The sequence below is a fragment of the Sus scrofa genome, chromosome 14 (assembly GCF_054392235.1).
Source record: "Sus scrofa isolate SSC_HxYL_T2T_F1_AM1 chromosome 14, Sscrofa_HxYL_maternal_Yorkshire_Landrace_v2.0, whole genome shotgun sequence".
Classification (NCBI taxonomy): domain Eukaryota; kingdom Metazoa; phylum Chordata; class Mammalia; order Artiodactyla; family Suidae; genus Sus; species Sus scrofa.
This window is the reverse complement of record NC_139396.1, coordinates 14313478-14457656: the sequence shown is the minus strand read 5'-3', so window position 1 is coordinate 14457656 and position 144179 is coordinate 14313478.

The window sequence follows — 144179 nt, the reverse complement described above, 5'->3', positions numbered from 1 at the left end:
AGCAGCAGTCAGGAAGTCATGGGGATTCATGGATAAGAGGTAAGGTGGGCAAGTGTTCTCCCAGGAAAACCCCCTGAGAATCAGTTGGGCAAGCACAGGTATTCCTGGCTCTTCTGTGGCACAGCTGGTAGGCAAGGACACCATGCACATGGGGTCCAGATTGTTCAAGTCTCTAGAGCCATGTGTCCCTGTGCCCAGTTGCCCCAGTGTGGTGGGAACTACTGTTGGTCAGGCTGGTAAGCTGTATGAGCAATTCTCCACCAACATATCTCTGTGGAAACCCAAGTCCTCAGGGATAGGCAGGACCTCTAGGGTCAGTGAGCTGACAAGGACAAAGGCGGGGAGGCCTTGTCTCTAAGGGAGGCTTGGGGAGTGAGGCCTTGAGAGCCTGGGGAGTCCTTCTCTGAGGAGATATGGCTCTGATATTCGCAAACCTTTAGACATGGTCCCTGTTCTTTTCTGAAGGTTCAGGATGCTTCTAACAATGGCGAGTTCATCTCAGGTCCTTGGTTCCCAGATGACCTGACCGTATTTTTCTTTATTCCACATCCAGCCATCAACCCATCAGGGAGCCATATGCTCACCATGTCCACCAGCTGACCCTACAGCCTCCTGCTTCCCTTCCCAAAATAGACCTCTCTATTTTGACTCAGCCCCTGGATTCCATACAGTGAACTGTTAGTGAGCTCTAGGATGATATTCAAGAGCCTCAAGCTGAACGGGCTTGCAAAATAGTAACTTTTTATAAGCCATTCCTAACATCTTCCCTGCTCACACTGATAGGTGAACAATTCCATCATAGTCACAAAGAAGGGTGAATCTGTGGCAGCCTTTGGAGCCTGTGGAATCTCGTTTTGTAGCATTTGGGGTTCCATACATTTAAAAGGTCACTCAGCCTGCTTCAGTTTCCCTTTTAGCAGATTGATAAATAAAAGACAGAAAATAATGGTCTCCGGAGGAGACAGTTTGGGGGGTGGGGGGATGTGCTTGGGCTGTGGATGGAAATCCTGTGAAATTGGATTATTATGGTCATTGTGCAATTACAGATGAGTAATAAATAATAATAGTAAAATAAAATAAAATAAAATAAAATAAAATAAAATAAAATAAAATAAAATAAAATAAAATAAAATAAATCATGGACGGTAATGTACAGCATGGTGACTGCAGTTAATACCGCATTGTGTGTTGGAGAGTAGCTGAGAGAATGGATCTTAAGAGTCCTTGGATGCCCTAGTGGAGAGTGGGTTAAGGATCCAGTGGTATCATTGCTGTGGCTCAGGTCACTGCTGTGGCGCAGGTTCAATCCCTGGCTCAGAAACTTCTGCATGTCACAGGCACAGCCAAAAGGAAAAAAAAATTTCTTATCACAGAAAGAAAATGTGTAACTCTTTGTGGTAATGGATGTTAACTAGGTTTACTGTGATCATTTTACACTGACAGTTTTAGCCACTACTCTTCCTATTTGGATGGCTTTTATTTCTTTTGTTTGTGTGTTTGCTGTGGATAGAACTTCTAGTAATATGTTGAATACCATTGGTGCTGAGAGTGGGCATCCGTGTCTTGCTCCATATTTTCATGGGAAGGCTTTCAGCTTTTCTCCATTGAGTATTATATTTTCTGCGGGTTTGTCATAAATGGCTTTATTTATGTTAAGGATTGTTCCCTCTTAGACCCACTTTATTAAGAGTTTTGATCATGAATATATGTTGGACTTTGTCAAATGCTTTTTCTGCATCTTTTGAGATGATCATGTGGTTTCTGACTTTTTTGTTAATGTGGTGCATGGCATTGTTTGATTTGAGTGTGTTGAACCATCCTTGAGAACCTGGGGTGAATCCCACCTGGTAACGGAAAGTTTTTCAAAGTCATTTTCTGTTCTACACAGAAGTTGTATCCATATTTTTTTAGATCCCACATATAAGTGATAGCATATGATATTGGTGTCTCACTGTCTTACTAACTTCACTTAGCATGATACTGTCTATATCCGTCCATGTTGCTGCAAGTGCCATTAGTTCTTTCGTTTTAATGGCTAATATCCCATGGTGTTTATGTACCACCTCTTCTTTATCCATTCTTCTGTTGATGGACATTTAGGTTGCTTCCAGATCTTGGCTATTGTAAAGTGCTTCAGTGGACACTTGGGTGCCTAGGTCTTTTCAAGTCATGGATTTCTCTGGATAGATGCCCAGGAGTGGGATTTCTGGATCATATGATAATTCTGTTTTTAGTTTTTTTGAGACAGGATCATAGTGTTTTCCACAGTGGCTGTATCAATTTTCATTCCCACCAACACTGTTAAGAGGGTCCCCATTTCTCCACATCCTCTACAGCACTTATTTATTGCAGACATTTTGACGATGGCCATCCTGGTGGGTATGAGGGAGTACCTCATTGTATCTTGACTTGTATTTTTTTTAATAAGTAGTGATGATAAACATCTTTTCTTGTGCTTTATGACCATCAGTCTGTCTCCTTTGGAGAATTGTCTAAGTCTTCTGCCCATTTTTTTGGAGGTGATTATAAATTTTGGAGGTGAATCCCTTGTCAGTTGCTTCATTTGCAAATATTTTCTCCCATTCCATGGGTCGTCTTTTTTTTGGTTTGTTTAGGTGCAAACAAGGTTTTCCTGTGCAAAACCTTCTACGTTTATGTATGTATGTATGTATGTATTCATTTGTTTGTTTGTTTATTATTTTTAATTCATTGATTTTAGATTATAATGTGTTTTTTTCGCCATTATAGCTGTTTTTCAGGATTCTGTCAATTTTTTACTCTATGGCAAGGTGGCCCAGTCTCACTTACATATATATCTTTTTTCTCACATTATTCTCCATCATAAGTTGTCTAGACATAGTTCCCAGGGCTATATTGAATTTTATTACATTTATAGTTGTTCAGCAAACATAACAACCTGATTTTACAGCATTTCCATCCCAAACACCCAGCCCACCCCACCTACTCCCCAACTTGTCTCTTTGGAAACGATTAGTTTTCCAAAGTCTGTTAGTCTATTTCTGCTCTGCAAAGATGTTCATTGTATCCCTTTTTTAGATTCCACCTATAAGTGATATCATATGATGTTTGTCTTTCACTGTCTAACTTCACTTAGGACAATAATTTCTAGGTCCATCCATGCTGCTGTAAATGGCATTATTTCATTCTTTATGATTTATTTTATTTTATTTTTTACATTTTAGGGCCAAACCTAGGGCATATGGAAGTTTCCATTTAGGGATTGAATCCCAGCTGCAGCTGCTGGTCTACACCACAGTCCAACCAACATGGCATCAGCCACATCTATGACCTACGCCACATTTGACAGCAATGCCAGCTCCCTGACTCATGGAAGAAGGCTTGGGTTCAAACCTGCATCCACATGGATACCAGCCAGATTGATGACCACTGGGCCACTGTGGGAACTCCCATCATTCATTTGTATGATTGGGTAATATTCCATTGTGTATATGGACCACATCTTCTTTATCTCCTCCACTGCCGATGGACATTTAGGTTGTTTGCATGGCTTGGGTATTGTACCTAGTACTGCAATGAACATGGGAGTACAGGTATCTTTTCAAGTCATGTTTTCTCTGGAGAGATGCCCAGGAGTAGGATTGCTGGATCAAGGGTAATTCTATTTTAAGTGTTCTGAGCAATCTCCACACTCTTTTCCATAGTATTGCACCAATTTGCATTCCACCAAAAGTATGATAAGGGTTCCATTTTCTCCACCCCTCTTCAGCATTTCCAGGTTGTAAACTTTTTAATGATGGCCATGCTGGGTGGTGTAAGGTAGTTCCTCCTAGTAGTTTTGATTTGCATTTCTCTAATAATTAGTGCTGTTGAACATCTTTTCATGTGTTTTTTGGCCATCTGTTATGTCTTCTTTGGAGAATTGTCGGTTTAGGTCTTCTCCCCATTCTTTGATGTGGTTATTTTCTTGTTTGTAATTGAGCTGCAGGGGTAACTATAAATTTTGGAGATGAACCACGTGTCAGTCTCTTCATTTGCAAATATGTTCTCCCATTCTTTGGGTTGTCTTTTTGTTCTGTTTAGGGTTTCCTTTGCTGTGCAGAAACTTTTAAATTTAATTAAGTCCCATTGATTTTTTTTTGTTCTTATTGTTATTACTCTAGGAGGTGGATCTGAGAAGATATTGCTTTGGTTTATATCAGAGAGTGTTTGGCCTAGTTTTCCTTCAAGAGTTTTATATTATCTGGTCTTCTATTTAGGTCTTTCATCCATTTTGCATTTATTGTTGTGTGTGGTGTTAGGAAGTGTTCTGATTTCATTCTTTTCCATGTGGCTGTCCAGTTTTCATGGCATCATTTATTGAAGGTACAGTATTTTCTCTATTGTATGTTCTCGCTTCTATTGCCATAGATTAGTTGACTGTAGGTGTGTGGGATTAATTCTGGGCTTTCTATCCTGTTCCACTGATCTACATTTCTGTCTTTGTGCCAGTACCATATGGTTTTGATGCTTAGTAGAATAATCTGAAGTCAGGGAACTTGATTCTTCCAGCTCTGTTTTGCTTTCTCAGGATGTCTGGCTATTCTGAGCCTTTCATGCTTTCAAACAAACTTTTAGATATTTTCTTCTAGTTCTACAAAAACTGTCCTTGGTAGTTTGATAGGGATTGCATGGAATCTGCAGATTGCCTTGGGTAGTACAGTAATTTTGATAATATTGATTCTTCCAATCCAAAAAGATGGTATTTCCATCTGTTTGTGTGACCTTGGATATCTTTCATCAGTGTCTTATAGTCTTCAGAGTACAGGTCTCTTGTCTCTTTAGGTAGGTTTATTCCTATGAATTTCATTCTCATTGATGTGATGGTTGATGGGATTGTTTCCTGAATTTCTCTTTCTGATCGTTCATTCTTAGTATATAGAAATGCCATGAATTTCTGTGTATTAATTTTGTATTCTGTGACTTTTCCAAATTCATCAATGAATGCTAACAGTTTTCAGGTAGCATCTTTAGGATTTTCTAGGTATAGTATCATGCCTCCGCAAATAGAGTTGTACCTCTTCCTTTCCAATTTGGATTCCTTTTATTTCATTTTCTTCTCTGATTGCCAAGCCCAAGACTTCCAAAACTATGTTGAATATTAGTGGTGAGAGCAGACATCCTTCACCACAGAGGGAATTCTTTCAGCTTTTTACCATGCACAATGATGTTAGCTGTGTGTTTGTCATATATGCCCTTTAGAATGTTGAGGTAGGTTCCTTCCGTACCCATGTCTGAAGGGATTTTATGGGTGTTGTATTTTGTGAAAGTCTTTCTCTGCACCTATGGAGAGGATGATATGGTTTTTATTCCTCAGTTTGTTAATGTGGTGTATCATACTGTTTGATTTGTGGATATTGAAGAATCCTTGCATTGCTGGGACAGATCCCACTTGATCATAATGTACAAACCTTTCAATGTACTGTTGGATTTGGTTTGCTAGTATTTTGGTGAGGATTTTTGCATCTAGATTCATTGGAGATATTGGCCAGTAGTTTTCTTTTTTTGTGGCATCTTTGTCTCGTTTTGATATCAGGGTGATGGTGGACTTCTAGAATGAGTTTGGAAGCGTTCCTTCCTCTGAAAGTTTTTGGAATAGTTTCAGAGGAATAGGTGTTATCTCTTCTCTAAATGTTTGAATCGAATTCCCTGTGAAGCCATCTGGTCCTAGACTTTTATTTTTTGGAATTTTTTAAATCACAGTTTCAATTTCTGTGCTTGTGATTGGTCCATTCGTCTTTTCTAGTTCATCTTGGTTTAGTCTTAGAAGATTGTAGTTTTCTAAGAATTTGTCCATTTCTTCTAGGATTTCCCTTTTATTGGTATAGATTTATTGGTATGTAGTAGTCTCGTAGGATCCTCTGTATTTCTGTGATGTCCTTTGTAACTACTCCTTTTTCATCTCTAATTTTATGGATTTGAGTCCTCTTTTTTTTTTTTTTGATAAGTCTGACTAAGGGTTTTTCAATTGTGTTGATGTTTTCAAAGAACCGGTTTTTATTTTTATTGCTCTTTTCTATGTTTTTCTTCATTTCTATTTCATTCATTTCTGCTCTGATCTTTATTATTTCTTTCCTTCTTATATCTTTAGGTATTGTCTGTTACACTCTCTCAGGCTGCTTGAGATGTGAAGTTAGGTTGTTTATTTGAGCTTTCTCTTGTTTCCTGAGGTATGCTTGTATTGCTATAAACTTCCCTCTTAGAACTGCGTTTGGTATAGTTTTCCTCTTTGATTTCTTCGATGATCCATTGGTTGTTTGGTAGCATGTTGTTTAGCCTTCATGTCTTTGTGTGTGTGTGGTTTTTGGCAATTTTTTTCTTGTTGATTTCAAGTTGAATAGCGTTGTGTTTGGAAAAAGATGCTGGATATGATTTCCATTTTCTTAAAGTTACCAAGGCTTGATTTGTGGCCCAGAATGTGATCATTCCTAGAGCAAATTCCATGTGCACTTGAGAAGAAGTGTATTCTGCTGCTTTTGGATGGAATGTCCTATAACTCTCTATTCAATCCATCTGGTCTAATGCTTCATTTAGGGCCTGAGTTTTCTTGTTGATTTTCTGTCCGGATGATCTGTCCATTGCAGTCAGTGGGGTGTTAAAGTCCTCTGCTCTATGGTGTTGTTGTTAATTTCTCCTTTTAAGGTTGTTAGCAGTTGCCTTATATATTGAAGTGATCCTGGATTGGTCCTTTGATCATTATGTAATGCCCATCTTTGTCTCTTATCATATTCTTTATTTTCAGGCCTATTTTGTCTGATATGAGTATCATTACTCCAGCGTTTTTGATTGCCATTTGCATGGAATATTTTCTTCCATCCTCTCATTTTCAATTTGTATGTGTCCCTAGAAAGTGAAGTGGGTCTCTTGAAGACAGCATATGTATGGGTCTTGTTTTTGTATCCATTCAGCCAGTCTAGATCTTTTGGTTGGGGCATTTAGTCTGTTTACATGTAGGCTATTTACTGATTTGTATGTCCTTATTGCCATTTCATTAACTGTTTTGGATTTGTTGCTGTTGCTCTTTTTTCTTCCCTTCTTCTCTTGGTCTCTCCTTTTGTGGATTGATGACTACCTTTAGCGTTGTATTTGAGTTGATTGCTCTTATTTGTGTGTGTATCTATTGTAGGTTTTTGGCCTGTAGTTACCCTGAAGTTTTGAGATAGGCGTCTCTCTCTCTCTGATTGTTTTAAGTTGTTGGTCTCTTAATTGGAAGTGCATCTCCAGTGTCCTGCATTTGTACCCTCCTCTTCTCCCAATTTCTGGATTTGGTAGCATATTGAAGCGTGGATGATTTCCTACATTTACTGTGTCTATGCCTTTACTGTGTCTATGCCTTTACTGGTGATCCTTGTCATTTGTAGTGTTTTGGTTTCTAGTTGTGGCCTTTTCTTTGCCTCAGGAAGTTCTTTCAGTATTTGTTGTAAATCTGGGTTAGTGGTGCTGAAGGGTCTTAACTGTTGTTTGTCTGTAAAGCTTTTGCTTTCTCCTTCAAATCAGAATGAAAGCCTTGCTGGGTAGAGTAATCTTGGTTGGACATTTTTCCTTTCATCTCCTTAAGTATATCGTGCCACTCCCTTCTGGCCTGCAGAGCTTCTGCTGAAAAATCGGCTGAAAAGCTTTTCAGGATTCCCATGGATGTTATGTGTTTGTTTTCCCTAGATGCTTTCCATATGTTCTCTTTGTCTTTAATTTTGTCCAGTTTCATGAATATGTGTCTTGGGGTGTTCCTCCTTGGGTTTATTTCATATGGTACTCAGTGTGCTTCCTAGATTCCAGTGAGTGATTCCTTCCCCATGGTAGGGAAGTTTTGGCCTATTATCTCTTCAAATAGGTTCTCTGGCCTTTTCTCTCTCTCTTCTTCTTTTGGCACCCCTATAATGCAGATGTTGGTGCATGTAATGTTGTCCTAGAGTTCTATTAGACTGTCTTCCAATCTATTCAATCTTTTTTCTTTTTCTGTTCCACATCAGTGATTTCCAATAGTGTGTCCTCCACCTCACTTGTTCATTCTTCTGCCTCATGTATTCTGTTGTTGGCTGCTTCTAATGAATTTTATATTTCAGTTATTGTATTTTTCATCTCTGCTTACTTCAGTCTTAAATTTCGTATTTCTTTGCTCAGTGTTTCCTGTAAATTATCAGTCTTTGCCTCCCATCTGTTTCCAATGCCCTGCATCACATTATGATCATCAGTCTAAAGTCTTTTTCCTGGAGGCTGATACTCTCCAGATCACTTAGCTGTTTTTCTGGGGTTTTTCTCTCTCCTTCATCTGGGTTATGGTTCTCTGCCTTTACATTTTTATAGGTTTTTGGTGTGGTCTCCTTTTTCCAGAAAACAATGTGGTAGCCCCTCTTTCTTCTGAGGTCCGCACCCTTTGTGGCTGAAGTTGGTATGGGGGCTTGCTATAGGCTTCCTGATGGAAAGGACGGGTGCCTGCCCACTGGTAGGTGGAGCTGCTTCTTATCCCTCTGGAGGATGGGTCTTTGCTCTGGGTGAGATTAGAGGCAGTTGTGTGATTAGGGTGTCTTTAGGCAGCCTGTTTACTGATGGGTGGGGCTGTGATCTCACCTGGATTCGTGTTTGACCTGGGGCTTCTCAGCGCTGATAGGTGGGGCCGGATTTTCCCAAAATGGCCACCTCTAGAGGAACATATGCCAGTGAGCACTCCTGAGACTATTGCTTCCAGTGTCCTTCCCCAGCAGTGATCCACAGTCACTCCCTGTTTTCCCAGGAGATCCTCCAAGAACTGCAGTCAGGCCTGCCCCAGATTCCCATGGAGTCTCTACTTTGTCTGGGACCCCGTGGATATGAAAGCCTGTGTGTACCTTTCAAGAATGGGGTTTCTAGAATAGATTTATAAGGAGATCCTGCTGAATAGCATTGAGAACTATGTCTAGATACTCATGTCGCAACAGAAGAAAGGGTGGGGGAAAAAACTGTAACTGCAATGTATACATCTAAGGATGACCTGACCCCCTTGCTGTACAGTGGGAAAATAATAAAAAAGAAAAAGAATGGGGTTTCTGTCTCCCCCAGTCCCATGGAGCTTTAGCACAGAAGCCCTATTACCCTCAATGCCAGATGCTCTGAGGGCTCTTTCTCCCAATGCCATACCCCCAGTTATGGGGATCCAATGTGGGACTCAGAACTCTCGCTCCTATAGGTGGGTCTCTGTGACACAGTTCCTTTCCAGTCTGTGTGCTGCCCACATGATGCTCATGGGCTTGTGTATATCACATAATAGGCCTTCCTACCATCTTGATGTGGTCTCCTCTTTGTTTCTTGGAGTAGGATATCTTTTTTGAAAGTTTCCAATCCATTTTGTTGAAGGTTGTTCAGCATTTGGTGGTAATTTTGTTGTTTTGAAGAGAGCAGGTGAACTCCATTCCTTCTGTCCTGCCATCTTAATCCAGTCCCCTTCTCCTCATTTTTCAACTGGGTTTTGTTTGTTTGTTTGGTTTTGTTTTTGCTGTTGAGTTGTATAAGTTGTTTGTATGTTTTGGAAATTAAGCTCTTGTCAGTTACATTATTTGAAACTCTTTTCTCCCATTGCATAGATTGTCTTTTTGTTTTTTTAAAGTTTTCCATTGCTGTGCAAATGCTTGTGGGCTTGATTAGCTCCCATTGGTTTATTTTTGTTTTTTCATTCTATTGCTTTGGGGGACTGACCTAAGAAAACCTTTCAATGTTTGATGTCAGGGAATGTTTCGCCTATGATCTCTTCCAGGTGTTTTATGATGTCTTCTCTTATGTTTAAGTTTTTAAGCCATTTTGAGTTTATTTTTGTGTACGGTATGAGAGTGTGTTCTAGTTCTAGTATGAGAGTGTGATTTACGTGGAATTGTTCTGCTTTGTCCATACCACTTGGGGAGAAGACAATCTTTCCCTGATTTTGTATTCTTGCCTCGTTTGTCAAAGATTGTTTGACCATAGTTGTCTGGGGTTATTTCTGGGTTCTGTATTCTGTTCCATTGGAGTGTATGTCGTTTTGGTACCACACTGTCTTGATGGTTGTAGCTTTGTAATATTGTCTGACGTCTGAGAGAGTTATGCCTCCTGCTTGGTTTGTGTTCCTCAGGATTGCTTTGGCAATTCTGAGTCTTTTATGGATCCATATTAATTTTTGGATTGTTTGTTCTAGTTCTGTGAAAAATGGCATGAGTAATTTGATAGGGATTGCCTTGAATCTGTTGATTGATTTGGGTAGGAGGGTCATGTAAATGATATTAATTCTTCCAATCCAGGAGTGTGGAACATCTTTCTGTTTCTTTGAATCCTCTTTAAGTGTCTTGAGTGAAGTTGTAGAGTTCTCAGCATGGAAGTCTTTCACCTCCTTGGTCAGGTTAACAGCTGTTGCCTTATGTTTTGAGGTAACCCTCTTTCGGGTGCATATGTATTTACCATCCCTATGCATGCTTCTTGGATTGATCCTTTGATCATTATGTAATGACCTTGTTTGTCTCTTATAATATTCTTTATTTTAAGGTTTAATTTGTCTGAAAAGAGTATTGCTGCTCCAGCTTTCTTTTGACTCCATATGCATGGAATATTTTCTTCCATCCCCTCGCTTTCAATTTTCATATGTCCCTAGAACTGACGTGAGTCTCTTGGAGACAGCATATATGTGGGTCTTTAGTATCCATTCAGCCTGTCTATATCTTTTGGTTGGGGCATTTAGTCCAATGACATTACCATTTTATGAACTGTTTTGTATTTGTTTTTGTTGGCCTCTTTTCCTTCCCTTCTTCTCTTCTCTTGTGGTTTGATGACTCTATATAGTGTTGTGTTTGGACGGCTTTTTATTATTTTTGTGTGTATTGATTGTAGATTGTTGGTCACAGTTCCCATGAAGTTTTGATATAGGATTCTATCTATATACAAATTGTTTTAAGTTGTTGGTCTCTTAGTTGCAAATGCAACTCTGGTATGCTGCATTTGTACCCTCTTTGGATGCTTTCTGGATTTTTCAGCATATTTGTGTGTGGATGATTTCCTGCCTTTACTATATGTATATGTATATGTTTACCGGTAAGCCGTGTCGTTTTTAGTATTTTTTATTTTAGTGGTGGCCTTTTCATGTCCACCTCTTGAAGTTCCTGTAGTATTTGTTGTAAAGCTGGTTTGGTAGTGTTGAAAACCTTCCTGGGCTTCGCTTGTATGTTATGTGTTTCTTTTCCCTAGCTGCTTTCAACATTTTTTTTTTATTTTATTTTCCCACTGTACAGCAAGGGGGTCAGGTTATCCTTACATGTATACATTACAATTACAGTTTTTCCCCCACCATTTCTTCTGTTGCACCATGAGTATCTAGACATAGTTCTCAATGCTATTCAGCGGGATCTCCTTGTAAATCTATTCTAAGTTGTGTCTGATAAGCCCAAGCTCCCGATCCCTCCCACTCCCTCCCCCTCCCATCAGGCAACCACAAGTCTCTTCTCCAAGTCCATGATTTCTTTTCTGAGGAGATGTTCATTTGTGCTGGATATTAGATTCCAGTTATAAGTGATATCATATGGTATTTGTCTTTGTCTTTCTGGCTCATTTCACTCAGTATGAGATTCTCTAGTTCCATCCATGTTGCTGCAAATGGCATGATGTCATCCTTTTTTATGGCTGAGTAGTATTCCATTGTGTATATATACCACATCTTCCGAATCCAATCCTCTGTTGATGGACATTTGGATTGTTTCCATGTCCTGGCTATTGTGAATAGTGCTGCAATGAACATGCGGGTGCATGTGTCTCTTTTAAGTAGAGCTTTGTCCGGATAGATGCCCAAGAGTGGGATTGTGGGGTCATATGGAAGTTCTATGTATACATTTTTGAGGTATCTCCATACTGTTCTCCATAGTGGCTGTACCAGTTTGCATTCCCACCAACAGTGCAGGAGGGTTCCCTTTTCTCCACACCCCCTCCAGCACTTGTTATTTGTGGATTTATTAATGATGGCCATTCTGACTGGTGTGAGGTGGTATCTCATGGTAGTTTTGATTTGCATTTCTCTTATAATCAGCGATGTGGAGCATTTTTTCATGTGTTTGTTGGCCATCTGTATATCTTCCTTGGAGAAATGTCTATTCAGGTCTTTTGCCCATTTTTCCATTGATTGATTGGCTTTTTTGCTGTTGAGTTGTATAAGTTGCTTGTATATTCTAGAGATTAAGCCCTTGTCAGTTGCATCATTTGAAACTATTTTCTCCCATTCTGTAAGTTGTCTTTTTGTTTTCTTTTTGGTTTCCTTTGCTGTGCAAAAGCTTTTCAGTTTGATGAGGTCCCATGGGTTTATTTTTGCTCTAATTTCTATTGCTTTGGGAGACTGACCTGAGAAAATATTCATGCTGTTGATGTCAGAGAGTGTTTTGCCTATGTTTTCTTCTAGGAGTTTGATGGTGTCCTGTCGTATATTTAAGTCTTTCAGCCATTTGGAGTTGATTTTTGTGCATGGTGTGAGGGTGTGTTCTAGTTTCATTGCTTTGCATGCAGCTATCCAGGTTTCCCAGCAATGCTTGCTGAATAGACTTTCCTTTTCCCATTTTATGTTCTTGCCTCCTTTGTCAAAGATTAATTGACCATAGGTGTCAGGGTTAATTTCCGGATTCTCTATTCTGTTCCATTGGTCTGTCTGTCTGTTTTGATACCAGTACCACACTGTTTTGATGACTGTGGCTTTGTAGTATTTCTTGAAGTCTGGGAGAGTTATGCCTCCTGCTTGGTTTTTGTTTCTCAGGATTGCTTTGGCGATTCTGGGTCTTTTGTTGTTCCATATAAATGTTTGGATTGTTTGTTCTAGTTCTGTGAAAAATGTCATGGGTAATTTGATAGGGATTGCATTGAATCTGTAGATTGCTCTGGGTAGTATGGCCATTTTCACAATATTGATTTTTCCAATCCAGGAACGTGGAATATCTTTCCATTTCTTTACATCTTCTTTGATTTCTTTGATTAAGGTTTTATAGTTCTCGGCATATAGGTCCTTTACTTCTTTGGTCAGGTGTATTCCGAGGTATTTGATTTTGTGTGGTACAATGTTAAAAGGTATCGTATTTTTGGATTCCTTTTCTAATGTTTCATTGCTGGTATACAGAAATGCAACTGACTTCTGAATGTTAATCTTATATCCTGCCACTTTGCTGAATTTATGAATCAGTTCAAGTAGTTTTGGGGTTGAGTCCTTAGGGTTTTCTAGGTATAGAATCATATCATCTGCATACAGTGACAGTTTGATCTCTTCTCTTCCTATATGGATGCCTTTGATTTCTTTTGTTTGTCTAATTGCTGTGGCTAAGACTTCCAAAACGATGTTGAAGAGCAGTGGTGAGAGTGGGCATCCCTGTCTTGTTCCAGATTTGAGTGAGAAGGCTTTCAGTTTTTCCCCATTGAGGATTATATTTGCTGTGGGTGTATCATAAATGGCTTTGATTATATTCAGGAATGTTCCCTCTATACCCACTTTGGCGAGGGTCTTGATCATGAATGGATGTTGAACTTTGTCAAATGCTTTTTCTGCGTCTATTGAGATGATCATATGATTTTTGACTTTTGTTTTGTTAAGGTGGTGTATGATGCTGATTGATTTGCGTATGTTGAACCATCTTTGTGAACCTGGAATGAACCCAACCTGGTCATGATGTATAATTTTTTTGATATGTTGTTGGATTCGGTTGGCTAAGATTTTGTTGAGAATTTTTGCATCTATATTCATCAATGATATTGGGCGATAGTTTTCTTTTTTGGTGGTATCTCTGCCTGGTTTTGGAATGAGGGTGATGGTGGCCTCATAGAATGTCTTTGGGAGTATTCCTTCTTCTTCAACCTTTTGAAAGAGTTTAAGGAGGATGGGCACCAATTCCTCTTTATATATTTGATAGAATTCACCTGTGAAGCCATCTGGTCCTGGACTTTTATTTGTAGGGAGTGATTTTATGACCTCTTCAATTTCATTTCTAGTGATCAGTCTGTTCAGTTGGTCTGTTTCTGCTTGATTCAGTTTTGGCAGGCTGTAAGATTCTAGAAAAGTGTCCATTTCTTCCAGATTGTCAAACTTATTGCCATATAGTTGTTCATAGTATTCTCTTATGGTTTTTTGTATTTCTGCTGTATCCGTTGTGATTTCTCCTTTTTCATTTATAATTTTGGTGATTTGGGTTCTTTCTCTCCTCTTTTTAGTGAGTCTGGCCAGGGGTTTATCAATTTTGTTCACCTTTTCAAAGAACCAGCTCTTGGTTTTATTAATTTTCTCTATTGTTTTTTTGAGTCTCTATTTGATTGATTTCTTCTTTGATCTTTATAATTTCCTTCCTTCTGCTGACTTTAGGACTTTTTTGTTCTTCTTTTTCTAATTCATTTAGTTGGAGGGTTAAGTTGTCAATTTGGGATCTTTCTTCTTTTTTGAGAAAGGCCTGTATTGCTATAAACTTCCCTCTGAGCACTGCTTTCGCAGCATCCCATAGATTTTGAGAGGTTGTGTCTTCATTATCATTTGTTTCAAGGTAGTTTTTAATTTCCTTCTTGATTTCCTCATTGACCCATTGGTTTTTTAGTAGCATGTTGTTTAGTCTCCATGGAGTAGGTTTTTTCTCTTTGCTTTTCCCGTGGTTGATTTCTAATTTCATGGCATTGTGGTCAGAGAAGATACTTGAGATAATTTCTATGCTCCTAAATTTATTGAGATTCGCTTTATGTCCCAATATGTGGTCGATTCTTGAGAATGTTCCATGAGCATTTGAGAAGAATGTGTATTCTGATTTTTTTGGATGTAGTGTCCTGAAGATATCAATTAAGTCTAACTTTTCTATTGTTTCCTTTAGGATCTCTGTTGCTTTATTGGTTTTCTGTCTAGAGGATCTGTCCATTGATGTGAGGGGGGTATTTAGGTCTCCTACTATGATTGTAGTCTCATCAATATCTCCCTTTATGTCTGTTAATATTTGTTGTATGTATCTGGGTGCTCCTATGTTTGGGGCATATATGTTGATGATAGTAACATCCTCTCCTTGGATGGATCCCTTAATCATTAAATAGTGTCCTTCTTTGTCTTTCTTTATGTCTTTTGTTTTAAAGTCTATTTTGTCTGATATGAGCGTTGCGACTCCTGCTTTTCTGTCATGTCTATTGGCATGAAATACTTTTCCCCAGCCTTTCACTTTCAATCTATATGTATCTTTTGTCCTAAGGTGAGTTTCTTGTAGGCAGCATATTGAAGGTTTTTGCCTTTTTATCCACTCAGCCACTCTGTGTCTTTTGATTGGGGCATTCAGTCCATTGACATTTAAGGTGATAATTGATAGATGATTATTTATTGCCATTTGAACCTCGTGTTCCAGTTGATTCTATGGTTCTCCATTCTTCTTTTTTTTTTTTTTTTTTTTTTTTTTTTTTTTTTTTTGGTTGGATGGTCTCCTGTTATTATCTGCTTGAGTGTATTTTTTTTTTCATTTTTTGCAAATGCAATATTTGGTTTTGGCTTGTGGTTGCCCTGTTTTTTAAGTATGCTAACCCCTTCCCATAATTGTGTGTTTTAGCCTGATGGTCCTGTAAGTTCAAACACTTCATTATTATATTAAAATTAAGAAGAGAGACATACATACAAACAAAAAGGATTATTTACCTCCTAACATCCCTTGCCCATATTTTATGGTTTTGATGACTCTTTTATTTTTTTCTTTTTAATTTTATTTTGTTTGAAGCATGTTCATGATTAAATCTGTATGCTGGCTTATTTGAGTGACTGCTCTCTGATTGCGGTTTCCTCAGTCCTAGTTCTTCCTCTTCTTCTTCTTTTTTTTTTTTTCTTTTCTTTTTTCTTCCCTTTCCTTCCTTTCGTTTTGGTTTAGAGAAGCCCTTTCAATATTTTCTTTAACCTGGGTTTTGTGTTGCTGTATTCTTTAAGTTTTTGTTTGTTGGGAAAAATTTTTATTTCCCCTTCTATTTTAAATGATATTCTTGCTGGATAAAGTATTCTAGGTTGCATATTTTTTTCCTTTTAGCACTTTAAATATCTCTTGCCGTTCCCTCCTGGCCTGTAGTGTTTCTGTAGAGAAATCAGCTGATATTCTTATGATAGTTCCCTTGTAGGTAACATTCTGGTTTTCTCTTGCTGCCTTTAGGATCCTCTCTTTATCACTAACTTTTGCCATTTTTATTATGATGTGTCTTGGTGTGGGTCTGTTTGGGTTCAGTTTGTTTGGGGCCCTCTGTGCTTCTTGTATCTTGAACCCAGTATCCTTTAGATTTGGGAAGTTTCCAGCGATAATTTCTTCAAATATATTTTCCATTCCCTTATCTTTTTCTACTCCTTCTGGAATTCCTATTATGCGTAGATTGGCCCGTTTTATATTATCCCATAGGTCTCTTATATTGCTTTCCAGTTTTTTGATTCGGTTTTCTGTCTGTTGACCAGATTGAGTGATTTCCATTATTCTATCTTCCATATCACTGATTCATTCTTCTGCATTATTCATTCTGGTTTTTACTGCCCCTAGTTCAGTTTGCATCTCTGCAAATGAATGTTCTAGTTTTTCTTGGCTCCTCCTTATATTTTCTAGCTCCTTTCTGAGGGTATCTGCATTACTGTTCATATCTTCTCTTAATTCCTTCAGTATTTTCAGTATTTCTCTTTTGAATTCCAGGTCTGTCTGACTGCAGAGATCTGTTTCATTTTTGACTGTTTTAGGTGAGTTCTCCTGTTGGTTTGACTGGGGGTGGTTTCTCAGCTTCTTCATCTTGCTTGTTGTCTTCTTTCTCCTGAGGGAGTTGTACTCTCCGTGATCGGGTAGTGTTTGCCTTGTCACTGCCGTGAAATATTTCCTGAGGGCTGTCGTTGTTGGTCAATCTTTTTTGAGGCAGTGTGGCTTTTCTGGAGTGTTGATGGGACTAACAGTGTTTCTTTGAAGCAAAGGAGGACTTCCTGAGGGCAGACAGGACTGGGAGGTCCACCCCACGATGGTAGCAGATTTCACTTGGTTCTCATCACCCCCTGGGGTCTTGGGCGGGTAGCAGGGCCCTTGGAGACTCAAGAGGCTCCTCCCCAGGGCAGCCCGATTCAGAAAGACCGTCTGAGATCTTTTCCCGATTCGGCCAGGCTTGTTGCAGCTTTTCTGGGCTGCAGGGGGTCCTGCCTGGAGCTGGCAGTCCTATGCAGCTGGTCCACTAGGTCTCAGCACCCCCTGGGGTCTTGGGCGGGTAGCAGGGCCCTTGGAGACTCAAGAGGCTCCTCCCCAGGGCAGCCGGATTCAGAAACACCGTCTGAGATCTTTTCCCAACTCGGCCAGGCTTGTTGCAGCTTTTCTGGGCTGCAGGGGGTCCTGCCTGGAGCTGGCAGTCCTATGCAGCTGGTCCACTAGGTCTTAGCACCCCCTGGGGTCTTGGGCGTGTAGCAGGGCCCTTGGAGACTCAAGAGGCTCCTCCCCAGGGGAGCCCGTCTCAGAAAAACCGTCGGAGAATTAGGCCAATCTATTCACAGCCTGGCTAGGCTTGTTCTAGCTTTTCTGGGCTGCAGGCCTTTTCTAGGAGGCTGGTGGTGTTTGGTGCTGCTCTGTGGAAGTGTAGCCCCTCCAAAGGGCAAGCAGGCCTGTGCAGGGAGAGCCCCTGCGGTGGTAGGCTTCAGGCAATTGTTGAGGCCAGCCCTCCTGGATGGCAGGCAGCCCCAGGTTCTGTGAGAGAGTAGGGGGTGGCGGGGGTGGGGGGAGGGAATGCACTGGGAAGCACAGCTTTCTGCTAGCTAGCGGGCCTGTAAGCTTGCTGTGGCGTGGGGGGTATTCTATGGGAACCCACCCCTTCTTCTCTCCGCTCCCCGGCATGGGTGCAGACCAGGCTCTTCTCCCAGGTTCCCTCTGAGGCGGCTTTCCACTTCCCCGCCCCTAGAGTATTGCTCCCTTCCTCTGAGACAGCTTTGTTTTCTAGTCTCCCAGGCAGTCTCTGCCCCTTCAAATGGTTTAGAGACCTCCCAAGCAGTTTCCGCTCTTCCCCGCCCCCCTAGCCCGGGGACTAACCTCTGGAGCAGAGGATTCGGTGCCCAGCCCCCACCCAGGCGTCTCAATTTTTGGTGACTGTGCCCGTAGTTCAGATGGTCCGTTGGGTTCTCGATCCGTTTTTCCGTACTCCGACTTACTGCTACACTCTTCTCTGCATCTGGGGATTCCTCTGGTTCATTTGATCTTTCGCCCGGTAGGTGACTTTCCAGGGTGCAGGATCCCTTTCTCCTCCGCAGTTCCCTTTCGGGAGCGCCCGTCCCGCTGGGATTCACCTTCTCTCACTCTCCTCTTTTCTCCCGTTCTGCCCAATAATGTCACGAACTTCTTGCCGTTATTGGAGTTTAGGTTCCTCTGCCAGCGATATGTTGCTGTTCTGTGCGAGTCACTTCTTCTGTAGATGTGCTTTTTTTGTTGTGTTTGGGGGAGAGGGCGAGCGTGTCCCCCTACTCCTCCGCCATCTTGTCCTCCCCTCAACATTTTCTGTTTGTCTTTAATTTTGGTCAGTTTCATGAATATGTGTCTTGGGGTGTTCCTCCTTGGGTTTGTTTTCTATTGTACTCGTTGTGCTTCCTGGATTTGAGTGAGTGGTTCCTTTCCCATGTTAAGGAAGTTTTTGTTATTTGCTCTGGCCCTTTCTCTCTCTCTTCTGCTTCTGGTACCCCTATAATGCAGATGTTGGTGCGTGTCATGTTGTTCCAGAGTTCTCATAGACTGCCTCCATTTCTTTTCAATCTTTTTTTCTCTTCTGTTCCTCGTCAGTGATTTCCACCAGTCTGTCTTCCATCTCACTTATTCATTTTTCTGCCTTCTGCATTCTGTTACTGTTTCCTTTGATGTGAATTTTTTTTATTTCAGCTATTGTGTTTTTCATCTCTGCTTGCTTAATCTTAAAATCTTCTATTTGTTGGGTTTTCTTGTAACTTGTCTCTCTTTGCCTCCAGTTTATTTCCATGTTCTTGAGCCATCTTGACTATCACTAGTCTAAGGTCTTTTGTGTGGAAGTTGATAATCTTCAGATCGTTTAATTGTTTTTCTGTTTTTTTTTTCTTCTTCCTTTATCTGAGTCATAATTCTATGCCTTGTCACTTTGTAGAGCTTTTGAGTGTGATCTCCTTTTTGCAAACAATAGGGTTGTAGACTCTCATACCTGAGGGTTCTCCCTACTATTCTTCCTGTTACTCAAATGTGCCCTCAAGTGATTTCTGGTCTGTCTACTTTCGCTTCTATGTGGGACACAGTGCATGAGAAAGAGCCTTCCTGGCACTGCGAGGTGAAGACTTCTAAATTTGGAAAACCTGACTCTTAATCAGTGATGCTTTCAGAGAAAGTTCTGGATCATTCCAGATCAAGGAGAACTGTGCCAGTTAAGAAAATGAAATCTTCATTAAACTTCAAGTTGTGAAGGCCTGTAGAGGGAGGTCTCACAACCTACTTCTCATGGTCAATAGCTTTTGTAAGCAGTGCTCCAGGGACATTTGGGGTGCATGTGCCTTTTGAAGGACATTTCAGTATAGGGAAATGTTTGATTTTGATGAAATATGATTTTCCATTTTTTTCTTTTTTTGGGTAATTTTCTTTTTGTCCTGTGTAAGACCTCTTTATCAAGCCCAACAACCCAGAGATTTTTCTCCTAGTTTTTTTTTTTTTTTTTGGTAAAAATTTCAAAGTCTCGAAATTTGCATTTGAATCTATGCCCCATTTTGTAGAATTTCAATATCCGTTAAAAACTATCCCTTTTCCATTCTACTTCTCTATAAGTTTTGTATTAAGCCATTCCAGTTTGCTGTATTGGTATGTGTCTATTTCTGTATTCTCTATCCTGTACACCAAACTATGAATCTATTCCTCCACCAATGCTAATCTATCTTCCATAGGGCTTTATATGGAGCCTAATAGCCTCAAATTTTAATTTTCTTTCTCTAAATAATTTTAGCTCTTTTGGCTCCTTTTCTTTATACATGTTATAATAAGCTTGTCCATGTTGACAAAAGCAATTCTGTTGGAAGTGGACAGTTTATTATGTGGAGTCTTCCAGACTGTGAATATTATCTATGTATATGCGTACACATTTGTTTAGGTCTTATAGGGTTTTATCATACAAATCAAATCCTCTATCAAAACATTTCTAACGAGAGTTCCCATTATGGGTCCCTGATGAAGAACCTGATATAGTGGCCATGAGGATGTGGGGTGACTCTCTGGCCTGGCTCAGTGGGGTAAGGTACTTTTATTGCCACAAGCTATAGTGTAGGGTGCAGATGCCAGTTGGAGATGGTGTTGCTGTTGCTGTGGTGTTGGTTGCTAGCTGTAGCTCCATTTTGATCCCCTAGCCTGAGAACTTCCACAAGCTGCAGGAGCAGCCATAAACTTATATGTATAACCAAATATTTCATTTTTTGGAACTGCTCTGTATTGCATTGTGTTTTTGGTTTGGGCTACCAGATGTCCCTTTTTAGCATTTACAAATATGATGAATGTTTCTGTGTTGATCTTCTCTCCTGAGACTTTGGTAAAGGAACCTCCATCTCTTCAGTGTACCTTAAGAGAATTGTTGGGATTTTCTGTGGAGGTAGCCATGCTATCCATGAACATGGACAGTTATATTTCTTCATTTCTATTCTGTATGTCTTCATTTCTTTTTCTTGCCATGCTGCATTGGCAAGTACCTGCAGTGCTAAGTAGAATGGAAGAAATGAGAAAGGACATTCTGACCTTCTTTTGAGTTTAGGAGGAAAACGTTCATTCTTTCACCTTTCAGTAGGATGCTTAGTGTAGGTATTTTGTAGATGTTCTGTACTGGGTTGAAGGAGTGTTCTTCCTGGTTTTCTGAGAGTTTCTAACATGCATGGGTTGTTGAACATTGCCAAATTCTTTTTCTGTAGTAATTGATGTGACCATGTACGTTTTCTTCTTTAATCTATTAATAACAGCAAACTACACTGATGATTTTTAAATACTAAACCAAGCTTGTATTCCTAGAATAAACTCCATTTGATTATAATGCATTGTCACTTCGTTTGTTCTTCAGATATTGGTTTAGTATTGCAATGTTTTTTTGTAGTTTCCTTTCAGGAAAACTTAAGCTATTGATTTTGAGACCTTTCTTCTTTTGTATTGCAGAAGCATCTAGTGCCATTTGTTTCCATCTTCACAATTGTTTATGTGGATCCAATCACATTTTATGGACTGTATCTTCCTTTGCATTCAGTTCTATTCATTTCAAAATTTTTCTTTGAGAGTCATCTTTAACCATGGGTTATTTAGAAGTGTGCATCTCAATTTCCACATATTTGGAGGCCCACTTCTCATTCTCATTGTTATACAAGGGGAAGCTTATACTTTGGACACGGTGGAGTGAAATGTAATGACTATTTATCTTATAGGTTGCTCAAGTGTCATTGGTGTGAACCTTTTGAATATTAATTTTACATGGGAGTTCTCAGACTTTTCACTTATACAGTAACCATAAGGGAATTGCCTGAATATATGAATTCATGCTGCTGAAGTTGTGTTTATCAAGGGAAGTTCACAGACAGAACAATAGTGGGAGAATTTGTGGGTCCCCATTGCACATTGTTTTCCGGGTCAGCACCCAGAGACTCTGTTCGGACCCAGCGTTCAGGAGAGGGGCCCAGATCTTGGGCTTGGTGCTTTTTATTGCATGATCAGAGAAGTCCAGGCCCCCTGTGGGCAGGGACTACAACCAGCATGGTGACATGCAGGATGCAGGTTGAGTAGCTGGCTGCGGGATGAGCGCTCAGGGTGGGGGAAGCGCCAGCCTCTTTCCTGCTGCTTAGGGTGGGTCTGAGCTGTGGGTGCAGCCATAAGCCTCAGAAGGCCAAAGTGGCTGAGTCACTAGGCAGCACTTCCCATCTCTGTCAGCCATAAGCCCTGGCTCTGGGCAGTGACCCTGTAGTCCCAGGAAGGCCAGGCTTTCTCCTGCAGGGAGGTTGTCTTGCCCAAGTCAGCCCTGCCCTCTCACTATTTCAGAAACCGAAATCTCATCACTCCATCTTGCTACCTCCCAAAACATGGGATTGCCAAACTTTTGTTTTTGTCTTTTTGTATTTTCTAGGGCTGCACACATGGCATGTGGAGGTTTCAAGGCCAGGGGTCTACTCAGAGCTGTAGCCACTGGCCTATGCCAGAGCAACAGCAGCACAGGATCTGAGCCACTACTGCGACGTACATCACAGCTCTCAGCAATGCTGAATCCTTAACCCACTGAGCGAGGCTAGGAATAGAACCTGCAACCTCATGGTTCCTAGTCAGATTTGTTAACCAATGAGCCATGGTGGTCACTCCCCAAACGTTCTTTTTCAAATATTAGTAACATCATTTTCTAGAAGAAGTACAACCGAACCCCAGTTAACCAGGAAGCAGCTACTGCAATTAAGCAAGTTTCCCCTAAGACAAGACCCTTAGCTACACCCATGGGCTATCTTTGATTTCTCCTATGTGCTTCTGAGAAGTAAAATGTTGATGTTCAAGATCTCCAATGATCGGTGTGCTAGCAATAATTTCTATGAAAGCAGGACGCTCCTCACCCTGAAGCAGAGGAGGTAAGGAGGCAGTAGGTGATAACTCTTTGCTCTGCTCCCACTTTTAAACCCTCCATATCCCTGCCATTTGAGGAAGGAAGGCAGTGCCTTGGAACACTACCCAGCTTCCAGGTGTGTCACTTCCCCTGTCTGACAAGAGGTCACCTACAAGCCAGAGGGCCCAAATCCTCCCTCGTACACAACTGCTCCCTGCCCCCCACTTAAAAATTCCCTTCAGAGCCCTTTGCCTGCACAATTGTAATAGCTGTATTGTTCATATATGATGTCTGTGACTTAGAAAAGTGTTACTCCTTGCCTTGTTCTTGGAGAAACATGGCCTTTGGTAGGGAGAACCCAGACCAGGCGGCCCACAGCCTCTGTCAGGTGTGTTCCTTCAGCCAATGCTCTGATTCCATGTTGAGAGTTTTGGAGATGAGACTTTCTGTGTTGTCAATGGGCAGGCTTCCCCTTGGTGTGTATCATATGCAAAGGTTGCCCAGCACCTGCCTCTCCCTCAGACAAGCTGCAGCCATGCTACCCCTGCAATTAGGAACCTCCTTTATCCACCCTGTGGATGGTAGTCAATTCTCTGATTCCATGAATATATCATCCGTTAGACCACTATTGATTTATTTTATTTTATGTATGTATTTTTGGTCAAGTTTGGCTCCATCTGCAGCATGTAGAGGTTCCCTGACTAGGGGTCAAATGTAAGCTACAGCTGATTCTGTTGAATGAAAATTCCATGTAATTAATTTTAATTTCATTCTTTTTCTTTTTTTGTTCTTTTTTTTCTTTCTATTTCTTTTATTTTTTTCTTTCTTTTTTCTTTTTTTTTTTTTTTGTTTTGGTGGGGTTCATTCTGGACATATGGAAGTTCCCCTGCTAGGAATTGAATTAGAACTTGAGCTTCCATCCTATGCCACAGCCACAGCAATGCAGGATCAAAGCTACATGACACTACACCACAGCTCGTGGCAACTCTGGAACTTTCACCAAATGAGCAAGGCTAGGTATCATACCCATGTCCTCACAGATAGCAGTTGTGTTCATTACCTCGGAGCCATGACAGGAACTCCTTCTATTTCATCCCTTTTATGGTTTGAAGAACATTAGTGTAATTTGTCATTTGCAGTCCATGCACCTTAATGTTAAACCTAGTCTATTTCATTTTTTGGTTTTGTTACTTTCCTTTTTTGGCCACACTCTTGGCATATGGGGGTTCCTTGGAACAAGGCAGGATACTTAGGCCTCTTTCCCAGAGCAGGAACTCTATTCCTGGTCTTTGTAAAGTCTTAGGTCTTGCTCTTTCTAAAGCTATCTGGGTGTTGATGCCATTGGGGTGGTGCAGGGATTTGACAAGGTGCAATACTCAGAGTTCCCATAGTGGCTCTCTGGAAATAAATCTGACTGGTATCCATGAGGATGCCAGTTTGATCCCTGACCTTATCAGGGGGTTAAAGATCCAGCATTGCTGTGAGCTCTGTGTAGGTTGAAGATGCATCTCAGATCTGGCATTGCTGTGGCATAGGCCAGTGTCTCCAGCTCTGATGTGACCCCTAGCCTGGGAACCTTCTTAGGCCATTGGTGCAGCCTTAAAAAAAAAATAAATAAATCACGATGGACTACTCCACTCAAGTTCCTAATCATCTATGAATTTCCTCTCAACAATTCCCATCTTTCTGTCCTCATTGGGACTACGAGGCACCTGCCTCCACCATTTTGCCCATTGCAATAATCCCACTGAGAATAGTGGATTCTCCCCCATCGATGAGGCAGAGAAGCAGAAAGGCCTGTCCCTACAGCCAAGCCTTGTCCTCTCTGGCCAGGCCACCCATACAGGGCACCCTGGATGAGTGTAGGATCATCCCAGCCTGTCATCTGGCCACTTTGGGGAAGCAGAGAGAAACTCCCTAAAGGTAAAGGCTGTCACCAGCCTCCACTCTAGGAACTGCTGAGTGTTCAGAGGGCTGAAAGGCACAAAAGCAGCTCCAAATCCCTTGAAGGTAGCGAGATGCAGATAATGGTAGAAATGCCCCAGATGCCCAATAGTCAGGCAGGCTTGAGAGACGGAGATGATGTGGGGATTCATGGGGATAGTGAAATCTGTGTGCTCCCCAGAGTAGCTTGATGAGTCCTTGTCTTTGTGGAGGAAAGATTTCATGGTTCACCTGTAAATCCAGAGCACCTGTGACAGCCCTCATCCTTCTTTCCTCCAAAGAACACTCTGTGGAGCAACACAGACATGAGCAAGATGACAGTGGACCATGAATATTTCCCATAAAACTATCTTTGACCACATTTTACATACTTCATCCCAATGGTGCTTCTGTGCACACCCAGACCCAAATCCCCCACTACCTAACCCCCCGCAGGGCCACCCCTCTCCTGGCTCTGATAGCCTTGTCCTTCCTCCCTGCCCCCATGTCAGCCAGGATCAGTGCTGGGACTAAAGAGAGCCCCTAGGCTTCCTGTTGGGCTTGCACTGGAAAGCTGGCCCACTGCTCACTACTGGATGTAGTGGAACATCCTCTTCCCTGTGACAAATGTGTTACACCTTCTCTTTTTGGTCTGTCAGGGTAAACAAGCCCCTGTCTAGGGCTGGTCTCCCAAAGACTCCCAGGTCAGTCCTGGGCATGGGCAGGTTCTCTGTGGTGGCCAGGCCTCCACACAGAGCCAGCTGCTGGGGAGGCTGGGCTGATGCCTATTCTCTGGGGGGTGGGGTGACCCAGTGAGCTCATTGAGTCCCCCCGCCTGCAGAGTCCCCACAAGGCCTGTGGTGGGGACTTGGCTCTGGGGCAGCACCAAGGACAGCAGGTTGTGCTGAGGTTCCAGGAGGAAGGTCAGGGTGGGGAGATCCTCCTCCTCCTTACTGGAGCTGTTCCCCAGCCCTCAGGTCTCCCTAAGAGGACAGGTCTCCGCAAGAACCTCATTGGCCCTGGGTCCTGATCGAGGTCCCTGAGGAGGATGGAGGGATGTCCTGACCTCTTGGAGAGAGAACTGAGCCTTTGAGCTGTAAGGCCACTCACTGCTGGCTGTGCCTTAGAAGGGCCTTGAAATCAATCTCTGGTTTGCAGGATTCTTTGGTGACCCCAGTCTGACCCCAGCGTTAGGGAACACAAGAGTGCCTTGGTCTCTGGTGGCACTCCAGTGGCATGGCTGCAGTGTTTGGGTTGTGCCCCAGGGCTGGCCTTCCTAAGAGCACAGGCTGAGGGTGATCAGGTGGAAGGGAAAGTGAGAGACTCTAATGTCCATTTCCTAAGCCTAGAGCATGCAAATTGGAGGGCAGTGCTGGGGGGCCATAGACCTGTGTGTGGGTGGTTTTAGGACCAGCTGAAGCCTCATGTGCCATGGGAGGGAGAGGAAAGTGGGCACATGTAAGAGTCACATGTGAGGAAGTGCAGAACCTTTAATTTCCCAGGGGTGTCCCCACCAGCCCACTTCTTAGGCATAACTCATGGGGCTGCTTAGGCATGGAGGAGGGAGAAGAGTTAGAAAACTGACCATGTCCATAATCCAGAGGGACAAAGGGCAGGTGAGACCCCCTTCAGGGGCTGTTCTAGTGGAAAGACTAATACCACAGTGCGGTTAAAGGAACAATGTTGGGACATTGGCCATCCCTAGGTCCCTATTTATTTTTTAAATGTATAAAACTTTATTTTTTTTTCTTATCTTTTATTTATATATATATTTTATCAACTGTACAGCATTGTGACCCAGTTACACTTACATGTATACCTTCTTTTTTCTCACATTACATGTTCCATCATAAGTGACTAGGGCTGCACAGCAGGATCCCATTGCTAATCCATGCCAAAGGCAATATTCTGCATCGATTTACCCCAAGCTTCCAATCCAACCCACTCCCTCGCCCTCCCCCTTGGCAAACACAAGGCTATTCTCCAAGAGAATTATTTTCTTTTCTGTGGAAAGGTTTCTTTGTGCCGTATACTATATTCCAGATATAAGTGATATTGTATGGTATTTGTCTTTCTCTTTCTGACTTGCCTCACTCAGGATGTGAGTCTCTAGTTCCATCCATGTTGCTGCAAATGGCATTATATTTTATTGATAAGTAGGATTCCATTGTGTATATATACCACATCTTCCTAATCCAATCACCTGTCGTTGGACAATTGAGTTGTTTCCATGTCTTGGCTATTGTGAATAGTGCTGTAATGAACATGTGGGTGCATGTGTCTTTTTTAAGGAGAGTTTTGTCTGGATAGATAGCGAAGAGTGGGATTGCAGGGTCATACGGTAGTTCGATGTACAGATATCTAAGGTACCTCCCTACTGTTCTCCCTAGTGGTTGTACCAGCATGCATTCCCATCAACAGGGCAGGAGGGTTCCCTTTTCTCCACACCCCCTCCAGCATTTGTTATTTGTGGACTTATGAATGATGGCCATTGTGACTGGTGTGAGGTGGTATCTCATATTCATTGTGATTTGCATTTCTCTAATAATCAGTGATACTGAGCATTGTTTCAGGTGCTTGCTGGCCATCTGTATATCTTCCTTGGAGAAATGTCTCTTCAGGTCTTTTGCCCATTTTTCAATCGCATTATTGCTGTTCTTGCTGTTGAGTTGTATAAGTTGTTTGTCTATTTTAGAGCTGAGGCCCTTGACAGTTGTATCATTGGAAACTATTTTCCCCCATTCTGTAAGTTGTCTTTTTTTTTTTCTTTTTGGTTTCCTTTGCTGTGCAAAAGCGTGTATGTTTGATTAGGTCCCATTGGTTTATTTTTGCTTTTATTTCTATCGCTTTGGGAGACTAACCTGAGAAAACATTTGTAAGGTTGATTTCAGAAAATGTGCTGCCTATTTTCTCTTCCAGGAGTTTGATGGTGTCTTGTCTAGTATTTAAGTTTTTCATCCATTTTGGGTTTATTTTGGTGCATAGTGTGAGAGTGTGTTCTAGTTTCACTGATTTGCATGCAACTGTCCAGGTTTCCCAGCAGTACTTGCTGAAAAGACTGTCTTTCCCCCATTTTGTATTCTTGACTCCTTTGTCAAAGATTAATTTCCCATAGGTGTTTGGGTATATTTCTGGATTCTCTATTCTGTTCCATTGGTCTGTCTGTCTGTTTTGGTACCAGATGCACACTGTCTTGATGACTGTGGCTTTGTAATAATGCCTGAAGCCTGAGAGAGCTATGCCTCCTGCTTGGTTTTTGTTTCTCAGAATTGCTTTGGCAATCATGGGTCTTTTGTGGTTTCATAAAAATATTTGGACTGTTTGTTCTAGTTCTGTGTAAAATGGAGTGGGTAATTGCATCAGGGTTGCATTGAATCTGTAGATAGCTTTGGGTAGTATGGCCATTTTTACAATATTAATTTTTTTTCCATCCAGGAGCATGGACTATCTTTCCATTTCTTTACATCTTTAATTTCCTTGATTAATGTTTTATATTTCTTGGCATATAAGTCCTTCACCTCCTGGGTCAGGTGTATACACAGGTATTTGATTTTTTGGGTTGCAATTTTAAAAGGTATTGTATTTTTTTATTCCTTTTCTAATATTTCATTGTTGGTATACAGAAATGCGACTGATTTCTGAATGTTAATCTTATATCCTGCTACTTTGCTGAATTTGCTGAGCAGTTCAGGTAATTTTTGGGTTCGTCCTTGGGGTTTTGTATTTATTGTATCTTGTCATCAGCATAGAGTCACAGCTTTATCACTTCTCTTCCGATTTGGATGCCTTTTATTTCTTTGTCTATCTGATTGCTGTGGCTAGGACTTCCAATACTATGTTGAATAATAGGGATGAGAGTGTGCATTCTTGTCTTGTTCCAGATTTTTGTGGGAAGGCTTTCAGCTTTTCTCCATTGAGTATTATATTTTCTGTGGGTTTGTCTTAAATGGCTTTGATTATGCTAAGGAATGTTCCCTCTAGACCCACTTTGGTAAGGGCTTTTAATCATAAAATGATGTTGGACTTTGTCAAATGCTTTATCTGCCCCTATTGAGAGGATCATGTCATTTTTGAGTTTCGTTTTGTTAATGTGATGTATGATGTTGACTGATTCACCTCTTCTTTTTTGGCAGCATCTTTGGTTTTGGAATGAAGGTAATGGTGGCATCATAGAATGTCTTTGGGAGTATTCCTTCTTCTTCAACCTTTTGGAAAAGTTGTAGGAGTATGGGTATAGGTTCCTCCTTGTTTGTTTGGTAGAATTCACCTGTGAAATCATCTGGTCCTGGACTTTTATTTGTAGGGAGTGTTTTTATGACATATTCAATTTCATTTCTAGTGATTGGTCTGTTCAGTTGATCTATTTCTTCTTGATTCAGTTTTGGTGGGTTGTACACCTCTAGGAAGTTGTCCATTTCTTCCAGGTGGTTGAATCTGTTGGCACATAATTGTTGCTAGTATTCTCTCATGGTTTTTTTTTTTTTTTTCTTCTGTAGTATCCATTGTGCCTTCTCCTTTTTCATTTCTGATTTTTGTACTTTGGGTTTTTTTTTCTCCTCTTCTTGGTGAGTCTAGCCAGAGGATTCTCCATTTTGTTTACCTTTTCAAAGAACCAGCTCTTGGCTTGATTGATTTTGTCTATTGTTTTTTGAATCTCTATTTTATTGATTTCCTCTTAGATCTTTATGATGTCCTTCTTTCTGCTGACTTTAGGTTTTTCTTGTTCTTCTTTTTCTAATGCATTGCGGTGGTGGGTTAAATTGTCCATTTGAGATTTTTCTTCTTTTTGGAGAAAGGCCTGTATTGCTATGAACTTCCCTCTGAGCACTGCTTTTGTGGCATCCCATGGATTTTGAGTGATTGTGTCTTCATGATCATTTGTCTTGAGGTATTTTTTTTTAATTTCCTTCTTGATTTCCTCATTGACCCATTGGTTTTTTAGTAGCATGTTATTTAGTCTCCATGTAGTAGGTTTTTTTCTCACTTCCTTTCCTGTGACTGAGTTCTAGTTTCATGCCATTGTGGTCAGAGAAGGTATTTGAAATAATTTCTATACTCCTAAATTTGTTGAGGTTAGCTTTGTGCCCCAAGATGTGATCAATTCTTGAGAATGTTCCATGTGCACTTAAGAAGAATGTGTATTCTGTTGTTTTGGATGTAATGTCCTCAAAATGTCCATTAAGTCTCACTTTTCTGGTATTTCCTTTAGGATCTCTGTTGCCTTATTGATTTTCTGTCCAGGGGATCTGTCCATTGATGTGGGTGGGGTGATAATTCTCCCAATATGATTGTATTCCCATCAATTTCTCCTTTTATCTCTGTTGTATTTGTTGGAGGTATCTGGGTCCTCCAATATTAGGGGCATATATATTGATGATTGTAATATCCTCTTCTTGAATGGATCCTTTAACTATTCAATGCTATCCTTCTTTGTCTTTCTTGATGGCCTTGATTTTAAAGTCTCTTTTGTCTGATATGAGTACTGCAACGCCTGCTTTCCTGTCTTGTCCGTTGGCATGAAATCTCTTTTCCCACCCCTCACTTCCAATCTGGAAGTGTCCTTTGCCCCAAGGTGAGTGTATGGTAGGCAGCAGATTGAAGGATTTTGCTTTTTTATCCCAATCTGCCACTCTGTGTCTTTTGATTGGAGCATTCAGTCCATTGACATTTCAGGTGATTATTGATAGATATGTATTTATTTCCATTTTAAGCCTTATTTTCCAGTTGATTCTATGTTTCTCTTTTCTTCCTTTCCTTGTTTGGTTGGGTGATTTCCATTTATTTTATGCTTGAGTATTTTCTTTTCAGTTTTTGTGAATGTAGTGTTCGGTTTTGATTTGTGGTTGCCCTGTTTCTTTAAGTATGTTAACCCCTTCCTATATCTGCTTACTTTAGCCTGATAGTCATATAGGCTAAACACATCATGAAAAAATTAAAAAAGAATCTATTTCTTCTTACTTCCCTTTCCCACAGTGTTTGATTTGGATGCCTTTTCTTTTGTTAACATCTTCATGTTTAGGTCTATGCTGACTTATTTAAGTGATGGCTTTCCAATTGTGGTTTCCTCTATCCTATATCTTCCTTTTTTTTTAATTACAGAAGCCCTTTAAGTATTTGTTTTAGAATGGGTTTCGTGTTGCTGTACTCTTTCAGCTTTTGATTGTTGGAGAAATTCTTTATTTCTCCATCTATTTTAAATGATTTTCTTGCTGGATAGAATATTCTAGTTTGCAGATTTTTTTCCTTTCAGTGGTTTAATTATATCTTGCCACTCCCTCCTGGCCTTTAGTGTACCTGTAGCGATATCAGCTGATTGCCTTATTTGGGTTCCCTTGTAATTAACGCTTTGCTTTTCTCTTGCTGCCTTTGGAATCTTCGCTTTATCTTTAAATTTTTGCCATTTTTATCATAATATGTCTTGGTGTGGGCCTGTTTGGGTTCCACTTGTTTGGGGCCCTCTGTGTTTCCTATATCTTGTTATCAGTATCCATTAGATTTGGAAAATTTTCAGCCAGGATTTCTTCAAATGTATTTTCAGTCTGCTTTTCTTTTTCTTCTCCTTCTAGAATCCGTATTATGCATAAATTTGCCTGCTTTATATTATCCCATAGGTCTCATATTTCTTTCATTTTTTTCCATTTGCTTTTCTGTCTGCTGTCCTGATTGGGTGATTTCCATTATTCTCTGTTCCACATCACTAATTCTTTCCTCTGCATTATTCATTCAGGTCTTTATTGCCTTTCCTTCAGTTTGTATCTCTGCAAATGAATTTTCTAGTTTTCTTGGCTCCTCCTTATATGTTCTCATTCCTTTCTAAGGGAATCTGTATTCCTGTTCCTATCCTCTCTTAATTCCTTCCGTATTTTCACCCTGTCTCTTTTGAACTCCAAGTCTGTCAGACTGCAGAGGTCTGTTTCCTTGTTGACTGCTTTGGGTGAATTCTCCTGTTGTTTTAACTGGGAATTCATTTCTGAGGTTCTTCATCTTGCTTGTGTTTTTCTTTTTGTGTGAATTTGGGGAAGCCAAACTGTATTTTTGTAAGTCTGTGTCTATGCAAGAATACCCCTTTGTATCTTTTTCGGGGGTTACTCTTTATTATTGGTGTGGGGGTTTGGATCTTTGCTGTCTCTTTCTTCTGCATGAGAAGTCTGTTATCCCCATGATGCTCAGTATGTTTTCAGGGAGAAGAGGGCAATGAGTAGGGCCAGCATTCAGGGCCTGGTCATTGGGCTCTCAACAGAAGCAAAGACCTGCAGGAAGGCGGCACAGGTTACTCCTATTTACAGGGCCCTGGGAAGGAGGAATGAGCTCAAAAGTACCTTCAAGGTGGCCAGAGAATTTGGCTGTAGCTGCAGCAGGGTGTGTGAGTTCCCAGGGATGTGAGAACATCAACAGCTTGTGTTTGATTGCAGTGTCCTCCTCTGAGATGATTGGAATGGCAGGTGGTGCCTGTTCAGGGATCCCTAGTGGGAGTGGGCCATGACCATCTAGCTTCAGTGGTAACTGTGTTGGTTTGCATCCACCACCTGTAGACCGTGCATGAGGTGATCTGTCTGTCTTAGCCCACATAGGAGGTGCTGCTCAGGCTGCTCCGAGTTGCAGGATCCTGGGAAGTGCCAGAGATCTGGCCTATGGGTACTGCCCTGAACATTCAGTAGTGGCAGCAGCAGGGCCAGTGTGTTCCCAAGGGTGCAAGAGAACCAAGAGTTGATTCAGTCACAATGCCTTCCTCTGTGATGCCCTTGAGGTGAATGGGGCTGCAGTAGGTGCCTGTTCCCCAACCCCTAATGGTGTCAGCTCACTGCCACCGCTGGAGCTAGAGATAACTTTGGTGGTTTGCCCCATCACCTGTAAAATCATGCAAGAAGCACCTGATCCTGCTTAGCCCTGACAGGATGTGGGAAGAAGGTGCTCTTAGTTGCCGGTTCCTAGGAAGGGACAGTGATCAAGCATATGGGCACCTCTTGGAATGTTTGGCAGTGGTGGCTGCAGGGTGAGTGTGCCCCCAGAGGAGTGAGAGCACCATCAGGTGAGGTTCCATTGTAGTGTCCTTTTCTGTGATACCCCCTGAAATGGTTGGGTCTGCAAGTAATTTTTGTTCAGATATCCCCAGCTGTGGTAGGCCACACCACCTCTGGAGTCAGGGATAATTGCAGTGGTTTGCTCCTGCCACCCACAGGTCTGGTCCACCATGGGCTAGCAAGCAGCTTCTCACTGCTCCAGAGCCTAAGTCTCAGTGCTCAGCAACCCCCCCCCCCGAGAATCTCAGGCTGTGGTGTCTGTGCCAGCAGTTCAGATGATCTGTGCTTCTCTCACTCTGCTTTTCAGTTCTCAGGCCTGCTGTTGTGCTTTCTTCAGTATGTTGGAGATCCCTCTGACTCAGCTGATCTTTCTGTTTGTTAGGTTGCTTCTCAGGGTGTGGGTTCCCTTTCTCCTTCACAGCTCCCTCTCAGGAAAGCGAGTCCTGTCCTGATTCCTTTTCTCTCTCTTTTTTCTTTTGTTCTACCTGGTTATGTCAGGAGTTTCTTGCCCTTTTTGGAGGTTTAAGATTTTCTGCCAGCATTCAGTTGATGACCTGTGTGAATCCTTTTAGATGGAGATGTGTTTTTTTTTTGATGTGTTTGTGGGAGAGGGTGAGCATGTCCTCTTACCCTTGTGCCATCTTGCCTCTACCCCTAGGCCCCTATTAACTTTGTCTTTACCTCCATTGGGCAGGTGGGTAACTGACCAAGGCCCCACTTTGGGGGCTGAAGTCCCTGAGGAGCTGGACTCACTAGAGCTGGAGTAAGCAGACCCTGTTCCCCCTTCATCCACTGCAAGTTCTGAATCTGGAAGTCATCCTCCACTTCAAATTCCATGAACCTTGGGGGTGTTGAGGGTCAGGCCTCAGTGAGAAAAAGGCCTGGGCTCTGGAGCCCACTGAGGGCAGCAGGACTGAGGGGATGAGGAGGGGGTGTCCTTGGGGCTGTCAGGGCCTGTGAGGTGCTATTCCAGCAGGGAGCCACTCTAGGGCAAGTACATGATCTGGGCCACCTCCTGCTTTACCAGCCCTGGAGGGCATGGCCCAGCAGAGACCCAGGTTGCTTAATTGAACCAGGACTACTGGACATATGGTGGCCCATGGGGGCCCCTGCTCATGCCCCCCCCATCCTTGTGTGTCCCACAGGAATGGTGATGGCCAGCAGCCTTGTCAGGCAGGTATCCCCACAGTAGCCATGCCCAAATCTAGGTCCTGGGTCTGGAAGTGAGAGTTCTGGAACACACACCTGACACAGGGCTCAGGAGAGGCTGGAGATGGGATGCTAAACTTACCAGACAGGCCTCACGTTCCTCTGAGAGGTGCTTATTTGTTTGGTTTTGGTTTTGAAACTAGGGGATTCCCATGCAGAAAACCCAGGGAAGGCCAGTCCACTGCTGATGAGGAGAGGGGTTCCAAGTGTTAGATCAGTGATCACTGGCCATCCAGCACACAGCTTGGGGTGGAGTGCATTTCCCTGCACAGTCCCTGTGCCCAGAGTGGACCCTTCCTGGGCTCCTAGGGTTCCCAAGACCATCCTGAGGCCTTATGTCAGGACAGGGACAGGTCAGCCTCATGTGCGGGCAGTGCTCCTGGTGGAAGAAGGACAGAATAGCCAAGGTCTCCAGGTGAGGGGAGTAAGGCCTCTGGGATGCAGGGAACAGTATGTGTTGGGTGCCAGCCTCCTCTGTTCTCTCTGCTGGTCACCATCACAGTCATATCCTGCCCTGCGGTCTGGCCCTCACCCACCCCCTCGTCCACCATGTACCCCACAGCCCGGGATGCTGACTCACTTTGCCACCATCTCATAGAATTTCATCCTGTCAAAGCTGCTTGTGTGCTGCCATTCCTTCATGGCCCAACACTGTCCCTTCTCCAAAGTCAGGGTTGGTTTCAGTGGGCCAGAGAGTGAAGCACTGGGCTGCAAGCCCTCAGGGTCAGTCTCCTCTTACAGCCCCACCTCCAGCTGCCTGAGCACCTCCATTCCTTCTCCTCCATGTTCCCCACCACAGCCTGACTGAGGGTCAGTAGTGTGAGGGGTGGGTGTCTGTAGAGCAAGACAGGCCTTCCTGGTTGCTGTTGCCACCACCTCACACTCCCCAGAGGATGAGCATGCACTCCCAGGCCATAGCTGGAATGCTGTGCCTTGGGGAACTCTCTCCTCTCCAGGACTGCAGTTTCATATAAAATTCAGCATCATCAATGAGGGAGGGCATGTGCCAGGATAGCTACTAACAGGTCAGATAAGCCCAAGGACTCTTCTGCCTGGTCCTCTCAACTAGGTGTCATTGTGCCCCTTTTATGAAGGACCTTAAGTCTAGGAGAGAGATTCCTTCCAGGCTCACAGCTCTAGTAGGAAAGAACCTTGTCTTAAGAGAGCACTACCACCTCCTTGTTGTAACTGGAAGTCTCCAGAACAACAAGGACCACATATGCATAAAACTCTCTCCTGAGCCTGCCTGTCCTATGCCTCCTCTGAAGTGACAGTCCCTGGCCACCATACACCCAACTTCTTGTTGAAAGAATGCAGCAGCACAGAAGATGGTGCCATTCACCTCTTGGCTCCTGACATTACAGAAGGACCCTCTCTGACTGCTAGTCTGTGTTAAATTTACCATGGAAACACAGAAGGTAATGTGGCTGGACCCACAGGGTGGGGGTCAGCTGAGAGAAGACACTGAAAGGATGTCATGGACTGGACATGTGACACATGTGAGTGACAACATGCCTCTTCATGGCATGGACATCACCCTCAACCTTCCTTCTGTCTAGGCTGAAGGATTCCTAGAAACCTAGCCAGTGAGTCCATGGCCAGTTCCTCTTTAGTGAAGGCTCCAGGTGAGCTCATGAGCTCTCCAGAATGCACTCAAATGAGGAAGCAAGAGAAAAGTTCTGCATTAGGGCTCTGGGGCAGGTGCTTCTGGGCCAGAGATTTTAGGCACTGCCAGCCTTGGGAGTTCTCAGCTCTTGCTGTTCAAAGAGTCATCCTGAGGGACCCCATTCTTGGAGGAGGATAGGCTGTCTGCCATGGATGCACCATGTGACCATGGGCCAGAGCTCACTGGGGGCATACTGGGGCCAGCTGGGCAGCTGATTGTGCAGCTTGAGGAGGAAGGCCTGTGACCCACTCTCCCTTGCAAGCCTGAGCTACTGCAACAGCCAGTGTGGCCACAACACTCTCCACTGCAGGGGTTGCTAGGAATAGGGTTACAGGACAAGCAACAAGCCCTCCCACTGAGGGCCCCAGGAGCTCCCTTTGGGGGTACCTGGGTAAGGCCAAAGATCTGAGTCTGGTGGGGCAATGCTGGCTTTCCTTCTGATCTGACTTAGACAGTGATTTTGCAAACCCCTGGGGCACTGAGGTCATGGTCAGTATTAGCCACCAGAGATGTCCTGGTGAAGGCTGGCAGGAATAAGGTGCTGCCAGGTGGGAGTAATGGGGTCATGGGTGGTGGCAGGTGCAGCTCCAAGGGTGGCTTCAATGGGGGGCCAGGAGTGGATGGAGGAAAGTGGAGTGCTCTGAAATGGGACAGGGAGGCATGAGGCTTAATGATGGCTGCTGTGCTGAGCATGCTGTGGAGATGCTCTTGAGACAAAGGAAAGTGGTGAATGGAGGAGAATGGGCAACTGGGAAGGGAGTTTCCTGGTGAATCAGACTGTACATCTCAACAGGCAAGGGCATTTGAACAGGGGAAACTGTGCAGTCTTGGAGGGTTTTTCATGTTCTCATCTCCAGTTGAGAATTATTCCACTGGTGAATTTGTTCCCATGCACCAAGTTCCCTGCCTCCTGTCTGCTGAGAAGAGGTTAGGCACAGCAGCACTCACTCAGAGAGCCTCACTAAGGAACTCCAACACTCAGCCCTCACAGACTGTCCCCATGTCCTGGAGCTTGGAGCACATCTACTCTGAACAATGCTCCTCAGCAAGGTCATTAGCATATAGGGACCCTCTCCAAGCCAATATCCACTCACTGTAAGTCCATTTTTGGACAGGCAGTGTATAAAGTCTTAGGGCCACACCTTCTGATAAGCAGTTCCTTTGCACTTGCCAATATAAATCTGCTCTTCCTTTCTTTCATGACCTCTCCTAACAAAACTGAAAGGCTGAGAAAGTCACTCTGCACACAGAACCTTGATTCAATCGCATAACGCACCTGCCCATCATGCACCTGTCTCACAGAACCACCCATAATGGACTTTGAACAGGGGAGAGTTTCCACCATCCCATCCCCAGGACACTGAGTCACTGCCATCATGCAGTTGTGTTCCTAGGAGAGGATTCTAAGAATTAAGCATGTATCCCCTGGATTCTGTCCTTTCACAGCCACTATTGGCTGCAGAGGATTAGCACAGGCTGAGCGAGTGTCGTGTTGCATAGATCGTGGGAGTACAGGCTGCCTGAGGTCCTTCCCCTTCCAGATCCCAACAATGGAAGGTGAAGACAAACTGAGAAGCGGGCATGCGTCAGGTGCCATTGTGGCAAAGCTGTCTGTTCAGCATAGGGAGGTACCCACCACCATGCACCTAATTAATCTCAACAGGGGAAAAGGAGGTTTCATGGTAGCACAGAAGATCGTCTTCCTCTTCTGGGCTACAACACGTCCCCTCTTTAACAAGGTATCAGCCTTCATAGACATTCCATCACAACCATCCCCCCTCCATACATGTGATCCCTGTCCATGAAATGGTGACGTGAAATAGGAACATACTCTTCACCTCAAAGTCAGGCCTGAGCATCTTCTGTGAGATACCAGACAGGATGAAGTAGGTCTGAAAAAATGTGTTTCCACGAAAGGGAAAAAAATACAGAACAACTCAGAAACAGGAGTCTTAGCTTGGTTGAAGTCACATGGTTGCCCCTCCCTTGTGGAATCCAAGGCAACAGTTCCCTGACCTGAGGAGTGAGCTCTGGGCTGGAAGGAGTGGAAGAGGCCTGGGCTGTGGCAGAGTAACTTTGGGCCCAGCTTAGAGAGGACCACTTCAATGCACATGTGGCCGCAGTCACCCACCCCATTGAATAGTTTTCTGACTGACCATCTCACCCCATGCTCCCATTAGATACAGTATGCACCCATTCACATCCCTTAGAAAGATCTAATGAGGCAAGCTTCAGACGCCTAAAGAACACAAGACAGGGCTAGGCTTTCCCCATGACCCTCCCTCTGCCAAGAGCAGATATCAAGCCACATTCCCTACACACACATTTCAAAGTGCCTTGTCTTCCTTCTAGAAAAAGCCAAACTTCCTAATGCAATCCTTCCTCCAAACCCAGAGCATGTCCTCTTTTTCCACCTCCAAGCATCTGTCCTCCCACGGGTAGGCTGAGGTTTCTACAGGCCCCTCTAGGCCCCCCAGTGTGAGGGGTCCCTGGGGTGCAGTTCTCTCTCCTTCCTGTCCTTCCGTCCAACTATGTGTCCACAGTGAAGTATCACATGTGAACCCCAGGGATTTGAGGGATGGCAGGGTCTTTGGGAACCCATCCCAAGTCTATTGGCTTACCTCCTTGTGAAACCATTCACACAGGCTTGGGCCTAGACCACTGTGGCCTGGTAGCCTCAAAGCAAAAAGTCAAGACCAGGACCCAGAGAGTGACCTGCTTCAGCAGATGCTCAGGATTCAAGTGAAGGAGGCCAAGTTTGAGTCTCAACCTTCAAAGGGGGGACTCAAGTCATTCTGCAGTGGGGTAGGGGCTGAGGGAAGATGGGCCTGGTTGGGTTTGGTGTGACACTCCGTGTTGGCCTCTGGCAGGTAGGCAAGAACCAGAAGTTTCTTCCACATTACACAGTGGCAGGATAGTTGGTGTGTGCCTCTTTGGGCAATGTATAAATTGGTTTTCAAAGTCATAGCATGAGTTTTGACTTGATCTTCCCTTTCACTTTTTTATTCATCAGCATAGTTTTTCTTTTTCACTTCTTTACCCTAAACCCGCTCTGCTTCTGTCCTGGCTCTTGACTTACTTCAAAACAGCCTAGGCTTTCTGAACAAAATTGACATTTTATCATCTGATAAACACATAAGTATTAATGGCCACATGGAACCTCTTAGTCATAAACTAAAATGAAGGCCTAAACAGTAGAAATTTGACAGAACACTGTAAACTAGGAAGAATGGGAAAAAATAATTATATATACATAATGAAGGCCTAAGAAATGGTAAGTCCCATGACTCATTGACACTCTCAGACCCGGACCTGCAGTCTCCACTTTATTGGACCTCCACTGGCAGCACAACAAAGCCCATGAAGTGGCTGACTTCCCAAGGACAAAGACTGCCCCAAGGAGAATGTTAAGTTTTATACCAGGATCTTAACTGCTGTCCCAAACGTATAGGACTTAGCACATGATCCCCTGCCTATAAATCCTGATTCTTTCCCAAGGCTGAGGGGTCCTGTGTTCCTTTTTCTCAGTGCTCCCAACCTCTCTGCTGGTTCATAAATCTTGCCTGATATGTCACTGCTCTGGTCAACTGTCTTTCTCCAGTTCTCTAACATTTTGGTGCCAATCCCTGGAGGGATACACACCCACCCCTTTCCAATGTCCAGGCTTCCACAAATGCTCCAAGACTTGGAGGGATAGCTGAAACACCAGCCAGGGCTACACTCTGGGGTGTTCTGCAGGTCCCTGTAGGTTCTAGGGGCAAGTAGCTTTAGTCTGAAAGAGTGGATGCCTCCTCTGTTTCTAAACTCTTTCCCTGCTTTCCATCTCCTAAGCCTGAGTCTTTCAGTGAACAGAGTGAGACTATTGGGACAATTGAAGATTTAGTCCAGGCTACTCCACGGTGACCTCTGATTTCTCTGGCCCTCTCTCCCAGTTACTACTGCTCAGATGAGTGGAAGTGTCCTCTTCCTTGTGACTGTTGAGCACTGGGATCTCAAGTGCCTTCTGATGATTCCCATCACATGGCACCCCACACTGGCCTCCATTTCAAGGCCATTGGAAGTTGAGTAAATACTGGATTTCTCCTCCACCACTCTCTCCCCAAACCCGGTCTGATGTCATTGCCACTTTTCTTTTACTTTTTCTTTTTTGCTTTTTAGGGTGACACCCATGGCATGTAGGAGGTTCCCAGGCTAGGGGTCTAATGCAGCTTTAGCTGCTGGCCTACACCACAGCCATAGCAACACAGGATCTAAGCCACATCTGCAACCTACACCACAGCTCATGGCAATGCCAGATCCTTAACTCACTGAACAAGTTCAGGGTTCAAACCTGTGCCCTCCTGGATGCTAGTGAGATTTGTTAGCTGCTGAGTCATGATGGAAACTCCCCTCCTTGCCATTTTTTATTTCCTCTTTACAATCTGGATGTTGAGTCAGCTGGGTTTCCATGTGGTCGCAGGGAACAGGTACTCCCCCTTCTCAGCAAAGACATTTCCTGATCAGGCACAATCATCGTTCAGATCATAGACTTCACAGGGAGAACCCCTCTGACCATCTAGGTGGTCTATCTCGTTTAGATCTTAGGCCCTCTCAGGGAGATACCTCTCTGAGCACCTGTATGGGTTTTTAGACTCCTCTATTCCCAAATTAACACCACGGGGGTCTCCTCCTGTCAACCTCCACAAGATACAGCTTTAGGGTGATTTTGGACAATCTTTCATCTCTGAGACTCCACCAGATGTTAAACCCAAGTGTCTCATTTCGTTCTGTCACGTGGCTTGGCCCAAACATAAATTAGATAATGGGAGCCAATGGCCTGAGACTGGTCCATTCAATTTCAAAATCCCAGGAGATCTTGAGAATTTTTTTTCCAGCACAATGGGAAATGGTCAGATGTTCCCTACATTAAAGCTTTTATCTATTTTATGTGTGTGTGTGTGTGTGTGTCTTTTTAGGGCTGTGCTCATGGCACTTGGAGGTTCCCAGGCTACGGGTTGAACTGGAGGTGTGGCAGTTGGGCCACAGCCACAGCAATGCCAGATCTGAGCCATGTCTGCAACCTACAACACAGGTCATAGCAATGCCAGATCCTTAAGCCTCTGAGGAAGACCTGTGTTCAAACCTGTGTCCACATGGATCCTAGTCAGATTTGTTCCTTCTGAGCCAAGACAGGAATTCCAAGCTTTTATCTCTTTAAGATCTCAACCCTCTATTTGCTCTGACTGTAGCTCATATCAGGTTCTTCTGTTAAATGCATGCCCTCCTCCCCTTTCACCTCACCTGCAGGCCAAAACTAAACAGCCTCCCCGTTATGTTTCTTCAAACTCCGACTTTAATCCTAGTGATGCCTCAGCACCTCCTTCAATCCTGCAAAACAATAAGCCTCCTCCTCCCCCTCCCACCAATTCCGTGCACGCAAGTACTACAGCCCCTACACCTTCTTCTCTCCCTCCCACCATTGTTCTTCCTCCTCTTCTTCCATGCCCCAAGAATCCTAATTCCCACTCCCAACATGCAGCCCCCTCCCATAACAACAACCCCTTTTATGACCCCCTTGACAAGATCTCGATCAGCAATCCCCCCTGAGGCCCCAAACCTTCCTTTAAGAGAGGTTGCTGGAGTTGAAGGAAGAGTCAGGGTTCATGTGCCTTTGTCTTTGGGAGACTTATCCCAAATAGGGAAAATGTTTAGGTTCCTTCACCTCAGACTCAACTACCTACACAAAAGAGCTCCAGTATCTTATTCACTCCTACGACTTCACTTGGAAAGACATTTGTGTTATCCTTAGCTGTCCCCTGAAGAAAGGGAATGAATTTATCTGGCAGCCCAAGCCCATGCAGACACCTTACATACCAAGATCCTGCTAACAGTCCTATTGGAACTCTAGCTATCCCTTGTGTGGATCCTAATTGGAACTATCAGATAGACTCCCAGGACAGTGGCTCGAGAGGCCACCTTAACTCTTGCCTAATAGAGAGAATGAAGTCCTCATTAAAAATAGTTACTTAGCATAAAATTAGAGAAATAATACAGGAACCCCAAGAAAATCCAGCCATTTTTATGTCAAGGCTTATAGTATACTACCCTAAGTATCCTACCCTAAATCTAGAAAGTCAAGAGAGATAAATTCATTTGCATATGCATTTCATCTCCCAATCAGCACAAGATATTAAAAAAATATGTGGAAACTAGAGGACGGTCTTTTGTTCCCACCAAGGGATCTCATTAAAGCTGCCTTTAATGGTCTTTAATAATGCCGAGGAAGAACATAAGGCCCCTAAACTAAAGAAGTCCATGACTGAATATCAGCTTCTTGCTTCTGCCATATAGGGAAATCCTCAAAAACAAACCATGGACCTCCCTGAGGCATACAAACTTACAGAACAACCTCCCCTCCCAGGGCCTATTTCAAAGGTGGCTTATAGGGGCATTGGGCAAATAAATGCCATAACCCAAAACCCTGCCAGGCCCTTCTCCAAAATTCAGTCAGAATGGACATTGGAAAGTGGACTGTGGGAAGCCAGGACAGCCCACCATCTCCTCCACAAAACCTACCTTGTAGACCATCAACATGAACCACCTGTTGGGCCTGGCCATGGAGGATAGGTGGGGCCTGAGGCCACCAGGCCCCAGCTTCCTACCACCACTCTGGAGCCTCAGGGAGCTCTGGCAGGAGCAGATAAGATTATTTTGTTCTTATTGGACTTGGGGGCATTATACTCGGTATTACCTATTATACAGGGTCTTACCTACACCTCCCCTACTTCTATCATGGGGTTGCCCACTACACCCCAACAGACTGGACCTTTACTTTGCACACTTGTAAACACCACTTTCTGCCACCTAATTCCTAGGTATTCCCACATGTGCTATGCTTATAATAGGGATGAATATTTTGACTACGTTCCAGGGATACATTGAATTTCCTATACAACCAAACACAAACTTCCTATATCTGTGCCAGTCAGATTTGGGGCCCACTCCCCCAGTCATTCCCACCTCCCCTCTGATGTCAATCCCATTGTTTGGGACACCCATATACCCTCCATTGCTAGACATCATTCTCCAATTCTCATAAGACTAAATGATCTTCCTAAATTTCCTATCCAATCTCAATATCCTATTAGCCTAGAAGCACAGAGAGAATGAAAGCCTATAATTCAGCTTCTCCTCAAGGCCAACGTCCTCAAACCTATTCACTTTCTGTTCAATATTCCTATCCTTCCTGTAAAAAAACTAGACAGATGCTTCCGATTAGTTCAGGATCTTGGCCTCATCAATCTGGTACTCCTTCCCATTAACACAGTGATCCCAAGTCCCTATACTCTTCTGTCTTGTATACCTCCTAGCACTCCTCATTTCTCAGTTCTTGACCTAAAAGATGCCCTTTTTACCCTTCCTCTACACCCTTCATGCCAGGAATTATTTCCATTCACATGGACTGACCACAATATTCTTTCAGACCCTCAGTTAACCTGGACAGTCCTTCCTCAGGGTTTTAGAGACAGCCCACATTTCTTTGGCTAACCCTCAGCCACAGATAGTAACCACTCAGGGCACTGGAGGGCCAACTCACCCACCAGTGGAGCAGACCCATCAGCCACAACTGAGGCCATTTAATTTCTGGGCTTCTCCTGACATGGAGAACTGGCCAGAGGGCCCTGACCAGGTAGAGGGAAAAGAGACTTTGTTGCCCCTTTGCCTCTCCCTTTCCCATTTTTCTTTCTTTTTTTAATTAATTAAATTTTTTTAAATTTTTTCTTCCACTGTACAGCACGGGGAGCAAGTTACTCTTACATGTATACAATTTTTTGCCACCCTTGGTTCTGTTGCAATATAAGTATCTAGACATAGTTCTCAATGCTACTCAGTAGGATCTGCTTGTAAATCTGTTCTAAGTTGTATCTGATATCCCCAAGCTCCCCATCCCTCCCACTCCCTCCCTCTCGCATCAAGCAGCCCCACAAGTCTATTCTCCAAGTCCATGATTCTCCTTTCTGTGGAGATGATCATTTGTGCTGGATATTAGATTCCAGTTATACGTGATATCATATGGTATTTGTCTTTGTCTTTCTGGCTCATTTCACTCAGTATGAATCTCTAGTTCCATCCATGTTGCTGCAAATGGCATTATGTCATTCTTTTTTATGGCTGAGTAGTATTCTATTGTGTATATATACCACCTCTTCCAAATCCAATCATCTGTTGATGAACATGTGGGTTGTTTCCATGTCCTGACTATTGTGAATAGTGTTGCAATGAGCATGCGGGTGCATGTGTCTCTTTTAAGTAGAATTTTGTCCGATCATATGCCCAAGAGTGGGATTGTGGGGTCATATGGAAATTCTATGTATAGATTTCTAAAGTATCTCCAAACTGTTCTCCATAGTGGCTGTACCAGTTTCCATTCCCACCAACAGGGCAGGAGGGTTCCCTTTTCTCCACACCCACGCCAGCACTTGTTATTTGTGGACTTATGAATGATGGCCATTCTGATTGGTGTGATGTGGTATCTCATGGTAGTTTTGATTTGCATTTCTCTTATAATCAGCCATGTTGAGCATTTTTTCATGTGTTGGCTGGCCATTTGTATCTTCCTTGGAGAACAGTTTATTCGGGTCTTTTGCCCATTTTTCCATTGGTTGATTGGCTTTTTTGCTGTTGAGTTGTATAAGTTGCTTATATATTCTAGAGATTAAGCCCTTGTCGGTTGCATCATTGGAAACTGTTTTCTCCCATTCTGAAAGTTGTCTTTTTGTTTTCTTTTGGGTTTCCTTTGCTGTGCAAAAGCTTTTCAGTTTGATGAGGTCCCATGGGTTTATTTTTGCTCTAATTTTTATGGCTTTGGGAGACTGACCTGAGAAAATATTCATGCTGTTGATGTCCAAGAGCGTTTTGCCTATGTTTTCTTCGAGGAGTTTGATGGTGTCCTGTCGTATATTTAAGTCTTTCAGCCATTTGGAGTTGATTTTTGTGCATGGTGTGAGGGTGTGTTCTAGTTTCATTGCTTTGCATGCAGCTGTCCAGGTTTCCCAGCAATGCTTGCTGAATAGACTTTCTTGTTCCCATTTGATGTTCTTGCCTCCCTTGTCAAAGATTAATTGACCATAGGTGTCAGGGTTTATTTCCGGGTTCTCTCTTCTGTTGCATTGGTCTGTCTGTCTGTTTTGATACCAGTACTACAATGTTTTGGTGATTGTGGCTTTGTAATATTTCTTGAAGTCTGGGAAAGTTATGCCCCCTGCTCGGTTTTTGTTTCTCAGGATTGCTTTGGCAATTCTGGGTCTTTTGTGGTTCCATGTAAATTTTGGGATTGTTTGTTCTAGTTCTGTGAAAAATGTCCTGGGTCATTGGATAGGGATTGCATTGAATCTGTAGATTGCTTTGGGTAGTATGGCCATTTTTACAATATTGATTTTTCCAATCCTTGAACATGGAATATCTTTCCATTTCTTTACATCTTCTTTGATTAAAGTTTTATAGTTCTTGGCATATAAGGTAAAGGTACCTCCTTGGTCAGGTGTATTCCGAGGTATTTGATTTTGTGAGGTGCAATTTTAAAAGGTATCATATTTTTGGATTCCTTTTCTAATATGTCATTGCTGGTATACAGAAATGTGACTGACTTCTGACTGTTAATCTTATATCCTGCTACCTTACTGAATTTATTAATCAGTTCCAGTAGTTTTGGGGTTGAGTCCTTAAGGTTTTCTATGTAAAGTATCATGTCGTCTGCATACAGTGACAGTTTGATCTCTTCTCTTCCTAAATGAATGCCTTTTATTTCTTTTGTTTGTCTAATTGCTGTGGCCAGGACAAAAACTATGTTGAAGAGCAGTGCTGAGAGTAGGCATCCCTGTCTTGTTCCAGATTTGCGTGAGAAAGCTTTCAGTTTTTCCCCATTGAGTATTATATTTGCTGTGAGTTTATCATAAGTGGCTTTGATTATGTTCAGGAATGCTCCCTTGATACCTACCAATGGACAGATCCTCTAGACAGAAAACCAATAAAGCAACAGATTTCCTGAAGGAAACAATAGAAAAAATAGAAGTTAGATTTAATTGATATCTTCAGGACACTACATCCAAAAGAATCAGAATACACATCCTTGTCAACAACACATGGAGAATTCTCAAGAATTGACCACATATTGGGACACAAAGCTAACCTCGATAAATTTAGGAGCATAGAAATTATCTCAAGTATATTCTCTGACCACAATGCCATGAAGCTAGAAATCAACCACAGGAAAAGAAATGAGAAAAAACTTACTACATGGAGACTAAATAACATGCTACTAAAAAACCAATGGGTCAATGAGGAAATCAAGAAGGAAATTAAAAATACCTTGAGAGAAATGATCATGAAGACACAACCTCTCAAAATCTATGGGATGCCACAAAAGCAGTGCTCAGAGGGAAATTTATAGTGATACAGGCCTTTCTCAAAAAAGAAGATCCCAAATTGACAGCTTAACCTTCCATCTAAGCAAATTAGAAAAAGAACAAAAAAGACCCAAAGTCAGCAGAAGGAAGGAAATTATAAAGATCAAAGAAGAATTCAATAAATTAGAAATTGAAAAAAAACAATAGAGAAAATTTATAAAACCAAGAGCTGTTTCTTTGAAAAGGTAAACAAAATTGACACACCCCTGGCCAGACTCACTAAAAAGAGGAGAGAAAGAACTCAAATATAATTAAAAATGAAAAAGGAGAAAGCACAACAGATACTGCACTAAAAAAAAAACATATGAAAATACTATGAACAACTCTATGCCAAAAAATTTGACAATCTGGAAGAAATGGTCAATTTTCTAGACTCTTACAGCCTGCCAAAACTGAATCAAGAAGAAACAGACCAACTGAACAGACCAATCACTAGAAATGAAATTGAAGAAGTCATAAAAGCACTCCCTACAAATAAAAGGCCAGGGCCATCTGGCTTCACAGGCGAATACTATCAAACATATAAAGAGGATCTAGTGCCCATCCTCCTTAAAGTCTTTCAAAAGGTTGAAGAAGAAGGAATACTCCCACCATTCTACGATGCCATCATCACCCTAATTCCAAAACCAGACAGAGATAACACCAAAAAAGAAAACTATCGGGCCAAAATCTTTGATGAATATAGATGCAAAATTTCTCAACAAAATCTTAGCCAGCTGAATCCAACAACATATCCAAAAATTATACACCATGACCAGGTAGGGTTCATCCCAGGTTCACAAGGATGGTTCAACATATGCAAATCAATCAACATCATACACCACATTAACAGAAGTCAAAAATCATATGATCATCTCCATAGACGCAGAAAAAGCATTTGACAAAGTCCAACATCCATTCCTGATCAAGACCCTCTGTTTCTTTTTTGAAATAAATTCTATGTCTTTGTCTATATTCTTCATTTATTCATTCACCACCTTCCACCTTGCTGACTTCCTTTTGTTAATTATGTGTGTTCTTCTTTTGCTATTTCAGAATACCTAAGGCAGTTGTTTAAAATGTTCATCTAGGAGTTCCTGTTGTGGCTCAGTTGTTAACAAATCTGACTAGGACCCATGAGGTTATGGGTTTGATCCCTGGCTTTGCTCAGGGGTTAAGGATCCAGCATTGCTGTGAGCTCTGGTGTAGGTTGCAGATGTGGCTTGGATCCTGCATTGCTATGGCTCTGGAATAGGCCAGTGGCTATAGTTCCGATTAGACCCCTAGACTGGGAATCTCCATATGCCATGGGAGCAGCCCTAGAAAAGGCAAAAAGACAAAGGAAAAAAAAAGAAAAAAAGAAAAAGGAAAAGTTCATCTAGCCACTGTGAAGCCTATGTTTCTTTATGCTCATTTGCTTCAGATTTATTAATGTTCCTTTGAATGAGCCACATCTACCTTTTTATTTCTATATTTTGTGAGCATTTATCAAAAGTTGCATATGCAGGAGTTCCCGTCGTGGCGCAGTGGTTAACGAATCCGACTAGGAACATGAGATTGCGGGTTCGGTCCCTGCCCTTGCTCAGTGGGTTAAGGATCCGGCGTTGCCGTGAGCTGTGGTGTAGGTTGCAGATGCGGCTCGGATCCCACATTGCTGTGGCTCTGGTGTAGGCCGGCGGCTACAGCTCCAATTCGACCCCTAGCCTGGGAACCTCCATATGCTGTGGGAGCGGCCCAAAGAAATGGCAAAAAGACAAAAAAAAAAAAAATAAAAAATAAAAAAATAAAAAAAATTTAAAAAAAGTTGCATATGCAGGAAAAAAAAAAAAAAAAAAACGCCACGTTACCCAGTCTTGTATCTTGGATATGTGCAAATGAAGAACTTTACTAAACAGACCAGTGCTCTCAGGTCTTTTCTGAGGATGTGCCTTCACTGGGAGTGTGTGTGTGCTTCCCCAGTGCCTTAATCCTCTCCCCCACACACAGTTGCTTTTAAGTATTTAATTTCCCTAAAAACCTCACCTTTGTCTTCTTGGCCCTTACATGTTTTATTGCATTCTTCTGTCAGTAATCTCTGACCTCCACATGTGTGCAGGTCTACAGTTGCCATGAACTTCTCCTGTGCCATTGAATCCATCATCATTTTACTGATATGTAAAATGTCCCACCATCCCTATCTCAGCTTCAAGTCATGTGAGACAGAAATCAGATTCTGGAGACAGTGCCTGGCCTGCCAAACCCTGCAATCAAGTTGCACTCTTGTGTTTCTCCCAATGGAGGACCAGTGGTTGGGTCCTCTACTGCACCATATTCATTCACAATGGGTGAGGAATAGAGGAGGCAGAATATCATGGAATTTGCTATCATTTTGAGTGTGACCCTTTCTCAATTGGCTATTCACTTGATTGCTTCAGATTACTCTTTGTCTTCTAGAGCTTCCACAAAGCTATTCTTACCTGATTGTTTCCTTGATATTTTCATGGGGTTAAAGACCTGGAGCCTCCTAATCTGCCATCTTGCCTATATCACTCCTCTCCTTCATTTCTGAAAGGTAGTTTGATCAGATACAGAATTCTTGGTTCATAGTTCTTCTTTTTCATTCCCTAAATATGAAAATCTACTAGGCTTTTTCCTTGATGCTTTCAAAATTCTCTTTGTCATGGGTTTTGTCAATTAACTATAGTATCTGTGTAGACCTGTAGTTTATCTTGTTGGAGTTCATTGAGTTTCTTGGATGTATACATTCATGTATTTCATCATATTTGAGGAGTTGAGGCATTTTTCTCCCAATATTTTCCCTGACTTCTGATTCCCTTTTCTGGGTGTAATTCCTATTATATGTATCATGTGGATTCCTATTATATGTATGTTGGCCTACTTAATGGTGTCCTATATGTCTGTTACTTTCTGCTCAATATTGTCCATTCTTGCCTCTCTCCACTCCTCAGAGTGGATAGCCTCAGTCAGTTCTTCTTCAAAGAGGCCAATTCATTATTCTGCCAGCTCAAATCTGTTAGTAATTCCCCCAATGCCTTTTTCATTCCCAGCTGTACTTTTCAACACTAGAATATACATTTGATTCCTTTTTGTAACTTCTGTCTCTCTATTAGCATTCTCCATTTGGTTAGGCACCAGTTTCCTGAGTTTTTTTAGTTCTTTGTCCCAAATTTCACTTTGTACTATGGGAATATATAAGAGAGTGACTAAAAGTCCTTGTAATGCCTCACCGCATGAATCATATTTCCTTTTTTAATTTCCATACCTCATAATTCTTTGTTGAAACCTTTTGTGTTAAAAAATGTAAGTAGACATTGTAGAAATCAGATTCTCCCTTCTCATCATGATTTGTTGTTAATGCTGTTTGTCTGGTTGTTGTTGGTGGTGGTATGGCTCCTGTTTCTTCAAGTCTAGCTTGCATTTGGGAAGATGTAATGGTTGTTACTGGTTGGAAGTTTTCTGATATGAGATGCCTATACTGCTTTTGGGAATTGATTGCAAATTAATATAAAGAGTTACTTTGAGATAAATTCTCATGTTCCATTCTACGAACATTTAAGATTCAAATATTTAGCAAAGAGTATTAAATACATGGTGACCTAGGACTTTTCCTTTTAAAAGTATTTGATTGGGAGTTCCCCTCATGGCTCAGTAGAAATGAATCTGACCAGCATCCATGAGGACACAGGTTCAGCCCCTGGCCTTGCCCAGCAGGTGAAGGATTCAGCATTTCCATGAGCTGTGGTGTAGGTCACAGGTGTGGCTCAGAGCTGGCATTGCTGTAGCTGTAGTGGAGGCCAGCAGCTAGAGCTCTGATTCTACCCCTATCCAGGGAACCTCCATATGCTACAGGTTTGGCCCTAAAAAGACAAAAACAAAAACAAAAACACAGTGTTTGTTTGGAAGTATCCAATGGTGATATATTTTTAAAATGTATCTTATATTGTTATTTCCCCCAACACACTTTTTTCTCCCAATGTACAGCATGGGGACCCAGTTACACATACATATATACATAATTTTTCTCCCATTGTAAGTATCTAGACATAGTTCTCAGTGCTACACAGCAGGATCTCATTGTTAATCCATTCCAAGAGCAATAGTTTAAACTCAAGCATCAGATCACCTCATACTCCCAATCCCTCCCACTCCCTCCCCCTCCCCCCAGGCAACCACAAGACTATTCTCCAAGTCCATGAATTTCTTTTCTGTGGAAAGGTTCATTTGTGCTGTATATTAGATACCAGATGTGAGTGATATCATATGGCATTTGTCTTTCTCTTATTTCACTCAGGATGAGAGCCTCTAGTTCCATCCATGTTGCTGCAAATGGCATTATTTCATTCTCTTTTATATCCAAATAGGACTCCATTGTGTATATATACCACATCTTCCTTATCCACTCATCTGTTGATGGACATTTGGGATGTTTCCTTGTCTTGGCTATTGTAAATAGAGCTGCAGTGAACATGTGGGTGCATGTGTCTTTTTGAAGGAACATTTTGTCCAAATATATGCCCGTGAGTGGAATTGCTGGATCATATGGTAGTTCTATGAATAGATTTCTAAGGTACTTCCATACAGTTCTCCATAGTGGCTGTACCCGTTTCCATTCCCACCAACAGTGCAGGAGGGTTCCGTTTTCTCCACATCCACTCCAGCATTTGTTATTTGTGGACTGATGAATGATGGCCATTCTGATTGGTGTGATGTGGTATCTCATGGTAGTTTTGGTTTGCTTTTCTCTAATAATCAGTGATGAGTGGTGTTGATCATTTTTTCATGTGCTTGTTGGCCTTTTGTATATCTTCCTTGGCGATATTTTGAATAAATACACACACACTCACACACACACACACACACACACACACACACACACACACACACACAGCCACACCATACCTTGGGCTGTCGGTGACTGCTGTATCATATGACAGGCGTACATTTATTTTCTGAGGAACTTCCACACCGTTTTCCTTAGCGGTTGTACCAATTTACATTCCCACCAACATGATAGGAGGGTTCTCTTTCCTTATTTGTAGACTTTTTGATGATGGCTATTCTGACTGGTGTGAGGTGAGACCTCATGGTAGTTTTTATGTGCATTTCTCCCATAATTATTTACACTTAGCATCTTTTCATGTGCTTTTTGGAAATCATTCTGTCTTTGGAGGAATGTGTATTTAGGTCTTCTGCCCATTTTTCAATGGATTGTTTATTTTTTAACCTGAACTATATGAACCATTTTTATATTTTGGAGGTGAATACCTTGTCAGTTGCTTCATTTTCAAGTACTTTCTCTCATTGTGTGGGTTGTTTTTCATTTTTTTATGGATTCCTTTGCTGTGTATAAGCTTTTGAGTTTATAGGTCCATTTTTTTTCCTTTTAGGGCATGGTGGCATATGTAATTTCCCAGGCTAGGGGTGGAATTGGAGCTGCAACTGCAAGCCTACGCACAGAAACAGCAAGTGGGATCCGAGCCTCATCTGTGACCTATACCACAGATGCTTAATTCACTAAGTGAGGCCAGAGATCAAACCCGTGTCCTCATGAATACTAGTCAGTTTCATAACAGGCTGTGCCAAAATGACAATTCCCAATTTTTTTATTTTTGTTTTCTTTTTCATTATTCTAGAGGGGGCATCAAAAAGGGTTTGCTGCCATACTTATCGAAGAGTGATCTGCCTGTTTTCCTCCAAGAATTTTGATGTAAGTTTCTGGCCTTTCATTTTGGTCTTTAACCCATTTTGATTTTGTTTTTGTGCATGGTGTTGTATTGCTTGTATTCTTGATAAAGAATGACCCACCAGGAAATGGAGTTTCAAGGTGCAGACCTTGCTATTTTAAATAGTCTGGATGGGGTAAGTATGAGAGAATATCAATTTGTTCTAGGCAAGAGAATTAGGGATCTAGGAGTTCCCACTGTGGCAGAGTGGAAGTCAACAAACCCCTAGTCTGGGAATTTCCATATGTCATGTGTGCAGCCTTAAGAAAGGGAAAGAAGAAAGAGAGAAAAGAAGAAAGAAAAGAAAAATTAGAGCTCTTTAATACAAGGTGATAAAGGTGTGATTGAACAGACACCTACTTATGTTAGGACATAAACTATCGGATAAAGAGAAATGTAGGAAAAGATCTAGAATTTTAATATAGCTTTGTAATATTTTCCTACTTTCTATGCTATCTTCAAAGTCCAGGATGACTTCAGACTTAGGGACCAATCTGCCTAACACATGGAAGAATGAAATATAGTTTTATCAAAAGAACATTCTGTAACTGAAGATTGCAGTCTGTATTTACTCAAGAGTAATGACTTGCAATAATAACAGCTAACATTATATGACACATCCTGCTTGCTGGACACTAATCAAAGCACTTTACCTTTATTAACATATGTTATTCTCACAGCATCCCTTGGAGATGGATGCCATTACTGCAACACTCTTACTCCATTAAAAGTTCTGTAAACAGCATTGCAGAGAAGTTAAGTAACTTTCCCTTAAGCCATAGTTAAATAAGCCAGGATTTGAAGCCTACCTGTCTGGCTGCAGTTTCCATGCTTTCCAAACTTAACCTAAACCACTTCATATAAGCCAAAGTGAAAAGGTTACAGAGTAGCTACAACCATATTTACAGGGCCTAGGACGAAGCTGCCCAGCCCTTCTTAAGCAAATAGCTGGTATTTTTCAGAATTGCCCCATGGCAATTGGCTCAAGGGAAGAAGGGAAAGATCATAGAGACCAGCTGATAGATGCACAGGGTTAACCAGCTTCAAAGGGTTTAGCAAAACGTTGATGATCTTCACATGTGGAATGTACCATAAGTACAAACTGGAATCCCGCACATGAGTTTAACTCAGGTCACATCTGGCCTGGATGGATGAGGATGCTGATGATTTTGGAGAGATGGCAGAGAGTGATGGCTTGAAGTGAGATCTTAATTCTCTGCTCAGGAATGGAAGCTGGGAAGCCTGGGTGAAACAGGAATATTAGCCACTCGACCAGCTGGGGACTACCAACTGAATTGCCTTGATTCTCACCCCTGTTGAAGGCAAGAATATTTAAAGCAAGCAAAGTCTGTGAAATCAGGTACAGAGTTTATTGTTAGAAACACAGTACACTTAGCTATGTTGTCTGTTTGTCTAAGGCAGAGGCAAAGCAGTAGGATACACACAAAGGAGGAGTGAGAATGCAATCATCCCCATCATTGAGGAGTGTCCCAGAGAAGTGATTTAAAACACTTAGGGAAGTTCGTCTGGGTCTTTGTTTCCCATTGGCCAAAGTTCTTATTTCATTTTGCACACCTGATCGGACCCAGGCCCTCCCCAATATGCGTGCACATCTTTGGGTCAAGATGGATTCCTCACTGGCAGTAACATAGCCTAAGTTTTTATTGGCTGGTGACCCCTCCCTTTCTGACCCAGAGGAGTCTTTCTGTGCATGTGAAGTTGGTTCTCCTTCGCCCTAAGGATAGGAAGTGTGTGACCTCTTTATCTTTGACCCAAGCAGGGCTTAGGCCCTAAATGCCCATGATGTGTTCATTGCTTTAAGTGTCCAAAAAGGCCAATTCCACTTCTTTAACTTGTTCTTGCATTTTTATCTTCAGGTATAAATAGGTGGCTGATAGGAAATGTTTATGCTCGATCCCATCTATCTCCTGACTCACGGAGAGGCTGATTTGGGAGGAAAGTGTCCTCCATACTCCCAGAGAGACACTGTGAATTCCCCTGTAAGGGATATGAGGCTTTATTATCTTCCCTCAGTAGAGCATTGGCATGAATCTACAAAGGCATAAGGCCATTGTCCTTAGTTACTATCCTCTTAGTTATTATTACCCAGGACTAAAGGATGACCTGGCCAGTGTCTGCACTTCATGGACAGTTACTGCTGAAGCACACCAGAGGTTAGGAATACTCCATACAACATACCCATGGAGTCATCCTTGCTTGTGTGCTAAAAGGTGATCCATTTCTAGAATTGCATGTGTTTCTTAGGACTCTTCTCGTACCCAGTGCATTAGAGCAAGATCACCAGAAGCGAATCTTAGATGGGGACACTTGGGAAAATCCTTGAAAATGTGCTCATGAACTGGGGACTGAGGAAAATAGGATAAGGCAGGGGAAGAAAGAGAACCTTATCCTGGTCCTCAAGGAACCTCTCTCTGGAACATGAAGAACACAGAGTTGGTCCCCCTGGAGATGAAAGGGCTCAATTTGACCCTACCCCCTGCCAGATACCAGTTTCTGCTGATAGCATATGCTTGTGACTTCTCGAATAAGGAAGTCTGTGCCTGGGTGTGGGTAATGCCCTGTGAAGGAAGCAGCTGTGAACCCTTAGAAACAACACTCAGCCACCAGCAAAGAGGCACCCCAGTGAAGGAAACCAGGTGCTGCCAAGAGCCTCTGCCACAGACCTTTAAAGGGAAGGACAAAAACCATGGAGTTTGGAGTTCCCTCAGGCTCTGCAGGTTAAGGATCTGGTATTTTCACTGTTGTGGCCCTGGTTCCAGCTGTGACCCTGGTTACAGCTGTTCAGGTTCAATCCCTAGCCTAGGAAATTCCGCATGCCATAAGAATGGAAAAAAAAAAGTGAAAGCAAGAAATAAGAAGAAAAGTAAATTCCCATTGTGGTTAAGCTATCAGGAGCCAGACAGGTATCTATGAGGAGGTGGGTTCCACCCCTGGCCTCCCTCAGTAGGTAAAGGACCAGGCATTTCCATGAGCTATGGTGTAGGTCACAAAGTCAGCTTGGATCTGGCATTGCTGCGGCTGTGCTGTAGACCAGCAGCTATACTTCTGATTCGACTCATAGCCTGAGAACTTCCATATGCAACAGGTCTGGCACTAAAAATAAAAATAAAGTAAAACAATGGAGCTCAAAAAACTTAGAGGAAGGGCTAAGGGCAGGACTAGAAGGAGCAAGCACTGTCAAAGTTAGCTTAAGCCCCCCATTCTCAATCCCCACTGTGGGCCTGGGCCTCTCATGCAAAAGAATGGTTCAGCACCTGTAGCCATTGGAGTAAGAGATTCATGGTCTAAAGCATAAATGAATACCCAGTTCTTTCTCCAAAGCCTGCTATCCCCCCTTGTGGGAAACCCATGGGCCTCCTATATACTGGAGCTACATGTCCCTCTGTACCACCTCTTCTCCTCAGACCATTTCTTCAGAGGAGCCATGGAGGTAGGTGGCAGGGCAGGGTAGGTGCCATTCCTAACCCCCAGCCTCCCAAGAAGGAATAAAATGTGGCTTGGTGAGGAACCCAGAAACTTCCTACATAGACTGACCAGATAGACTGTTTATCCTGCCCTTGGCTGGGCACAGCCATAAACCAGGCATTACAGTGCCTCTAAAGGATTCTGCATATTTATCAGAAGAGTGTTGTTTCCTTTCATTCTACCATTTTAACAAAGAGGTTGACTGGGTTTTTGTTCCTTTGCTTGATTCCATATGGAAGACAATTATCACCACTTGCTTAGAATAAAGAGGTGCCACTTTCTCTTTGTATTGGCCCCAAAACACACCACACCACACATGCACAAGTATATACTAGCAAAGGGGTTCAAGTGCAGGTATACATGCATATAAGCGCACACACACACACACGTCCCTTCCCTTTTAGCTCTGGCTCTGGGAGACATGACTAAAGCCAAGAGGCTTCATTGGAAACAGGGTGCCCCAGTCTCCATCTCCAGGTATTCCCAAGCTGCCCCCACCAAAGCTGGCCAAGGTCCACTCAAATTCTCCACAACTCCAGTTGAGGTACTAGAACCAGTGTTTCATCTGTTCTTCTGAAATCCATCCAGTCAAGATTTTCTAATTTCCCCAAACTACAAACTCTGCTTTTATTCCATGCAAATCCCCCTGTACCACCAAAGCCTTCAGGCCTGTGGAGATTGATCGTGCATGATCATTCAGGGCCCAAGGCAAAAGAAAGTGGCCAGTCCCAGACTGAGCACTGGGGCACTGGCTGAGGAGGCATGGCCTGAGCTGGATATAGGAGTGGGTATCCAGCTCCTTAGCCTGTGACTAGATGACTGGCGAGGGTTTGCCTGAGGTCCTGGGTCTGGGTGGCTGGCACAGGGGCAAGACTCACAGGATGAGGCCAGTGATCACAGGTCTGGCAGTGGGGGAAGATGTCCTTCACTTGTGTTGTGGGAAGATGAGTGTGCAGCTTCTGGCTCTCATTTACCTGTTGGAAGACTGAGGAAGTGTTGAGAATGAAGGCCATTTTAAGACATATCTCCCTTCACACAGGGCCAGCAGTCAGAACAAAAACACACTGATTCTTTTCATGTCTCCCAAGACAGCAAATACCATGGTGTTCTCCACAGTTGAGGGAATGAGTTATAGCAGTTTAAAAAAGGTGCTGAGAGGTGCATGTTGGAAATGACCTGGAAGGTTTTTCCTCCATCCTTAACAAGTATTTCCTAGAGGATTACATCCTCGGTTCTCGATCGTGGCGTGTGGACTAGGTAGAGAAACTCAGAGACAGAGTCTAGGCCAGCAATCCCTTTAAGGATTTTGGTTCGTGGTGACCCCAGTCAATCTAAGATCCTCTCTTTTCTTTTCTTCCCTTTACAAATTATTGTAAATGGGAGAATTTCCAGGAGTCATATTGTGGCACAGCAGAAATGAAGCTGACTACTATCCATGAAGTTGTAAGTTCCATATATGGCCTTGCTCAGTGGGTCAGGAACTAATGTTGCCATGAGCTACTGTGTACGTCTCAGATGTGGTTTGGATCCTGCATGGCTGTGGCTGTGGTATATGCCAGCCTCTGTAGCTCCAGCTCAACCCCCAGCCTGGGAGCTTCTATATGCCACAGGTGCAACCCTAAAATATAAAAAAAAGAAAGAAAAAGAAATAATATTTCCACCCAAAAAAAGCTCTTAAAGATATGAAATTTGCAGGCCTTGTTCCATTACACTGCTTTTTTTCACCCTAAGATGAGGAAAAGTACTGTGAACTATAAGTGCAATATACCAGACCTTGGCAGACGTACCTGACTCACCAAACATGAGATGTGTTTAATAAACACTCTACAAAAGTGGTCAGCAAAGTCCAATTAACCACGGGTTTTGTGAGTGGAGGTCTGTTGGACCACAGCCACACTTGATCTTTCTGTACTGTTTATGGCAGTTTTCACATACAACAGCCAAGGTGAGTGCTTGCGACACTGACAATAAAGACTACAACACCTAAAATGTTTACAATCTGGTCCTTTACAGAAGATTACTCCTCCCATCTGGGGAAAGACCCTAGCTACCAATACTAACAAGAAGAGCTTCCAGGAAACCCCTTCCTCCATTACCTCCTCGGCAAGCCATCCAGTAAACTTAGTTTGGGTCCTCTCTCCTCCCTTCCTCAGTGATTTCCTCTCTCTCTCTGTATATGTGCGTAGGTGTTGCTAGATCTAGAGGCTCCTGAGAAATGGCCCTGATAGTCATCCACAAGTGCTGGCCCTGCTGGACTTCCACTGGGACTGTGCATGTCCTTTCAGTCTTGGTGTACAGATCTGGCCATCATGGGTCCCACCATGGCTGGTCTCTCAGCATTGAATGTGCTCTAGTTCAGCTCACTGAACTCTCAGGGAATTTCCTTGTTAAGCATGGCTGCCCACGTGTTCAGAACTCATGGTGGGTGTGTGCATTTCTGACCAGCAGGTTCCATACTTAGTTGTGATGCTAAGGTTCTGACAGCTGATCTTTCAGCATTTCACTCTTGTCTCCTTGTCTGTGATGTGATGGGAAGAGAAGAGCACCCACTGCCTTCCTCTTGGCTTGTTTTTATTCCCAGCTGGGTTACCAAAATCTAAGGTTAGCAAGAAACTACTCATCATTACAGACGCCCTGTTCAGTGTCTTCTGTATTAAATATGGTGATGGGCTTAAATACAGCTAACACTGCCCTTCTGGGAGCCAAAGCTTCTAATCAGACTGTTCACTCCTCATCATTTTTGTCCTTACTTCACAGTGTGGCAAGTTTAGCTAAAAGTGATTAAAAATAACAATATCCACTTTGGGAAACCCTAAATCTTAACACGGTTTTCCACATCCAGAAATTCCTCAATAAAAAGAGACCTAAAAATAGTTTTCAGTTAATCGTACCATTTTCCAGAATGTAGGAAAAAATCAATGTATAAACTCTGTTAAATAATCTAAAGCTGTTCTTGTACCAGTTGATATTTTCAAACCAATACGTACTTCAATAATTATACATAATCTCAAATGTTCCAAACAAAAAGCAAAAAATATCCATGCCAATTGGCTCCTTAAAGACACATCTCCTTCTCTAGCTGCAATTGTAATTGTGAGGAACTGTATAGCAGTGAGTTAAATGAATGACAACAGCACTAGGTTACAATAAAATCAAGAATGCTGTGCATTCACTGCTGTAAAACAATTAAAAAATTTTAAGACTTGGTCTATAAAGGGAAACATTTTTAGTACTAGACAAATTTCATAATATATCTTCATGATTATATCATAGTGTAAAATATACTGAGCATAATATACGTTATAATAGATTCTGACCTATTTTCCCATGAAAAGCCTAATTAACCAAAATATATCAAATTTCCAACATATGTTTTTTTGCTCAGATAAAACAACAGCAAATTTAAGATAAAATGCAAATATGCCTTATAACTGATCAGAAAATCAGTGGTTCAGTGATTTGCAGTGAGGGGTACAAATCATATGACCTTATACAGCTTCTCTATAAACAGTGTATATGAATTCTAAAAGTGTGGCCTTAAAGATTTTAACATCAAAATTGATGTGTTGTTCTTTAAAAACTTTTTGAATTTGGAGATCCCTCTGTGGCACAATGGCTTTGGGATCTCGCATTGCCTCAGCAGGCATAGGTTTCCTGGGAACTTCTGTAAGCTGTGGGAGTAGCAAACATGTTTTTTTTTTTAAATTTAATATGAAAGGTTTTAATTGAAACCTTGACAAATCCCTAATAATTGTATTTTAGCTAACGTTTCTTACGGAAATCAGAATTTTTAAATTTAGTAAACAAATATATGTAGTTGCCATGCAATCATTTTACTTCTATTCTTTCCTACAAATATCAGGGGTCAGCAAAAATGTTCTGTAAAATATTTTAGGCTTTAAAGACGATACCTTACCTGTCGCAAATAATCAACTCTGCTGTTGCAGCATGAAAGCAGGCACAGGCAACACCCAAACAAGTGTGACCATGTTACAGTAAAACTGTATTTACCAAAACAGATAGTGGGCCAGACTAGACCCACAGGCTGGCCTGTACCAACCCCTATGTGCATCATCTTTTGTCTTTTTTTTTTCTTGTCGTTTTGCCATTTCTTGGGCTGCTCTCATGGCATACGGAGTTTCCCAGGCTAGGTGTCCAATGAGAGCTATAGCCACCGGCCTACACCAGAGCCACAGCAACGTGGGATCCGAACCACATCTGTGACCTACACCATAGCTCAAGGCATTGCTGGATCCTTAACCCACTGAGCAAGGCCAGGGATCAAACCCACAACCTCATGGTTCCTAGGTGATTTCACTAACCACTGCGACACAACGGGAACTCCCATAATCTTTGTTCTTTAAAAGCTTAAATTCTGGAGTCCTTCATTCTCAATGCAGAATTTACATTTTCTTAATAAGTTTAAATTTATTTATGATTGAAAATTAAAGTTTTACATATCTTACATCATTTATGCATGATTATAAATGCCTACATACACACATACACAGGAATGATGATAGAAGAAAAAAGAGGTGGCATATGAAAAAAGGAAGGGCATGAATACTGTGACTTTGTGTATACTAGCTGTTCCCCATATGAAGAAATTAATACTGTTGGCTTTTGTACACTCAAGGAAAATAAGCTTAATTGTGGCTCACAGGCATACTTTCAATTTCCAAGAGTTGTTTTGGACTTTGATTCTGCCTGTAACCATATGCCTCAGAATTTGTGTTAGGTTTTCTAGCAGTATGCTTTGCATTGGCTATGTTCCCAAGTTAAGAAGTACAGTTTCAGCAAGGTACAACTCTTGGCTCAGTTTTGCAGGATGAAGTCAGGAGTGACACAATGTCAAGATGATGAAAAACACCAAATTGGCTGAGGTTTATTGGAGCATCCTTACATCAACCACATCTTCAAGAAATGCAACTGAGATTTGTTCTTGTGGAAATGGTAAGTAAGCCCACCACCTGTTGTGGCGGGGAGATCAGTGGTCCAAACACTCTGGCACCCAGCTATTCAGTTACAGAGGATGTCCATGTGTCTTGGGGATTCCTCCAGGTGATGACCTCTCTGTCTGCTTCCAGCTAGCTGAGGTCTGTGTGCTCTTATCATAGCTTCAAACCCTCATTATATTCCAAAAGCCATACAGCTCTGATTCCAGTCTGTAACCCATGGATTGTGGAGACAGCTGATGTATGGAGAGAGCACTTAACTTGCTATCACCTAGCTGCACCCTTGTAATTTCCCTCAAGGGTAGGGATAATTCGCACACTTGACAAAACTTGCAACTACTACCACCTAATTCTTTTCATGATGTTTTTCCCAAATCGAAGAACATGGGACTGAAAGAAAGGAAAAGAGGAGGGAGGGAGAGAGAGACCAAACTTATTAAGACCCTAGAATGTCAGTGCATCTCTATGCAGAGGGAGATAAAGCAGTGAGTGTTTCTGAAAGGGAAAGGAAAGAAAAAAGAGGGGGAAGGGCAGAAATATGAAGTGTATTGGTCAGGGTTCTCCAGAGAAGTTTCAACCAATAGAAATGTGTATAGGGATAGATATTGGTTCATTTTAAGGAACTGACTCATGAGATTTTGGAGGCACAGTTAACCCAAAATCTGATGGGGAGTCCAGCAGGCCTGCAGACTCAGGAAAGAATTTTGATGAGTCCAAAGGCTGTCTGCTGGCAAAATTCCTTTTTGCTCAGGGAAGATCATTCTTGGTTCTTTTACAGCCTTCAGCTGCTTTGATGAAACCCACCCATATCATAGAGGGTAATCTTTTTTACTTAAAGTGCCCAACCATTTAAATGTTAATCTCATCCAAAACACACCTTCACAGAAACATCCAGAACATCTGATCATGTATCTGGGCACTGAGCCCCAGCCACATTGACACATAAATTAACCATCATATAAAGAGAACTCGTGGTGAGGAGAAAGGCATGTGCACAGAGAGAGATGGTGTATGTTTTTCTTCGTTTCTGGTTACTCTGTTCCATCATGTTGTAGCAGGTATACTTGAGTTCCAACTAACTCAAATACTGTAAAATTTACACAATGAAAATTTCCTGAAATATGTCATAAACTTTCTTTTCTAAACCTAAAGGGTTGGAAGATATGCAAGATCAAAGCAGGAGTCTCTATCTAGTTTTCGTACTTAAAATGTACCTTTCCTCTTTGAGAAATTTAAACTGAATTTTGAGATAGTTATACATCCACATACAATTGTAAGAAATTATAGCGCTCCTGTGTACCCTTCATGGTTTTCACCAGTGGCAACATCTTGCAAAATTATAGTACAAGAGTTTAACAAAATTATTCACGTTGATACAGTCCATCGATTATATTCAGGTTCCCAAGTTTCTCATATATGAATTTTGTGTGTGTATGTGTCTGTGTGTGTCTGTGCATGTGTTTACCTCATGCAATTTTATCATATGGATGTATCCATGTATTCACCACCAAAGTAAAGGCACAAAACAAGAGTTTCATTCCCATAAGGATCCCTCATGTTGCCCTTTTAGTCACACCCACTTTTCTTCTGTCCCCTTAACTTCATCTTTAAGCAAAGGTAACCCTGACTATTTTCTTCCTAATTTTATCAGCTCGAGAGTATTATATAAGTGGAATCATACAGGATGTAACCTCTCGGGATGGGCTTTTTCATTCAGTGTAACTTGCATGGTAATTTACCTAAGTTGTTATTTTTATCAGCAGGGGACTCTTTTTCATTGCTGAGTTCCTAATATTGAATCAACCTTGCATATGAAGAATTAATTCTACTTGGTCATAAGGTATCATTCTATATATGCATGATGGATTTAAAATGCTAAATGTTTTGAGAGAGCTTGTGTGTATCTTCATGAGAGATACTCATCTATACCTTTACAGTTTTGTACTTTCTTTGTCTGCTTTTGGTATCAAATTAGTACTGGCCTCATAAAAGATTAGGAAAAGTTTCCTCTTCTAATTTCTGGAAGCGATGATGGACAGTTCTACTTCCAATGTGTTGTAGAATACTTCAGGGGAATCATCTGGACCAGGACATTTCTTTTTCAGAAAAATTTAAATTATGAATTAAGTTTCCTTAATGATTATGTAACTTTTCAGATTATCTATTTTATCAGGTATGTTGGTATCTGATTTTTGAGGGGTTGTTCCATTTTCTCTAGGACACAATTCATGAGAACAGTAAAACTGTTCATAGTAATCTCTCACTGGCATTTTAATGACTACAGGATCTATCATGAGAGCCCATTTCCCGCCTGATATTGATGATTTGTATCATGTCTATTAGTTTTGTCATAATTACAACAGGTTAATGAATTGTATTTTACCATTTGAAGAATGAAATTTTTTCCATATTTGTTGTTTTTCTGTGTGAATTACAGTGATTTCTGCTTTTATCTCTATTATTTCTATCCATCTCTTTTGAGTTGTTTTTGCTCTTTCAATTTTCTTGAAGTACAAATTTAAACTACAGATTTGAAACATTTCTTAATCGCATAATGTGAGCATTTAGTGCTATAAATATTCCCCTCATCTTGGCTTCAGCAGGGTTCTACAAGTTTGATATGTTGCACTGTTTTCACTTAGTGCTATGTATTTTTTTGTTATTATCTTTGAAATGACTTCCTGCTTGACCCATCGTTTATGACTATGTGGTTAACTTTCAACGTTTTTAGAGGTTCTCCTGTTGTGTGTTATTTAAAAGTGTAGTTTGATTCCATTGTGGTTGAAGAATGTATTCTTCATGATTTCATTTCTCTTGAATGGGTTGAAGTGTGTTTTATTGCTCAGGATAAGGCAGAAGATTCATGAGTACATTAAACAAAACATGTAGAAGTTCCTTCATGGCTCAGGAGGTGAGAGGATCTGGCATTGTCACTGTTAGGGTGTGTAGACATTCTATCATCATGCATAAATTATGTAAGGTATATAAAGTTTACTTTTCAATCATAAATAAATTCCAACATAGGATATAAAGATAATGTAAATTCTACATTGATAATGTAAGATGCCAGAACTTAAGTTTTAAAAGACCAAGGATTGTGCATGTAGGGGTGAGGGTATACCGGCCTTTGTGTCCAGTCTGGCCAACAGCCTGTTTAGGTAAATACAGATTTGTTTTAACATGGTCACACTTAAAAATAAGTGTTGCCTGTGGCTGCTTTCATCCTACAACAGCAGAGTTGACAATTTAAAACAGATGAAATATAGTCTTTAAAGCCTGAAAATATTTACATTGTGATCCTTTACAAGACATTTTCGCTGACCTCCAATATTTGTAGAAAAGAATAGAAGCAAAGTTACTGCATTGCAAATACGTACATTTGTTTACTAAAGCTAAAACTTGATTTCCACAAGAAACATTAGATAAAATATATTCAGGTTTCACAAAGAATTGATCAAAGACCTTATGTATTAAATTAAAACCATTTTTTTTCCCTCACTGACACTGTGGCATATGAATGTTCCCAGGAAAAACCCTAGATCCTTAACCCTCTTCACTAAAATCAGAAAATTATCACTGGTTATATAATGTCTTAGGACTTCTTTATCAAAAGCTACCAGGGGGTGGAAGCCAGTGGGCTGGTGAGGTTGGGAACACTGAGCTCAACATGATCTAAGTCTCCCCCAAATATATTAACGGGCCATGAAATCTGAGTCACCCATTCCCCCCATTGTTTTGTCCTCACTGGGGTGAAGAGGCAGCTGCCTCCACCATTTTGAACATTGCAACAACACAACTAAGATGATAGGATGCTCCCCCACCCACAAGGCACTGAAGCAGAAAGTCCTATTCTTACAGCGAAGCCTTTTCCTCTCTGACCAGGCAAAACAAACAGGACACACTGGAGGAGTGGAGGATTCCCCCAGCCTGACATCCGGCCACTTCAGAGAGGCAAAGAGAAACTCTGTAGAGGTAAGGGCTGCCTCCAGCCTCCATTCTCATGACTAGTGAGTGTCCAGAGGGCTGAACGGCACAAAAGCAGCTCTCTATCCCCAGAGTGTTCCGGGATGCAGAGCATGGAACCGATGCCCCAGAAGCCCCCTAGCCCAGCAGGCTGGAGAGACAGGGATGATGAGGCTGTCCCTGGGGCTAGTGAGAGCTGTGTGCTCCCAGGAGCAGCCTGGGCATCCTTGTCTCTGTGGAGGAAAGACTTAGTCATACACCTGTGGATCCAGACTGCCTGGGATATCACACATGCTTCGTTCCTCTCAGATCCCCTCTCTGTCTTCGGAGGACCCGTCTCTGAGGACACAGGCACATGCAAGACGACAGTGGACCAAGTGCATTTCACAACAGAACGATTTTATCCATGTTTTACATCCCCCATCGCAAAGGAGCTACTGTGCCCACCCACACACACCCAGACCCAAGTCCCCACCACCTAACCCAAGCCACCCACACCCACCTCCTGGCGCTCGTCATTCTGTCTTTCCTCCCCAACCCTATGTCAGGCAGGATGGTTGCTGGTATCTGTAGGAGGCCAAGGCTTCCATGGGGGCTGCCCAGTTGGACTGGCCCTGGAGGGCTGGCCCACCGTTCCTTACTGGCTGCAGTGCCACTTCCTCCTGCTCCGTGTGACACATGGGTCACACCTGCTCCTTTTGGGCTGGGAAGGGTCAACCAGCCCCAGAGCCAGGGTGTGCCTCCCAGAGCCTCGCAGGTCAGCCCTAGGCATGGCCAGGTCCTCAGCAGCAGCCAGGCCTCCACACCGAGCCCGCTTTCTAGACTTGTCAGCTTCCAGGGGGCCTGAGCTGAGGCCCATTCTCTGGGGCACGGGGGCCTGGGAAGCTTGCTGGGCCCTCTGCCCTGCAGTGCAGACAAGACCCGAGGCAGGGACAGGGCTCTGTGGCAGCCCCCAGGGCAGCAGGCTGTGGTGAAGGCCCAAGAGGAAGGCCAGGCTGGGGAGCTTCTCCTCATCCTCACTGAACCTGTGACCCAGCCCTGGGGCTCCACTAAGAGGAGAGGCCTCCCTGAGAACCTTGCTGGCCCTGAGTCCTGATGGAGGGCCCGAGCGCTTGGTGCCCTGGTGAGGACATGGCTGTGCTGTTCCAGCCTGAGGGGGCTCCTGATATCCTGGAGGGGGCACAGAGCCTTTGTGCCCTGTCTGTTTGGGGGTGCCTTAGATGGCCATGGAAATCCATCTGGGGTGTCCAGGTTTCATCTCTGACCCCGGGCTGTGGGCCTTGCTCGTTCCTCTGGGCATCTTGTTGGGCCACAGACTCTGAAGGCCTTGAGTCCAGGTGGGATGCCCTGTGATTTGGAGTGGCTGGCACCCCGTCATCCTCCTCCAAGGCCAGGACTTGTGTCTGCACTAGCTGGTGGGAGAGAAGTGGACAGAGACTGCTCTGCACACTCCAGGGAGAGCCGGGGCTTATGGGCAGGGGGAGGTGAGATGGGACTCACATCCCCAGACAGAGCCTGTGGCCCTCCTGCCTTCCTCCTGCACCTTCTCCCCAGCAGGGTCCTGGCCCTGTCCCCGGCTCCCGTCCTCCCCTTCCATTCCTCCTGCCCTGCACCCACCTGGGCAGCCTCCCGTGTGCAGGGCCTCTCTGTCAGGGGAGGGAGGGACAGAGCCTTCAGGGCCTCCTGCTCTAGGGCCCTCCCCGGCCCTGGCTGACCTGGGTCCTTTCCTCCTGGATTTCCAGGGTCACCTCGGTTGCCCCCCTGCCCCCAGTCTCCCTAGTGTCAGTCCCTCCCATGGCCACCTCTTCAGGGGAGAGTCCTTCCTCCTGCTCCAGCTCCTCAGCCAGGCCCGAGAGATCCAACTCTGGTTCTGGGGAAAGCACTCTGCCAGAAATTGGGGGTGAATGACCGCCTCCACCTGGAATGGAAGGAAGAGGCTGTGAGCAGCCTTGGCAGGAGTGGCCTGGGAGGCGGGAAGGCCTGGTAGAAATGTGACTAGCAGAGGCCAATCCAGAGCCCCCCTCACAAAGGGGGAGCTTTCAAACTCCCATAGGTATTGTCTACTCTCACATAAACACACACACACACTCACAAGCAGGTGCACATGCAGACACATGGGCTCGAAAGCACAAACACATAGGCACCGACACAGACACACAAAGGCCTCCAAAGAGAGAGACACACACACACATGTACAACTTACACATTCAGATATACACATCTTCTGCACCAAAGTACACTCAGACACACAGGAAGACACACAGATGTCAGGGTCAAGGACCAGAGCATAAATCCCATTATCCTGGGCCAAAGCCAGAACTAGGGTGCTAAGAGCATCTCTCCCTGGAATCCTGGAGTCTCAGACTCCAGGCCCAGCCCACCTTGGTGTCAAAGGCCTCCTGGGAACACAGCTTGTCTATGTAGCTGAGGAGATCCGGGTCTGGGAAGCAGCCTTCCTCGTCCTGTGGCAGCTCATATCCATCCTCTTGACATTCCATATCAGACTCCCCTGTGGCTGAGGGGCCAGGACCCACCAGTGCCTGCGGGATGTCCCCATGCTCCCTGCGAGCCTCAGGGGGAATCTCCTTGGGGGCCTTGTTCTCCAGCAGCTGCCAGGCTCTGCGTGGCCTTGGGTGGGTGTGCTGGACCCTGGGGCCGTGTTTCCTTGGAGCACAGGCTGAGGCAGAGCAGGAGGAAGGGAAAGTGAGGGGACCCAGCCACCAGAAGCTGACCCCTGAGCAAGCACAGGTTAGGGCACTGTTGTGGGGCAATGGATATGCATGTGGGAAGGGGGAGGAGCAGCCAGAGCCTCAGGTTTTGTGGGAGGCCAGATTCAAGTCAGGGACAGGTAAAAGTCAGGTGTGAGAACGTGTGGAACATCTAATGATCAAGGGTCTCCCCACCAGCACACATGTTAGGCAGATTTCACAGGGGCCCCTTAGACAGGGAGGAGGGTGATGAGGTTCTAAATGGACCAGGTCCACACCGCAGAGGGGAAAAGGGGGACAGAGACACCCTCGGGGGCTATCCGTGTTAAAAGACCAATGCACCCTTGAGGGGAAAGGACCAATATGGGAACAGGGACCAGGCCTAGGCCTCTCTTACCTGTACCTTGACCTCCAGGGGGAAGGTGATTCACAGACTGAGTGCCCCTTTTGCAGGATGTGGGTTCCTGAGGAGCCAGCTTTGGTAGAGCTGGAGGAGGCAAGGCCTGTGCCCACGTTGTGCAGGACACGTTCCCCATCCTGATCTCATCTTCTGCCTCAAATTGCATGAACCTGGGGGTTGTTGAGGGACAGGCCCCAGTGAGAAAACCACCTGGGCTCTGGAGCCCACCCAGGGCAGCAGGACCGAGGGGGTGAGGAGAGTGTGTCCTTGGGGCTGTCAGGCCCCTGTGTGGTGCTGTCGCAGCAGGAACTGCTGTGGCAGAGGTCCACGATCTGGGCCTCCTCCTGCCTGACCAGCCCTGGAGCTGGAGGGCATGGCCCAGCAGAGACCCAGGTCAATCTCTGGGACCAGGCTTAGGGACACATGGTGGGCAGTGGGGGCCCCTGCTCATGTGCCCCCGGACCTTGTCTGACCCAAACAATGGAGATGGCCAGTGGCCTGGTCAGACACGTATCGCCACAGAGCCCTTGCCCGAACCCAGAACCTGGGGCTGGGAGGGAGAGTGCGGGAAAGCACGCATGAGACAGGGCCCAGCACAGGCTGGAGTGGGGATCCTACCCTTAGAGATGAGGCATCTCTTGCCACTGAGAGCTAGCTGCTCCTTTGGTTTTGTTTGGAAACTAGGAGGTTCACATGCAGAAATGACAGGGAGGGCCAGAGACCCATGGGCTTCCCCAGGGATGGCCGGTTGCCCATTCCAGCCACTGCTGATGCAGAGAGGCCTACCACACGCTAGGTCCGTGACGGCCAGGCACCCAGCATGAAGGGGTGCCAGGCTGCCAGGTGGAGTTCTCACCCCTGCACAGCCCCCATGACTTCAGGGGACCACCTCCTGGGCTGCCGTGCTCCCCAAGGCCATCCTGAGGCCTCCCCACATCAGCATCACGGTAGGGCAGAGCTCCTGGGACAGGCAGGCTGGAAGAGCCAAGCTCTCCAGGTGGCAGAGGGGATTCTGGAGGCCAATAGGATTTGGGGATTCAGGGAACAGGAGGTGTCAGGTGCCAGCCTCCTCTTGCATCCTCTCTGATTGCTAGCACCAGAGCCAGATCCTGCCCTGGGGCCTGCCCATCACCCACCACCCACCCCACCATGTCACCCATGGCCCAGGACCCTGACTCACTTTGCTGCCATTTCATAAAAGGCCATCCTCTGAACGGTGCTCATGCGCTGCCATTCCTGCATGGCCTGCCGCATGCCCTCCTCCAGCGTCATGGTGGGCTTCAGGCGAGCCAGGGTGCGAAGCACTGGGCTGTAAGCCCTCAGGGTCAGTCTCTTGGTACAGCCCAGCCCCCAACTGCCCAACCCCACCCAGCTCCAAGGCCTCCATGGGCCCCACCCCTGCCAAACCCAGGCTCAAGAGGGGGAGCCGAGGGTGTCTGGAGAGCAAAGGCAAGCCTTCCTGGTGCCTGGTGCCACCACCTCCCACTCACCAGAGGATGCTTGTCCACTCCCTGGCTATAGCTGGGACACTCTGGCTGGGGGCGGGTTGCCATCTCATATAAAATGCAGCCCCATTAATGCGGGAGGGCAGGCGCCAGTCTACCAGCTAACAGGTCTGAGAAGCCCAAGGATTCTTCTGCCCAGTTCTCTGCACTAGATGGCCTAGTCCCCCTTTTCGGAGGGACCTCGCGTCTAGGAGGGATGTTCCTGCCAGGTTCACAGCTCTAGGAGGATAGACCCTTGACCATCTATCTATGGAGAGCTCGACCACCTCCCCGTTCACACTGGACTTCTTCAGAACAACAAGGACCGGGCATGCAGAAAGCTCCGTCCTGGGCCTGAATGTCCTAAGCCTTATCTGAAGTGATGCCCACTGGCTGCCAGAGGACCAGGTCCATGTTGAAAGGAGGTAGCACCAGAGAAGCAGGTCCCATTCAAACTCTGGCTCCTCACATCCGAGCAGGACCCTCTCGGACTGCTCTCCTGCACTCAATGTTATCATGGCAGTACAGAAAGTGAGACAACTGGTCTTGCATGGTGGTGGTAGCTGAGCTAAGGCATGGACGGGATGTCATTGACTGGACATGGGACACATCTGAGTGCAGACGTGCCTCCTCATAGCATGGACATTGCTGTCAACCCTCCTTCTCTCGAGGTGAAAGGATGCCTGGAAACCTAAGCAGGGAGTGCATGCCAAGGTCCTGTATATGCGAAGGCTCCAGCTGAGCGAATGAGGGTCTGAGAGGTCACTTACATGAGAAAGCAGGAGAGAGCTTCCGCATCGGGGCTCTGGGGCAGGTGGCTCCGGGCCAGGGACTTGAAGCGCTGCCAGCGTCGGAAGTTCTGATAGACGCTCTTATGGTGAGAGGCGTCCTCCTGAGGGCCCGTGTGCTGGGAGGCATGCAGGCTGCCTGCCCCAGAGGTGCCATGTGGCCACGGCCCAGAGGTCCCTGGCGGCAGGATGAAGGCCGTCTGGGCAGCTGGCGATGCCGATTGAGGAGGAAGGCCTGGGGCCAAGCCTCCCTTGCCAGCCTGAGCTGCTGCAATAGCTGGGGCAGCCACCCCGCTGTCCCCCACAGGGCTTGCTATGCAAAGGGGTGCAGGACACAAAGCACTCCCCATGAGGGCCCTGGAAGCATTCCCATTGAGGGGGGCCTGAGGGCGCCCAAAGGCCTGAGACTGGTGGGGCAATGCTGACCTCCCTCCTGACCAGACTGGGACAGGGATGTTGCCAAGCCCTGGGGCAATGGGGCCATGGTCAGCAGGAGTCACCCGAGGTGTCATGGGGTGAGGTGGCTGCAATAGGGTGCTGCCAGGCAGGAGTAATGGGGCCATGGGCGGTGGCAGGTGCTGCTCCCAAGCTGGCTGGGGTTGGGAGCCAGGAGTGGGGGGAGGATAGGAGCGTGAGGCCCCAGGGGGCATACCACATCCGTGCCCAGCAGTGGAAATGCTGTGGAGAGAAAGGAAAGGGGTGAATGGAAGAGGAGAATGGGTGACATGGACGGAAGCTCTCTGGGGACTCAGAGGGCACACCTCAGTGGGAGAGGGCATTTGGCCCGAGGAAGCTGTGTGTTGTGCAGATGTCGTGGAGGGATGTTCATGGTCTTGACCCCCGCACCCAGTTCCCTGCCCCTGTCTACCGAGAAATGCTCAGCTCAGCAGCAGGGATTGGAGAGCCTCCCTGAGGAGCTCCCTGACACCTCATCCTCACAGGCTGTCCCCACGTCCTGCACCTGAGAGGACATCTACTCTGAGCATGCCCCACAGCAAGGTCACTGGCAGATAAGGGCCTTCTCCAAGGTCCTTCCAGGCACCGTGAGGCCTTTGATAGACCTCCACTGTCTAAAGTCGAAGGGCCTCACATCCTCCTCAACCCTTCCTCTCGGGATGCTCAGCACACATCTGTTCTGTCATACTTTCCTGACCTCACACAACACCTCTCAAAGGCTGCGAAGATCGCTCTGCACACAGAACCCTTAGACAAACACAGAACAGCCCCACCAAGCATGCACCTGCCTCTCCGAACCACCCAGAGTGGACACTTCACGGGGGCTAAGGTGTGCCACCCCATCCCGATGGCCCTGAATCCCTCCCACCATGCAGTTCTGCTCCTCAGAGAGAAGTCTGAGAAGTCGGTGTGTGTCCCCTGCATTTTTGCCACTTCCCATCCAGGGTTGGCTTCCGAAGATGAGCAGGGGCCCAGGGCGGCTCATGTGACAAGGGTCATGGGAGTGGAGGCTGCCTGTGGTCCTTCCCCTTCCAGCTCCCAACAATGGAAAGTGAGGACAACCTGAGAAACACGCAGGAGTCAGGTGCCATTGTGAGAAAACCGCCCATTCAGGAGAAGGAGGTACATACCACGAGGCACCGAATTGACCTCCACAGGTGTTCTAGGAGGTTTGAGAGTAGCAGACTAGATCATCTTCCTGCTTTTGTGCTACACTGCTTCACCCCCCACCCCTTTACAAAGGAAGCAGCCTTCATAGGCATACCACCTGCACCAGCCTCTCTCCACATGTAGTAGTAGTGACTTGAAATAGGAACACACTCTTCATCTCAAAGTCAGGCCTCAAAGTCAGGCCTCTGCCGTGAGCCACCTGACATGCTGCGCCATGTCTGCAGAGACATATTTCCACAAAAGGGAAACCAATACAGAACACTTCAGGCCCAGGAGTCCTAGCTTGGGTGAAGTCCCCTGGTTGCCCATCCCTTGTGGGATCCAAGGCCACAGTTGCCTGACCTGAGAAGTGAGTTCTGGGCAGGATGGAGGTAAACGTTCTGGGCTGTGGCAGTGAGAGTCACATCCTGCCCAGCTCAGAGCAGACCCTTTCCTGAGCATGTGGCCACAGACAACACCCACCAGCACTGAATCATTTTCTGACTAAACCCTCCCATTCCACGCCCCCATTAGCCAGAGTATGCTCCAGTTCCAATCCCTTAGAGAGGTCTGGTGAGGCGAGCTTCAGATGCCTGAGGACCACAAGGTGGGCTAGGCTTTCCCCATGACCCACCCAGGGCCAGCCACATGACACTGGCTACACACACATTCCAAGTGGTTTCTCTCCCTTCTAGAAACCGCCAACCTTCCTGATGCCATCCTGCCTCCCCAACCAGAGCATGGCCTCTTGAACCACCTCTAAGCAGCTGTCCTCCCCAGGGCAGCCTCAGGTTTCTACAGGCTCCCCAGCTGAGAGGTCCCTGGGGTGCAGTGCTCTCGCCTTCCTCTCCTTCGGTCCAACTCCATGTCCACAGTGAAGTGTCCCAACGGAAACCCAGGGATTTGAGGGAGGCCCTTTCTCTTGGAAAACAGCCCCTGTCTAGAGGCTTACCGCCTTCTGAAGCCATTCCCACAGGCATGGGCCTGGACCACCACGGGCTGGTGGCCTCAACGTGGACAGTCAAGAGCAGGACCCAGCGAGGGACCTGCCCCAACAGATGCTCAGGACGCAAGTAAAGGAGCCCAAGTTTGAATCTCAACAGTAGAATGCGGGCCTCCAGTCATTCTGCAGTGGGGGAGGGGCCGAGGGCAGGTGAGCCTGGGTGGGGGTGGGGTGCCATTCCATGCTGGCCTCTGCAGGGAGGCAAGAACCAGACGTTTCTTCCACCTTATGCAGGGGCCAGACAATTGTCCTGTGCCTCGTCAGGCAATGTATGTGTTGGTTTTCAGAGTCACAGCACCAAGGTTTGTCTTGATGTTCCCTTTCCCTTTGTTATTCATCAACTTGTTTGTTGTCCTTCAACCTGTTCAGCTTCCGTCCTGGCTCCAGGCTCCCTTCCCCAGAGGCCAGACTTTCTGAACAAAATTCACCTTTTATCATCTGATAACCACTTGGGTTTTCATGGCCACCTGGAACCCAATGTTTATGGTTTGGCTTCTCTCAGCAGACCCACCATTTGTGATTGGTGTGTGTCCGTCTTTCCTAAGGAAGCCGTCCTTGTGTGCCAACCAGCATCCAGCAGGACCCACCTTCCTCATGTTCCCTTGTGCTGGAAAGGCCCAGCCTATCCAAAAAGCCACTGCACAGCCCACGTGTCCAAGACCAGAGATCAGTCTGTCGTGTCTCCCGTATGATCACATTGCTGGTTAGTCTTGGAGCTTTTCCCTGTTAAATGTTTGAATGTAACATTTTCCACAAATCCTCCCTTCTCAGGGATCACAGTCCACGTGTGCCGAATAGCATATGGAGTGCTGAGTCCTCCTCTCCCCTCGTTCCCCTGTCCACTCAGTGCTCGTTCCCACCAGGGATCAGGGATACCTGTTTCATTCACATCTTTTCAGAGATCTGTTGGGCAAGCAACTTTGACTGCCATCCGTTTGCCTTTGCAGGTAGTATTCCTTTGTCTCTGGTTGAAATGTACCATGTGCACAGGGAACTCCATCTTGGACTTGTGATGGAAAAGGTTGGGGGATAATGTGAGAAAGTGATTACATATGTATCCTATATAGATATATATGTATCATATATCATATATACATACATCTGTCTGTACGACAGGGTCCTTTGGCTACGCAGCAGAAGTAGACCAAACATTGTAAATCAACTGCAGTGGAAAACCTAACCTCTTGTAAGATCAAAGAGTTCCTCTTGAGAAAGAGTGAAAAAGGAAACGAGAAAATTAAATGGCGTCCCCGTAGACCTGAGTATCTTTCCTTTTGTTGCCTTCCTACTGATATCGTGGCTCCTCTGTTACTGGATGCATTTTTAACATGGGAGTTCCTCCATTCTCTTGAAATTCAATGTACTGAAAGGGCAGAGTGCTCAAAGCCAGGCAAAATCAATAGTAAATGTGCAGCTCCATTTGAGTTTTTCATTTCCCATACACAGTGCCTGCATTTAGCCTGACCTGTGTCCCGTGCACCATTTTGGACATATCTTTACTGCAAGTACTTTCCCTGTGTATCTGAAATTTACCTTTCCCTCGGAATCAGCATGCATCTGGCAAGACTCACCCATAAGGGTACCATATTAGGCTACAGGGAGTGGGCAGTCCTTGAGGGGAGGAGAACTTGGAGTGGAGACCAAAAGGTGCCTTTTGGTCCAACCCAAAAGAAAATGGCAAAGGGACCCCAAATCTGCAGGCTCTTTGGATGAAATGGCAATGGAAGAGCCAAGATATACTATTGCGTCTTTGAGCTTTATGTGGTTAAGGACAGAAGTAAGGGAGGAGAAGACAAATTCTTCTCTTTCCTTATGTGAAAGAAGGAGAAGTGTGTGTGTGGGGGTCTCTTGGTTTAATTGCTTTCTCTTTTGGGGGACACACGTGCTGCGTACGGATGTTCCTAGGCTAGGAGTCACATCAGACCTGCACGAGCAGGCCTCTGCCATAGCCAGAGGAATGTGGGATCCAAGCTGCATCTGGGACCTACAGCACAGCTCAGGGAAACCCCGGATCCTTATTCTACTGAAGGAGGCTGGCATGGTGTGCATCCTCACAGTTCCTAGGGGGTTTATATCTGCTGATCCATGATGGGAATTGCTGGCTTTTGTAGGTGTGAAAACATCGACTGCCCGTGATGTTGGGTGTGCCCTTTGACACAGTGCCAGCTTTTTATCCACCAATGTCCAATCTCCACGTGTCCAAACCCACTCGCATCAACGTCCTCCCCAGCAAGCCCTGCTTAAAAGCTGGTGCATTTCTTGTCTGCATCCCATACCCTTGCTCTTGAGAATCGAGGCTCGTCCTTGCCTATGGTGCTGTCTGCATGGGAATCAACGTAGCATCCCTGACACAGCCAAACGGAAACACACCCGAGGAAACGTTCAGATTGGGAGTTAAGGTCAGCTTATCACGATGCAAATGATAGGAATGCGTATGTCCGTCTTGTGTGGTGAGAGGCGAGGTCTCGGGAACATCATCAAGGGAGGTGAGGGGTGAAAACCTCCCAGGACTGCAAGCAAATATCTTGGGAGGCAAGAGTCCCTGTGTGCAGTAGCAGAACTACAATTCCTCCTGCTGTTAGGGTGTTGGGCAAGGAAGGAGAGGTTGAAAGGATTGTTGCAGATTGAGAAAAAGGACTTGTGTGGGTGCTTCCGAAGCTTCTTGCCCCTTGCAAAGGAACATGGACTCCAAAGAGGGTGAGAAGCTGAGGCGAGAGTATCTCCTGCAATGCCATGGTGAGCTTTGTAGGAGGAAACTCTGGATGGGGCACTGCAAAACTGAGCACCATGGGAATAGGGCTCTCTATTGGAGCTTTTACACTGAAGAAACATTTCAAGGGTTTTCAAACAAGACCTTCATATGAGAAGATTGCTGAGGCACCCATTGTACCCAGGCATTCAGGAAGGCCAGGCATCCTTGTTGCTTCCTCCCCTTCTTCAGCCACTCCTGCAATTTGTTACAAGATTCTCACGCATAGCTCAGATGTAGTATTTGTGGGGGTTTCTTGTTTGGTTGGTTTTGAATTGTTCTTCCCCAAGACAATGGTTTTACTACTGTACAGCATGGTGACCCAGGTACACACACATGTACACATTCTAGTCTCTCCCATGAGCATGCTCCATCACAAGTTCCCAGTGCTACACAGCAGGATATCATTGCTAATCCACACCAAAGCCAATCCTTTGCATCCCTTCACCCCAAGCTCCCAATCCACCCCACTCCCTCCCCAGATGCTGTATTGGCATTAGTCTTCTCAGGGACACTGACACAAAAGATGCATTGTGGAAACGAGGTGCTCCCAAATCTTCCATGATTTTTGACTGACTTTGGACTTCTGAGGGCCGCATCCATGGCATCGGGAGATTGCCAGGCTAGGGGTCCAATCAGAGCTGTGGCCCCCGGCCTATGCCAGTGCCACAGCAATGCCAGATCCCAGCCGTGATGGCAACCTACACCGCAGCTCACCTCAACACCCGATCCTTAACCCACCGGGCGAGGCCAGGGGTGGAACCCGCAACTTCATGGTTCCTAGTCAGATTCGGTTCTGATGCACCATGACACGAACTCCTTCTGTTGTTCATTATTTTATACTACCTCAGAACCCTACATGCCGACATCGGAGAGGCAGAGGTTGTCAAATCAGCGGCACTGTAATTAGGGAAACCAGTCATGGAAGTGGGTGTCTCGACGTCCTTTGGACCATGAGCTCTGATTGTTCCTGCAGAGAACTTCGGGGCAGGCACTGGCGGCTGAGGAGAAACATCTCTGGAGATGGATCACTAGCATCAGGAGACAGTGAACCTTCCACTCCCACATGGAAATTGAAAGGCACCGAGAGATACCAGATTTGTGTCTTGTGGACGTTTCAAGTCTGTGACCTTGGGAGCTCTGGGTGTCACCAGAGACATGTAAGGGTCTTGAGAGGTATCCTGTGGAGGAAAAAGTGCTCTGATGTTGCCACAGACCAGAAAAGGGATCTGAGGGTTCAAGTTTCTTTGGCGAGCATTCCCAAGTCAGGTGGGTATGTTGAATCTGCTGCTACTTCTTTGTGGGTGGATGGCCACCTGAACTTCCATGATGTCGTGCCAGACGTAGGGAGGGAGAGGAATAGTGTTCCCAAAGTACCTGCTGTCTTGTGGCTGGCCAAGAGGGTCACGTTTAGCTCACCAGCATAACCAGGACAACCAGAACCGTACAAAGGAGACACACCTGTGCACCAACCTTAATTGAACAAGCTCCATGTATTAAAGAAAGACATGAAGAACAAACATGCGTGGAGAATCGAGGCATTTGGAAATTCTCTAGGCATGGCGACAGGAGAAGAGAGGTTCATAGATCTCCAATTGCGTGCTAGAATGGTTCTTTAATGGATCCATCCAATTTGCTAGGGGAAAGACCCTTCTCTTTGTAGACAAGCAAATCCCAACCCAAAGAGTCCACACAGCCTAAGGTACTGTGGCCCAAAGGGCATGAATGTCCTTGGCCCACTTTGAGGATTCTGTGCTTAGGCTGGATCTCTGCAAACTCTTGTATGGGGATCCTATCTAAATGCATGGGTTTCACCGATGCAGTGTGACCGTGGGGGCTCATCTCCCAAGAGATAGGGTTTAAGAAGAGATGGCCACTGAAGCTCCCAGGGAGAAGACAACCCCAGAGAGCTTTGCAGCGAATGCAAATCCTCCATGACATTCCTGTCTTGGAGGGAGCTCCTGGGCCAGCTCTTCTGATGCTTCCTTCCCTCCCTCCTCTTCCCACCTGTCCCCTGCTGACTGAGCTGTTGTGCACAGAGACTACCATCCTCCAACCGCTCCTAGTGTCTGTTGAGGAGGGTCGGCTTGCGTATTCAGTAGCGCGCGTGGGAGCAAAGTGGGTGGTTTCCCAAGGGGTGGCCTGCCTGAGGGTGGGGCCCATCATGGTGGCCTTTAGCGTTCATTCCATGACAGCCCTGCCAAAGAATATGGGGACTCTTCAGCCATTGGGTGTGACTGCTCTGTGCTCTTGTGCACGCTGCAGACTCCTTGTGCCCTCCTCCATGTGGGTTCATGCCCGCATGGAGCTCAGGTCCGGAGCAGTGTTTCCACCACAGCTTTTAGCAGCACTGTGGATCAGGCTGCTGGGAGACTTGAGGGACTGTGGGCCCTATGGAGGCAGGGGACTAAAGTGTGTGAGTGATTAAAATGGGTGGCATTCCAGTGTGCCCGCCGTTCCAAAGCGTAGGAAAGCTCGAAGGAAGAATTTCCAATTTGAAAACCCTCATGGGGTTCACAAGAAGTAGCTCAGGGCACGGGAAAAGGAGTGAAGATGTACCATCCAGGCTGCTAGTTTCGCTGGTGTCTTCCTTTTTCACATACCAATGTCAGTCAGCACTTCTGTTCAAAGGGCATGCTTGGGTCTCTGTTGGGGGCAGCCTTGCTGAATGTAGTGCTGCTCACCTAGTTGTAGTCGGATGTAAATCGTGATGGATTTGCAAGCCTAGGGGGGATTGGTACAAGACCACCTGGTTGTGGGGAATCTGGTAATGCGTCAAATGTGAGGGTTGGTTGGGTTTTGTCTATGGATATGTGTGTAAGGGGAGATCATGCCTGTGTTTGGGTGAGCGTTTGTCTTTGGAGGGTGCTGAGATGTAACAGAGGCATAGTCCAGGAGCTGGCGTTTAGGTGTTTGTAAGTTGGTGTTCAGGGGCCTATTTTTCATGGATGTTTTCCGCCATGAAGTTGGGGATTGTGTGTCTCCTGGTGGACTTGGTAGGATTATCTGCCTAGGCCTCAGGGCAATGTTAGGGAAGTCCAGGGGCCGATCTGTGTATGTGTACCTTTAGGGCCTGTAGTGAAACTTCGTGGTTGGGACTTGACCCCAGCCAAAATTGAGAGTGGGACTGGAATCTACCTTGCCCTCATCTTGGCACCTGAATCCAGGATCCCAGGTTCAGAGAGGATACGAGTGCACAAACTTCTTCTTTTTGGTGGCATCTGCCCCATGTGGAGTTTCCCTGTCCATGGATGGAGTGCCAAAGCAGCAATCGGGACCACTGCAGTGAACACTCAGAATCCTTAGCCTTCCGTGCCACAAAAGAACGCCTCGACCTGCTCAAACCCACTGTCTTTGCACTGTCAGACCCCTCACCAGGTGTCAGGATTTGATGAAGCTCTGGTTCTTCTGCTTCGTGGCAGGAAGCATTTGGCATGAAGCGAAGCCCCAGGTAAAGAGTGAGTTTAGGAGCATAAGACCCTGGGGGGCGATACACGTAAGCTGGCCAGGGAGCAGAGCAGTCCCAAGAACCAAGAGAGCTACATTTCTAGAATGCAAGGCCCAGTGGTGAGGGGAGAAGACTGCCTTCTTCCTCATTTGGGGGTGGATATCAAGGCTTCCATCTCCAGCTCCTCATTGTGCCCTATATGGATGGTGTGCCCTGGGCTGTCACAGTGCTTGTTCAAATCGGTGTGTATTCCCAGGAGTTTGGTCGTATATCAACTGGGGTACTTCATCTCAGGTTTCCATCTCCTGTCCTCTTTACCTAGGCGTGTCCCCTCTCCCCTGTGTTTCTGTCTGGGTGAGGTGCAGAAATGCTCCTTGTCCAGGACTCTTCTCTCCTTGACCTCATGCAGCAGGACTCGATCTCCACATCTGTTGTCTTGTGCTTGAACTCTTGGGGGTTGTGTCTTGAGCATGTCTGGCACTTCGATGCATCTGGTCTTCCTTCAAGTCGGGTAAGTCATGGCTGGGTTCCTTCTCTTGAGTGATCTTCAGCTTTAGACCATTTCGAAGACCCCTTGAAAGCTTGTCTTTAACCCATCCCCCGTGGGCGGTTTCTGCTCTTTAAGGATCCTCCTCTGTCCTTCCCTTTAGGATGATTATTTGTGTGTTCATGGCCTGTCATATGGCTCTTTGCTTTTTTGTGTGTAGCACATGTTCCAGAGTCGCGCATGTGTCTTTTGATGTGTAGAGGGCGAGTCAGCCTATCTTCTGGGACAGGTGAATGCTATATAGGTCGGGGTGCCGTATTGGTATGCTTCTGGATTCTGCATGCTGGAAGAGTGCATGCCCTTGGATGGAGCCTTGGGGAGTGTGGGTTTATGGATATGCCGAGAGTGTGTTATATGCGTGTTTGGAGGAAAGGACGTAGGGTGCTAGGTTTGCACTTGTGTCGTGTACTGCGTAATTTCGGGTCTGCTTGGGTGTTTTGGAGAGTTGTGTGTAGAATGCGTTTGAGTGTGTATTCCAGGGGCATGGGCATTTGGAGGCATATTCGCTGGGGCTATGCCCTTGTAGTTTTCAGGAGGGACATGTTAGGCTTATATATGTGGGGACGTTGGGAAATGTGCGTCTGCTGGAGAGATGAGGTTCTGTGTTTCTACAGGGGCGTGGGCGACGTGCATTACTTGGTGTGAGAAATATGTGCTGTGGTTATGTGTTACGAGTTTGCAGATGGATGAGCTGGGTCCTAGGATCATTGGATATGTGGAAGTCATTTCCTATGTGGTTTGCTGGCGATAGGTCCATGTGTCCTACGTGTGTATACTCGTTTGTGTGTCTATCACCAGGTGCATGCATGACCAGGTTTTGTTCCTATGGTATGGAGGTGTTGGGAGTGTGCCACGTTGCTTCTTGGCAGAATGCCGAGGTGTTTCTACAGGTCCTAGGTACGAAGAGATGGTGTGTCCACATTGAGGGTGAGGGCTGAAATACATATGCTGTTGACACCCACACCGGTGCAGTGTCCTGGCAGGGCGGTTGTGTTCTGGAAAGGTGGCACCATGTGTAGTGTTTGGGGCATCTGTATGTTCAAGGGTTGGGAATATTTGTCTGTGTGTGTCCATAGGTGTTTGAGACGTGTACATGTGTATTAGTACGTGTAGGCAGATTGTGGCTGTGTGTGTATTTGAGGTCCTGGGGCTTCTGTAGTATGTATTTGGAGGGATGTCAGAGGTAGGTGTGTGTGTTTGGAAACAAAGAAACCTCATAGGCGATGTGTGTGTGTTCTGGAATCCTGGCCTAGAAGTACTGTAGGGCTGTGGCCTTGCCTATGGGCTGTGCGTGAGACGACTGTGTAGGAGCTGGTGGTAGTGAGCCTGTATACGAGGTAGTCATTGTGCACCACAGGTCAGTGTTTGTGTTCATGCCCCTGTTGGGTATGTGCATGTGAAGACCTCAGGTGGTATAGTTTTGTTTGTGGGGAAGTGGGTGGAATGGGGAGTTGGCTTTTTCTTGTCTTTTCAGGGCAGACCCATGGCATTTGGAAATGCCCTGGCTATGGTGGAATTGGCGCTGCAGCTGCAGCTGCCAGCCACGGCCACAGCAAGGCCAGATCCGAGCTGCATCTGGGACCTGCTCCATATCTGAAGGCAATCCTGGATCCAGGGATTGCACCTGCCTTCTCTCCTATACGGGTCAGGTTCATTCCAATGTAGCCACGACGGGAATGCCTGCTGGAAGATTTTTCCTCACAACGTCATTTTCAGTTCTTGGCATCAGCCCAGTCATCTTTTCTAGGTCATCGGAGTTTAGTCTTGGCAGATTGTACTTTGCTAGGGAGGTGTCCATTTCGTCTAGGAAGTCTGTTTTCTTGGCATAGAGTTGCTTTTAGTAGTCTCTTCTGATCCAATGTATTCTGGGATGTCCATTGGAAGCTGGCGTGCATTTTGATGGTTATTGATTTGAGTCCACTCTTTTTTCCCTGATGAGTCTGGCTAAGGGTTTATCCATATGGTGGATGTATTCAAAGAAGCAGTTGTAGCTGCATTGATCTTTCCAATGGTTTTCTTCGCTGCTCTTTCCTTTCTGCTCTGATCATTAGGATGTCTTTCCTTGTGTTTGTCTTTCTGTGGTTGCTTTGGGCGTAAGGCCAGGTTGTTTGTTGGTGGTTTTCCTTGTTGGCTGAGGTAGGCTTGTATTGCTGGAAAGGCCCCTCTTCGATCTGCCTTTGCTGCGTCCCATAGGCTTTGGATTGTTATGTCTTTGGTGTCACTTGCTTCTTGGGATCTTCAGATTTCCTCTTTGGTTTCTCCAGCACTCCCTTGGTTGTTGAGTAGCATGTTGTCGAGTTTCCGTGCATTGGTGTTTGTTGGCATTGTTTTCTTGGTGGTTGATTTCGAGCCTCATAGCGTTGGGTTCATACAAGCTGTGGGATAGGATTTCAATTTCCTTCCATGTACAGTGGCTTGCATGGTGACGCAGCATGTGATCTGTCCTAGGAAATATCGGGTGTGCCCTTGAGAGGAGTGTGTATCCTGCTTCATTGGGATGGAAAGCGCTCTACATATGGAGGAAGTGCCCTGTGGTCCAATGCATTATTGAAGGCCTGGGTTCCCTTGTTGATTTTATGTCTGGAGGACCCGTGCGTTGATGGGAGTCGGGTGGGAAGGCCCCCTGCTCTGACTGTGTTAGTGTCCATTTCTCCTTTTACGGTTGTAGCAGTTGCCTTCTACATTGCGGGGATCCTGTATTGGGTGCATATAGGTTTCCAATTCCCATCTCCTCTCCTTGGATTGATCCTTGACCGTTACGTAATGACCTTCTTTGTGTCTTATTAATATGCTTTATTTGAAGGTCTCTTTTGTGTGATGGGGGTGTTTCTACTCCGTCTCTCTTTTAATTCCCACTCAGGAGGAATATTTTCTTGCATCCTCTCACTTTCAATTTGTATATGTCCCTCAAACTGAAGGGGGTCTCTTGAAGACAGCAGGTCTACCTATCTGTCTATTCCTCTACCTATCTGGATCGAGATCGAGATGGAGATCGAGATGGAGAATGAAATGGAGATCTCGATCTAGACACAGAGAGAAGGAGATGTGTCTTCTTTTTGTATGCATGCAGCCAGTCGATGTCTTTCGGTTGGGGCATTTTGTGCATTTGCATTGAAGGTGCTTCTTGATCTGTATGTTCTTATGGCCATGTTATTAGCTGTGTCAGATTGGGTCTTGTTGGTATTTTCCCGTCCTCCCTTGTTCTCTGCTCTTGTGGTTTGATGACTGCCTCTAGTGGGGTGTTTGTTGGGTGTTTTTTGATTGTTCTTTCCCCGAGACAATTTTTTCCACTGTCCAGCATTGTGACCCAGTTCCCCATACGTGTATAATTCGCCTTTGTTCCATTATCTTGCTCCATCATAAGTGAGTCGACCTCCTTATCAGTGCTACACAGCAGGATCTCCTTGCTCATCCCTTCCAAAAGCAGTCGTTTGCATCCAATAACCCCAAGCTCCCCATCCATCCCACTCCCTCCCCTCGCTCTAGGCAACCACAAGTCTATTCTCCAAGTCCATGAGTTCCTTTAGGTGGAAAGGTTCCTTTGGGCTGTATATGAGACTCCTCATATGAGTGATGTCGTATGGTAGTCGTCCTTCTCTTTCGGACTTCCTTCACTCAGGATGAGAGGGTCTCGTTCCACCCATGTTGCTGCAGATGGCATTAGGGTGCTCTGTTTTATGGCGCAGGAGTATTCCATTGTGTGTATATACCGCGTCCTCTTTGGCTCTTAATTGTTATTTCCCCGATACAATCTTGTTTTCTACTGTACAACGTGGTGACCCAGTTACACATACATGTAGGCATCCTATGTTCTCACATTATCATGCTCCGTCAAACGTGACTAGACAATGTACCCAGCGCTACACAGCAGGATCTCATTGCTAATCCATTCCCAAGGCAATAGTGGGCAGGCATTAACCCCAAGCTCCCCATCCACCCCACTCCCTCCCCCTCCCCTCCCCCTTGGCCACCACAAGTCTATTCTGCAAGTCCATGAGTTGCTTTTCTGTGGAAAGTTTCATTTGTGCCGTATATTAGGTTCCAGATATAAGTGTGTGGTATCCTCTTCTGGAATGGATCCCTTAACCGTGAACTAGTGTCCTTCTTTGCCTTTCTCGATGGCCTTCGTTTTAAAGGCGATTTTGTTGGATATGAGCAGCGCTACTCCTGATCTCCTGTCTTGTCCATTGGCATGAAATATCTTTTCACATCCCCTCCCTTTCAATCTATACGTGTCCTTTGCCCTCGGGTGAGCTTCTCTAGGCAGCAGATTGAAGGTTTTTGCTTTGGTACCCAATCTGGCACTCTGTGTCTTTTGATGGGAGCATTCGGTCCAGGAACAATTCAGGTGGTCATTGATAGATGTCTCTTGATTGCCATTTGAAGCCTTGTTTTCCCGTATTTCTATGTTTCTCTTTTCTCCTTTCTTTTCCTTTGAGTGGATGGGTTCCGTTGATTCTCTGCTGGAGTCCTTTCCTTTTCCAATTTTTGAATGTAATGTTGGCTTTTGGTTTGGGGTTGCCTTCTTTTGTTATTATGTTAACACCCTCGTATGTCTGCTCACTTTAGCCTGACCGTTACATAGGACCAAACGCGTCACTGAACCAAGAAAAAGGATCTACATTTTCTTCCATTCCTCGCCCTCATTGTATGATTTGATGTAGTTTATTTCATTTTATGTTTTTGACATCTTCATGGTTAGATCTGTACGCTGGATTCTCTAAGTCACTGCTTTCCAATGGTTTTTTTCTTTTTTCTTTTTTTTGAATTGGAGAACACTTTGAGTATTGCTTTCAGAATGGGTTTTGTATTGCAGTACACTTTCAGGGTTGGTTTGTTGGAGAAATTCTTGATTTCCCCTTCGATTTGAAATGATAGTCTTGGTGGATAGGGTATTTGGAGGAGGCAGATTATTTGTTCCTTCTTTCAATGGGTCTCACCACCCCCTTCTGGCCTGTAGTGTTTCTGTAGAGCAAACAGCTGATAACCTTATTGGGGTTCTCTCATCATGAATGCCTTGCTTTTCTCTTGCTGCCTTTGGCCTCCTCCCTTTCTGTTTACCTTTGGCCATATTGATCAGAATAGGTCTTGCTGCGTGCCTGTTTGGGTTCAACTAGTTTGGGGCTCTCTGTCCTTCCCGTATCTTGCTATCACTCTGCTGTAGTTGTTGCTTTAAAACCTCGATTGCAGGACTCCCTGTTGTGGTGCCCTGGAAACTGGCAATGGCCCCTGCCCCTCTCCCCCAGCCACAAGGACCAGACCCTCCCTTTGGCTGATGACATGAGGAGATTTCCCTCCAGCTGGCCCGGCTCTGAGCTCACTAACTCTAGGAAGTCCTTGCCACTCTGTTTCTAAACCCCACTGACCCTCTGAGCAAGACCGGCTGCCTCCAAAAGGCCTGGGTATGGGCATCTTCTGAAAAGGCTCAACCAAGACCTTGAGAGAACACCAGATGTCTAAAGGAATGAGAAAGGAAGAGGGTCCCGGTTAGGGGTGTGCTGGTGCAGCCCAGGGCCCTGCCAGAGCTGAGGTCTGCAGGAGCTTGAGCTGGCCATGCTCCACTCCCACACCAGCTCTCTTGGGCCCTGTTGGTACATATGCCCCTTCTTGGCCTTGGACAGTGCCTTCTTCTGGACCTCCAGGGGTTCTCCAGGCTCAGAGGCCCATCTGCTGATAGATTGAAACCTGTGATTGTCCTGAGGGTCAGTCAGGAGCTTCCTACATCAGGACGCCCTTGCCTGCCTGCATAGCTTACACAGGCTCATCAGCCATGGGATGCCAGTGTTTGGAACTTCCCAGAAGTACAACTGAGTGACTGTGCATGGCAGAGACTCCTCTGACCTAGCTCTGTTGCTTGCAGCCTAAGTCCCCTGTCCTCCGGAGGGTGGTCCCAGGGGGGTGCCCTCATCTGTGACCTCCCTTTTTCAGGGTGTCTCGTGGGGATGGCCCGCTGGGGCTTAGATGGCTGACACTCCCCTACCCCAGCATCTTCACCAATATCACCTGCTTCTCCCATGGGACCGATGAAATCCAGAACCATATGCCTCTCCCTGAGCCCACGGTCCCTCCTCCTCACACCCAGGTCCCATCGCAGTCTCTGCAGGCTGCTGGCTCTCCTGGGCCTGGCACAGGCTTTGTCCTCCTAGAGACTGGCCCCTGCTGCTGTTCATGCTCGAGGTCCTGCAGCAGGCCTGGTGCAGACCCCCCGAGCTCCTGTGCTCCTGTCTCTGCCTCAGACTCCAGTCTCCATTTGGCAAACAGCCACCCCTCCCCCACCAGCTCCATCAGATTTTCATGGCCCCATCTTGGCCTTCCTGTCCAACAGTGGCCACCCCATAAACTAAGCCTGCAATCTCCAATAACCAAAGGAAAGTCTCCTCCTGCTGCTGCCTTGGGGCCCTACGGCCCCTCCTGTCATCCGTCCTTCCTTCTTCTGTTGGGGTCCTCCATCTGACTCCCTGGACAAGGGGAGAGGACATGAGAGGGAGAGTGTCCCAGGAGGAAGGTAGGAGTGGGGATGCTGGTTGAGCCCAGCTGGGGACAGAGAGGGTGTCTTCCCTTGAGACTCCTTCCTGCCCTGGGAGTGCCCAGGACTTCAGAGGGAATCGGTCAGCTCCAGCTGCCATCACCAATCCCCTGGGCAATGGGGCTTAAATCACAAGAAACGGTGTATCAACTCACCGTTTCGGAGCCCAGCCTTCTGAGATCCCAGTATAAACAAGCAGGGTTGGCCCTGAGGCTTCTCTCCTTGGATTCCAGATGCCCATCTCCGGCCTGCACCCTCCCATCAGCTCCCTCTGTGGGACTCAGGGTCTAAATTTGCCCTTTCTATATGGGCACCCATCCTATTGAATTAGGGGCCACCTTAGTGACCTGATTTCAGCTCTTCCTGTACAAACCCTGCTGCAGGGCTTGCGGTTGTGGTACCATGGAACTGAACCCTAGAAGGAACCATGAGTGTTCAGTTTTGATCCCTGGCCTCTCTCAGGAAGGGAAGGATCCAATGTGGCCATGAGCTGTGGTGTAGGTCTCAGACCCGGCTTGGATGTGGCATTGCGGTGGCTGTGGTGTAGGCCGGCTGCCAAAGCTCCAATCGATTGATGGATCGTTCGGATGCCAAGCCTGGGAACTTCCATATGCCACCGCAGCAGCCCCATCCAAACAAACAAGCGTAGGCCTCGGAAAGACAAAGAAAAGACTGCTCCACCTAAGGTCATGTTCGCAGGTCCTGGGGGAGAAGCCTTCCACATATGAACTTCAGGTAATAGAGGTATAGCCTCTTTTGGCAGGTGTCTCCAGTGCCAGGGATGAAGGGTCTCTTGTAAAGTAAAGGAACATCAGTCCTGGGGTTGGGATGAAGGAGGATCGACTCCCCAAAGTGAGGGAGGGACGTTTCCAGAGTGCAGGGCAGTCGAGCCGGTTCAGAGCCCATGACCCAAGGCCATGAGGCAGGCGGTTCCAGCCCATGGCATATAAGGCTTTTGAAGGAACGGAGTCTAGGACACTGAGAGGGAAGCTGAGAGGGGAGCTCCAGTGCCAGGCTGTGAGATGAGGTCCAGGCCTCACAGCACTCTGCTCCTACATTGGATTCCCAGCACCCTCTTTCAGCATGCCCATGGCCCCGCTCTCCATAGCCTGAAGGGGAACAACTCACTGCCCACCTTTCTGGCCCCACCCCCGCATGAACACCTGCCTTCGGTCCAAGGGCACCAGCCAGCCTGGCCCAAGGGGTCCACACCTCCAGCACTTGGAGCCTGATGTCTCCTTTCCAGCTTAGCTGGCTCAGGCCAACCCGAGGGAGTTCCTGGAAGCAGTGTTGTTGCAATCCTTCCTGCCCTCTGCCTGACCCAGTGTTCTCATGTAGCCAGCAGGATCCCGGCAAGCCTCACAGTGGACCCAGCCTTCAGGACTCACAGTGCTGTGGTGGGTGACCCATGTCTTCCTATCGTTTGCCCATTTTCTGGTGGAATATGTCCTGCTGTTATGGTCGTGTCTTGGCAGTGCCTTATTCCCTCGCGACACCAGACTTGGGTCAGATGTGTGGTTGGCAGGTAGTTTTTCCAAACCTGTAGCTTCTTTTCACCTAGGAAAATGTTTCCATTTGATGAGGTCCGTTTTCTGTCTGGGGTAGGGTTTTGGCTGTCATGGGGAAGAACGCTTATCTTTTCATTGTTGCTGATGTTGTTGTTGCCTATTCCAGCGGTGTTGATGTACTTATCTTCAGTTTGATTGAAAGGACAGTGAGGTACCATGTTGTGCTATTTCCTGCTGTGTCGCAAAGTGAGTCGGTCATACCTACACACACACCCCTTCTCCCTCAGGTTCTATGCCCATATCGACTATCACTAACTGTGGGCTAGAGTTCCCTGGGCTCTACCACAGGTTCCTGTTGGCCGGTCATTCCATGTACTCCGTGTGCAGAAGCCAGTCCCAAACCCCCAGTCCCTGCTGCTGTGGACTTGGCTCCTTTGGGACCCATCGGGTTTTCCAAGGCTGGGAGTCTGTTTCTGTTCCGTGCACACGTTCATTTGTGTCCTCTCTTTCGGTTCCACTTAGAAGTGGTATCATACGATGTTTGTCTTTCCCTGTCCACCTTCACTTAGGATGATAATTTCCAGGTCCATCCTTGCTGCTGCAGCGTTCATGATTCCATTTTCTTGTATGATTGTGTGATGTCCCCCCGTACATATGAACCTCATCCTCTTTATCCATGCCTCGGCCGATGGACATTTAGCTTGCTCCCTTGTCTTGGCTATTGCAAATGGTGCTTCAGTGGACATTGGGGTGCATGTATGTTTTGAAGGGCCTTTCTTTCCTTTTGATGAAGTCCAACTTTCTGTTCTTTCCTTCCCTTTTGGGATAATGTTTTTCTTGTCATGTGGAAGACCCCTTTGCCAAGCCCGAGGACCCAGAGGTTTGCTCCAATTGTTTTTTCTTAGGTGTGGTAAACGTTGCATCGTTTTTATTTATACACATTTTACATTTGCACAGAATGTTCCATGATGAGTTCATTTTCGTATCGGATAAAAACCCTATCCCTATTCCACTCTACTGCCCTTGAGCTTCCGTATTAGAACATCCCAGGTTGGTGTATTGCTATGGATCTATTTCTGCATTCTCTATCTGTACACTGAACTCTGTCTGCCTCTATCCTGCCAGCAATGCCAAGCTGCCTTCCATAGATCGTTCTCATAAGCCGAATCACCTCCCACTTTAATGTGCTTTCTCGAAATTATGTTTGATGTTCTGGCTCCTTTATCTTTTCTTTATCCATTTTAGAATAATTTCATCCATGTGGGCCAAAAAAAAAATCAAAAGAAAAAACTGTTGGAATTTGGCCGTATTCTGTGTTGAGTCTTCCCATCCATGAGTATAATAGGTGTCCGCATTGTTGTAGGCCTTGTTTCATTTTATCATACAGATGCTCTATCCCAAATATGTATCCCCGGATTTCCCACTGTGGCTCAGTTTGGGATGAACCTGAAAGAGTGTCCAGGAGGATGTGAGTTCAATCCCTGACCTGGCTCAGTGGGATGAGGGTCCAGTGGTGCCACCTGCGGCAGTGTGGCTTGGACCTGGTGTTGGTGGGGCTTTGCTGTAGGCTGGTAGGTGTAGCTCCAGGTTGACCCCCTTGCCTGGGACCTTCCATATGCCGTGGGTGCAGCCATAGAATGACCAATGGAACCAAATGCTTCAAGGTTTTGGCAAGTCTTGTGTATTGCATGGTGTTTTTCGTTTTGCTGCCATGTTCTTTTGTGGGATTTACACACATGATGAAGGTGTTTGTGTCGACCTTGTATACTGAGACTTTGATAAAGTGACCTCCATCTCTTCCGTGTGTCTTGGAGATTCAGTGGGCCTTCCCGTGGAGGTAGCCATGCTATCCATGAGCATGGAGAATTATGTTTGTGCCTGTCTCATCTGTAGGTCTTTCTTTGTTTTTCCTGCCATGCTGCCCTGGCTCGTAGCTACAGTACTAAGTAGAAAAGGAGAAATGAGAAAGAACTTTCTGACCTGTTTTGGATGGAGGAGGAAGACGTTCATTGTTTCACCATCACGCAGGAGGCTTGGTGTAGCTTTTTGTCGAGATGTTCTTTACGGGGTTCAAGGAGTGTCCTTCTCTTCCTAGATTTCTGAGCGTTTCTTACATGAATGGGCGTGGCACATGTTCTGCAAGCGCCATTGTGACCATGTAGGTTTTCCTCAGTAATGTCTTCATGCAGCCTCTAAAGTTGATGGTTGTGCATAGTAAGCCAAGCTAGTGTTCCTTGGCTAGAGTCCCTCTGTACATAGGGTATTGTCGTGAGCTTCTTTGTTCCTGCGTTTGTTGTATTTTGTGATTTGCATTTTCTCAATGCCTTGTGTGAAAACGTTGGTTATGGATGGGAGACCTTGCATCTTTTGTATTCTATAAGCATTTCGTGCCATTTGCTTCGCTCTTAACACCAGTTTGTCTGGAACCTACCACCTGTTAGGTACTGCACGTTCCTTTGCCTACCGTTCTATATATTTTCCAAGTTCTCCTGGAGAGGCCTCTTTGAGCATGGAGTCGTTCGAAGGGTGCATCTCCATGTCCACATATCTGGAGGCTTCCTTTCTTCTCATTCTCGTTGTTCTGCAATGGGCAGCATATGCTTTGGACCCAGTGGAGTGAAATGCAGTGGCTCTTTGTTTCCTTATCGTATAGGTTCTCCAAACATCCCAGGCAGGAACGGCTCCAATATGACTGTGACAGAGGAGTTCTCTGCCTATTTCCCTTACACTGTAACCATAAGGGGATTACCTGAACATGGAAATGCCAGGCTTGTGAAGATGTGTCTGACAGGGCCAGTTCACAGACACCCCTGCCCATTGTTGTCTGGATCAGGTTACAAGTGTAGAGAGAGCCAGGGTCCAGGAGGGGGCCCAGATGCAGCACTCTGCTGCTTTCTATGGCCGTGGTCCCATGTGGGCATTGGCTACCACCAGAAGGCTGACATGCAGGAGCCGGGTGCAGTCCCTGGCTGGGGGATCAGCACTCCCAGTGGGCAAAGCTCCAGCCTCTCTCCTACTGCCCAGGGCAGGTCTGAGCTGTGGGTGCAGCCACCAGGCTCCGATGGCCGATGACAGACGCACCAGGAGGCACTCCCCAGCTCTGTCAGCCAGAGTCCCTGGCTGTTGGCTGGGACCATGTTGTCCCAAGGAAGAAGGCCCAACTCCCTGTTGCAGGGAGGTGGTCTTGAGCAAGTCAGAACTGCCCTTTCTCGTCTTCAGCAAGCAACATTTCCATCCCTCCCTGTTGCTTCCTCCCAACCCATGCGGTTGCCAGTCTTTCTTTGTCAAACCTCTTCCAAAGCACTTCGTGAAAGGAAGGGCATCTTTACCCCGACTGACTAAGAAGCACCTCTTGAAAATAAGCAAGTTTCCCCTCACCCAAGACTCTTAGCTCCTTCCAAGGACCATCCTTGCTCTCTCCTGCATGCTGCTGAGTAGCAAAATGTTGGGGATCCAGAACTCCTCCAACGACTGGTGTGCTAGCAATAGCTTCTGTGACAGCAGGAAGCTCCTCCCCCCCAGGCAGAGGCGGTCAGGAGACCGTAGGTGATGGCTCTGTGCTCTGTGCCCCCTTTCAAACCCTTTGCATCCCTGCCATCTGAGGAAGGAAGGCAGTGCCTGGGAAATCACCCTGGTTACAGATGCGTCACTTGGCCTGTCTGGCAAGAGGTCACCTGTGAGCCAGAGGGCCCGAATCCCCTCTGGAACACACTGCTGTGGCCACACCACCCAAACAGGCCCTTCCAATAAGGCACGATGGCCTGGCCGTTGGAATGGCTGGACACTGAACGTATGCTGTCTGTGACTGGGACACAGGGGACTCGGTGCCTTGGTCTTGGAGACACATGGCATTGGAAAGGCAGAACCCAGGCCAGGGGCCCCACCTCCTAAGTCAAATGGGTTTCTTCAGCCAATGCTTTGACTCCCTCTTGAGGGGTTTGGAAATGAGCCTTTCCCTGGTATCAGAGGGTCAGCTTCCCCTTGGTGTCTGTCATAGACAAAGAGTGTTCAGCCCCTGTCTCCATCTCACACAAGCTGCACCAATCCAGCCCCTGAATTTGGGAAGCTCCTTCACCCACCCTGGGCATGGCGGCCATTTCTGTGATTCGGTGAATGTACCATTCATGAAACCACTGTTTCCTTGTTGGATGGAGGGATGCATGGATAGATGGAGTCTCTGATTGGCATTGGAGGGCCCCACCTGCAGCATAGCGAAGTTCCCCGACTCGGGGTCGAATCAGAGCTGGCATTGCTGTTCTACGCTACAGCCACAGCACTGTCGGATCCAAGCCATATCCGTAGCCCACACCACAGCTCAAGGCAATGCTGGATTGCTTAACCCACTGCACAAGGCCAGGATTCACACCCAGGTACTCATGGATAGCAGTCCGATTCTTCATCTTCTGAGCCATAATGGGATCTCCCTAAAATACGATTTGGTGATGGTCTGTACATCTTTCCTTTCTGCAAATTCTATTGCATTCTTTTCTTTTCCATTTTGAGTCGGCTGCATTGTGGCCTGTGGGCTGTTCCAGGCCAGGGGTCGAGTCCAAGCTGCACCTGCTGGCCTATGGCACAGCCACAGCAATACAGGATCTGAGGCATGTCTCATACCTACACCACAGCTGACGGCAATGCCAGAACCTTAGCCCAGTAAGCCATGCCATGTCTCATCCCCGTATCCCCATGGATTCTAATCAGTGTCCTTAGAGCCGAGCCACACGAACTCCTGCTCTTTCATGTTTTAATGGATTGAAAAGCATGAGTAAATGGCTCACTTTAAGTGTGCCTGCACTTGGCATTAATCCTAGATTTTTGGCGTTTGGGGCATTTTTCTTTTTCTTTTTTTTGTTGGCTTGTTTTTTATTTTGTAAGTTTTGGCTGCCCTTGGGGTACACAGACGTTCCCAGGGACAACCCAAGATCATTAATCCTTCTCACCCCAATCGAAAAATTATCCCGCATCATGTAAAGTCCCAGGTCTTCTTGTATCAAAAGCTCCCTGGTGGTGGATGCCAGTGGGCTGGTGAGGTTGGGACCACTGAGCTTCACATGATGGAACCTCCCCCCAAGCCATTAACAGCCCATGAGATTACAGTCATTCCCTCCCTCCTTTGTTTTGTCCTCACTGGGACTAAGAGGCCGCTGCCTCCACCATTTAGCACATGGCAATAATCCCACCAAGACGATAGCATGGTCCCCCACCCACAAGGCACCAAAGCAGAAAGTCCTGTCCCTACAGCCAAGCCTTTTCCTCTCTGGACAGGCCACCCCCACGGGACACCCTGGAGGAGTGGAGGATTCCCCCAGCCTGTCATGTGGCCACTTCAGAGAGGCAGAGAGAAACTCTCTAGAGGTAAGGGCTGCCTCCAGCCTCCATTCTCACGACTGGTGAGTGTCCAGAGGGCTGAACGGCACAAAAGCAGCTCACCATCCCCAGAGTGTTCCAGGATGCAGAGCATGGAACCGATGCCCCAGAAGCCCCCTAGCCCAGCAGGCTGGAGACACAGGGATGATGAGGCTGTCCCTGGGGCTAGTGAGAGCTGTGTACTCCCAGGAGCAGCCTGGGCATCCTTGTCTCTGTGGAGGAAAGACGTAGTCATTCACCTGTGGATCCAGACTGCCTGGGATCTCACACATGCTTCGTTCCCCACAGATCCCCTCTCTGTCCTCAGACGACCCATCTCTGAGGACACAGGCACATGCAAGATGACAGTGGACCAAGTGCATTTCTCAACAGAACGATTTTATCCATGTTTTACATCCCCCATCGCAAAGGAGCTACTGTGCCCACCCACACACACCCAGACCCAAGTCCCCACCACCTAACCCCACCCACCCCCACCCCCTGCTGTCTCTGGTCATTCTATCCTTCCTCCCCACCCCTATGGCAGCCAGGATGGTTGCTAGGACCTGGAGGAGCCCAAGGCTTCCATGGGGGCTGCCCAGTTGGACTGGCCCTGGAGGGCTGGCCCACCGTTCCTTACTGGCTGCAGTGCCACTTCCTCCTGCTCCGTGTGACACATGGGTCACACCTGCTCCTTTTGGGCTGGGAAGGGTCAACCAGCCCCAGAGCCAGGGTGTGCCTCCCAGAGCCTCGCAGGTCAGCCCTAGGCCTGGCCAGGTCCTCAGCAGCAGCCAGGCCTCCACACCGAGCCCGCTTTCTAGACTTGGCAGCTTCCAGGGGGCCTGAGCTGAGGCCCATTCTCTGGGGCACGGGGGCCTGGGAAGCTTGCTGGGCCCTCTGCCCTGCAGTGCAGACAAGACCCGAGGCAGGGACAGGGCTCTGTGGCAGCCCCCAGGGCAGCAGGCTGTGGTGAAGGCCCAAGAGGAAGGCCAGGCTGGGGAGCTCCTCCTCATCCTCACTGAACCTGTGACCCAGCCCTGGGGCTCCACTATGAGGAGAGGCCTCCCTGAGAACCTTGCTGGCCCTGAGTCCTGATGGAGGGCCCGAGCGCTTGGTGCCCTGGCGAGGACATGGCTGTGGTGTTCCAGCCTGATGGGGCTCCTGATATCCTGGAGAGGGCACAGAGTCTTTGTGCCTGAACAGGTCCCTGTCTGTTTGGGGGTGCCTTAGATGGCCATGGAAATCCATCTGGGGTGTCCAGGTTTCATCTCTGACCCCAGGCTGTGGGCCTTGCTCGTTCCTCTGGGCATCTTGTTGGGCCACAGACTCTGAAGGCCTTGAGTCCTGGTGGGATGCCCTGTGATTGGGAGTGGCTGGCACCCCGTCATCCTCCTCCAAGGCCAGGACTCGTGTCTGCACTAGCTGGTGGGAGAGAGGTGGACAGAGACTGCTCTGCACACTCCAGGGAGAGCCGGGGCTTATGGGCAGGGGGAGGTGAGATGGGACTCACATCCCCAGACAGAGCCTGTGGCCCTCCTGCCTTCCTCCTGCACCTTCTCCCCAGCAGGGTCCTGGCCCTGTCCCCGGCTCCCCTCCTCCCCTTCCATTCCTCCTGCCCTGCACCCACCTGGGCAGCCTCCTGGATGCAGTGCCTCTCTGTCAGTGGAGGGAGGGACAGAGCCTTCAGGGCCTCCTGCTCTAGGGCCCTCCCTGACCCTGGCTGACCTGGGTCCTTTCCTCCTGGATTTCCAGGGTCACCTGATTTCCCCCCGTGCCCCCATTCTCCCTAGTGTCAGTCCCTCCCCTGGCCACCTCTTCAGGGGAGAGTCCTTCCTCCTGCTCCAGCTCCTCAGCCAGGCCCAAGAGATCCAGTTCTGGTTCTGGGGAAAGCAACTCTGCCAGGAATCGGGGGTGAATGACCGCCTCCACCTGGAATGGAAGGAAGAGTCTGTGAGCAGCCTTGGCAGGAGTGCCCTGGGAGGCGGGAAGGCCTGGGAGAAATGTGACTAGCAGAGGCAAATCCAGAGTCCCCCTCACAAAGGGGGAGCTTTCAAACTCCCATAGGTATTGTCTACTCTCACATAAACACACACACACACACTCACAAGCAGGTGCACATGCAGACACATGGGCTCCAAAGCACAAACACATAGGCACCGACCCAGACACAGAAAGGCCTACAAAGAGAGAGAGACACACACATATCCAACTTACACATCCACATATACACATCCTATGCGCCAAAGTACACTCAGACACACAGGAAGACACACAGATGTCAGGGTCAAGGACCAGAGCCTAAATCCCATTATCCTGGGCCAAAGCCAGAACTAGGGTGCTAAGAGCATCTCTCCCTGGAATCCTGGAGTCTCAGACTCCAGGCCCAGCCCACCTTGGTGTCAAAGTCCTCCTGGGAACACAGCTTGTCCACGTAGCTGAGGAGATCCGGGTCTGGGAAGCAGCCGTCCTCGTCCTGTGGCAGCTCATATCCATCCTCTCGACATTCCATATCTGACTCCCCTGTGGCTGAGGGGCCAGGACCCACCAGTGCCTGCGGGAGGTCCCCATGATCCCTGTGAGCCTCAGGGGGAATCTCCTTGGGGGCCTTGTTCTCCAGCAGCTGCCAGGCTCTGCGTGGCCTTGGGTGGGTGTGCTGGACCCTGGGGCCGTGTTTCCTTGGAGCACAGGCTGAGGCAGAGCAGGAGGAAGGGAAAGTGAGGGGACCCAGCCACCAGATGCTGACCCCTGAGCTGGCACAGGGGAGGGCATTGTTGTGGGGCAATGGATATGCATGTGGGAAGGGGGAGGAGCAGCCAGAGCCTCAGGTTTTGTGGGAGGCCAGATTCAAGTCAGGGACAGGTAAAACTCAGGTGTGAGAACGTGTGGAACATCTAATGATCAAGGGTCTCCCCACCAGCACACTTGTTAGGCAGATTTCACAGGGGCCCCTTAGACAGGGAGGAGGGTGATGAGGTTCTAAATGGACCAGGTCCACACCGCAGAGGGGAAAAGGGGGACTGAGACACCCTCGGGGGCTATCTGTGTTGAAAGACCAATGCCCCCTTGAGGGAAAAGGACCAATCTGGGAACAGGGACCAGGCCTAGGCCTCTCTTACCTGTACCTTGACCTCCAGGGGGAAGGTGATTCACAGACTGAGTGCCCCTTTTGCAGGATGTGGGTTCCTGAGGAGCCAGCTTTGTTGGAGCTGGAGGAGGCATGCCCTGTGCCCACGTTGTGCAGGACACGTTCCCCATCCTGATCTCATCCTCAGCCTCAAATTGCATGAACCTGGGGGGTGTTGAGGGACAGGCCCCAGTGAGAAAACCACCTGGGCTCTGGAGCCCACCCAGGGCAGCAGGACCGAGGGGGTGTGGAGAGGGTGTCCTTAGGTCAGTCAGGGCCCTGTGAGGTGCTGTCGCAGCAGGGAACTGCTGTCGCAGAGGTCCAAGATCTGGGCCTCCTCCTGCCTGAGCAGCCCTGGAGCTGGAGGGCATGGCCCAGCAGAGACCCAGGTCAATCTCTGGGACCAGGCTTAGGGACACATGGTGGGCAGTGGGGGCCCCTGCTCATGTGCCCCCAGACCTTGTCTGACCCAAACAATGGAGATGGCCAGTGGCCTGGTCAGACACGTATCGCCACAGAGCCCTTGCCCGAACCCAGAATCTGGTGCTGGGAGTGAGAGTGCAGGAAAGAACGCATGAGACAGGGCCCAGTACAGGCTGGAGTGGGGATCCTAACGTTAGAGGTGAGGCATCTCTTGCCACTGAGAGCTAGCTGCTCCTTTGGTTTTGTTTGGAAACTAGGAGGTTCACATGCAGAAATGACAGGGACGGCCACAGACTCATGTTCTTGCCCAGGGATGGCCGGTTGCCCATTCCAGCCACCGCTGATGAGGAGAGGCCTACCACATGCTAGGTCAGTGATGTCCAGGCACCCATCATGAAGGGGTGCCAGGCTGCCGGGTGGAGTCCTTACCCCTGCACAGCCCCCATGACTTCAGGGGACCCCCTCCTGGGCTGCCGTGCTCCCCAAGGCCATCCTGAGGCCTCCCCACACCAGCATCATAGTAGGGCAGAGCTCCTGGGACAGGCAGGCTGGAAGAGCCAAGCTCTCCAGGTGGCAGAGGGGATTCTGGAGGCCAATAGGATTTGGGGATTCAGGGAACAGGAAGTGTCAGGTGCCAGCCTCCTCTTGCATGCTCTCTGATTCCTAGCACCAGAGCCAGATCCTGCCCTGGGGCCTGCCCATCACCCACCACCCACCCCACCATGTCACCCATGGCCCAGGACCCTGACTCACTTTGCTGCCATTTCATAAAAGGCCATCCTCTGAACGGTGCTCATGCGCTGCCATTCCTGCATGGCCTGCCGCATGCCCTCCTCCAGCGTCATGGTGGGCTTCAGGCGAGCCAGGGTGCGAAGCACTGGGCTGTAAGCCCTCAGGGTCAGTCTCTTGGTACAGCCCAGCCCCCAACTGCCCAACCCCACCCAGCTCCAAGGCCTCCATGGGCCCCAGCCCTGCCAAACCCAGGCTCAAGAGGGGGAGACGAGGGTGTCTGGAGAGCAAAGACAAGCCTTCCTGGTGCCTGGTGCCACCACCTCCCACTCACCAGAGGATGATTCTCCACTCCCTTGCTATAGCTGGTACACTCAGGCTGAGGGCGGGTTGCCATCTCATATAAAATGCAGCCCCATCAATGCGGGAGGGCAGGCGCCAGTCTACCAGCTAACAGGTCTGAGAAGCCCAAGGATTCTTGTGCCCAGGTCTCTGCACTAGATGGCCTAGTCCCCCTTTTCAGAGGGACCTAGTGTCTAGGAGGGATGTTCCTGCCAGGTTTACAGCTCTAGGAGGATAGACCCTTGCCCTTAGGACAGCTCGATCACCTCCCTGTTCACACTGGACTTCTTCAGAACAACAAGGACCGGGCATGCAGATAGCTCCGTCCTGGGCCTGAATGTCCTAAGCCTTATCTGAAGTGATACCCACTGGCTGCCAGAGACCCAGCTCCATGTTGAAAGGAGGTATCACCAGAGAAGCAGGTCCCATTCAAACTCTGGCTCCTCACATCCGAGCAGGACCCTCTCGGACTGCTCTCCTGCACTCAGTGTTATCATGGCAGTGCAGAAAGTGAGACAACTGGTCTTGCATGGTGGTGGTAGCTGAGCTAAGGTACGGACGAGATGTCATGGACTGGACGTGGGACACATCTGAGTGCAGACGTGCCTCCTCATAGCATGGACATTGCTGTCAACCCTCCTTCTTTCGAGGTGAAAGGATGCTTGGAAACCTAAGCAGGGAGGCCATGCCAAGGTCCTGTAAATCGAAGGCTCCAGCTGAGCTAATGAGGGTCTGAGAGGTCACTTACATGAGAAAGCAGGAGAGAGCTTCCGCATCGGGGCTCTGGGGCAGGTGGCTGCGGGCCAGGGACTTGAAGCGCTGCCAGCGTCGGAAGTTCTGATAGACGCTCTTATGGTGAGAGGCGTCCTCCTGAGGGCCCGTGTGCTGGGAGGCATGCAGGCTGCCTGCCCCAGAGGTGCCATGTGGCCACGGCCCAGAGGTCCCTCGGGGCAGGATGAAGGGCATCTGGGAAGCTGTCGGTGCAGCTTGAGGTGGAAGGCCTGGGGCCAATCCTCCCTTGCCAGCCTGAGCTGCTGCAATAGCTGGGGCAGCCACCCCGCTGTCCCCCACAAGGCTTGCTACGCAAAGAGGTGCAGGACACAAAGCACTCCCCATGAGGGCCCTGGAAGCATTCCCATTGAGGGGGGCCTGAGGGCGCCCAAAGGTCTGAGACTAGTGGGGCAATGCTGACCACCCTCCTGACCAGACTGGGACAGGGATGTTGCCAAGCCCTGGGGCAATGGGGCCATGGTCAGCAGGAGTCACCCGAGGTGTCATGGGGTGAGGTGGCTGCAATAGGGTGCTGCCAGGCAGGAGTAATGGGGCCATGGGCGGTGGGAGGTGCTGCTCCCAAGCTGGCTGGGGTTGGGAGCCAGGAGTGGGGGGAGGATAGGAGCGTGAGGCCCCAGGGGGCATGACCACATCCGTGCCCAGCAGTGGAAATGCTGTGGAGAGAAAGGAAAGGGGTGAATGGAAGAGGAGAATGGGTGACATGGACGGAAGCTCTCTGGGGACTCAGAGGGCACACCTCAGTGGGAGAGGGCATTTGGCCCGAGGAAGCTGTGTGTTGTGCAGATGTCGTGGAGGGATTTTCATGTTCTGACCTCAGTGAGAGAGGGCATTTGGACCGAGGAAGCTGTGTGTTGTGCAGATGTCGTGTCAGTATATTCATGGCCTTGACCCCTGCACCCAGTTCCCTGCCCCTGTCTACCGAGAAATGCTCAGCTCAGCAGCAGGGATTGGAGAGCCTCCCTGAGGAGCTCCCTGACACCTCATCCTCACAGGCTGTCCCCACGTCCTGGAACTGAGAGGCCATCTACTCTGAGCATGCCCCTCAGCAAGGTCACTGGCAGGTAAGGGCCTTCTCCAAGGTCCTTCCAGGCACCGTGAGGCCTTTGATGGACCTCCCCTGTCTAAAGTCGAAGGGCCTCACATCCTCCTCAACCCTTCCTCTCCGGATGCTCAACACACGTCTGTTCTGTCATACTTTCCTGACCTCACACAACACCTCTCAAAGGCTGAGAAGATCGCTCTGCACACAGAACCCTTAGACAAACACAGAACAGCCCCACCAAGCATGCACCTGCCTCTCCGAACCACCCAGAGTGGACACTTCATGGGGGCTAAGGTGTGCCACCCCATCCCGATGGCCCTGAATCCCTCCCACCATGCAGTTCTGCTCCTCAGAGAGAAGCCTGAGAAGTCGGTGTGTGTCCCCTGCATTTTTGCCACATCCCATCCAGGGTTGGCTTCCGAAGATGAGCAGGGGCCCAGGGCGGCTCATGTGACAAGGGTCATGGGAGTGGAGGCTGCCTGGGGTCCTTCCCCTTCCAGCTCCCAATAATGGAAAGTGAGGAGAAACTGAGAAGCAGGCAGGAGTCAGGTGCCATTGTGAGAAAACCGCCCATTCAGGAGAAGGAGGTACATACCACGAGGCACCGAATTGACCTCCACAGGTGTCCTTGGAGGTTTGAGAGTAGCAGACTAGATCATCTTCCTGCTTCTGTGCTACACTGCTTCACCCCCCCCCTTTACAAAGGAAGCAGCCTTCCTAGGCATTCCACCTGCACCAGCCTCTCTCCACATGTAGTAGTAGTGACTTGAAATAGGAACACACTCTTCCTCTCAAAGTCAGGCCTCAGCTTCTGCCGTGAGACACCTGACATGCTGCACCATGTCTGCAGAGACGTATTTCCACAAAAGGAAACCAATACAGAACACCTGAGGCCCACGAGTCCTAGCTTGGGTGAAGTCCCCTGGTTGCCCATCCCTTGTGGGATCCAAGGCCACAGTTGCCTGACCTGAGAAGTGAGTTCTGGGCGGGATGGAGGGAATCATTCTGGGCCGTGGCAGCGAGAGTCACATCCTGCCCAGCTCAGAGCAGACCCTTTCCTGAGTATGTGGCCACAGACAACACCCACCAGCACTGAATCATTTTCTGACTATACCCTCCCATTCCACGCCCCCATTAGCCAGAGTATGCTCCAGTTCCAATCCCTTAGAGAGGTCTGGTGAGGCGAGTTTCAGATGCCTGAGAACCACAAGGCGGGGTTGGCTTTCCCCATGACCCACCCAGGGCCAGCCACATGACACTGGCTACACACACGTTCCAAGTGGCTTGTCTCCCTTCTAGAAACCGCCAACCTGCCTGCTGCCATCCTGCCTCCCCAACCAGAGCAAGGCCTCTTGAACCACCTCCAAGCAGCTGTCCGCCCCAGGGCAGCCTCAGGTTTCTACAGGCTCCCCAGCTGAGATGTCCCTGGGGTGCAGTGCTGTCGCCTTCCTCTCCTTCGGTCCAACTCCATGTCCACAGTGAAGGGTCCCAACGGAAACCCAGGGATTTCAGGGAGGCCCTTTCTCTTGGAAAACAGCCCCTGTCTAGAGACTTACCGCCTTCTGAAGCCATTCCCACAGGCATGGGCCTGGACCACCCCGGGCTGGTGGCCTCAACGTGGACAGTCCAGAGCAGGACCCAGCGAGGGACCTGCCCCAACAGATGCTCAGGAGGCAAGTAAAGGAGCCCAAGTTTGAATCTCAACAGTAGAATGCGGGCCTCCAGTCATTCTGCAGTGGGGGAGGGGCCGAGGGCAGGTGAGCCTGGGTGGGGGTGGGGTGCCATTCCATGCTGGCCTCTGCAGGGAGGCAAGAACCAGACGTTTCTTCCACCTTATGCAGGGGCCAGACAATTGTCCAGTGCCTCGTCAGGCAATGTATGTGGTGGTTTTCAGAGTCACAGCACCAAGGTTTGTCTTGATGTTCCCTTTCCCTTTGTTATTCATCAACTTGTTTTTGTCCTTCAACCCCCTCAGCTTCCGTCCTGGCTCCAGGCTCCCTTCCCCAGAGGCCAGACTTTCTGAACAAAATTCACCTTTTATCATCTGATAACCACTTGGGTTTTCATGGCCACCTGGAACCCAATGTTTATGGTTTGGCTTCTCTCAGCAGACCCACCATTTGTGATTGGTGTGTGTCCATCTTTCCTAAGGAAACCGTCCTTGTGTGCCAACCAGCATCCAGCAGGACCCACCTTCCTCATGTTCCCTTGTGCTGGAAAGGCCCAGCCTATCCAAAAAGCCGCTGCAGAGCCCTCGTGTCCAAGACCAGAGATCAGTCTGTCGTGTCTCCCGTATGATGATATTGCTGGTAAGTCTTGGAGCTTTTCCCTGTTAAATGTTTGAATGTAACATTTTCCACAAATCCTCCCTTCTCAGGGATCACAGTCCACGTGTGCCGAATAGCATATGGAGTGCTGAGTCCTCCTCTCCCCTCTTTCCCCTGTCCACTCAGTGCTCGTTCCCACCAGGGATCAGAGATACCTGTTTCATTCACATCTTTTCAGAGATCTTTTGGGCAAGCAACTTTGAATGCCATCCGTTGGCCTTTGCAGGTAGTATTCCTTTGTCTCTGGTTGAAATGTATCATGTGCACAGGGAACTCCATCTTGGACTTGTGATGGAAAAGGTTGGGGGATAATGTGAGAAAGTGATTACATATGTATCCTATATAGATATATATGTATCATATATCATATATACATACATCTGTCTGTACGACAGGGTCCTTTGGCTACGCAGCAGAAGTAGACAAAACATTGTAAATCAACTGCCGTGGAAAACCTAACCTCTTGTAAGATCAAAGAGTTCCTCTGGAGAAAGAGTGAAAAAGGAAACGAGAAAATTAAATTGCGTCCCCGTAGACCTGAGTATCTTTCCTTTTGTTGCCTTCCTACTGATATCGTGGCTCCTCTGTTACTGGATGCATTTTTAACATGGGAGTTCCTCCATTCTCTTGAAATTCAATGTACTGAAAGGGCAGAGTGCTCAAAGCCAGGCAAAAACAATAGTAAATGTGCAGCTCCATTTGAGATTTTCATTTCCCATACACAGTGCCTGCATTTAGCCTGACCTGTGTCCCGTGCACCATTTTGGACATATCTTTACAGCAAGTTCTTTCCCTGTGTATCTGAAGTTTTCCTTTCCCTCGGAATCAGCATGCATCTGGCAAGACTCACCCATAAGGGTACCATATTAGGCTACAGGGAGTGGGCAGTCCTTGAGGGGAGGAGAACTTGGAGTGGAGACCAAAAGGTGCCTTTTGGTCCAACCCAAAAGAAAATGGCAAAGGGACCCCAAATCTGCAGGCTCTTTGGATGAAATGGCAATGGAAGAGCCAAGAGATACTATTGCGTCTTTGAGCTTTATGTTGTTAAGGACAGAAGTAAGGGAGGAGAAGACACAATCTTCTCTTTCCTTATGTGAAAGAACCAAAAGTGTGTGTGTGGGGGTCTCTTGGTTTAATTGCTTTCTCTTTTGGGGGACACACGTGCTGCCTATGGATGTTCCTAGGCTAGGAGTCACATCAGACCTGCACGAGCAGGCCTCTGCCATAGCCAGAGCAATGTGGGATCCAAGCTGCATCTGGGACCTACAGCACAGCTCAGGGAAACCCCGGATCCTTATTCTACTGAAGGAGGCTGGCATGGTGTGCATCCTCACAGATCCTAGGGGGGGTTATGTCTGCTGAGCCATGATGGGAACTGCTGGCTTTTGTAGGTGTGAAAACATCGACTGCCCGTGATGTGGGTGTGCCCTTTGACACAGTGCCAGCTTTTTATCCACCAATGTCCAATCTCCACGTGTCCAAACCCACTCGCATCAACGTCCTCCCCAGCAAGCCCTGCTTGAAAGCTGGTGCATTTCCTGTCTGCATCCCATACCCTTGCTCTTGAGAATCGAGGCTCGTCCTTGCCTATGGTGCTGTCTGCATTGGAATCAACATAGCATCCCTGACACAGCCAAACAGAAACACACCTGAGGAAACGTTCAGATTGGGAGTTAAGGTCAGCTTATCACGATGCAAGTGATAGGAAGGCATATGTCCGTCTAGTGTGGTGAGAGGCGAGGTCTTGGGAACATCATCAAGGGAGGTGAGGGGTGAAACCTCCTAGGACTGCAAGCAAATCTCTTGGGAGGCAAGAGTCCCTGTGTGCAGTAGCAGAACTACAATTCCTCCTGCTGTTAGGGTGTTGGGCAAGGAAGGAGAGGTTGAAAGGATTGTTGCAGATTGAGAAAAAGGCCTTGTGTGGGTGCTTCCGAAGCTTCTTGCCCCTTGCAAAGGAACATGGACTCCAAAGAGGGTGAGAAGCTGAGGCGAGAATATCTCCTGCAATGCCATGGTGAGCTTTGTAGGAAGAAACTCTGGATGGGGCACTGCAAAACTGAGCACCATGGGAATAGGGCTCTCTATTGGAGCTTTTACACTGAAGAAACATTTCAAGGGTTTTCAAACAAGACCTTCATATGAGAAGATTGCTGAGGCACCCATTGTACCCAGGCATTCAGGAAGGCCAGGCATCCTTGTTGCTTCCTCCCCTTCTTCAGCCACTCCTGCAATTTGTTACAAGATTCTCACGCATAGCTCAGATGTAGTATTTGTGGGGGTTTCTTGTTTGGTTGGTTTTGAATTGTTCTTCCCCCAAGACAATGGTTTTGCTACTGTACAGCATGGTGACCCAGGTACACACACATGTACACATTCTAGTCGCTCCCATGAGCATGCTCCATCACAATTTCCTAGCGCTACACAGCAGGATCTCATTGCTTATCCACACCAAAGCCAATCCTTTGCATCCCTTCACCCCAAGCTCCCAATCCACCCTACCCCCTCCCCAGATGTCCTATTGGCATGAGTTTCTCAGGGACACTGATACAAAAGTTGCATTGTGGAAACGAGGTGCTCCCAAATCTTCCATGATTTTTGACTGACTTTGGACTTCTGAGGGCCGCATCCATGGCATCGGGAGATTGCCAGGCTAGGGGTCCAATCAGAGCTGTGGCCCCCGGCCTATGCCAGTGCCACAGCAATGCCAGATCCCAGCCGTGATGGCAACCTACACCGCAGCTCACATCAACACCCGATCCTTAACCCACCGGGCGAGGCCAGGGGTGGAACCCGCAACTTCATGGTTCCTAGTCAGATTCGGTTCTGATGCACCATGACACGAACTCCTTCTGTTGTTCATTATTTTATACTACCTCAGAACCCTACATGCCGACATCGGAGAGGCAGAGGTTGTCAAATCAGCTGCACTGTTATTAGGGAAACCAGTCATGGAAGTGGGTGTCTCAACGTCCTTTGGACCATGAACTCTGATTGTTCCTGCAGAGAGCTTCGGGGCAGGCACTGGCGGCTGAGGAGAAACATCTCTGGAGATGGATCACTAGCATCAGGAGACAGTGAACCTTCCACTCCCACATGGAAATTGAAAGGCACCGAGAGATCCCAGGTTTATGTCTTGTGGACGTTTCAAGTCTGTGCCCTTGGGAGCTCTGGGTGTCATCAGATAGATGTAAGGGTCTTGAGAGGTATCCTGTGGAGGAAGAAATGCTCTGATGTTGCCATGGACCAGAAAAGGGATCTGAGGGTTCAAGTTTCTTTGGCGAGCATTCCCAAGTCAGGTGGGTATGTTGAATCTGCTGCTACTTCTTTGTGGGTGGATGGCCACCTGAACTTCCATGATGTCGTGCCAGACGTAGGGAGGGAGAGGAATAGTGTTCCCAAAGTACCTGCTGTCTTGTGACTGGCCAAGAGGGTCAAGTTTAGCTCACTAGCATAACCAGGACAACCAGAACCGTACAAAGGAGACACACCTGTGCACCAACCTTAATTGAGCAAGCTCCATGTATTAAAGAAAGACATGAAGAACAAACATGCGTGGAGAATCGAGGCATTTGGAAATTCTCTAGGCACGGCGACAGGAGCACCATCTCTGAAGAGAGGTTCCCAGATCTCCAATTGCGTGCTAGAATGGTTCATTAATGTATCCATCCAATTTTCTAGGGGAAAGACCCTTCTCTTTCTCGGCGAGCAAATCCCAACCCAAAGAGTCCACACAGCCTAAAGTACGGTGGCCCAAAGGGCATGAATGTCCTTGGCCCACTTTCAGGATTCGGTGCTTAGGCTGGATCTCTGCAAACTCCTGTATGGGGATCCTATCTAAATGCATGGGTTTCACCGATGCAGTGTGACCGTGGGGGCTCATCTCCCAAGAGATAGGGTTTAAGAAGAGATGGCCACAGAAGCTCCCAGGGAGAAGACAGGAAGACAACACCAGAGAGCTTTCCAGCGAATGCAAATCCTCCATGACATTCCTGTCTTGGAGGGAGCTCCTGGGCCAGCTCTTCTGATGCTTCCTTCCCTCCCTCCTCTTCCCACCTGTCCCCTGCTGACTGAGCTGTTGTGCACAGAGACTCCCATCCTCCAACCGCTCCTAGTGTCTGTTGAGGAGGGTCCGCTTGGGTAGTCAGTAGCGCACATGGGAGCAAAGAGGGTGGTTTCCCAAGGGGTGGCCTGCCTGAGGGTGGGGCCCGTCATGGTGGCCTTTAGCGTTCATTCCATGACAGCCCTGCTAAGGAATATGGGGACTCTTCAGCCATTGGGTGTGACCGCTCTGTGCTCTTGTGCACGCTGCAGACTCCTTGTGCCCTCCTCCATGTGGGCTCATGCCCGCATGGAGCTCAGGTCCGGAGCAGTGTTTCCACCACAGCTTTTAGCAGCACTGTGGATCAGGCTGCTGGGAGACTTGAGGGACTGTGGGGCCTATGGAGGCAGGGGACTAAAGTGTGTGAGTGATTAAAATGGGTGGCATTCCAGTGTGCCCACCGTTCCAAAGCATAGGAAAGCTCGAAGGAAGAATTTCCAATTTGAAAACCCTCATGGGGTTCACAAGAAGTAGCTCAGGGCACGGGAAAAGGAGTGAAGATGTACCATCCAGGCTGCTAGTTTCACTGGTGTCCTCCTATTTCACATCCCAATGTCGGTCAGCACTTCTGTTCAAATGGCATGCTTGGGTCTCTGTTGGGGGCAGCCTTGCTGAATGTAGTGCTGACCACCTAGTTGTAGTCGGATGTAAATCGTGATGGATTTGCAAGCCTAGCGGGGATTGGTACAAGGCCACCTGGTTTTGGGGAATCTGGTAATGCGTCAAATGTGAGGGTTGGTTGGGTTTTGTCTATGGATATGTGTGTAAGGGGAGATCATGCCTGTGTTTGGGTGAGCGTTTGTCTTTGGAGGGTGCTGAGGTGTAACAGAGGCATAGTCCAGGAGCTGGCGTTTAGGTGTTTGTAAGTTGGTGTTCAGGGGCCTATTTTTCATGGATGTTTTCCGCCAGGAAGTTGGGGATTGTGTGTCTCCTGGTGGACTTGGTAGGATTATCTGCCTAGGCCTCAGGGCAATGTTAGGGATGTTCAGGGGCCGATCGGTGTGTGTGTACCTTTGGGGCCTGTAGTGAAACTTCGTGGTTGGGACTTGACCCCAGCCAAAATTGAGAGTGGGACTGGAATCTACCTTGCCCTCAGCTTGGCACCTGAATCCAGGATCCCAGGTTCAGAGAAGATTCGAGCGCACAGACTTCTTCTTTTTGATGGCATCTGCCCCATGTGGAGTTTTCCCGTCCACGGACGGAGTGCCACAGCAGCAATCGGGACCACTGCAGTGAACACTCAGAATCCTTAGCCTTCCATGCCACAAAGGAACACCTCGACCTGCTCAAACCCACTGTCTTTGCACTGTCAGACCCCTCACCAGGTGTCAGGATTTGATGAAGCTCTGGTTCTTCTGCTTCGTGGCAGGAAGCATTTGGCATGAAGCGAAGCCCCAGGTAAAGAGTGAGTTTCGGAGCATAAGACCCTGGGGGAGAATCGCGTAAGCTGGCCAGGGAGCAGAGCAGCCCCAAGAACCAAGAGAGCTACATTTCTAGAATCCAAGGCCCAGTGGGTAGGGGAGAAGACTGCTTCTTCCTCATTTGGGGGTGGATATCAAGGCTTCCATCTCCAGCTCCTCATTGTGCCCTATATGGATGGTGTGCCCTGGGCTGTCACAGTGCTTGTTCAAATTGGTGTGTCTTCTCTTTTGGAGAGTTGTGTGTATAATGCATTTGAGTGTGTATTCCAGGGGCATGGGCATTTGGAGGCATATTCGCTGGGGCTATGCCCTTGTAGTTTTCAGGAGGGACATGTTAGGCTTATATATGTGGGGACGTGGGGAAGTGTGTGTCCGCTGGAGAGATGAGGTTCTGTGTTTCTACAGGGGCGTGGGAGACGTGCATTTCTTGGTGTGAGAAATATGTGCTGTGGTTATGTGTTACGAGTTTGCAGATGGATGAGCTGGGTCCTAGGATCATTGGATATGTGGAAGTCATTTCCTATGTGGTTTGCTGGCGATAGGTCCATGTGTCCTACGTGTGTATACTCGTTTGTGTGTCTATCACCAGGTGCATGAATGACCAGTTTGTGTTTCTATGGTATGGAGGTGTTGGGAGTGTGCCACGTTGCTTCTTGGCAGAATGCCGAGGTGTTTCTACAGGTCCTAGGTACAAAGAGATGGTGTGTCCACATTGAGTGTGAGGGCTGAAATACATATGCAGTTGACACCCACACACGGGCAGTGTCCTGGCAGGGCGGTTGTCTTCTGGAGAGGTGGCACCATGTGTAGTGTTTGGGGCATCTGTATGTTCAAGGGTTGGGAATATTTGTCTGTGTGTGTCCATAGGTGTTTGAGACGTGTACATGTGTATTAGTACGTGTAGGCAGATTGTGGCTGTGTGTGTATTTGAGGTCCTGGGGCTTCTGTAGTATGTATTTGGAGGGATGTCAGAGGTAGGTGTGTGTGTTTGGAAACAAAGAAACCTCATAGGCGATGTGTGTGTGTTCTGGAATCCTGGCCTAGAAGTACTGTAGGGCTGTGGCCTTGCCTATGGGCTGTGCGTGAGACGACTGTGTAGGAGCTGGTGGTAGTGAGCCTGTATACGAGGTAGTCATTGTGTACCACTGGTCGGTGTTTGTGTTCAGGCCCCTGTTGGGTATGTGCATGTGAAGACCTCAGGTGGTATAGTTTTGTTTGTGGGGAAGTGGGTGGAGTGGGGGGTGGCCTTTTCTTGTCTTTTCAGGGCAGACCCATGTCCTTTGGAAATGCCCTGGGTATGGTGGAATTGGTGCTGCAGCTGCAGCTGCCAGCCACGGCCACAGCAAGGCCAGATCCGAGCTGCATATGGGACCTGCTCCATATCTGAAGGCAATCCTGGATCCAGGGATTGCACCTGCCTTTTCTCCTATACGGGTCAGGTTCATTCCAGTGTAGCCACGACGGGAATGCCTGCTGGAAGTTTTTTCCTCACAACGTCATTTTCAGTTCTTGGCATCAGCCCAGTCATCTTTTCTAGGTCATCGCAGTTTAGTCTTGGCAGATTGTACTTTGCTAGGGAGGTGTCCATTTCGTCTAGGAAGTCTGTTTGCTTGGCATAGAGTTGCTTTTAGTAGTCTCTTCTGATCCTCTGTATTCTGGGATGTCCATTGGAAGCTGGCGTGCATTTTGATGGTTATTGATTTGAGTCCACTCTTTTTTCCCTGATGAGTCTGGCTAAGGGTTTATCCATATGGTGGATGTATTCAAAGAAGCCGTTGTAGCTGCATTGATCTTTCCGATGGTTTTCTTCGCTGCTCTTTCCTTTCTGCTCTGATCATTAGGATGTCTTTCCTTGTGTTTGTCTTTCTCTGGTTGCTTTGGGCGTAAGGCCAGGTTGTTTGTTGGTGGTTTTCCTTGTTGGCTGAGGTAGGCTTGTATTGCTGGAAAGGTCCCTCTTCAATCTGCCTTTGCTGCATCCCATAGGCTTTGGATTGTTATGTCTTTGGTGTCACTTGCTTCTTGGGATCTTCAGATTTCCTCTTTGGTTTCTCCAGCACTCCCTTGGTTGTTGAGTAGCATGTTGTCGAGTTTCCGGTCGTTGATATTTGTTGCCATTGTTTTCTTGGTGGTTGATTTCGAGCCTCATAGCGTTGGGTTCCTACAAGCTGTGGGATAGGATTTCAATTTCCTTCCATGTACGGTGGCTTGCTTGGTGACGCAGCATGTGCTCGGTCCTAGGGAATGTCGGGTGTGCCCTTGAGAGGAGTGTGTATCCTGCTTCATTGGGATGGAAAGCGCTCTACCTATGGAGGAAGTGCCCTGTGGTCCAATGCATTATTGAAGGCCTGGGTTCCCTTGTTGATTTTATGTCTGGAGGACCCGTGCGTTGATGGGAGTCGGGTGGGAAGGCCCCCTGCTCTGACTGTGTTAGTGTCCATTTCTCCTTTTATGGTTGTAGCAGTTGCCTTCTACATTGCGGGGATCATGTATTGGGTGCATATAGGTTTCCAATTCCCATCTCCTCTCCTTGGATTGATCCTTGACCGTTACGTAATGACTTTCTTTGTGTCTTATTAATAGTCTTTATTTGAAGGTCTCTTTTGTGTGATGGGGGTGTTTCTACTCCGTCTCTCTTTTAATTCCCACGCACGAGGAATATTTTCTTGCATCCTCTCACTTTCAATTTGTACATGTCCCTCAAACTGAAGTGGGTCTCTTGAAGAGAGCAGGTCTACCTATCTGTCTATCCCTCTACCTATCTGCATCGAGATCGAGATGGAGATCGAGGTCGAGAACGAGACGGAGCTCTCGATCTCGACCCAGAGAGAAGGAGATGCGTCTTCTTTTTGTATGCATTCAGCCAGTCGATGTCTTTCGGTTGGGGCATTTTGTGCATTTGCATTGAAGGTGCTTCTTGATCTGTATGTTCTTATGGCCATGTTATTAGCTGTGTCAGATTGGGTTTTGTTGGTATTTTCCCGTCCTCCCTTGTTCTCTGCTCTTGTGGTTTGATGACTGCCTCTAGTTGGGTGTTTGTTGGGTGTTTTTTGATTGTTATTTCCCCGAGACAATTTTTTCCACTGCCCAGCATTGTGACCCAGTTCCCCATACATGTGTAATTCGTCTTTGTGCCATTATCTTGCTCCATCATAAGTGATTCGACCTCGTTCTCAGTGCTACACAGCAGGATCTCCTTGCTCATCCCTTCCAAAAGCAGTCGTTTGCATCCAATAACCCCAAGCTCCCCATCCATCCCACTCCCTCCCCTCGCTCTAGGCAACCACAAGTCTATTCTCCAAGTCCATGAGTTCCTTTAGGTGGAAAGGTTCCTTTGGGCTGTATATGAGACTCCTCATATGAGTGATGTCGTATGGTAGTCGTCCTTCTCTTTCGGACTTCCTTCACTCAGGATGAGAGGGTCTCGTTCCATCCATGTTGCTGCAGATGGCATTAGGGTGCTCTGTTTTATGGCGCAGGAGTATTCCATTGTGTGTATATACCGCGTCCTCTTTGGCTCTTAATTGTTATTTCCCCGATACAATCTTGTTTTCTACTGTACAACGTGGTGACCCAGTTACACATACCTGTAGGCATCCTATGTTCTCACATTATCATGCTCCGTCAAACGTGACTAGACATTGTACCCAGCGCTACACAGCAGGATCTCATTGCTAATCCATTCCCAAGGCAATAGTGGGCAGGCATTAACCCCAAGCTCCCCATCCACCCCACTCCCTCCCCCTCCCCTCCCCCTTGGCCACCACAAGTCTATTCTGCAAGTCCATGAGTGGCTTTTCTGTGGAAAGGTTCATTTGTGCCGTATATGAGATTCCAGATATAAGTGTGTGGTATCCTCTTCTGGAATGGATCCCTTAACCGTGAACTAGTGTCCTTCTTTGCCTTTCTCGATGGCCTTCGTTTTAAAGGCGATTTTGTTGGATATGAGCAGCGCTACTCCTGATCTCCTGTCTTGTCCATTGGCATGAAATATCTTTTCACATCCCCTCCCTTTCAATCTATACGTGTCCTTTGCCCTCGGGTGAGCTTCTCTAGGCAGCAGATTGAAGGTTTTTGCTTTGGTACCCAATCTGGCACTCTGTGTCTTTTGATGGCAGCATTCGGTCCCAGAACAATTCAGGTGGTCATTGATAGATGTCTCTTGATTGCCATTTGAAGCCTTGTTTTCCCATTGAGTCTATGTTTCTCTTTTCTTCTTTCTTTTCCTTTGGGTGGATGGGTTCCATTGATTCTCTGCTGGAGTCCTTTCCTTTTCCGATTTTTGAATGTAGTGTTGGCTTTTGGATTGGGGTTGCCCTGTTTGGTTGTTATGCTAACCCCTTCGTTGTCTGCTGACTTTAGCCTGACCATTACATAGGACCAAACGCATCATTGAACCAAGACAAAGGATCTACATTTTCTTCCATTCCTCGCCCTCATTGTATGATTTGATGTAGTTTATTTCATTTTATGTTTTTGACATCTTCATGGTTAGATCTGTATGCTGGCTTCTCTAAGTCACTGCTTTCCAATGTTTTTTTTTCTTTTTTCTTTTTTTTTAATTGGAGAACCCTTAGAGTAATTCTTTCAGAATGGGTTTTGTATTGCAGTACTCTTTCAGTGTTGGTTTGTTGGAGAAATTCTTGCTTTCCCCTTCGATTTGAAATGATAGTCTTGCTGGATAGGGTATTTGGAGGAGGCAGATTATTTGTTCTTTCTTTCAATGGGTCTCGCTACCAACTTCTGACCTGGAATGTTTCTGTTGAGCAAACTGCTGATAACCTTATTGGGGTTCCCTCATCATGAATGCCTTGCTTTTCTCTTGCTGCCTTTGGCCTCCTCCCTTTCTGTTTACCTTTGGCCATATTGATCAGAATAGGTCTTGCTGCGTGCCTGTTTGGGTTCAACTTGTTTGGGGCTCTCTGTCCTTCCCGTATCTTGCTATCACTCTCCTGTAGTTGTTGCTTTAAAACCTCGATTGCAGGACTCCCTGTTGTGGTGCCCTGGAAACTGGCAATGGCCCCTGCCCCTCTCCCCCAGCCACAAGGACCAGACCCTCCCTTTGGCTGATGACATGAGGAGATTTCCCCCCAGATGGCCCAGCCCTGAGCGCACTAACTCTAGGAAGTCCCAGCCACTCTGTTTCTAAGCCCCACTGACCCCCTGAGCAAGACCGGCTGCCTCCAACAGGCCTGGGTATGAGCATCTTCTGAACAGGCTCAACCAAGACCTTGAGAGAACACCAGATGTCTAAAGGAATGAGAAAGGAAGAGGGTCCCGGTTAGGGGTGTGCTGGTGCAGCCCAGGGCCTTGCCAGATCTGAGGTCTGCAGGGGCTTGAGCTGGCCAGGCTCCACTGCCAGACCAGCTCTCTTGGGCCCTGTTGGTACATATGTCCCTTCTCGGCCTTGGACAGTGCCTTCTCCTGGACCTCCAGGGGTTCTCCAGGCACAGAGGCCCATCTGCTGATAGATTGAAACCTGCGATTGTCCTGAGGGTCGGTCAGTCAAGAGCTTCCTCCATCAGGACGCCCGTGCCTGCCTGCATGGCTTACACAGGCTCACCAGCCATGGGATGCCAGGGTTTGGAACTTCCCAGAAGTACAACTGAGTGACTGTGCATGGCAGAGACTCCTCTGACCTAGCTCTGTTGCTTGCAGCCTAAGTCCCCTGTCCTCCGGAGGGTGGTCCCAGGGGGGTGCCCTCATCTGTGACCTCCCTTTTTCAGGGTGTCTCGTGGGGATGGCCCACTGGTGATTAGATGGCTGACACTCCCCCTACACCAGCATCTTCACCAATAAAACCTGCTTCTCCCATGGGACCGATGAGATCCAGAAGCACATGCCTCTCCCTGAGCCCACGGTCCCTCCTCCTCACACCCAGGTCCCATCACAGTCTCTGCAGGCTGCTGGCTCTCCTGGGCCTGGCACAGGCTTTGTGCCCCCAGAGACTGGCCCCTGCTGCTGTTCATGCTCGAGGTTCTGCAGCAGGCCTGGTGCAGACCCCCCGAGCTCCTGTGCTCCTGTCTCTGCCTCAGACTCCAGTCTCCATTTGGCAAACAGCCACCCCTCCCCCACCAGCTCCATCAGCTTTCCAGGGCCCCATCTTGGCCTTCCTGTGCAACAGTGGCCACCCCACAAACCAAGCCTGCAATCTCCAATAACCAAAGGAAAGTCTCATCCCGCTGCTGCCTTGAGGCCCTACGGCCCCTCCTGTCGTCCCTCCTTCCTTCTTCTGTTGGGGTCCTCCATCTGACTCCCTGGACAAGGGGAGAGGACATGAGAGGGAGAGTGTCCCAGGAGGAAGGTAGGAGTGGGGATGCTGGTGGAGCCCAGCTGGCGACAGAGAGGCTGTCTTCCCTTGAGACTCCTTCCTGCCCTGGGAGTGCCCAGGCCTTCAGAGGGAATCGGTCAGCTCCAGCTGCCATCACCAATCCCCTGGGCAATGGGGCTTAAATAACAAGAATGTATCAACTCACCGTTTCGGAGCCCAGCCTTCTGAGATCCCGGTATAAACAAGCTGGGTGGCCCTGCGGCCTCTCTCCTTGGATTCCAGATGCCCATCTCCGGCCTGCGCCCTCCCATCAGCTCCCTCTGTGGGACTCAGGGTCTAAATTTGCCCTTTCTATATGGGCACCCATCCTATTGTATTAGGGGCCACCTTAGTGACCTGATTTCAGCTCTTTCTGTACAAACTCTGCTGCAGGGCTTGCGGGGGTGTTGCCCTGGAACTGAACCCGAGAAGGAACCAGGAGTGTTCAGGTTTGATCCCTGGCCTCGCTCAGGAAGGGAAGGATCCAATGTGGCCATGAGCTGTGGTGTAGGTCTCAGACCCAGCTTGGATGTGGCATTGCGGTGGCTGTGGTGTAGGCCGGCTGCCAAAGCTCCGATGGATCGATGGATCGTTCGGATGCCAAGCCTGGGCACTTCCATATGCCGCCCCAGCAGCCCCATCCAAACAAACAAACGTAGGCAATGGAAAGACAAAGAAAAGACTGCTCCACCTAAGGTCATGTTCGCAGGTCCTGGGGGAGAAGCCTTCCACATATGACCTTCGGGTAATAGAGCTGTAGCCCCTTTTGGCAGGTGTCTCCAGTGCCAGGGATGAAGGGTCTTTTGTAAAGTAAAGGAACATCAGTCCTGGGGTTGGGATGAAGGAGGATCGACTCCCCAAAGTGAGGGAGGGACGTTTCCAGAGTGCAGGGCACTCGAGCCAGATCAGAGCCCATGACCCAAGGCCATGGGGCAGGGGGTTCCAGCCTGTGGCATATAAGGCTGTTGAAGGAACGGAGTCTAGGCGACTGAGAGGGAAGCTGAGAGAGGAGCTCCAGCGCCAGATTGTGAGATAAGGTCCAGGCCTCACAGCACTCTGCTCCTACATTGGATTCCCAGCACCCTCTTTCACAATGCCCACGGCCCCGCTCTCCATAGCCTGAAGGGGAACAACTCACTGCCCACCTTTCTGGCCCCACCCCCACATGAACACCTGCCTTTGGTCCAAGGGCCCCAGCCAGCCTGGCCCAGGGGTCCACACCTCCAGCACTTGGAGCCTGATGTCTCCTTTTCAGCTTAGCTGGCTCAGGCCAACCCGAGGGAGTTCCTGGAAGCAGTGTTGTTGCAATCCTTCCTGCCCTCTGCCTGACCCAGTGTTCTCATGTAGCCAGCAGAATCCCGGGAAGCCTCACAGTGGACCCAGCCTTCAGGACTCACAGTGCTGTGGTGGGTGACCCATGTCTTCCTATCGTTTGCCCATTTTCTGGTGGAATAGGTCCCGCTGTTATGGTCATGACTTGGCAGTGCCTTATTCCCTCGAGACACCAGACTTGGGTCAGATGTGTGGTTGGCAGGTAGTTTTTCCAAACCTGTAGCTTCTTTTCACCTAGGAAAATGTTTCCATTTGATGAGGTCCGTTTTCTGTCTGGGGTAGGGTTTTGGCTGTCATGGGGAAGAACGCTTATCTTTTCATTGTTGCTGATGTTGTTGTTGCCTATTCCAGCGGTGTTGATGTACTTATCTTCAGTTTGATTGAAAGGACAGTGAGGTAGCATGTTGTGCTATTTCCTGCTGTGTCGCAAAGTGAGTCGGTCATACATACACACACAACCCTTCTCCCTCAGGTTCTATGCCCATATCGACTATCACTAACTGTGGGCTAGAGTTCCCTGGGCTCTACCACAGGTTCCTGTTGGCCGGTCATTCCATGTACTCCGTGTGCAGAAGCCAGTCCCAAACCCCCAGTCCCTGCTGCTGTAGACTTGGCTCCTTTGGTACCCATCCGGTTTTCCATGGCTGGGAGTCTGTTTCTGTTCCGTGCACACGTTCATTTGTGTCCTCTCTTTCGGTTCCACTTAGAAGTGGTATCATACGATGTTTGTCTTTCCCTGTCCACCTTCACTTAGGATGATAATTTCCAGGTCCATCCTTGCTGCTGCAGCGTTCATGATTCCATTTTCTTGTATGATTGTGTGATGTCACCCCGTACATATGAACCTCATCCTCTTTATCCATGCCTCGGCCGATGGACATTTAGCTTGCTCCCTTGTCTTGGCTATTGCAAATGGTGCTTCAGTGGACATTGGGGTGCATGTATGTTTTGAAGGGCCTTTCTTTCCTTTTGATGAAGTCCAACTTTCTGTTCTTTCCTTCCCTTTTGGGATAATGTTTTTCTTGTCATGTGGAAGACCCCTTTGCCAAGCCCGAGGACCCAGAGGTTTGCTCCAATTGTTTTTTCTTAGGTGTGGTAAACGTTGCATCGTTTGTATTTATACACATTTTACATTTGCACTGAATGTTCCATGATGAGTTCATTTTCGTATCGGATAAAAACCCTATCCCTATTCCATTCTACTGCCCTTGAGCTTCCGTATTAGAACCTCCCAGGTTGGTGTATTGCTATGGATCTATTTCTGCATTCTCTATCTGTACACTGAACTCTGTCTGCCTCTATCCCGCCAACAATGCCAAGCTGCCCTCCATAGAGCGTTCTCATAAGCCAAATCACCTCCCACTTTAATGTGCTTTCTCGAAATTATGTTTGATGTTCTGGCTCCTTTATCTTTTCTTTATCCATTTTAGAATAATTTCATCCATGTGGGCCAAAAAAAAAAAAAACATCAAAAAAAAAACTTCTGTTGGAATTTGGCCGTATTCTGTGTTGAGTCTTCCCATCCATGAGTATAATAGGTGTCCGCATTGTTGTAGGCCTTGTTTCATTTTATCATACAGATGCTCTATCCCAAATATGTATCCCCGGATTTCCCATTGTGGCTCAGTTTGGGATGAACCTGAAAGAGTGTCCAGGAGGATGTGGGTTCAATCCCTGACCTGGCTCAGTGAGATGATGGTCCAGTGGTGCCACCAGCAGCAGTGTGGCTTGGACCTGGTGTTGGTGGGGCTTTGCTGTACGCTGGTAGGTGTAGCTCCAGGTTGACCCCCTTGCCTGGGACCTTCCATATGCCGTGGGTGCAGCCATAGAATGACCAATGGAACCAAATGCTTCAAGGTTTTGGCAAGTCTTGTGTATTGCATGGTGTTTTTCGTTTTGGTGCCATGTTCTTTTGTGGGATTTACACACATGATGAAGGTGTTTGTGTCGACCTTGTATACTGAGACTTTGATAAAGTGACCTCCATCTCTTCCGTGTGTCTTGGAGATTCGGTGGGCCTTCCCGTGGAGGTAGCCATGCTATCCATGAGCATGGAGAATTATGTTTGTGCCTGTCTCATCTGTAGGTCTTTCTTTGTTTTTCCTGCCATGCTGCCCTGGCTCGTAGCTACAGTACTAAGTAGAAAAGGAGAAATGAGAAAGAACTTTCTGACCTGTTTTGGATGGAGGAGGAAGACGTTCATTGTTTCACCATCACGCAGGAGGCTTGGTGTAGCTTTTTGTCGAGATGTTCTTTACGGGGTTCAAGGAGTGTCCTTCTCTTCCTAGACTTCTGAGCGTTTCTTACATGAATGGGCGTGGCACATGTTCTGCAAGCGCCATGGTGACCATGTAGGTTTTCCTCTGTAATGTCTTCATGCAGCCTCTAAAGTTGATGGTTGTGCATAGTAAGCCAAGCTAGTGCTCCTTGGCTAGAGTCCCTCTGAACATAGGGTATTGTCGTGAGCTTCTTCGTTCCTGCGTTTGCTGTATTTTGTGATTTGTATTTTCTCAATGCCTTGTGTGAAAACGAGGGTTGTTGATGGGCATCCTGGCATCTTTTGTATTCTATAAGCATTTCGTGCCATTTGCTTCGCTCTTAACACCAGTTTGTCTGGATCCTACCACCTGTTAGGTACTGCACGTTCCTTTGCCTACCGTTCTATATATTTTCCAAGTTCTCCTGGAGAGGCCTCTTTGAGCATGGAGTCGTTCGAAGGGTGCATCTCCATGTCCACATATCTGGAGGCTTCCTTTCTTCTCATTCTCGTTGTTCAGCAATGGACAGCATATGCTTTGGACCCAGTGGAGTGAAATGCAGTGGCTCTTTGTTTCCTTATCGTATAGGTTCTCCAAACATCCCAGGCAGGAACGGCTCCAATATGACTGTGACAGAGGAGTTCTCTGCCTATTTCCCTTACACTGTAACCATAAGGGGATTACCTGAACATGGAAATGCCAGGCTTCTGAAGATGTGTCTGACAGGGCCTGTTAACAGACACCCCTGCCCATTCTTGTCTGGATCAGCTTACAGGTGGTGAGAGAGCCAGGGTCCAGGAGGGGGCCCAGATGCAGCACTCTGCTGATTTCTATGGCATGAACAGAGAAGCCGTGGTCCCATGTGGGCATTGGCTACCACCAGAAGGCTGACATGCAGGAGCCGGGTGCAGTCCCTGGCAGGGGGTTCAGCACTCCCAGTGGGCAAAGCTCCAGCCTCTCTCCTACTGCCCAGGGCAGGTCTGAGCTGTGGGTGCAGCCACCAGGCTCCGAAGGCCGATGACAGAGGCACCAGGAGGCACACCCCAGCTCTGTCAGCCAGAGTCCCTGGCTGTTGGCAGGGACCGTGATGTCCCAAGGAAGAAGGAGCACCTACCAGCTGCAGGGAGGTGGTCTTGAGCAAGTCAGAACTGCCCTTTCTTGTCTTCAGCAAGCAATATTTCCATCCCTGCCTGTTGCTTCCTCCCAACCCATGTTGTTGCCAGACTTTCTTTGTCAAACCTCTTCCAAAGCACTTCGTGAAAGGAAGGGCATCTTTACCCCGACTGACTGAGAAGCAGCTCTTGAAAATAAGCAAGTTTCCCCTCACCCAAGACTCTTAGCTCCTTCCAAGGACCATCCTTGCTCTCTCCTGCATGCTGCTGAGTAGCAAAATGTTGGGGATCCAGAACTCCTCCAATGACTGGTATGCTAGCACTAGCTTCTGCGACAACAGGAAGATCCTCCCCCCCAGGCAGAGGCGGTCAGGAGACCGTAGGTGATGGCTCTGTGCTCTGTGCCCCTTTTCAAACCCTTTGCATCCCCGCCATCTGAGGAAGGAAGGCAGTGCCTGGGAAATCACCCTGGTTACAGATGCGTCACTTGGCCTGTCTGGCAAGAGGTCACCTGTGAGCCAGAGGGCCCACATCCCCTCTGGAACACACTGCTGCGTCCCCACCACCCAAACAGGCCCTTCCAATAAGGCACGATGGCCTGGCCATTGGAATGGCTGGACACTGAACGTATGCTGTCTGTGACTGGGACACAGGGGACTCGGTGCCTTGGTCTTGGAGACACATGGCATTGGAAAGGCAGAACCCAGGCCAGGGGCCCCACATCCTAAGTCAAATGGGTTTCTTCAGCCAATGCTTTGACTCCCCCTTGAGGGGTTTGGAGATGAGCCTTTCCCTGGTATCAGAGGGTCAGCTTCCCCTTGGTGTCTGTCATAGACAAAGAGTGTCCAGCCACTGTCTCTGTCTCACACAAGCTGCACCAATCCAGCCCCTGAAATTGGGAAGCTCCTTCACCCACCCTGGGCATGGCGGCCATTTCTGTGATGCAGTGAATGTGCCATCCATTAATCCACTGTTTCCTTGTTGGATGGAGTGATGCATGGATAGATGGAGTCTCTGATTGGCATTGGAGGGCCCCACCTGCAGCGTAGGGAAGTTCCCCGACTCGGCGTCGAATCAGAGCTGGCATTGCTGTTCTACGCTACAGCCACAGCAATGCCAGATCCAAGCCACATCCGTAGCCCACACCACAGCTCAAGGCAATGCTGGATTCCTTAACCCACTGCACAAGGCCAGGGCTCAAACCCACGTACTCATGGATAGCAGTCCGATTCTTCATCTTCTGAGCCGTAATGGGAACTCCCTAAAATACGATTTGGTGATGGTCTGTACATCTTTCCTTTCTGCAAATTCTATTGCATTCTTTTCTTTTCCATTTTGAGTTGGCTGCATTGGGGCCTGTGGGCTGTTCCAGGCCAGGGGTCGAGTCCAAGCTGCACCTGCTGGCCTATGGCACAGCCACAGCAATACAGGATCTGAGGCATGTCTCATACCTACACCACAGCTGACGGCAATGCCAGAACCTTAGCCCAGTAAGCCATGCCATGTCTCATCCCCGCGTCCCCATGGATCCTAATCAGTGTCCTTAGAGCCGAGCCAAACGAACTCCTGCTCTTTCATGTTTTAATGGATTGAAAAGCATGAGTAAATGGCTCACTTTAAGTGTGCCTGCACTTGGCATTAATCCTAGATTTTTGGCGTTTGGGGCATTTTTCTTTTTCTTTTTTTTGTTGGCTTGTTTTTTATTTTGTAAGTGTTGGCTGCCCCTGTGGCACACAGACGTTCCCATGGACAACCCAAGATCCTTAACCCTCCTCACCCCAATCGAAAACTTATTCCTGATCACGAAAAGTCCCAGGTCTTCTTGTATCAAAAGCTCCCTGGGGGTGGATGCCAGTGGGCTGGTGAGGTTGGGACCACTGAGCTTCACATGATGGAACCTCCCCCCAAGCCATTAACAGGTCATGAGATTACAGTCACTCACTCCCTCCTTTGTTTTGTCCTCACCGTGACTAAGAGGACCCTGCCTCCACCATTTAGCACATGGCAATAATCCCACCAAGACGATAGGATGGTCCCCCGAAGCAGAAAGTCCTGTCCCTACAGCCAAGCCTTTTCCTCTCTGGACAGGCCACCCCCACGGGACACCCTGGAGGAGTGGAGGATCACCCCAGCCTGTCATGTGGCCACATCAGAGAGGCAGAGAGAAACTCTCTACAGGTAAGGGCTGCCTCCAGCCTCCATTCTCATGACTGGTGAGTGTCCAGAGGGCTGAACGGCACAAAAGCAGCTCTCCATCCCCAGAGTGTTCCTGGATGCAGAGCATGGAACCGATGCCCCAGAAGCCCCCTAGCCCAGCAGGCTGGAGACACAGGGATGATGAGGCTGTCCCTGGGGCTAGTGAGAGCTGTGTACTCCCAGGAGCAGCCTGGGCATCCTTGTCTCTGTGGATAAAAGACGTAGTCATTCACCTGTGGATCCAGACTGCATGGGATCTCACACATGCTTCGTTCCTCTCAGATCCCCTCTCTGTCTTCGGAGGACCCGTCTCTGAGGACACAGGCACATGCAAGACGACAGTGGACCAAGTGCATTTCACAACAGAACGATTTTATCCATGTTTTACATCCCCCATCGCAAAGGAGCTACTGTGCCCACCCACACACACCCAGACCCAAGTCCCCACCACCTAACCCCACCCACCCCCACCCCCTCCTGGCTCTGGTCATTCTGTCCTTCCTCCCCACCCCTATGGCAGCCAGGATGGTTGCTAGGACCTGGAGGAGCCCAAGGCTTCCATGGGGGCTGGCCAGTTGGACTGGCCCTGGAGGGCTGGCCCACCGTTCCCTACTGGCTGCAGTGCTACTTCCTCCTCCTCCGTGTGACACATGGGTCACACCTGCTCCTTTTGGGCTGGGAAGGGTCAACCAGTCCAAGAGCCAGGGTGTGGCTCCCAGAGCCTCGCAGGTCAGCCCTAGGCCTGGCCAGGTCCTCAGCAGCAGCCAGGCCTCCACACCGAGCCCGCTTTCTAGACTTGGCAGCTTCCAGTGGGCCTGAGCTGAGGCCCATTCTCTGGGGCACGGGGGCCTGGGAAGCTTGCTGGGCCCTCTGCCCTGCAGTGCAGACAAGACCCGAGGCAGGGACAGGGCTCTGTGGCAGCCCCCAGGGCAGCAGGCTGTGGTGAAGGCCCAAGAGGAAGGCCAGGCTGGGGAGCTCCTCCTCATCCTCACTGAACCTGTGACCCAGCCCTGGGGCTCCACTAAGAGGAGAGGCCTCCCTGAGAACCTTGCTGGCCCTGAGTCCTGATGGAGGGCCCGAGCGCTTGGTGCCCTGGCGAGGACATGGCTGTGCTGTTCCAGCCTGAGGTGGCTCCTGATATCCTGGAGAGGGCACAGAGCCTTTGTGCCTGAACAGGCCCCTGTCTGTTTGGGGGTGCCTTAGATGGCCATGGAAATCCATCTGAGGTGTACAGGTTTCATCTCTGGCCCCAGGCTGTGGGCCTTGCTCGTTCCTCAGGGCATCGTGTTGGGCCACAGACTCTGAAGGTCTTGAGTCCAGGTGGGGTGCCCTGTGATTGGGAGTGGCTGGCACCCCGTCGTCCTCCTCCAAGGCCAGGACTTGTGTCTGCACTAGCTGGTGGGAGAGAGGTGGACAGTGACTGCTCTGCACACTCCAGGGAGAGCCGGGGCTTATGGGCAGGGGGAGGTGAGATGGGACTCACATCCACAGACAGAGCCTGTGGCCCTCCTGCCTTCCTCCTGCACCTTCTCCCCAGCAAGGTCCTTGCCCTGTCCCCGGCTCCCCTCCTCCCCTTCCATTCCTCCTGCCCTGCACCCACCTGGGCAGCCTCCCGGGTGCAGGGCCTCTCTGTCAGGGAGGGAGGGACAGAGCCTTCAGGGCCTCCTGCTCTAGGGCCCTCCCCGGTCCTGGCTGATCTGGGTCCTTTCCTCCTGGATTTCCAGGGTCACATGACTACCCCCCCTGCCCCCAGTCTCCCTAGTGTCAGTCCCTCCCCTGGCCACCTCTTCAGGGGTGAGTCCTTCCTCCTACTCCAGCTCCTCAGCCAGGCCTGAGAGATCCAACTCTGGTTCTGGGGAAAGCAACTCTGCCAGGAATCGGTGGTGAATGACTGCCTCAACCTGGAATGGATGGGAGAGGCTGTGAGCAGCCTTGGCAGGTGTGCCCTGGGAGGCAGGAAGGCCTGGTAGAAACGTGACTAGCAGAGGCAAATCCAGAGTCCCCCTCACAAAGGGGGAGCTTTCAAACTCCCATAGGTATTGTCTACTCTCACATAAACACACACACACACTCACAAGCAGGTGCACATGCAGACACATGGGCTCCAAAGCACAAACACATAGCCACCGTCACAGACACAGAAAGGCCTACAAAGAGAGAGACACACACACATGTCCAACTTACACATCCACATATACACATCCTATGCACCAAAGTACACTCAGACACACAGGAAGACACACAGATGTCAGGGTCAAGGACCAGAGCATAAATCCCATTATCCTGGGCCAAAGCCAGAACTAGGGTGCTAAGAGCATCTCTCCCTGGAATCCTGGAGTCTCAGACTCCAGGCCCAGCCCACCTTGGTGTCAAAGTCCTCCTGGGAACACAGCTTGTCCACGTAGCTGATGAGATCCGGGTCTGGAAAGCAGCCGTCCTCGTCCTGTGACAGCTCATATCCATCCTCTCGACATTCCATATCTGACTCCCCTGTGGCTGAGGGGCCAGGACCCACCAGTGCGTCCGGGAGGTCCCCATGCTCCCTGCGAGCCTCAGGGGCAATCTCCTTGGGGGCCTTGTTCTCCAGCAGCTGCCAGGCTCTGCGTGGCCTTGGGTGGGTGTGCTGGACCCTGGGGCCGTGTTTCCTTGGAGCACAGGCTGAGGCAGAGCAGGAGGAAGGGAAAGTGAGGGGACCCAGCGCCCAGAAGCTGACCCCTGAGCAGGCACAGGGGAGGGCATTGTTGTGGGGCAATGGATATGCATGAGGGAAGGGGGAGGAGCAGCCAGAGCCTCAGGTTTTGTGGGAGGCCAGATTCAAGTCAGGGACAGGTAAAAGTCAGGTGTGAGAACGTGTGGAACATCTAATGATCAAGGGTCTCCCCACCAGCACACTTGTTAGGCAGATTTCACAGGGGCCCCTTAGACAGGGAGGAGGGTGATGAGGTTCTAAATGGACCAGGTCCACACCGCAGCGGGGAAAAGGGGGACTGAGACACCCTCGGGGGCTATCTGTGTTGAAAGACCAATGCCCCATTGAGTGGAAAGGACCGATCTGGGAACAGGGACCAGGCCTAGGCCTCTCTTACCTGTACCTTGACCTCCAGGGGGAAGGTGATTCACAGACTGAGTGCCCCTTTTGCGGGATGTGTGTTCCTGAGGAGCCAGCTTTGGTGGAGCTGGAGGAGGCATGCCCTGTGCCCGCGTTGTGCAGGACACGTTCCCCATCCTGATCTCATCCTCTGCCTCAAATTGCATGAACCTGGGGGGTGTTGAGGGACAGGCCCCAGTGAGAAAACCACCTGGGCTCTGGAGCCCACCCAGGGCAGCAGGACCGAGGGGGTGAGGAGAGGGTGTCCTTAGGTCTGTCAGGGCCCTGTGAGGTGCTGTCGCAGCAGGGAACTGCAGTGGCAGATATCCAAGATCTGGGCCTCCTCCTGCCTAACCAGCCCTGGAGCTGGAGGGCATGGCCCAGCAGAGACCCAGGTCAATCTCTGGGAGCAGGCTTAGGGACACATGGTGGGCAGTGGGGGCCCCTGCTCATGTGCCCCCGGACCTTGTCTGACCCAAACCATGGAGATGGCCAGTGGCCTGGTCTGGCACGTATCTCCACAGAGCCCTTGCCCGAACCCAGAACCTGGGGCTGGGAGGGAGAGTGCGGGAAAGCACGCATGAGACAGGGCCCAACACAGGCTGGAGTGGGGATCCTACCATTAGAGGTGAGGCATCTCTTGCCACTGAGAGCTAGCTGCTCCTTTGGTTTTGTTTGGAAACTAGGAGGTTCACATGCAGAAATGACAGGGAGGGCCAGAGAACCACGGGCTTCCCCAGGGATGGCCGGTTGCCCATTCCAGCCATCGTTGATGAAGAGAGGCCTACCACATGCTAGGTCAGTGATGGCTAGGCACCCAGCATGAAGGGGTGCCAGGCTGCCGGGTGGAGTCCTTACCCCTGCACAGCCCCCATGACTTCAGGGGACCCCCTCCTGGGCTGCCGTGCTCCCCAAGGCCATCCTGAGGCCTCCCCACATCAGCATCACGGTAGGGCAGAGCTCCTGGGACAGACAGGCTGGAAGAGCCAAGCTCTCCAGGTGGCAGAGGGGATTCTGGAGGCCAATAGGATTTGGGGATTCAGGGAACAGGAGGTGTCAGGTGCCAGCCTTCTCTTGCATCCTCTCTGATTGCTAGCACCATAGCCAGATCCTGCCCTGGGGCCTCCCCATCACCCACCACCCACCCCACCATGTCACCCATGGCCCAAGACCCTGACTCACTTTGCTGCCATTTCATAAAAGGCCATCCTCTGAACGGTGCTCATGTGCTGCCATTCCTGCATGGCCTGCCGCATGCCCTCCTCCAGCGTCATGGTGGGCTTCAGGCGAGCCAGGGTGTGAAGCACTGGGCTGTAAGCCCTCAGGGTCAGTCTCTTGGTACAGCCCAGCCCCCAACTGCCCAACCCCACCCAGCTCCAAGGCCTCCATGGGCCCCACCCCTGCCAAACCCAGGCTCAAGAGGGGGAGACGAGGGTGTCTGGAGAGCAAACGCAAGCCTTCCTGGTGCCTGGTGCCACCACCTCCCACTCACCAGAGGATGCTTGTCCACTCCCTGACTATAGCTGGGACACTCTGGCTGGGGGCGGGTTGCCATCTCATATAAAATGCAGCCCCATCAATGCGGGAGGGCAGGCGCCAGTCTACCAGCTAACAGGTCTGAGAAGCCCAAGGATTCTTCTGCCCAGGTCTCTGCACTACATGGCCTAGTCCCCCTTTTAGGAGGGACCTCGGGTCTAGGAGGGATGTTCCTGCCAGGTTCACAGCTCTAGGAGGATATACCCTTGCCCTTAGGACATCTCGACCACCTCCCCGTTCACACTGGACTTCTTCAGAACAACAAGGACCGGGCATGCAGAAAGCTCCGTCCTGGGCCTGAATGTCCTAAGCCTTATCTGAAGTGATACCCACTGGCTGCCAGAGGCCCAGGTCCATGTTGAAAGGAGGTAGCACCAGAGAAGCAGGTCCCATTCAAACTCTGGCTCCTCACATCCGAGCAGGACCCTCTCGGACTGCTCTCCTGCACTCAGTGTTATCATGGCAGTGCAGAAAGTGAGACAACTGGTCTTGCATGGTGGTGGTAGCTGAGCTAAGGCACGGACGGGATATCATGGACTGGACGTGGGACACATCTGAGTGCAGACGTGCCTCCTCATAGCATGGACATTGCTGTCAACCCTCCTTCTCTCGAGGTGAAAGGATGCCTGGAAACCTAAGCAGGGAGTGCATGCCAAGGTCCTGTATATGCGAAGGCTCCAGCTGAGCTAATGAGGGTCTGAGAGGTCACTTACATGAGAAAGCAGGAGAGAGCTTCTGCATCGGGGCTCTGGGGCAGGTGGCTGCGGGCCAGGGACTTGAAGCGCTGCCAGCGTCGGAAGTTCTGATAGACGCTCTTATGGTGAGAGGCGTCCTCCTGAGGGCCCGTGTGCTGGGAGGCATGCAGGCTGCCTTCCCCAGAGGTGCCATGTGGCCACGGCCCAGAGGTTCCTGGGGGAAGGATGAAGGCCATCTGTGCAGCTGTCGGTGCAGCTTGAGGAGGAAGGCCTGGGGCCAAGCCTCCCTTGCCAGCCTGAGCTGCTGCAATAGCTGGGGCAGCCACCCCGCTGTCCCCCACAGGGCTTGCTATGCAAAGGGGTGCAGGACACAAAGCACTCCCCATGAGGGCCCTGGAAGCATTCCCATTGAGGGGGGCCTGAGGGCGCCCAAAGGTCTGAGACTGGTGGGGCAATGCTGACGTCCCTCTTGACCAGACTGGGCCAGGAATGTTGCCAAGCCCTGGGGCAATGGGGCCATGGTCAGCAGGAGTCACCCGAGGTGTCATGTGGTGAGGTGGCTGCAATAGGGTGCTGCCAGGCAGGAGTAATGGGGCCATGGGCGGTGGCAGGTGCTGCTCCCAAGCTGGCTGGGGTTGGGAGCCAGGAGTGGGGGGAGGATAGGAGCGTGAGGCCCCAGGGGGCATACCACATCCGTACCCAGCAGTGGAAATGCTGTGGAGAGAAAGGAAAGGGGTGAATGGAAGAGGAGATTGGGTGACATAGACGGAAGCTCTCTGGGGACTCAGAGGGCACACCTCAGTGGGAGAGGGCATTAGGCCCGAGGAAGCTGTGTGTTGTGCAGATGTCGTGGAGGGATGTTCATGGTCTTGACCCCCGCACCCAGTTCCCTGCCCCTGTCTACCGAGAAATGCTCAGCTCAGCAGCAGGGATTGGAGAGCCTCCCTGAGGAGCTCCCTGACACCTCGTCCTCACAGGCTGTCCCCACGTCCTGCACCTGAGAGGACATCTACTCTGAGCATGCCCCACAGCAAGGTCACTGGCAGGTAAGGGCCTTCTCCAAGGTCCTTCCAGGCACCGTGATGCCTTTGATGGACCTCCCCTGTCTAAAGTTGAAGGGCCTCACATCCTCCTCAACCCTTCCTCTCGGGATGCTCAGCACACATCTGTTCTGTCATACTTTCCTGACCTCACACAACACCTCTCAAAGGCTGTGAAGATCGCTCTGCACACAGAACCCTTAGACAAACACAGAACAGCCCCACCAAGCATGCACCTGCCTCTCCGAACCACCCAGAGTGGACACTTCACGGGGGCTAAGGTGTGCCACCCCATCCCGATGGCCCTGAATCCCTCCCACCATGCAGTTCTGCTCCTCAGAGAGAAGCCTGAGAAGTCGGTGTGTGTCCCCTGCATTTTTGCCACTTCCCATCCAGGGTTGGCTTCCGAAGATGAGCAGGGGCCCAGGGCGGCTCATGTGACAAGGGTCATGGGAGTGGAGGCTGCCTGTGGTCCTTCCCCTTCCAGCTCCCAACAATGGAAAGTGAGGACAACCTGAGAAGCACGCAGGAGTCAGGTGCCATTGTGAGAAAACCGCCCATTCAGGAGAAGGAGGTACATACCACGAGGCACCGAATTGACCTCCACAGGTGTTCTAGGAGGTTTGAGAGTAGCAGACTAGATCATCTTCCTGCTTCTGTGCTACACTGCTTCACCCCCCCCTTTACAAAGGAAGCAGCCTTCATAGGCATTCCACCTGCACCAGCCTCTCTCCACATGTAGTAGTAGTGACTTGAAATAGGAACACACTCTTCATCTCAAAGTCAGGCCTCAAAGTCAGGCCTCTGCCGTGAGCCACCTGACATGCTGCGCCATGTCTGCAGAGACGTATTTCCACAAAAGGGAAACCAATACAGAACACTTCAGGCCCAGGAGTCCTAGCTTGGGTGAAGTCCCCTGGTTGCCCATCCCTTGTGGGATCCAAGGCCACAGTTGCCTGACCTGAGAAGTGAGTTCTGGGCAGGATGGAGGGAAACGTTCTGGGCCGTGGCAGTGAGAGTCACATCCTGCCCAGCTCAGAGCAGAACCTTTTCTGAGCATGTGGCCACAGACAACACCAACCAGCACTGACTCGTTTTCTGACTATACCCTCCCATTCCACGCCCCCATTAGCCAGAGTATGCTCCAGTTCCAATCCCTTAGAGAGGTCTGGTGAGGCGAGCTTCAGATGCCTGAGGACCACAAGGCGGGGTTGGCTTTCCCCATGACCCACCCAGGGCCAGCCACAGGACACTGGCTACACACACGTTCCAAGTGGCTTGTCTCCCTTCTAGAAACCGCCAACCTGCCTGCTGCCATCCTGCCTCCCCAAACAGAGCAAGGCCTCTTGAACCACCTCCAAGCAGCTGTCCTCCCCAGGGCAGCCTCAGGTTTCTACAGGCTCCCCAGCTGAGATGTCCCTGGGGTGCAGTGCTCTCGCCTTCCTCTCCTTCCGTCCAACTCCATGTCCACAGTGAAGGGTCCCAACGGAAACCCAGGGATTTGAGGGAGGCCCTTTCTCTTGGAAAACAGCCCCTGTCTAGAGGCTTACCGCCTTCTGAAGCCATTGCCACAGGCATGGGCCTGGACCACCACGGGCTGGTGGCCTCAACGTGGACAGTCAAGAGCAGGACCCAGCGAGGGACCTGCCCCAACAGATGCTCAGGACGCAAGTAAAGGAGCCCAAGTTTGAATCTCAACAGTAGAATGCGGGCCTCCAGTCATTCTGCAGTGGGGGAGGGGCCGAGGGCAGGTGAGCCTGGGTGGGGGTGGGGTGCCATTCCATGCTGGCCTCTGCAGGGAGGCAAGAACCAGACGTTTCTTCCACCTTATGCAGGGGCCAGACAATTGTCGAGTGCCTCGTCAGGCAATGTACGTGGTGGTTTTCAGAGTCACAGCACCAAGGTTTGTCTTGATGTTCCCTTTCCCTCTGTTATTCATCAACTTGTTTGTTGTCCTTCAACCCCCTCAGCTTCCGTCCTGGCTCCAGGCTCCCTTCCCCAGAGGCCAGACTTTCTGAACAAAATTCACCTTTTATCATCTGATAACCACTTGGGTTTTCATGGCCACCTGGAACCCAATGTTTATGGTTTGGCTTCTCTCAGCAGACCCACCATTTGTGATTGGTTTGTGTCCATCTTTCCTAAGGAAACCGTCCTTGTGTGCCAACCAGCATCCAGCAGGACCCACCTTCCTCATGTTCCCTTGTGCTGGAAAGGCCCAGCCTATCCAAAAAGCCACTGCACAGCCCACGTGTCCAAGACCAGAGATCAGTCTGTCGTGTCTCCCGTATGATGACATTGCTGGTAAGTCTTGGAGCTTTTCCCTGTTAAATGTTTGAATGTAACATTTTCAACAAATCCTCCCTTCTCAGGGATCACAGTCCACGTGTGCCGAATAGCATATGGAGTGCTGAGTCCTCCTCTCCCCTCTTTCCCCTGTCCACTCAGTCCTCGTTCCCACCAGGGATCAGAGATACCTGTTTCATTCACATCTTTTCAGAGATCGTTTGGGCAAGCAACGTTGAATGCCATCCGTTTGCTTTGCAGGTAGTATTCCTTTGTCTCTGGTTGAAATGTACCATGTGCACAGGGAACTCCATCTTGGACTTGTGATGGAAAAGGTTGGGGGAGAATGTGAGAAAGTGATTACATATGTATCCCACATAGATATATACGTATCATATATCATATATACATACATCGGTCTGTAGGACAGGGTCCTTCGGCTACGCAGCAGAAGTAGACAAAACATTGTAAATCAACTGCAGTGGAAAACCTAACCTCTTGTAAGATCAAAGAGTTCCTCTGGAGAAAGAGCAAAAAGGAAATGAGAAAATTAAATTGCGTCCCCGTAGACCTGAGTATCTTTCCTTTTGTTGCCTTCCTACTGATATCGTGGCTCCTCTGTTACTGGATGCATTTTTAACATGGGAGTTCCTCCATTCTCTTGAAATTCAATGTACTGAAAGGGCAGAGTGCTCAAAGCCAGGCAAAAACAATAGTAAATGTGCAGCTCCATTTGAGTTTTTCATTTCCCATACACAGTGCCTGCATTTAGCCTGACCTGTGTCCCGTGCACCATTTTGGACATATCTTTACTGCAAGTACTTTCCCTGTGTATCTGAAATTTACCTTTCCCTCAGAATCAGCATGCATCTGGCAAGACTCGCCCATAAGGGTACCATATTAGGCTACAGGGAGTGGGCAGTCCTTGAGGGGAGGAGAACTTGGAGTGGAGACCAAAAGGTGCCTTTTGGTCCAACCCAAAAGAAAATGGCAAAGGGACCCCAAATCTGCAGGCTCTTTGGATGAAATGGCAATGGAAGAGCCAAGAGATACTATTGCATCTTTGAGCTTTATGTGGTTAAGGACAGAAGTAAGGGAGGAGAGGACACAATCTTCTCTTTCCTTATGTGAAACAACCAGAAGTGTGTGGGGGAGGTCCCTTGGTTCAATTGCTTTCTCCTTTGGGGGACACACGTGCTGCCTATGGATGTTCCTAGGCTAGGAGTCACATCAGACCTGCACGAGCAGGCCTCTGCCATAGCCAGAGCAATGTGGGATCCAAGCTGCATCTGGGACCTACAGCACAGCTCAGGGCAACCCCGGATCCTTATTCTACTGAAGGAGGCTGGCATGGAGTGTGCATCCTCACAGATCCTAGGGGGGTTTATGTCTGCTGAGCCATGATGGGAATTGCTGGCTTTTGTAGGTGTGAAAACATCGACTGCCCGTGATGCGGGTGTGCCCTTTGACACAGTGCCAGCTTTTTATCCACCAATGTCCAATCTCCACGTGTCCAAACCCACTCGCATCAACGTCCTCCCCAGCAAGCCCTGCTTGAAAGCTGGTGCATTTCCTGTCTGCATCCCATACCCTTGCTCTTGAGAATCGAGGCTCGTCCTTGCCTATGGTGCTGTCTGCATGGGAATCAACGTAGCATCCCTGACACAGCCAAACAGAAACACACCTGAGGAAACGTTCAGATTGGGAGTTAAGGTCAGCTTATCACGATGCAAGTGATAGGAATGCATATGTCTGTCTGGTGTGGTGAGAGGCGAGGTCTCGGGAACATCACCAAGGGAGGTGAGGGGTGAAAACCTCCTAGGACTGCAAGCAAATCTCTTGGGAGGCAAGAGTCCCTGTGTGCAGTAGCAGAAGTACAATTCCTCCTGCTGTTAGGGTGTTGGGTAAGGAAGGAGAGGTTGAAAGGATTGTTGCAGATTGAGAAAAAGGACTTGTGTGGGTGCTTCCGAAGCTTCTTGCCCCTTGCAAAGGAACATGGACTCCAAAGAGGGTGAGAAGCTGAGGCGAGAGTATCTCGTGCAATGCCATGGTGAGCTTTGTAGGAAGAAACTCTGGATGGGGCACTGCAAAACTGAGCACCATGGGAATAGGGCTCTCTATTGGAGCTTTTACACTGAAGAAACATTTCCAGGGTTTTCAAACAAGACCTTCATAGGAGAAGATTGCTGAGGCACCCATTGTACCCAGGCATTCAGGAAGGCCAGGCTTCCTTGTTGCTTCCTCCCCTTCTTCAGCCACTCCTGCAATTTGTTACAAGATTCTCACGCATAGCTCAGATGTAGTATTTGTGGGGGTTTCTTGTTTGGTTGGTTTTGAATTGTTCTTCCCCCAAGACAATGGTTTTGCTACTGTACAGCATGGTGACCCAGGTACACACACATGTACACATTCTAGTCTCTCCCATGAGCATGCTCCATCACAAGTTCCCAGTGCTACACAGCAGGATCTCATTGCTAATCCACACCAAAGCCAATCCTTTGCATCCCTTCACCCCAAGCTCCCAATCCACCCCACCCCCTCCCCAGATGTCGTATTGGCATGAGTCTTCTCAGGGACACTGATACAAAAGTTGCATTGTGGAAACGAGGTGCTCCCAAATCTTCCATCATTTTTGACTGACTTTGGACTTCTGAGGGCCGCATCCATGGCATCGGGAGATTCCCAGGCTAGGGGTCCAATCAGAGCTGTGGCCCCTGGCCTATGCCAGTGCCGCAACAATGCCAGATCCCAGCCGTGATGGCAACCTACACCGCAGCTCACATCAACACCCGAACCTTAACCCACCGGGCGAGGCCAGGGGTGGAACCCGCAACTTCATGGTTCCTAGTCAGATTCGGTTCTGATGCACCATGGCACGAACTCCTTCTGTTGTTCATTATTTTATACTACCTCAGAACCCTACATGCCGACATCGGTGAGGCAGAGGTTGTCAAATCAGCGGCACTGTAATTAGGGAAACCAGTCATGGAAGTGGGTGTCTCAACGTCCTTTGGACCATGAACTCTGATTGTTCCTGCAGAGAGCTTCGGGGCAGGCACTGGCGGCTATGGAGAAACATCTCTGGAGATGGATCACTAGCATCAGGAGACAGTGAACCTTCCACTCCCACATGGAAATTGAAAGGCACCGAGAGATCCCAGGTTTGTGTCTTGTGGACGTTTCAAGTCTGTGCCCTTGGGAGCTCTGGGTGTCATCAGATAGATGTAAGGGTCTTGAGAGGTATCCTGTGGAGGAAGAAATGCTCTGATGTTGCCATGGACCAGAAAAGGGATCTGAGGGTTCAAGTTTCTTTGGCGAGCATTCCCAAGTCAGGTGGGTATGTTGAATCTGCTGCTACTTCTTTATGGGTGGATGGCCACCTGAACTTCCATGATGTCGTGCCAGACGTAGGGAGGGAGAGGAATAGTGTTCCCAAAGTACCTGCTGTCTTGTGACTGGCCAAGAGGGTCAAGTTTAGCTCACCAGCATAACCAGGACAACCAGAACCGTACAAAGGAGACACACCTGTGCACCAACCTTTATTGAACAAGCTCCATGTATTAAAGAAAGACATGAAGAACAAACATGCGTGGAGAATCGAGGCATTTGGAAATTCTCTAGGCATGGCGACAGGAGCACCATCTCTGAAGAGAGGTTCCCAGATCTCCAACAGCGTGCTAGAATGGTTCTTTAATGGATCCATCCAATTTGCTAGGGGAAAGACCCTTCTCTTTCTAGGCGAGCAAATCCCAACCCAAAGAGTCCACACAGCCTAAGGTACTGTGGCCCAAAGGGCATGAATGTCCTTGGCCCACTTTGAGGATTCTGTGCTTAGGCTGGATCTCTGCAAACTCTTGTATGGGGATCCTATCTAAATGCATGGGTTTCACCGATGCAGTGTGACCGTGGGGGCTCATCTCCCAAGAGATAATGTTTAAGAAGAGATGGCCACAGATGCTCCCAGGGAGAAGACAGGAAGACAACACCAGGGAGCTTTCCAGCGAATGCAAATCCTCCATGACATTCCTGTCTTGGAGGGAGCTCCTGGGCCAGCTCTTCTGATGCTTCCTTCCCTCCCTCCTCTTCCCACCTGTCCCCTGCTGACTGAGCTGTTGTGCACAGAGACTCCCATCCTCCAACCGCTCCTAGTGTCTGTTGAGGAGGGTCCGCTTGGGTAGTCAGTAGCGCACATGGGAGCAAAGAGGGTGGTTTCCCAAGGGGTGGCCTGCCTGAGGGTGTGGCCCGTCATGGTGGCCTTTAGCGTTCATTCCATGACAGCCCTGCTAAGGAATATGGGGACTCTTCAGCCATTGGGTGTGACTGCTCTGTGCTCTTGTGCACGCTGCAGACTCCTTGTGCCCTCCTCCATGTGGGTTCATGCCCGCATGGAGCTCAGGTCCGGAGCAGTGTTTCCACCACAGCTTTTAGCAGCACTGTGGATCAGGCTGCTGGGAGACTTGAGGGACTGTGGGGCCTATGGAGGCAGGGGACTAAAGTGCGTGAGTGATTAAAATGGGTGGCATTCCAGTGTGCCCGCCGTTCCAAAGCATAGGAAAGCTCGAAGGAAGAATTTCCAATTTGAAAACCCTCATGGGGTTCACAAGAAGTAGCTCAGGGCACGGGAAAAGGAGTGAAGATGTACCATCCAGGCTCCTAGTTTCACTGGTGTCTTCCTTTTTCACATACCAATGTCAGTCAGCACTTCTGTTCAAAGGGCATGCTTGGGTCTCTGTTGGGGGCAGCCTTGCTGAATGTAGTGCTGCCCACCTAGTTGTAGTCGGATGTAAATCGTGATGGATTTTCAAGCCTAGGGGGTATTGGTACAAGGCCACCTGGTTGTCGAGAATCTGGTAATCCGTCAAAGGTGAGGGTTGGTTGGGTTTTGTCTATGGATATGTGTGTAAGGGGAGATCATGCCTGTGTTTGGGTGAGCGTTTGTCTTTGGAGGGTGCTGAGATGTAACAGAGGCATAGTCCAGGAGCTGGCGTTTAGGTGTTTGTAAGTTGGTGTTCAGGGGCCTATTTTTCATGGATGTTTTCCGCCAGGAAGTTGGGGATTGTGTGTCTCCTGGTGGACTTGGTAGGATTATCTGCCTAGGCCTCAGGGCAATGTTAGGAACGTCCAGGGGCCGATCGGTGTGTGTGTACCTTTGGGGCCTGTAGTGAAACTTCGTGGTTGGGACTTGACCCCAGCCAAAATTGAGAGTGGGACTGGAATCTACCTTGCCCGCAGCTTGGCACCTCAAGCCAGGATCCCAGGTTCAGAGAGGATTCGAGCGCACAGACTTCTTCTTTTTGGTGGCATCTGCCCCATGTGGAGTGCTACAGCAGCAATCGGGACCACTGCAGTGAACACTCAGAATCCTTAGCCTTCCGTGCCACAAAAGAATGCCTCGACCTGCTCAAACCCACTGTCTTTGCACTGTCAGACCCCTCACCAGGTGTCAGGATTTGATGAAGCTCTGGTTCTTCTGCTTCGTGGCAGGAAGCATTTGGCATGAAGCGAAGCCCCAGGTAAAGAGTGAGTTTAGGAGCATAAGACCCTGGGGGGAGATACGCGTAAGCTGGCCAGGGAGCAGAGCAGCCCCAAGAACCAAGAGAGCTACATTTCTAGAATGCAAGGCCCAGTGGGGAGGGGAGAAGACTGCCTTCTTCCTCATTGGAGGGTGGATATCAAGGCTTCCATCTCCAGCTCCTCATTGTGCCCTATATGGATGGTGTGCCCTGGGCTGTCACAGTGCTTGTTCAAATCGGTGTGTATTCCCAGGCGTTTGGTCATATATCAACTGGGGTAATTCATCTCAGGTTTCCATCTCCTGTCCTCTTTTACCTAGGCGTGTCCCCTCTCCCCTGAGTTTCTGTCTGGGTGAGGTGCAGAAATGCTCCTTGTCCAGGACTCTTCTCTCCTTGACCTCATGCAGCAGGACTCGATCTCCACATCTGTTGTCTTGTGCTTGAACTCTTGGGGGTTGTGTCTTGAGCGTGTCTGGCACTTCGATGCATCTGGTCTTCCTTCAAGTCGGGTAAGTCATGGCTGGGTTCCTTTTCTTGAGTGATCATCAGCTTTAGACCATTTCGAAGACCCCTTGAAAGCTTGTCTTTAACCCATCCCCCGTGGGCGGTTTCTGCTCTTTAAGGATCCTCCTCTGTCCTTCCCTTTAGGATGAATATTTGTGTGTTCATGGCCTGTCATACGGCTCTTTGCTTTTTTTGTGTGTAGCACATGTTCCAGAGCCGTGCATGTGTCTTTTGATGTGTAGAGGGCGAGTCAGCCTATCTTCTGGGACAGGTGAATGCTATATAGGTCGGCGTGCCGTATTGGTATGCTTCTGGATTCTGCATGCTGGAAGAGTGCATGCCCTTGGATGGAGCCTTGGGGAGTGTGGGTTTATGGATATGCCGAGAGTGTGTTATATGCGTGTTTGGAGGAAAGGACGTAGGGTGCTAGGTTTGCAATTGTGTCGTTTACTGACTGAGTAATTGCGGGTCTGCTTGGGTCTTTTGGAGAGTTGTGTGTAGAATGCGTTTGAGTGTGTATTCCAGGGGCATGGGCATTTGGAGGCATATTCGCTGGGGCTATGCCCTTGTAGTTTTCAGGAGGGACATGTTAGGCTTATATATGTGGGGACGTGGGGAAGTGTGTGTCTGCTGAAGAGATGAGGTTCTGTGTTTCTACAGGGGTGTGGGCGACGTGCATTTCTTGGTGTGAGAAATATGTGCTGTGGTTATGTGTTACGAGTTTGCAGATGGATGAGCTGGGTCCTAGGATCATTGGATATGTGGAAGTCATTTCCTATGTGGTTTGCTGGCGATAGGTCCATGTGTCCTACGTGTGTATACTCGTTTGTGTGTCTATCACCAGGTGCATGAATGACCAGGTTCTGTTCCTATGGTATGGAGGTGTTGGGAGTGTGCCACGTTGCTTCTTGGCAGAATGCCGAGGTGTTTCTACAGGTCCTAGGTACGAAGAGATGGTGTGTCCACATTGAGTGTGAGGGCTGAAATACATATGCAGTTGACACCCACACAGGTGTAGTGTCCTGGCAGGGCGGTTGTCTTCTGGAGTGGTGGCACCATGTGTAGTGTTTGGGGCATCTGTATGTTCAAGGGTTGGGAATATTTGTCTGTGTGTGTCCATAGGTGTTTGAGACGTGTACATGTGTATTAGTACGTGTAGGCGGATTGTGGCTGTGTGTGTATTTGAGGTCCTGGGGCTTCTGTAGTATGTATTTGGAGGGATGTCAGAGGTAGGTGTGTGTGTTTGGAAACAAAGAAATCTCATAGGCGATGTGTGTGTGTTCTGGAATCCTGGCCTAGAAGTCCTGTAGGGCTGTGGCCTTGTCTATGGGCTGTGCGTGAGACGACTCTGTAGGAGCTGGTGGTAGTGAGCCTGTATATGAGGTAGTCATTGTGTACCACTGGTCGGTGTTTGTGTTCAGGCCCCTGTTGGGTATGTGCATGTGAAGACCTCAGGTGGTATAGTTTTGTTTGTGGGGAAGTGGGTGGAGTGGGGTTTTGGCCTTTCCTTGTCTTTTCAGGGCAGACCCATGTCCTTTGGAAATGCCCTGGGTATGGTGGAATTGGCGCTGCAGCTGCAGCTGCCAGCCATGGCCACAGCAAGGCCAGATCCGAGCTGCATATGGGACCTGCTCCATATCTGAAGGCAATCCTGGATCCAGGGATTGCACCTGCCTTTTCTCCTATACGGGTCAGGTTCATTCCAGTGTAGCCACGACGGGAATGCCTGCTGGATGTTTTTTCCTCACAACGTCATTTTCAGTTCTTGGCATCAGCCCAGTCATCTTTTCTAGGTCATCGGAGTTTAGTCTTGGCAGATTGTACTTTGCTAGGAAGGTGTCCATTTCGTCTAGGAAGTCTGTTTGCTTGGCATAGAGTTGCTGTTAGTAGTCTCTTCTGATCCTCTGTATTCTGGGATGTCCATCGGAAGCTGGCGTGCATTTTGATGGTTATTGATTTGAGTCCACTCTTTTTTCCCTGATGAGTCTGGCTAAGGGTTTATCCATATGGTGGATGTATTCAAAGAAGCAGTTGTAGCTGCATTGATCTTTCCGATGGTTTTCTTCGCTGCTCTTTCCTTTCTGCTCTGATCATTAGGATGTCCTTCGTTGTGTTTGTCTTTCTCTGGTTGCTTTGGGCGTAATGCCAGGTTGTTTGTTGGTGGTTTTCCTTGTTGGCTGAGGTAGGCTTGTATTGCTGGAAAGGTCCCTCTTCGATCTGCCTTTGCTGCATCCCATAGGCTTTGGATTGTTATGTCTTTGTTGTCACTTGCTTCTTGGGATCTTCAGATTTCCTCTTTGGTTTCTCCAGCGCTCCCTTGGTTGTTGAGTAGCATGTTGTCGAGTTTCCGTGCGTTGGTGTTTGTTGCCGTTGTTTTCTTGGTGGTTGATTTCGAGCCTCATAGCGTTGGGTTCATACAAGCTGTGGGACAGGATTTCAATTTCCTTCCATGTACAGTGGCTTGCTTGGTGACGCAGCATGTGATCGGTCCTAGGGAATGTCGGGTGTGCCCTTGAGAGGAGTGTGTATCCTGCTTCATTTGGATGGAAAGCGCTCTACATATGGAGGAAGTGCCCTGTGGGCCGATGCATTATTGAAGGCCTGGGTTCCCTTGTTGATTTTATGTCTGGAGGACCCGTGCGTTGATGGGAGTCAGGTGGGAAGGCCCCCTGCTCTGACTGGGTTAGTGTCCATTTCTCCTTTTACGGTTGTAGCAGTTGCCTTCTACATTGCGGGGATCCTGTATTGGGTGCATATAGGTTTCCAATTCCCATCTCCTCTCCTTGGATTGATCCTTGACCGTTACGTAATGACCTTCTTTGTGTCTTATTAATATGCTTTATTTGAAGGTCTCTTTTGTGTGATGGGGGTGTTTCTACTCCGTCTCTCTTTTAATTCCCACGCACGAGGAATATTTTCTTGCATCCTCTCACTTTCAATTTGTATATGTCCCTCAAAATGAAAGGGGTCTCTTGAAGAGAGCAGGTCTACCTATCTGTCTATCCCTCTACCTATCTGGATCGAGATCGAGATGGAGATCGAGATGGAGAACGAGACGGAGCTCTCGATCTCGACCCAGAGAGAAGGAGATGCGTCTTCTTTTTGTATGCATGCAGCCAGTCGATGTCTTTCGGTTGGGGCATTTTGTGCATTTGCATTGAAGGTGCTTCTTGATCTGTATGTTCTTATGGCCATGTTATTAGCTGTGTCAGATTGGGTTTTGTTGGTCTTTTCCCGTCCTCCCTTGTTCTCTGCTCTTGTGGTTTGATGACTGCCTCTAGTGGGGTGTTTGTTGGGTGTTTTTTGATTGTTATTTCCCCGAGACAATTTTTTCCACTGCCCAGCATTGTGACCCAGTTCCCCATACATGTGTAATTCGTCTTTGTGCCATTATCTTGCTCCATCATAAGTGATTCGACCACATTCTCAGTGCTACACAGCAGGATCTCCTTGCTCATCCCTTCCAAAAGCAGTCGTTTGCATCCAATAACCCCAAGCTCCCCATCCATCCCACTCCCTCCCCTCGCTCTAGGCAACCACAAGTCTATTCTCCAAGTGCATGAGTTCCTTTAGGTGGAAAGGTTCCTTTGGGCTGTATATGAGACTCCTCATATGAGTGATGTCGTATGGTAGTCGTCCTTCTCTTTCGGACTTCCTTCACTCAGGATGAGAGGGTCTCGTTCCACCCATGTTGCTGCAGATGGCATTAGGGTGCTCTGTTTTATGGCGCAGGAGTATTCCATTGTGTGTATATACCGCGTCCTCTTTGGCTCTTAATTGTTATTTCCTCAATAAAATCTTGTTTTCTACTGTACAACGTGGTGACCCAGTTACACATACCTGTAGGCATTCTATGTTCTCACATTATCATGCTCCGTCAAACGTGACTAGACATTGTACCCAGCGCTACACAGCAGGATCTCATTGCTAATCCATTCCCAAGGCCATAGTGGGCAGGCATTAACCCCAAGCTCCCCATCCACCCCACTCCCTCCCCCTCCCCTCCCCCTTGGCCACCACAAGTCTATTCTGCAAGTCCATGAGTTGCTTTTCTGTGGAAAGGTTCATTTGTGCCGTATATTTGATTCCAGATATAAGTGTGTGGTATCCTCTTCTGGAATGGATCCCTTAACGGTGAACTAGTGTCCTTCTTTGCCTTTCTCGATGGCCATCGTTTTAAAGGCGATTTTGTTGGATATGAGCAACGCTACTCCTGATCTCCTGTCTTGTCCATTGGCATGAAATATCTATTCACATCCCCTCCCTTTCAATCTATACGTGTCCTTTGCCCTCGGGTGAGCTTCTCTAGGCAGCAGATTGAAGGTTTTTGCTTTGGTACCCAATCTGGCACTCTGTGTCTTTTGATGGCAGCATTCAGTCCCGGAACAATTCAGGTGGTCATTGATAGATGTCTCTTGATTGCCATTTGAAGCCTTGTTTTCCCGTTGAGTCTATGTTTCTCTTTTCTTCTTTCTTTTCCTTTGGGTGGATGGGTTCCATTGATTCTCTGCTGGAGTCCTTTCCTTTTCCGATTTTTGAATGTAGTGTTGGCTTTTGGATTGGGGTTGCCCTGTTTGGTTGTTATGCTAACCACTTCGTTTGTCTGCTGACTTTAGCCTGACCATTACATAGGACCAAACGCATCATTGAACCAAGACAAAGGATCTACATTTTCTTCCATTCCTCGCCCTCATTGTATGATTTGATGTAGTTTATTTCATTTTATGTTTTTGACATCTTCATGGTTAGATCTGTACGCTGGCTTCTCTAAGTCACTGCTTTCCAATGGTTTTTTTCTTTTTTCTTTTTTTGAATTGGAGAACCCTTAGAGTATTTCTTTCAGAATGGGTTTTGTATTGCAGTACTCTTTCAGTGTTGGTTTGTTGGAGAAATTCTTGCTTTCCCCTTTGATTTGAAATGATAGTCTTGCTGGATAGGTTATTTGGAGGAGGCAGATTATTTATTCTTTCTTTCAGTGCTTTCAATGGTCTCGCCACCCCCTTCTGACCTGGAGTGTTTCTGTAGAGAAAACTGCTGATAACCTTATTGGGGTTCCCTCATCATGAATGCCTTGCTGTTCTCTTACTGCCTTTGGCCTCCTCTCTTTCTGTTTCATTTTGGCCATATTTATCAGAATAGGTCTTGCTGCGTGCCTGTTTGGGTTCAACTTGTTTGGGGCTCTCTGTCCTTCCCGTATCTTGCTATCACTCTGCTGTAGTTGTTGCTGTAAAACCTCGATTGCAGGACTCCCTGTTGTGGTGCCCTGGAAACTGGCAATGGCCCCTGCCCCTCTCCCCCAGCCACAAGGACCAGACCCTCCCTTTGGCTGATGACATGAGGAGATTTCCCACCAGCTGGCCCGGCTCTGAGCTCACTAACTCTAGGAAGTCCTTGCCACTCTGTTTCTAAACCCCACTGACCCCCTGAGCAAGACCGGCTGCCTCCAACAGGCCTGGGTATGGGCATCTTCTGAAAAGGCTCAACCAAGACCTTGAGAGAACACCAGATGTCTAAAGGAATGAGAAAGGAAGAGGGTCCCGGTTAGGGGTGTGCTGGTGCAGCCCAGGGCCTTGCCAGAGCTGAGGTCTGCAGGTGCTTGAGCTGGCCAGGCTCCACTCCCACACTAGCTCTCTTGGGCCCTGTTGGTACATATGCCCCTTCTTGGCCTTGGACAGTGCCTTCTTCTGGACCTCCAGGGGTTCTCCAGGCACAGAGGCCCATCTGCTGATAGATTGAAACCTGTGATTGTCCTGAGGGTCAGTCAGGAGCTTCCTCCATCAGGACGCCCGTCCCTGCCTGCATGGCTTACACAGGCTCATCAGCCATGGGATGCCAGTGTTTGGAACTTCCCAGAAGTACAACTGAGTGACTGTGCATGGCAGAGACTCCTCTGACCTAGCTCTGTTGCTTGCAGCCTAAGTCCCCTGTCCTCCGGAGGGTGGTCCCAGGGGGGTGCCCTCATCTTTGACCTCCCTTTTTCAGGGTGTCTCGTGGGGATGGCCTGCTGGGGCTTAGATGGCTGACACGCCCCCTACCCCAGCATCTTCACCAATATCACCTGCTTCTCCCATAGGACCGATTAGATCCAGAAGCACATGCCTCTCCCTGAGCCCACGGTCCCTCCTCCTCACACCCAGGTCCCATTGCAGTCTCTGAAGGCTGCTGGCTCTCCTGGGCCTGGCACAGGCTTTGTGCCCCCAGAGACTGGCCCCTGCTGCTGTCCATGCTCGAGGTCCTGCAGCAGGCCTGGTGCAGACCCCCCGAGCTCCTGTGCTCCTGTCTCTGTCTCAGACTCCAGTCTCCATTTGGCAAACAGCCACCCCTCCCCCACCAGCTCCATCAGCTTTCCAGGGCCCCATCTTGGCCTTCCTGTGCAACAGTGGCCACCCCACAAACCAAGCCTGCAATCTCCAATAACCAAAGGAAAGTCTCCTCCTGCTGCTGCCTTGGGGCCCTACGGCCCCTCCTGTCATCCGTCCTTCCTTCTTCTGTTGGGGTCCTCCATCTGACTCCCTGGACAAGGGGAGAGGACATGAGAGGGAGAGTGTCCCAGGAGGAAGGTAGGAGTGGGGATGCTGGTGGAGCCCAGCTGGGGACAGAGAGGGTGTCTTCCCTTGAGACTCCTTCCTGCCTGGGAGTGCCCAGGCCTTCAGAGGGAATCGGTCAGCTCCAGCTGCCATCACCAATCCCATGGGCAATGGGGCTTAAATAACAAGAATGTATCAACTCACCGTTTCGGAGCCCAGCCTTCTGAGATCCCGGTATAAACAAGCTGGGTTGGCCCTGCGGCCTCTCTCCTTGGATTCCAGATGCCCATCTCCGGCCTGCGCCCTCACATCAGCTCCCTCTGTGGGACTCAGGGTCTAAATTTGCCCTTTCTATAGGGGCACCCATCCTATTGTATAAGGGGCCACCTTAGTGACCTGATTTCAGCTCTTTCTGTACAAACTCTGCTGCAGGGCTTGCGGGGGTTTTGCCCTGGAACTGAACCCGAGAAGGAACCAGGAGTGTTCAGGTTCGATCCCTGGCCTCGCTCAGGAAGGGAAGGATCCAATGTGGCCATGAGCTGTGGTGTAGGTCTCAGACCCGGCTTGGATGTGGCATTGCGGTGGCTGTGGTGTAGGCCGGCTGCCAAAGCTCCGATGGATCGATGGATCGTTCGCATGCCAAGCCTGGGCACTTCCATATGCCACCCCAGCAGCCCCATCCAAACAAACAAACGTAGGCAATGGAAAGACAAAGAAAAGACTGCTCCACCTAAGGTCATGTTCGGAGGTCCTGGGAGAGAAGCCTTCCACATATGACCTTCGGGTAATAGAGCTGTAGCCCCTTTTGGCAGGTGTCTCCTGTGCCAGGGATGAAGGGTCTTTTGTAAAGTAAAGGAACATCAGTCCTGGGGTTGGGATGAAGGAGGATTGACTCCCCAAAGTGTGGGAAGGACGTTTCCAGAGTGCAGGGCACTCGAGCCGGATCAGAGCCCATGACCCAAGGCCATGGGGCAGGGGGTTCCAGCCCGTGGCATATAAGCCTCATGAAGGAACGGAGTCTAGGCGACTGAGAGGGAAGCTGAGAGAGGAGCTCCAGCGCCAGGCTGTGAGATGAGGTCCAGGCCTCACAGCACTCTGCTCCTACATTGGATTCCCAGCACCCTCTTTCAGTATGCCCACAGCCCCGCTCTCCATAGCCTGAAGGGGAACAACTCACTGCCCACCTTTCTGGCCCCAACCCCCACATGAACACCTGCCTTCGGTCCAAGGGCCCCAGCCAGCCTGGCCCAAGGGGTCCACACCTCCAGCACTTGGAGGCTGATGTCTCCTTTTCAGCTTAGCTGGCTCAGGCCAACCCGAGGGAGTTCCTGGAAGCAGTGTTGCAATCCTTCCTGCCCTCTGCCTGACCCAGTGTTCTCATGTAGCCAGCAGGATCCCGGGAAGCCTCACAGTGGACCCAGCCTTCAGGACTCACAGTGCTATGGTGGGTGACCTATCTCTTCCTAACGTTTGCCCATTTTCTGGTGGAATAGGTCCCGCTGTTATGGTCGTGTCTTGGCAGTGCCTTATTCCCTCGAGACACCAGACTTGGGTCAGATGTGTGGTTGGCAGGTAGTTTCTGCAAACCTGTAGCTTCTTTTCACCTAGGAAAATGTTTCCATTTGATGAGGTCCGTTTTCTGTCTGGGGTAGGGTTTTGGCTGTCATGGGGAAGAACGCTTATCTTTTCATTGTTGCTGATGTTGTTGTTGCCTATTCCAGCGGTATTGATGTACTTATCTTCAGTTTGATTGAAAGGACAGTGAGGTAGCATGTTGTGCTATTTCCTGCTGTGTCGCAAAGTGATTCGGTCATACATACACACACACCCCTTCTCCCTCAGATTCTATGCCCATATCGACTATCACTAACTGTGGGCTAGAGTTCCCTGGGCTCTACCACAGGTTCCTGTTGGCCGGTCATTCCATGTACTCCGTGTGCAGAAGCCAGTCCCAAACCCCCAGTCCCTCCTGCTGTGGACTTGGCTCCTTTGGTATCCATCGGGGTTCCAAGGCTGGGAGTCTGTTTCTGTTCCGTGCACACGTTCATTTGTGTCCTCTCTTTCGGTTCCACTTAGAAGTGGTATCATACGATGTTTGTCTTTCCCTGTCCACCTTCACTTAGGATGATAATTTCCAGGTCCATCCTTGCTGCTGCAGCGTTCATGATTCCATTCTCTTGTATGATTGTGTGATGTCCCCCCGTACATATGAACCTCATCCTCTTTATCCATGCCTCGGCCGATGGACATTTAGCTTGCTCCCTTGTCTTGGCTATTGGAAATGGTGCTTCAGTGGACATTGGGGTGCATGTATGTTTTGAAGGGCCTTTCTTTCCTTTTGATGAAGTCCAACTTTCTGTTCTTTTCTTCCCTTTTGGGATAATGTTTTTCTTGTCATGTGGAAGACCCCTTTGCCAAGCCCGAGGACCCAGAGGTTAGCTCCAATTGTTTTTTCTTAGGTGTGGTAAAGGTTGCATCGTTTGTATTTATACACATTTTACATTTGCACTGAAGGTTCCATGATGAGTTCATTTTCGTATCGGATAAAAACCCTATCCCTATTCCATTCTACTGCCCTTGAGCTTCCGTATTAGAACCTCCCAGGTTGGTGTATTGCTATGGATCTATTTCTGCATTCTCTATCTGTACACTGAACTCTGTCTGCCTCTATCCCGCCAACAATGCCAAGCTGCCCTCCATAGAGCGTTCTCATAAGCCGAATCACCTCCCACTTTAATGTGCTTTCTCGAAATTATGTTTGATGTTCTGGCTCCTTTATCTTTTCTTTATCCATTTTAGAATAATTTCATCCATGTGGGCCAAAAAAAAAAAAAAACATCAAAAAAAAAACTTCTGTTGGAATTTGGCCGTATTCTGTGTTGAGTCTTCCCATCCATGAGTATAATAGGTGTCCGCATTGTTGTAGGCCTTGTTTCATTTTATCATACAGATGCTCTATCCCAAATATGTATCCCCGGATTTCCCATTGTGGCTCAGTTTGGGATGAACCTGAAAGAGTGTCCAGGAGGATGTGTGTTCAATCTCTGACCTGGCTCAGTGAGATGAGGGTCCAGTGGTGCCACCAGCAGCAGTGTGGCTTGGACCTGGTGTTGGTGGGGCTTTGCTGTACGCTGGTAGCTGTAGCTCCAGGTTGACCCCCTTGCCTGGGACCTTCCGTATGCCGTGAGTGCAGCCATAGAATGACCGATGGAACCAAATGCTTCAAGGTTTTGGCAAATCTTGTGTATTGCATGGTGTTTTTCGTTTTGGTGCCATGTTCTTTTGTGGGATTTACACACATGATGAAGGTGTTTGTGTCGACCTTGTATACTGAGGCTTTGATAAAGTGACCTCCATCTCTTCCGTGTGTCTTGGAGATTCGGTGGGCCTTCCCGTGGAGGTAGCCATGCTATCCATGAGCATGGAGAATTATGTTTGTGCCTGTCTCATCTGTAGGTCTTTCTTTGTTTTTCCTGC